The sequence below is a fragment of the Strix uralensis genome, chromosome Z (assembly GCF_047716275.1).
Source record: "Strix uralensis isolate ZFMK-TIS-50842 chromosome Z, bStrUra1, whole genome shotgun sequence".
NCBI lineage: Eukaryota > Metazoa > Chordata > Aves > Strigiformes > Strigidae > Strix > Strix uralensis.
In genome coordinates, this window is record NC_134012.1 from 82,981,559 (window position 1) to 83,084,997 (window position 103,439).

The following is a 103,439-nucleotide window of genomic DNA, read 5'->3' on the forward strand; positions in this document are numbered from 1 at the left end:
TAACAGAGTTACTAAGATTTTTCTTTTCTTTGCATAAATCTGTTGCAGAGTAACCTACAGTTTTGTGTTTTACACTAAGCATTGTGTATTGGAATTAGAACAACATATCTCAAAAGAGACATCATTGACATCTACAACTACACTCCTGGCAGTTCATTCTGTTTCAAGGCTGACAAAGTTTCAGAGTCTCAAAAAAAGCAAGGAAAATAAATAATTATTTTAATGGCCCTGGCTGCAGAGCCCTGTGATGAGACCACTTCATTGTCAGTGTCAGTTTAAATAAATTCTGCCATTGATCCCTTTTTCCTGAGATTGTTTACAGCAACTACCCTGTTCTTTCCCCATGACTAAATGCAACACTGATGTCAGGCCAATACTGTTGTTCATGCCAACAGTTAAAGGCAAGTGGTATGAGAATTAGCAGTTGCAAATTTTACCAAGCAAAGGCACTGAACTTGTAATAGTTGGGTGGTCATCCTCCTCTTCGGGGAAGGCTAGTGAACTCCCAACACATCAATGACCAAGGTGTGCAAGTTCTGGGAGAGTTTTGCAGCAGATGTCTGTGACAAGCACACAACAGTGAATATCCATCCAGATTTCTCACCTGCAGACAGAGTGGTGTTATGTTTCTTCTGCAGAACTATATATGCTTTACTTAATAGTGTGGCCAAAGGCATCTGAGTGATTTGTTCTTCCTCAGAACACCTCTCAGTATCAGAGCCCTCCATGAATGCTAACTAGCTCTGTTGCTTGGGACTCCTGTGCTGTCATGCCCTCTTTCCAGTTTGACATGCTTTTAAACTTTAAGATTATGGTGATCTAGTCCGCTTTAGTCTGCATGGCAATGAAATTATATAAACCGGTTTTAAAAAGTATATTTACTAGCATCTTTTTATGTATTTTAAATATATTTAAAGTTTCCTTTTGGTAGCAGTACTGTGAAAACTCTCATATGCTGGGAAATATTTAGTTTAAAAGATTGTTATTCTATTTGGAGTACTTCAATTCCTACGGAATAATATACAATCTGTTCTTGATAATTTACATACTTTCCCCCCTTTACACTCTAATAGTTAAACGTGAGACACCTTCCTCTGCATTTACTAAACTGTAGCAATATCTCTGAAGCTCCAGTAGTCTGACTTCAACAATAACACATCTCTGACAGTGGTCAAGACAGAACTGAAGAAGTGCCAAGATGAATATGTAGAAACAGTGTTAATGCAAGGTCTTTGAAAGCAAGATATTCTGCTTTTCCATCCCAGATCTGCTTCCTGAATGTGCTGTTCTATCTCATTCATGTGCTGGTAATATGTGGCATATCTGTACACAGTCCTTTCAAATATTGGTCTTTGAATGTGACAACATGAATTTTCTTTCAGAGCTGCCAAAAGCAATGTGCTATGATTTGCCCTGGCCTGCTGAAGAGACCAAAGAGAAGAAGGATGTACAGTTGGAAGAGGCAAAAAGACAAACCTCTGTTCAGCAACATACGAAGGCAATGCCAAGGTGGAAAGTCTTCACAGCTTGCATGTATAGCTAAAGTGGTGCTGTAATTTGCATCAAGCATTAGATTTTCTTTATCTCTGCTGGGTCAAAGAGAATTGTGAAAAGCTAAAATAGGTACACATGAGGTCTAAATGACATTGAGACTGGTCAGTAATTACTTGAAGTCAATTCTGGCCATGTTACCTTTAGTTTCGCAATCTCTGAGATCCCAAGGGAGTCTACAAACCAGGATTATCACATACCAAAAGAGTAAATAATGGACAAGACAGTAGAAGTGATTCCCAAACCACAGTTCCTCACGTACACATCCCTTGTCATACACATGCTGGATTGTAAAACTAACTCTTTTAACTAACAACTCCTACCCATCTTGCTGCAGACAAAAAGCATCACTACACTAAGCAACAAATTTTTGAAAAAGAAATCACAGACAGCTCCATTGTCGCTCTGTTCAAACCCAAGAGAAAGATCCAAAGCAAAAGCTCAGATCTACTATAGGCTTGTAAACTACAGGCTCCTGCTAACCGTATTAATTTATGTGTGGATGAGTGTGTGCATCATTAATTCTTAGTAATAAAGAGGTTAGAACTGGACATGACCAGTTTTAAGTTGGACTGATGCCAGAGCTCTGTAAAACTGAGATGGGAGTTCAGGAGGAGAGGTATAAGAAGAGGCATTTTCCCTCAGTCCTGAGAAGAATTCCCAAGATGCTTTTACCAAAGGAAAAGTAGCAACAGAAGCACTGAAGAAAAGAATTATTACCTTGGGGTCACTGGAAGAGGCTGCATAGCATTTGAGCCCCTATTAGGTTTGTTATAGATCACATTAATTTCCCAGGTCTGAGATCTGAGTACTGAGCCCAAAGGAAATTCCATATCAATTTCTACTTTGGAGAGTTTACTTTTACAGGGAAAGCTTTATTCCAGATTAGTTGAGTAATCCATAGGCACTCACTTAATTGTAGGAGGTTACTTGATATTCTAGAGATTTCTCCCCATAACTTCAAACACCACTTCTTTAGTTCAACTAATCACTCGTGATTATTTGATAAACCAATCACAGGGTCTAGGCTTATTGTCAAGTAACCACTCCTAGGTCTGCCCCCAATCATGACCTGTGTCTGGGGCTACCAGCACTCTGACCCCAGCTGTATAGGTCAGCTGATGATGTGCATGAACAGCAGATGAAATGCACTCAACTTCATTAACTTGCACCTTCATTTCTTTGACAACAGCATGCTCATCTTTATGCACAAATTTTTATACTGTTTCTTTTTGAATTTAATATTGAACAATTACATTCTAGTATGGACAGCTGAAGTTCTTCTGAAATCTGGGTTCACTTTTCTGTTCTTAAATCCGTGAATGACTAACAAAAGACTTTATCAGTGTGAGTTTCTAGTTACATATAATTGTTATATTGGCAACTCTTAGTTAGTAGACCCGTGAGCAGTTTATTTTGGCATAAGCCCCACACTGCTGCTGAAATAAATGATCCCACTTTCCCACTGCTTGTTCCCACCCATACCTTCTCTCCTGAGCTGGCATCAATATCCATGCAGCTGCATGGTGGACCGATACACTTTCTTTGCAAAGTTTTTTTTGGCTGGGGCTAGATGACTTTCATCAGTTACCACATTTGATGGCAGGGCTGGCTACTCTAGCTGAAAGTGTATTAGAAGTGAATTAGAAATGCTACATGTGTATATACAACGGCAGCAAATGCTTTTGTTAGCCTTTTAATACAAGACCAGTAATCATTAGCGTCAAATTTAAGTGTATCTGCTCATCATCAAAATAGAGCTAATCACTAACCAGTTATCTGCAATACTTTTAAGGGTATTATGAATTTTAACAAGACTTGTAAGTGCAAATTCTTCAAAAGAGACTTTAAATGTCCTCATTGCAGAAAGCACATAAAGCTGTGTGAAACTCAAGCCTGCAGATAACCATGCTGCATGTATTAAGCAGACACAGTATGCTTCAAACTTTCCAGCTATTTTTACTTCTCACTGTTTAGATATATAGGCTTAAGAGGAAGTGAAAAGACTATTCTTAGGATTAGCTATAAATTCTGGCCAGCCAGGATAACCTGAATTTCAGTAGTGGTTTCACCCCTGCATCTAAAATGGAAAGGCAAAGAGACATTCCTTTATTTTAATCAATATGCACTTTCCATTTGTACCAGTCCTGCAGAATTTGATTGATGGACAGCTAAAAAAGACTCAGATTTGCAATTTCCAGAGCCCTAGAAAGTTGCTCTACATCAGTACAGGGTGTGCTTCTCACAAGCTGCTATGGGCAGCACTTTTACTACACTCTTGAAGCGTTCTGCAGTGTATTTGTACTCATTGCAAAGGTGGGGAAAAAAGGGCTGCTGCTGTCTATTCTTCAAAGCAAACACCAGCCAGGAGCAAGTATGTCCAAGTCCTGCTGCTGCCTGGAAAAAGAGATTGCAGTTCTCTGGCTGTGGGTATATATATTTTCTAAATAAAGTTGTATAAATATTTATTAAACCTAAAAATTTGAGGAGGCCAGGAGAAGTCCTGACTAAGGAAGGGGAGGTGAGAGGACTGCCTTGAGGCTGTTGGGGAAAAACAACTGGGATGTACCCTGAACTAAAAAAGAAGAAAAAAAAAGTAACACCATAATTGTACTCAAATATAATTTATATTAGTAAATGTTTGTCTTTACCTGGCAGTTGGAAAAAAATTGCCATAACTGAAGTTTTCCCTAATCATACCACTACTTGATCTCCATGGTAAGTCATCTGAGTTAATCCATGGAAAACCTGTTAGCGCTTCTGCTCATGGAAGGATTATTCTTTTAATAAACAGATTGTTGGTTTTTTTTCTGTTAATTTTAATTACCGAATAGCATTAATATAGCACTGGAAAAGCAGGAGTATTTAAGAGACTTTAAGGCTTGTATCACATCACTTTCATGTTGTTAACACATTTGGATTCAGTTTGTGAAACAGTCCATTTGAACCAATTTATTTGTGAACTGAAGTGCTAAGGAAGAGAAACTCTTAATTACATATGAAGATCTGTGCTGTCACTGAATTCCTATTAGCAAAAGCGAATTGGTGAGGAAAACACCACACATGACCTCTGTAGTTACTTCTAAATTTTTTCCAGAGTTGCCACTTCCCAGTACAGGGACTCTTGTGTGTTTGAAGCCTGAATTCTTTGCTTGCACATGCATGACCGTGGATCTGGATTGCTCTGCTACATCACGGTTTTCTCCTGTGCCACACTGGCGTCACTATTTTGGTGTAATTTTCATTACCTGGGTCTCCATGTACTAAATATGAGAAGTTCAACTATTAAAACTTTTTATTTAGAGTCATAAGCTATGTAGAAGTGATCATTATTCGGACATGAGCTGCAAATGCACAATAACACCTACAAAATGTTGGGACTATTTAACTTAAATTTAGCTGTCTAAAAGTTAGGTGTCTAATCTAGTCCTAGATGATCTTTCTACTGTCAGTGAAGGTCCCCAGTTGCCTCTAGATAGCAGATACCTTACCCAGGATAAATATCAAAGTTAAGTTGGTTCAAAAGACCTGTACCACTTTCTGAAGATGTCTCTACCTCTTCATTAACTATAGGAGAAGCCTAGGCAACAAATTAAGGCTCATTAAATAAACCTTGGACAGATAAAATTAGGTCAAATGACTCCCATCCTTTCTGACACACCTCAGCTCAGAAGTCTCCCACAGAAATCACTGCTACTTTAGCCAGTGTTGCCACAGCTCTGTGCTACAGCTTCAGTTTATAGTCCTTTATTTTTCCTCCTTATCTAGTTCTTGTAGTTCCTGTGATGCCTTTGAAATCTCCCCTGAGTTGTCAGTACCACTTAGACTCAAGCAGCCGTGACTCATACACACCAAATGGATCCTTGCACTCAAGAGTGTTATCAGCTTCACGGTTCCCCTCAGGTATGAACACTCCTATAGTGCTTAGGGTACTGACCCTCTCAGGGTTTTACTCAGCAACAAAGCTACATTTTCTACATTATTTAGGTTGTCTCAGTGTGCATGCTGAAGTTCAGGGAAGTGATCTTACCCCTGTACTTGGCACTGGTTAGGCCGCACCTCGATTCCTGTGTTCAGTTTTGGGCCCCTCACTACAAAAAGGATATTGAATTACTTGAGCGTGTCCAAAGAAGGGCAACGAAGCTGGTGAAGGGTCTGGAGCACATGTCATACGAGGAGTGGCTGAGGGAACTGGGTTGTTTAGTCTGGAGAAGAGGAGGCTGAGGGGAGACCTCATCGCCCTCTACAACTACCTGAAAGGAGGTTGCAGACAGCTGGGGATGAGTCTCTTTAACCAAGGAACAAGTGTTAGGACAAGAGCTAATGGCCTCAGATTGCACCAGGGAAGGTTTCGACTAGATATTAGGAAGCATTTTTTTACAGAACGGGTTGTTAGGCGTTGGAATGGGCTGCCCAGGGAGGTGGTGGAGTCCCCATCCCTGGAGGTGTTTAAGAGTTGGGTTGACATAGCGCTTAGGGATATGGTGTAGTTGGGAACTGTCAATGTTAGGTTAATGGTTGGACTAGATGATCTTCAAGGTCTTTTCCAGACGATTCTGTGATTCTGTGATTCTGTTTCAGGTTCCCTGTTATGCATCATTAGCTTTGTCATATTCTCTCAGGACATGGAAATTTTATTTTCTCCTACATTATCAGACACACTGAGCTAAACTGAGGTCTGACCTATGTTAAAATCAGTTATCCAGAATCTTCAGAAATCTTCCAGTGTCTCCAAGGCATCAATCAGGCTTTTCAGTTGATGAATATATATTCACCTAATCTGGCCTTCTAGATAGCTGAACAAGTACTTCATGGATCAACCAGAACCTATTTTATTGCAACACTTACAACGCTTACTGGCTCTGCTTATTACTTCTCCTTAAAAGTGCTTTGGAAAAAAAATAATGCAAGAAGACGACCAAACAACTCTCATTCCCCTCCTCCCTTCCCTTGACATAGAGCTATCATAGAGCCCCATAGATAGGCCTGACATAGAGATACCAGAGATATTTGCTGGAGCCTGTTACAAACAAGCATCCATTTATCACCTGTTTAATTTCTCTTGGTAGCATCTGAAGAAAGGAAATAATCACTTAAGTAGCTCTGGGGCCAAACCAAAATCCCAAAATAGAGGTCCATATACATAAATACCTCAGCATTTTCTGGTATGCATCTGATTTATATTTAGTGGACATGAAACACTTGCATGGAGAACTTCTCTTTTTTCACTGCATAGGTGATGGAGGGAGGCATCTAACAGATACTAGCTTTTTTGTCATTTCCAAAAATAGGCACTTGAGGATTTTGGACCTAGAGTACTTTTGTAAATTTTTCCAAGACCAAACTACTGTGCTAAAGGCAAGATACTGTCCTTCTAGACTACCATTTTTTCTCAGAAAAAATAACCTAAAGATTCTTTAAAGTCACTATTTTCCATCAGGATCTCCAGCAGATTCACATCTTCACAAATTTTTAATACCTGCTTCAACATTCAAGTTTGTTCTCATGCTATGAAACATGCTTCTGTCTATGTATCTGCATTGCAATAAGGTCTGAGGATAGTCCTCAGCTCAACACCTTTTCTGACTCTTCCAACTCTGTGGCTTTCTGCTGAGAAAAAACTTTCCTAGGCTTTTCCCACTCCAGAGGACCATACTATACCATGATGTCTTTAATCTTTAAATAATGGTATTTTGTTTCTCTGTCACCAGGAGAGAGTATTCACTAATTCACTAAGACCAAGATTAGTCCTGAGAGGCCAATTTCCCCAGACCACCCCAACGGTCAATGGAGAAACAGGCTTTGGCCAGGGGCAAGCAAGAAAATAAGTTATTTTGGTTCTTCTGAATCACTCTTTGGAAAAACCTATGGGTTTCCACTGCTTAGACTCTAGGGAGATTAGCCTCACTAGGCCAAAACAGCTTTTGTGAATACCCTCTGAAGCGTTTCATAAATTCCTGACAAGTTTCTCTTTCCTTCAAAATGCTGTCCAGTTGATTTCAATGAACAATACCCTTTACATCACTTCATGTTGTGTGCAGTCACCTTTGTCAAATAACCCTGTAGTCTGCTTGGGTAACCTTCCCTATTTAGTTAATGTATTGTTACATCCTTCTTATAGCATGCAGTCTGCTGACCCCTGAAGAAAGACTCAAGTCTTTACAGTTTTGACTGTCTGATGCTTTGGGAGTTGAGAGAGGAAATGCAACTGTTCCTGTACTGTATTTACGTTGGTCAACATTCCTGCAGTTCAGCAGGGAAATGAAGTAGACAATCTTGGTTCTGAATCCTCAGCCTAACCCAGAGTAGAGCATTAACTACTCTCTGCTTTTTTTAAAAGATTCTATAACTTCTACAAAGGGAATGGCTCTTGACTGTATATTCTTGTGGATTTAATAAAAATGAGGCTAAAACCTTGGAAATTTTGTTCTCCTTTCAAAGCTAAGAAATAGTAAACGTTATCAACTTTAATGAGAGTTCACTTACATTTCATTATGCAGCCACGTTAAAAAAAAAAAAAAAATTCTTCTAAAAACTTAACATCCCCACATCTCTATGTGATTAAAGTCTATTTCAAGATTTCCGTGGAACATTTAGTTTAGGGAAAGTAAAAATATTGCTGCCCTAGAAATCAAAAAAGCATAAAACAAAATTTGGGAACTGCAACATGTAACAGTTTAATCTTTACTCTAGCTCTGTAAGTATAAAGATGGAGTGACCATTGATTGACATGTTCATTTCAGAAACAGATTACACATTGGTCTGAAAATAAGATGTCAGCTGGTGCCCTCATGTGGATATGTGTGCTGTTATATATAACAGTAAAAGAAACTTTTAGTCAAAACAAAGCCACAGAAACTTCAGCATCTCAGTTTTGCACACAGAATTTGGACAGTTTGTTTAAGACAGACTTTCATTATTCACTTGCAGTGTGAGCAATTGCATACTACTTAGCTGTAAGCAGAATTTTCTAGTTGGATGCCAGGATATAGCATGGCTCTTAATGTAAATTTGAAGTACAAAACTGAATTCATTCTTGACTGCACAGCCACAATTTATCTCCCTCACAAAAACTATTGGTTTGTATTAAAAAGTAAACGTTATCAAGTGACTGGCTTTCAGAACTAATTGCACAACTTTTTGTCAGGGTTTGGAAAATTTTCAACAGAATGTAATCTTTCTTGAAAAAATGCCTTTCTTATTTGCAAAGAAAGCATTCCACTTATCAGCCAACATAGAGAAGAGTTAAGTATGCACAGGACATATAGGCTGGAAATAATTCCAGTTTGATCAACCTCAGTGGAAGACATTATCAGTCAAGATCTACCCATGTTTTCCTGGAAATATGTGAAACAGGTAAGTGAAAAGCATACAACACTTTCAATAAGAATACTGATTCAGTTTTATATATTGATTGGATGATGATGAACATCTGCAGACTGTCAGCTAGGGTCCTCAGTAGATGACAAGGAAGTAGGTATGGGAACATGGCATGATGCAGGCTGCAGCCAGCCCCCAACTAGGGTCAGTGCAGATCTACTCCTAGTGTGTCTTGTGCCACTATCTCTGTGGAGTGCTTATAAAAGTGTATGCATTTTTTACTGTTACTCAAAAATGCTAAACTCTAAGTGTAGAATTAATCAGGATGCTTCAATACAAGCCTAGCATTCTACAGAATCGGCTATATAATCTTTACATCTTAAAAGCAAGGAAAAGATTGAAGGTAAACCAACAAGAATGCTTTAACAGATATTGAAAGAATTAACCATGTGATGCAAACAGATTCTAAACCTAAGCTAGTCTGCCATTTGCAGAATATCTTATCACAATTGTGCTGTGTGTGCTCCCAGAGGTAGGTACTGATTTAAAATACTGCAAAAACTTCAGCAAAACTTCCACTTTCAAGCTGAGGAAAGCAGCAATGATTATAAAGAATTGATAGGCAGGGTAGCTGCAATTTGTAATCTGATCAAAACCCAAATTCTGAATTGGTGGGTAAAGAGGTTGGTTTTATTTTCATCAGCCACCCACAGATCAGAGTAACTGCTCTGGAATTCCATTGGCTTCAGAAAATCCATGTTGTGAAATGTTTTTTACCTTGTGCAATGTTTCAAATTCTTACACATTATGAGAATTAGAGGGCCAACAATTTAATCTGGGAATATAAACTAACACCGCATTATCTACCTGCAAGCGTTTTCTGTCTTCCTGTGCTAGGTGCTTTACAAAAGGATGGAATAGCATACAAGCCAAGTGAAATACTACAGACAAGAGAGAAATTTTATCTTTTAAAACATAATATCAGAGACATGACTTGTAGATTTGAAAGCGTTCAAAATTCTTTGCCCGTACAACTACATTGTTACACAAATCTTGGGCCTTTGCAGGAAATAATGCATTATTGATGTTACAATTTTTTCTCCATAATGATAGATAACACATTTGATATTTAAAATATTTAGATTATCCAGACTAAATATTAGCCAGGTAGTTCAGTATCAGGCACTTTAAACTATGAAGTTCTGTGGGTTAAAACTCGTGCTTTTCCTTGGCGTCAAAGGCTGCAGAAACAGTTTTTACCTTAGCATCAGCACTGAATGCCCTAATGCCCTTTCCAATCACTCCTCAGTGTGTTGTACTGCTTAACGATCACCCAAAACTCCATGGTGTTGGGACTGTTTCTGTTCAACATCTTTATTGATAATCTTGATAAAGACATAGAATGTATCATCAGTAAATTCGCAGATGACACCAAGTTAAGCAGGAGTGTCGATCTGCATGAAGATAGGGAGGCTCTACAGAGAGACTTGGATAGATTGGATCAGTGGGCCAACATTAACTGGATGAGCTTCAACAAGGCCAAGTGCCAGGTCCTGCAAATGGGCCACAATAAGCTCATGCATTGCTACAGGCTTGGGGAGGTGTGGCTGGAGAGCTGTGTGGAAGAGAAGGATCTGGGGGTTCTAACTGACAAGCAGCTGAACATGAGCCAGCAGTGTGCCCAGGTGGCCAAGAAAGCCAACAGCATCCTGGCTTGTATTAGAAATAGTGTGACCAGCAGAAGTAGGGAGGTGATAGTCCCCCTGTACTCTGCACTGGTGAGGCCACACCTGGAGTATTGTGTCCAGTTTTGGGCACCTCAATACGAGAGAGGTATCGAGGTGCTGGAGCGAGTGCAGAGGAGGGCAACAAAGCTGGTGAAGGGCCTGGAGAACAGATCCTGTGAGCAGCGATTGAAGGAGCTGGGACTGTTTAGTGTGAGGAGAAGGCTGAGGGGAGACCTCATCACTCTCTACACCTACCTGAAAGGACATTGTAGAGAGGTTGGTGCTGGTCTCTTCTCACAGGTGATTAGTGACAGAACAAGGGGGAACGGCTTTAAACTCCAACAGGGGAGGTTTAGACCTGACATTAGGAAAAAAATTTTCACAGAAAGAGTGGTCAGACAGTGGAATAGGCTGCCCAGGGAGGTGGTGGAGTCATCATCCCTGGATGTGTTTAAGGGGTGTTTAGATGAGATGCTGGGGGATATGGTGTAGGGGAGAACTTTGTAGAGTAGGGCTGATGGTTGGACTCGATGATCCCAAAGGTCTTTTCCAACCTGAATGATTCTGTGATTCTATCTGAATGATGGTGGTGTGCATGCTGGTTTAATACAACATTTAGCTATCCTTTGAGGCAAAGGACAGGGTGAAAATGAAAGAGGTCATCTCTTTAGGAATACTGTAGCTGTCAACAGAAAAGGAAAATATTTTATACAAAACCTGAAAATTTATGGATTGTTAAAAATCTCATTTAAAAAGTTACATATTTCACTTACTGCTATTGCACAATGAAAATAAAAAGAATTTCTTGTAGAAAAGACTTGCCCATAAATGAGACAGTTGAACAGAAGGAGTTGTGTGCCTATTAATTATAGTTCCAGACTGCTTATACTCTGCCTTAAAGCTGTGCATTCTTCCTCTGTACTTGTGCAATGCATTTATATTGGAAGTCCCTCTTAAAACTGGGTAATCTATTGGTTTAGGGAGCTAAAGATTAATTCCAGATGTGGTCATGCTCTTCTAGCCCTTCAAAAAGTAACTACTGCACCATCTGTTTTGTAAGAGACAATTTCAAAGAATGCCAAGGGGAATGCTAAAGACATTGGTCAAATGGCCACATATACCTCACACACAGGAATCCTAGAGGTCATAGTGCCTCAGACAGATCCACATTTTTGCTTTTTTCTCTCTATTGTTCCACCATGGAAATTCAAGGAACAGCTCTCCTTTCTCCCAAAATAGGAAGGAGATGTTTTCCAGATTATTACCAGCGTTGACATGCATGAGGCCAAATTCAGACCTGAATTCAGTGGAATGACTGGAATTCATGGTGACATACCTTATACCTGCCCCACTTTTGAATCTTTGTAGATTATTCCAAACAGCTTTGGGGTGAACTCAATAGCAGGAGGTTAATGCTAAACTGACTTCAGGTGTGGCTGGTTGTCTAAGAACAAATGAAGGATGTAACAGGTAATGAAGGGTTATTCCAGATTATGATATTTTTTATTTTTCCTGGTTATTTCAGGAAGTTTGAAGTAAAGGAATTGTGTCTGTTCTTCTAAATACAGTGCTATGCATCAATATTCTGCTTGCATAACAAAGATGCACTCAGGTCTAGCACCAATATAACTTAAATTCTTCACAACAGTAAAACTGGAGTAAAAGAAGTTCTCTGAAGATTTCCTAAGTATAAATCTGAACTTTAGAGCAGTAACTCATGATTTATGCCAGATAGTCCTGAGAAAAGGTCTAAGCTGAAAACAAAAGGAAACAGAAAATCTACTGCAGGTTAGTCAATCACAATCTTGTGCAATACCAGAGAGTAATTTTTGCTGCTGTGACATTAAGTAAATTGTTGGTAAAAAGAAACAAAGATTGACAATACGACTCTACTTCATTCCTCTTTGCTTTTTCCAGTGCATCCAGTCATGTTTTATACCCATTCTTTTAATATATTATTCCAAAAATAGCTTAGTATGTACCTACTTAATTTTCGTTGACTTCGCTGTGGTTCTCTCCATTCAACAGCACACTGCAGAATCAGTGCCTTAGACTGTAAGCTTAGTGTTTGGGTATACTCCAGCTAGATCTTCAAGCCCAAAGTTTGCAAGAAATAAATTAATAGGAACAACAGCTCCTCACCATTTGCCTCTCTTTAGTTTTATTAGAATTGAATTTCTCTTAAGTCTATTTGGGTGGTGTAAGGGAATTCCATACAGTAAGATGTACACTTTTTCAGTATTAAAACATTATTAAAACAAAGAAAGGTTGGAAAGCAGAGTAGAAAATGTCTGCTTTGGAGGGCTTCATCACAGCTTTTAAAATTAAAGACATCCGAAAGAAATACATTCTGAGAGGCTAATAGACGTATTGGTGTGGGAGGATGCATATACACCTGTTAGGTCAAGGAAAGGCCCCATGGCTTAGGACAAGTTTTAATTCAAAATATTAGACTCAATAAATAACACCTAGAACTAGATGTTATACATTGCAGCTACTCACAATTACACTCTAAACCAAAAGCTGCAAAAGGAAAATGGTTCCCAAAAGAAGGACTGAAACCAGAAAATATTTTAAGGGAAAATCATGTGGAGCTAGCCTATAGAACTCATAGGAAAGAGATGGTTTTGAAACTCCAGTCTCTACAGAGCTAACGTGTGTCCTCCAGAGCTACTGAAACATCTCTCATTTCACCTTATGTAGGTATCTGTACTCCCCAGAAGTGCCATAAAACAAGCCAAACAAACAAACAAGCCATCTGAATAAAACTCATTCTTGCAAATCAAGCAGTGTAGTAGTCACACCTGTTGCTGAGACTGGTGTTTCTGGAAGAAAAGACCTCCAGAATGAAGAGGTATTTAGGGAGAGTTTTGTTTTAGACATTCATGTTACACTGCAGCTTAATTCCTGCTTTTGTTTAAGAATTTTTAACCTCTTTTTATCCATTCTATAACATAGCTAATATGTTATCAGAGTCACAAATCCTACTCTATTCCTTCTTTCCTCTATTCCTGCTTTCTAGGCAGAACTTACGCTTTGAAATAAGTCATGCAACACAGGGCTGAAGATTGACCCATCCTTTCAAAAATACTCAAGAATTGGCTTAGGTAAATCATTAGTTGAATCTCAAATAAAGAAAATCCAGAAATTCACTGCCAGTAACTCTCTTCCTTTATTCCATAGTGGACCTAACTCTAAATTCAAATGTACAGATAAATCTTTCAAAGCTCCCTGTTTTCTGGGCTGGGAGGCTAATTTGCTCCAGCTGAGCCCACCACTCACCCACTGCAGACACCTGCAGCACATCTTCTGTGTGGGAAAAACGTGCCAGCCACTTGTGAGCTACAAGCTGGGTCATACACACCTTGTCAAAGTGATCTATTTCATTTAAGATGTATAGATCCAAATTTACACAGCCCAGAGAAAAAAGAAAGCAATCATTTTATTCACTTGACACATGCTGTCTTGAGGAGAGTTCAATTTGTAACAGTAGTTAATCATTCACAAACAAAGGAATACCGTTTTAAAAAATGTATTTGTTCCTCACAGCAGACGATTTAAGACGTGGTGTACTGGGTAACTGGTACAAAATACATGCTCCATGGAAATAACTGTATTTCTAGTGCACATTTTTTTTTGCAAAACGTTATCACTTTAATTTTCATTGTCTTTGTACCTCAGAGACAAGAATTATTACACAGAAAGGTCTATTTTCTTTCTCAGCCATCTTTTGAAATGACTGGATAGTAGTTCTCGATTTGAGGGCGTTTTTTTTTTTTTTTTGGTAACAGAGTTGCATCCAGCTAGGACAGATGTTTTCCACCTACCTGACCACCTGTCCGAATCGCATTTACGGACCACAAACTCCCGTGTCGCTGATGACTGCGGAGCTCCCCCTGGTTCGCCTAACGCTCCTCCTGTACTGTTGTGAGGTTACGAGTGTTACCGGGCGAACAGCACAGCGACCCACGAGGTCGCGGTTCCGGGGCACAGCTGTGTCCCGCGGAACAACTGCCGCGGACCTTCCCGCAGCACCCGGCTCTTCCCTGCGCCCCCCCGCCTCTCCCCCGCCGCCCAGCCCCAGGTTAGCCGGCGTTCTTCCACCCTGCTGTCCTTCCCCGCAGGCAATGGCTGACAGCAGGCAGTTGTCAGCGGGGAGACAGACGCCGCGGCAATCTCTGCACGGAAACAGGAACTAACCCAGAAATCCTGTATCAGCATTTTGACGGATCTTTGGCTTTTACACGTTATGTATACCTATTATGTGTATGTGCAGTGGGTGTATAACGTGTGCAAGGCGGTGGACGCGTACTGTTTGCAATCATATGGGATCCTCATTCACGCTGCGGACTGAGCCCATGTGACCATCTGACTTTTAAAGTGCCATCCCCGAAATTACCGGCTGCGTTTGGGGGGCAAAGCCGCGGCCCCTCACACTCTGCTACCCACCGCCCTCCGAGGGCCGTCTCCCACCTCCGTTATCCACCCGTGCGGGGGAACGGCCCCGGAGTGAGGTTGCGCCACACCGCTGGGCCCGCCCGGCCCAGCCAGGCCTAACAGCGCCGGAGCGGAGCAGCGCCGCGCTCTCGGCCCAGGCCGCAGGGGGCGGTCCGGGCCCAGCACCGCCCGCCCGGGCGCAGGCGCCACCGTGAGCCCGCGGCGGAGGGCTGCCCGCCCGGGGACGGCGGCTCCATGCGCTGCCAGGTAGGTGGGTGTAGCCCGCCGGCGGCCGTAGGCAGCGGGCCCTGCGGAGAGGCGAGGCGGGTGCCGGGGAGGATGGCGGGGCTCCCTCAGCCCCTCTCCTCGGCGGGCAGAAGGGCGCGCCAGGGGGGGCGAGGCCTGGACGGGACACGGGTGGGAGCGGGACACGGATCCGCACTGACTTACTCCCCCCCCCACCCCTCCCCGCCGGCCTTTCCCTTGCTCTCCTTCCGACAGTCGGGGTAGGAGGAACGCGACAGAGCTTATCGGCATTAAAAAAAAAAAAAAAAAGACAGGGAAAGCTTTTCCTCGTGCTGTTTTGCTTTCGGCCGTTTGTTATTTTCGGCGAAGTTAATGTGCAGTAGCGTGGGTTTTTTTTCAGTAGGCCGCGCTCCCCTGATAGGTGTTTGTTCCCCGAGCAGGTCTCGGTGCTGTATTTCGCCAGGAGCGCAGAGCTGGCGGGGCTGCGCTGCGAGACCCTCTCGGTGCCACGGCAGATCACCTCTCAGCAGCTCTGGGAGGAGATCGTCAAGATTCACCCAAGGTATTCGGGAAGGCTATTGCTGAGGTGCCCAGAGTTTAACACGGTTGGGTGTTTCTTTGGTAATGACAAATTCAGCGTTTGGAGTTGAGCTGGAACATGTTATTACCATAAAACTGTGACATTACCTTGTTCTTGTAACGTGCAGGAAGTGTTTTGTGTTTTGACCAGTTGGAAATGCTGTAGCTTTATGTATATGCAAGGAAAGACTAGATCCAAGAAATATACCCAAAAGTGGAGCCTGCAGGGTACTTTAAGACAGGAGGCCAGTTGTCCAGGAAGGGCTGCGGTGAGGTAATTCTGCTGCATGTGAAAACTGACATGTTACTAACCTGTGGAGAAGGTGAGGTGCCTCAAGAAGGGATCAATCACATGAATTAAGAAATTCATGATAATGTGCAGGTGTTTTTGATCACTTATCTTTACTGTTAGCTGAGCTTATGGCACACTCTGGAAGTCAGGTCAGGAAGGGAACTGAAGCCCTGACACAGCCTTCCAGCCGCTCAGCTCTTACATAGGAGATAAGGTCAGCCAATTTCAGCCTCCTCTGCTCTGCACTGATGGTTGCATTTCATAGGGAGTCTGTTCCTGAGGGAGTGCTAGGTGTGTGCAGTAAGGACCCCTGCAGCACTGATGCTCTTTGGGGGTTGTCGGCAGAATCCCCCCTCAGGTTAAGGCTGAGGGAGGGTGCTCAATCCTGTCAGGAATAAGTCTGATAGACAAAGGTGCGGCACCATTTTGGACGAGGGGGTAAAAAAAAAATAGCAAGGTATAACAGTGGTTGAGGTCCTCAGGATTTAGTGCTGAATGCACTGGAATTTCCGTACCTTTGGACTTAGGTGCCAAAGTCTTCCTTTAGGCACCACCCTTCTGTATTAGATCTACTCTCAAAAGCTATGAAAAAAATTGACTATTAGCAATGGTATCTGTTTCCAGATGAGAAGCTCTTACCAAACTTTAGACCAGAGGCCTTTTCCTCACAGAGAATAAGTGTGTTTTGGGGGAGGAGGCAGTAAGGAATGAGTGTATTTTACTTTGCAGCCTTTTACTCGGTGTCAGAAGCAGCCACAGCACCTTTGGTTGGTGCGCCATAGTTTGTCAACTTTGTCCTTTTATGAATGATGACTTGGGGCAGTACATTTTGCATGTGCAGTTACTTCACAGCAGCCTTCTTGGAAAATGCTTCTGCTCCTAATTTTTCTGGAAAAACTCAGCGTAATTGTAGGGCATTGACCACAGACTTCTATTTGCATTGCTAATGGATATTCAAACTGCAGCTTGAGTGTAGATGACAATGCTCTTCTGTTCCACCCATTTTCCCCAGTGAATTAACTTGCAAGTGACATTAATTAGACCCCATCGTTCTAATGGGCACTTCAGTTCCATAGTTGTGCTCAGTTCCTCAGTGACTTTCATAGAGTCCTTCCTTCAGTCTGCCCTCTGAGTCAGTGCTACTGTGTTTTGCTCAGCCTGTGCCTTGACTACTTTTGTCTATCTGGCTGGTAGGAAATAAGATGATTTTTACTTGTACCCATTTGGCGTGCCTACTTGTTTCTAGGCAATACAGGTCTCTGCTGTCTGTGCCAGATTTTGTGTCTCAAACAATAACAATTTGCACGCTTGCACCTTCTAAAGTAAAATGTTGGTATTCTTCTGCTGTTTTACTGCTGTTGCCCTCATACTCACGGCGCAATTGCACTTAGTGACTAAAGTGACTCTGTGCTTCATGGTATCCAGAGCTGTGGACTCTCACAGTGACATCTCACAGATGTGAAATCAAAAAATATATAGAAGATCTGCCAGAAAACACACCACATCTGCCTCTTAGTTCTGTTGCCACTTCTTATCATAGCAAATGTCAGACCTGTAAGTACAGAAGACCCAAAGCCTTGTAAACTGTGAGGTTACACAAGAGCAACTCTTTGACCACTGAAATCTTTGTAAGATCTCACAAACAGAATCCCACAATGCTTCTTGCCGTGTAGGAAAACTGCTCCAGTCCAGCCAGACTGAATCAGGCAAACGTTTCCTTCTAATCCCAGATTGGATGGTTGCTACCTCTTGAGTTACCTTTTCTTTGTTAGAAGCTGTTGAAGTGGGTCTGGTATACACTGGTTCGTTCTGATGTAAGTCTATGACAAATCCAGTTCCTGACTTCTGAAAATTATACTGAGCTGGTTTCTCCTTAGCCACCAGAAGAAAATCCAAGAGTAGGAGGTGGGTGTTTGTTGTATTTTGGAAGTGTATTGGAAGCAGAGTTGCATAAGTCTCAGTGGTATTTACCCAAGCTGATCTAGACTGTGTACCAGTTTGTTGTTTAATGAAATCTCATGGTTAAATGCAAACACTCTATTTAGAAACCTATTTGTGCTCCTGCCAATCCCCCTCAGGCTTGCTGTCATCCGGGATCAGGTGGTTTTTGCTGTTCAGCAGGAGTACGTGCTTCTTGGAGATCAGCTCCTGGTCCTGCAGCCCGGAGACGAGGTTGCCATCATCCCACCAATTAGTGGAGGCTGAATCTGCCCAGGTGCTTTTAGGTAGGTATCACTTCTTGTTTTGTTTCTATGGAATGGCACCCTGTACTAAAATATCTTGTGGATTCTGTATAATGTTCCAATAACCTTTTCTTGTTTAGGTCCAGAGATGTGATTGCAATTCTCTCCCTCCACCCCAGTACTCTTTTGAGAGAGCATAACTTGCATTTCCTGCTGGAGAGAGCTGTTCTGCTGACCAGGAACTATAAGCTGGTACACCAATAAATGATTAACACATATGCAGTAAATAGAAGAAAATTGCCAGAGAGGTCAGGCATTGTTTTGAATTTGGGTTTTAGGTCTTGTTATTCTTTTGTAGTTGTTTTTGGCTGCCAGTAGCTAACCAGCTTGCCTAAATAAGATAATAATGAAAAACCTCCTGCCACTTTTTAACAGAAAAGTTGATACGGAAGAAGAATTGGCTGCTGCTTAAAACTCCGCCCCCCCCCCCCCCCTTTTTTTTTTTTGTTTTGTTGGTTGCTGTCAAAGACCAGGTGTCCTTAGCATAGCTTCATTTCTTTGCATGCTTTCAAGTGTCAGTGTGTGTATTTATTGCAGCTGTTCCATTGCTGCTGCTCAAAATCCTTCTTTTCCTCCTCATTCTTAGGTGAACTGATGACTGGTTTCTACTTAGAGAAATTAGAAGTGTCCCCTGTGTCACTGAAACAGACTGATAGTATGAGCTCCTGAATGTGTTGGAGCGTGTACTAAACTTTAGGATGAGAACTCTAATCTGTGTTTATCAGAAATCTCCGTTTCAAACTGTGTTTGATTTCAGTATAAGATAGGGAGGAGGGACTGACAATCTTACCACAGATGTACTAGCACAGTGATCCCTGCTGGTTGATTGTACTGTTAAACTGGGGCCTCAGACTAGTTCATCCTACTGGACCAGACTTTCCTACCAGGAAGGAACCTGTATGCATTAAAAAACAGGTTATTGCTTGATATTTGCAGATAATATTCTCTCAGCAAGTGTGCTGAGAACTCAGTTTACCATGGAGGCTGGTCTCTTGGGGTGAAGAAGTAGATGGTGGATGTTTTCTGCATAAATTGGGGCATCAGCACTTGATAAAAAGCAGTCGACCAGTACTAGTATTGCCAAAACCAGCAACAGAGTCTGTTTGCTTTCAGCTTTTGTAGTGAGCTATGGATGAAAGCGAAGATGTGCCAAAAGATTTTATCAAGCTGAAGTCTGAAAAGCTCTCTGTAGATGAGGTGTCAGAGCTGGTCATTTCACCGTGCTGTGGGGCCGTGTCTCTGTTCATTGGTGAGTTTAGTATTTCTGAGCTGGATCTCTTGGTGTGTTTAATAGTCTTAATAAATGGAACCTGGATTGTCTACACTCCAAACTCATGCTTCTCAAATAAATAAATTCCTGGACTGAACCCAGCATGTTTAGAGAACACGTTCTGAATTATTTAGAACAAGACCATGGCAGCTCTTGAACAGTTGCACTGGGACAAAGTGGAGAGAAGCTTCTCTGCTGGTGTGGCCATCCTAGGGTTGAACAGAACAGCAGCTCTGGGGTGCAGAACTGCTTGGGAGCTATTCTTCCATCCTTTTGGACACAGCTTGTTCAAGGTGGAAAGTGAGATGTTGTGGCTGTGCAAACCACAGGTCCACACCTGTATGAAAGCTCCTGCAACTCAGGTCTTGGTTGAAAGTGAAGTACTGTTTTACCCATGGCCTGTTGAAGGTCAAGGATGATAACTTTGTCATGTTGCTTAATGTATGTGGTACAGATCTTGAAATCTCTTTGTGCTTAAACCTTAGTGCTACTGGGCTCCTAAATACTGAGCGCTTAAACATTGCATGGGCAAATGCAATAATAGCACTTTAGCAGTTACCACAGAAGATGTCTGAGCCTTGGGCATTACAGACTGCAGACTTCTGTAATGTGTAAACTAAATTCTTGCTTGTATATTAGAGATTTCTCTTGTTCAAAGAATCTCTCTACACAGCCGTGATTAGGGGAGTTCATTTATATGTGCACAATGCTCACCTTGACCGTAGCAGGAGATCGTGGGTTTTACTCGGTATTTATATATAATATACTATTCTAAATATATACTATAATATAGATTATAAATATATAATACATACTTATTTACTCAGTGCTTTTGGTTGATAAATCATTTGTGTTTTAGGTACTACAAGAAATAATTTTGAAGGGAAAAAAGTGATTCACTTAGAGTATGAAGCATATATGTCAATGGCAGAGACTGAAATAATGAAAATCTGCAGAGATGTTAGACAGAAATGGCCTTCAGTCAAACATATTGCAGTGCATCATAGACTTGGGTATGTATGGCCGGACTCCATCCTTCTTGAAGTGGAATATTAATCCTTGTCTGGTGCGTGGCTGTGCTTACGTAGGTGCAGGAGCAGCAAAGCTGGCTGCAGGACCAAGCTTTCACTGCAGTGCTGTTTCAGAAATTGTCTTTTTAAAAATGTATGTATTGGTAGTGTTTGCTGGAGTCCACATTTAGCCTGCAGGATCCTTGATGCTGGTGTGATGGTTTGAAAGTGGAGAGAAGATTGAGATTTCATTTGAGGAAAGGAGAGACTGTTGGTTTGTTTTATCTTTTTTTAAAGACGTGAAGTTATCAGCACTTTCTTTTTTCTTCTCTCTTCCATTGAGGTGCTGCAGAATGTTTTTATTGTCAGATTTAAGTCAAATTATGCCATAGGGAACCTGAAAGCTTAGACTATGGGGAGGGGAGAGGCGTGGTAATTGCCAACCATGCTTACTGAAAAACCTCCTGTTGTTCCTTGAGTCTTGGATAAGCATTTTTTGTTGGGTTCAGAACATGGAATACAAGTATTTGACATACTCTTGAGTCTTCACTGTTCATCAGATTTCTCATTGAAACCAGCAGGATTTGCAGAGTGTTTCAAATGCTTGTTTCCTTTTCTCTCAGCAGAAGGAACTTAGGAGATGATTGCAAAGGGTAATATTAGCTGTGGGGGGGTAGTTTCCTTATATTTCCTTGACAGTCAGCTGAGGGAGTGGTTCTTTTGAGGACAGCTCGAAGCATTTAAGCTTAGATTTTTCCTATGAACTGTTTGTCAGAGGAGTCTTACTATAGAGGGATGGTTGGGAGGCAGCTTTTGGGAATACTACCTTTGAGGAGCAAAACAAAGCCTTGTGCTACTTCTGTTAAGTTTGGAGAACAACACACCTAACAGGAAAAACTTCATAATTTGAAATCAGAATTTGTGAAAAATAAGTTCCATTGCAAAATCTGCATAGTTTGAGGCACTTAATTTCTTCGTTCCCAAATTGTTGTGCAAACTGAGATGATTTCTTAGGTTTTCAGGTAAGAACTGCCTGTTCCTAACTTATTGTTCATTATTAAGCCCACTTCCAGTGAGCTTCCTGTGCATTGTTGCAAGTTAGCAATTCTCTCCTCTTAATTCCGTAGACTTTATTTCAAAAAAAAAAAAGAAAGGATAGAAGAAAAAAGCCTATGTCTGCTGGGTTTATTTATTCTAAAGCATGGAATTCTCACATCTGTACTGATTTTGGTTGTGGTTTTCTTTCTTTTAAAAAGTGTATAATCTTTTGGACGTGGCTTGACACTTGCTCAGTATGAATGAGTCAGGAGAGCATGTGGCCAGAATACTGACGTGACATGGCCACAACTTTTGGGTGCTCTTGATGTTAAACATTAGCTAAAGTTGCTGTTGTTCCTCTTCTCTCCCTAGTGTGGTTCCAGTAACTGAAGCAAGTGTAATTATTGCAATCTCCTCTCCACACAGAGCAGAATCCCTTGAAGCTGTAATGTACTGCATCAATACCTTAAAAGCATCCGTCCCAATATGGAAGAAGGTATGTTTGGGGACAAATTTGATTTTCGGTCTGTGCCAGAGTCATAGGCAGCTGGGCTAAAGGCTGCTGCTGCTCTTACGGGAAGCAGCTGAAGCATTATGGGCAGCAGTTGCTCCTGACAGGATGCCAGTGTCTAGCACCAGTGAATTTCCTCTGATGCAGCCAGGCCCATCTGTGGCAGGTATGGCACCTGGAAGGCCCTCTCTTGCCTGTACGACTCAGCTCCTTTTCCTTTTAACACCACCCTGCGGTCAAAGTGAAAGAGCTCTGAGCTCTTCTCTCAGTTCTGGATAGGCTTGTGGAAAAACTTTGAGTCAGCTTTGCTTTGGACAGCATTGCAGTTTGCAAGTAAAAGTGGTATTTCTTGTCTTTCTGTTTTCCCCTCATCCCTATGGCCTTGAGAAAGCCTGAAGCATTAAGCAACAGCACACAATGAAGGGATGAGCAGTGGTCCCAAAGCTAGTATGGGCACACAATGTGTGGAGAGACCAGCCCGGGTCTAGGAGGAGCCTCATTACATAACCAGTGTAGCATGCAAGTAATGAGCATTATCTCTGCCGCCTTTCCGAGGCAGAACTTGACATGTGGTAACAGTGACGTTCTCCACATTACACCACTTTTCTGACACCTCTTTCAGGAGACTGGAGTTCTGTGGTCTCAGAAGGAATAACCAGGGACTGAGAGTCCTGCTGAATTTGCTTCTTAGGACTGGACTGCTGCTGGGTAGTAGTCCAGTCTGTCCTGAAGATCTCATGCTTACTGTATTTTGTGTGTTGTTGTCATTTTTATTTTTTTAATATTGACATTTTGTACGCACTTTAATACTCTCCTAAAAATGATGGTAAATTAACATGGCACCATGTTAAAAGGGCAGTTTCAGACACAAGTGCTGTGTACTTTACAGCTTTTACATAATTTCTTCTAGATCTTTCTTGAATTAACTTCAGTATAGATGGGTACTTCTAAAATTAATGGGGCTCAGCCTGAGGTTCAGCATCTGCCCACATGTAAGCCAGTGTTCTAAGGGTGCTGCCCTCTTTTCTGTTTGCCAGTGAAGTGCTATGTAGTCCTGTTGTGAACACTAAATAATAGCAGGATGGCTGTTGAGTTGTTTGGCCTGGCTTGTGGCTGTATGTAGCAGACTCTCACAATATTTCCCATTCTTTGTTTATATTTGCAGGAGATTTATGAGGGTGAATATTCTTGGAAAGAAAACAAAGAATGCTTTTGGACAAATTCAGAGAAATAACTGTACTTTTTAAAAATAAAGTGTTACTGTTCCTAATGAGCATACTGGTTTAGCTTTGAGTTGTTTTTACAGAGAATCTGTATGTTTTTAAGCAGTTGTAGTGGACTTTTCAATCTGAATAATTTAATTAGGACCGAATGAAATAAATGAGTAATAATTAGGGTTTTTAGGTGTTCTTGACTCACCTTTGAAATCATCTCTGTGCATTTTAACATGGAGTCAGTTTTTAAAACAATCGCCCCTAAAATTCTTGGTTGCAAGGTATTTAGTCATCTGTGATACATACTGCTTTAATACCTTTACATTAGTAGTCTGTGATCACTGTCTGCATGGGAGGTCACAACAGGACAGTTGGATTTTTTTTAAATCTTAAAAAAAGGCCTGAGTGGTTTAATTTTATGTGACTGTAGAATCAATTTGCAAGCTTTATCCTGTTTTCACATTCTTGTAACATGAAAGCCACTCGAAGTAGATTAAACATTTTGGTATAGACAGAGAAGAAAATACAAACTATACCCCAGAGTTACTAACTTTTTAGTAGTGGTTACCTTCCAGTAGCTCTGTCTCACAGAAACATTTTTACTGTGCAGCTGATACTACAAGTCCGGTGCATTAAACAAAAATATGGACAGACCTTGATTCAAAGTTAGATCTGATACTTTACCAGCAACAAATTTGCACTAGCAGTAACATGCAACCTGTAACTACTTAATGATGTCTAGACATGATTAATTTTGAAGCTTTTTTGGCTGTATAATTGCATGTTGTTGCAGGGAAAAAAAAAAAAAAGGCCAGCTATTATTACAGACAACTATAAGTTTAATTAGTTTTACTAGGTTGATTTTAGACATGTTAGGGTTCAAAGTCATCGAAATGGATTATTTTTTCAAAGGAAAATGAGTCTGTTGAACTTTTTGCAGTTTATGTATACATTTATATTCACATTTATTATTTTAATACAGTTTTCCTCTTGTTCTGTTTTGAAACCTAGTTAAAAGGGAAAAAGACTGACATAGTATGCCTGTGCTTCCATTGGAAACAATGGGGTGCTCAACTGAGTAAGATCATTTTATTGATATTATTGTACTGGTCATGATAGTGTTTAGATTATAAGAGTTCAAAGTCCCATAGTGTATGGCATTTTTTACTAATGCTGGGAGGCCGTTTTATCTAGTCACCATTATCAATGTAGACAAGATAGATACAAAGGAAGGGAAATGAGATAAAGTAAAATCATTTGCTCAAATTTATATATCATTACATCACATAACACTTAAGCCTCAGCTGTATAATCCATTTCATTGTGTTTGCAGTAAAAATCTACAAACAGCTGCTAGCTGCACAAATTAAAATGAGAAGAATAGGGGATGATCTTTTTTCCCACAGTGATCTTAATCAGTTTTAATACAGTGATGGTTACTGTATCTGGATTAAGTAAACCCCAGTGAAACATACAACTTCAGACAGAAGCATTGTTAAACTGTGTGCTTGTTAACTTACTGATGTGCTTTCCTCGGTGGAAATGAGTCCTTCCTCTGCAGAACAGCAGCTGCTCCTTGCGTGCTTACACATATGCAGCCTCCAAACCATGTGGGCCCTATTATCTAGGCAGAGCTGAGCAAATTCAAGATTGAATTTTCCTTTGATTTGTAGGTTGGAGAAGCCCTCTGCTATTTGAATGTCATTTTTACCAGGAATTGTACAGAATCCTGTCTACAGATCACTTCCTCCATCAAACAGTTCTGTTTCTTCCCATTTTTGGTGTTCATTTTTCCATGTTCATGTTTACTGTTACCATGCAACTAATTAGTGTTTTAATTTCACAAAAATAAATGGCTAGCTTGCCTTGTAGTGGATGGTTTATGAATGAAGTAAAACCTATGCAGTGCTTGCATACTGGTGCTGTGTTCTGATACAGAAAAACAGTAGTATTTAGAACAGTGAAATTGTACTTGGTGCCCTGTGATTAAGGGCGATTTCTGTGTTGCACTAGTGCCTCTCTAGTGCTGCAACCTCCTGGAAGATTTCTCTAGGGTGACCTTAAGTGCACCTTCCCCATCAGCAATGCAGCTGGGAAGAAGGGTGCAGAAAAGAAGGGAAAGAATAATTGTGTACTTCCCCACAGCGACCAGGAACAATGAATGGAAGAGATGTTGTACTGAGTCACAGCTGAGTGTTACAATGTGTATATGCTGCCATGGTCAAAACAATGAAATGTCATTTTGTGTCCCTAGCTGTGCATGAGGCAAGTACTTCTTTGTTCTGGAACAATGATGTATCAGTCTTATGTAACTTTGGGTTCTTCAGCTGGCATCTAAAAGCGAAATGGAAATGCCCCTAGGAGGGATGATGTGCATAATTAGAGGTAAAATGTAACTTGCTGAAATTTAAGTCCATACTCCAGGCTCAGTGTTCCGGCTCCCTCTGTAGGGCTACCCTCTCTGCTAGGGCAGTATTATCGTGAAGAGGGCCAAGTTACTCTGTTCTAAGATAGCTGCCTAAGGCTGTGTCTGTAGTGACCCAGAAGTGTTTCCAAATTTCCAGGCCAGGGGATGAATCCCAGCTGTGTCTGACTGTGTGTCAGGCAGAGATGTGGCTGCACATGTCCTGGTTTCCATGCAGGACTAGGCTGCTGGGTGAGGGCTACCTTGTGTTGTGGTGAGGTCTGTGAGTGGGGTGATAGGCAGCTGCAGATCAATATACAAGGCAGTCCTAGCTTTCTGGGACAAGTCCAGCTGTTCTGCCTTGGCTATAGGGGAGGGTAATCCTACCCCTCTGTGGCTCTTCCAGCGTGTCACAGCATGCTGCAGAGGTGGTGGCTCCAGGTGCAGACATGTTCCTGAGAACAGATGCTGCAGACCAGAGGGTCATCGTGTGCTTCCTGTAGAGATCTGCCAGATGAGGGGTGTTTGTGGAAGAGAAGTGCATGTCTTCAGAGCAAGAATTTGGCCTTCTGAAAAGATGTCTTGGTCTTGGCTGGCAACATTTGAATACACTGATCCATCCCTTTGTCTGGCAGAACGCCTGTATACCAGCATTGCTTAAGAGTTTCCTTTCCTGATGCTGATTTTTCTTCTGCTCTGTTCTCAAGAGAAGCTCAGCTTGATGAGTGCTATGAAAACAGTAACGGATGGATTGTCATGAAATAAACGGGGCGGGGGGGGGGCACGGAACTGTTATAAGGACCCTACCCAGGAGATGGCAGCCGAGAGACGGCTGTGCGGGAGGAGCGGCTCCCAGCTCGCCCAGGTGCTGGCTGTGCTGGGAAACAGGCGCTTGCTTCGGCTGTCACTCATGAATGTGCCGCTGGTCGCATTTAGGAACGAAGCCTTTGCTCAACTTTAAACTAGATTTTTAGCTTTTGTCTCGTTACAATTTTCCCATAGTCATTCATGGAATTTGTAGTTTTATAGACTAATGCCTTCATTTGCTCCATCAAAAACATTAAAAGGAAAAAACTGCTAAAACTAATTATTAACAAAGTGAAATTGTCTGTGAAAGCAGACAATGCTACCCCATGCCCCGCCCCCCCCCCCCCCCCCCAAAAGCTGTGAAAACTCAATCTTGAGCTCTTCTGTTAAGTGTCCTGTGGAGGTACTTGAAGAAAGAGACTTAAGAATAGGCTGGTGAATATAAATCAGCAGGTTTTTTAGTATTTTAGGCTTGTTTTTTAAACCAAAATGAACCATACAATTTGATCTTATCAAGTGTTATAAAAATCAGCACCCTGATGTATCTGTGCAGCAGTTGTTTTAAAAGTTCTATTTTGACTATTTTAAGAGGCAAATAAATTTTAAAAACTGTTAGCACACCAAAGCCTGTGATTGCTTATGAATAATTGATCATAAATGAGGGCAGAAAGGTTAACTTAAAATATAGAACTCAACTTTTCTGAGACTGTGAAAATTATGCACACTTTATTAAAGGCAATAAAAAGTTGAGGCAATTAGCTATAGATTTTGAGACACATTTTCATACCTTCATGTTCTTTAGTCTTTAATTTGGAAGCTTTTGTTGTACATCAGTTTTGGATATAAAGAGTAGTACACACAAGTCAGTATATAAGGCATCTGGTCTTCAATTCTGCAGAACACTGAGACTTGGTGAAAGATGGAGTTTTGTGCCTTAAGATTAGGGTCATCTGGTTCTGTATTATGGAATTGTTAAGGTTGGTAGCCTGAATGTTTATGTACCACTGTTAAAAGTAGGGAGAAGTTGAAAGTGGAAAAAAAAAAAGGAAGCTCTATAGAAGTGGCTAGTTTTCAGGTGGTAGTTACTGCCATGACTGTCTATTCACAGCTGAACTCCTCCCTCTCTTCCTTTCCTACTGTGCTCCTGCTGAAATGTCACATTCAACTTTTTGAGCACATGGTGGGGAATAGCCAGAGCTGGTGTCAGGACATGCTACTGCTCACCAGTTCTGTACACAATATGAAGTGCAGAGCATAAGACTGGCAGAGTATGGTGTAATTTTAGATACCAGTGATGATAACCCCCATGTTTATAGGAAGGCCTGACCGTGGTAACATCAACTATTCAACGAGAGATACTCAAATACAGCTGTTTTGTACTAATGTGAATTGACTTACACTACAACATAGCTTACCGGTAGTGTTATACTCATGACAATAACCTACAAGACTTCAAGTGCAGCTTCTTTGTAAACCTAGCGGAGTCATACCCTTAGGGTTTTCACTGTGCGCTGCTGGAACAAAGACAGATTTGGCCCCATTTTAGGTAGTGCTTTTTCAGTAGCATTTCTTCTCTTCAAGGTGCTGTTTAAAAATAAATGAGTCTGTGTTCAGCAGTATTCTTATTTTTATTGTAGTAACGCTGTTAGGCCCTCAGATAGGCACCACAGTGATACAGTCCCTGCTCCCACAGAGCTTACATGCTAGCTTTCAGAAGTTAAGTTTGATTATAAACTCTCTTGTATGTCCCAAATCTATACATAGGCTCATGTGAAACTAACTCTGATACTGGACTTGATTCTAGTACTTCAGGAAGTCAGCAGCTAGATTTCAAGACCAGAATCAGATATAATTTGAGTTTGCTGAAGGTATTCCTGACTTTTCTTGCACAAACATAAGCACATGCTGAAGCTCAACATTTCAGAATATTATTTCACCTGTAACGTGATGTTTTAAAAAAGTAAAACTAAAAAAAATCCAACCCCTTGCACATAATACAAAATATACATATTATTTCCAGCATTATTTGCAGCTGTGCCAACTTAAAAGTGCAATAGAATAGACTCGCCCATTACAAAAACAGAATTAACCATTTAAGTATTAATTGTGAAAGGCAAACTAGTAACTTGAAGTGGTTAAGATACAAAAACCTTACCCATTGCTATGCCTTCCCTTTATTTTGGGAAAAAGTAGTATGTCCAGGCTAGGGGAAAAATCCTGTTGTCTGGGACAAAATAATACCCAGTGAAGACTAGTGAATTGATCATTGCTACCTGGTTGATAAACTGTTAAATCCCCAAAGAAGTTGGATGTCAGATACTGACCTGTACCTCCCACCGAAGGTGGAAGAAGGAAATCTGGCTGAATGCCTAAATTTCTCTTGCAAACAGCACCAGAAATGAAAGATGCTGCCATCTGCTGCGTTGTGAAATTCCCCCTCTAGCCTGGAGTACATGACCCTGGTTATGTCGGAGCTTCCCACACATCAGGGTGTAGGGTTTTGTTTTCTTCCTCACAAGTTTATACAAGAATTGAGGCAGACAAATTTTCATCTTTACTGTCAGAGCATCTGCCCTCAGGGTTTATAATTACAAGTCAGGAGCTTATTCTTTAGCTTTATGCAATTGCTACTCCTTTTTTTTTTTTTTTTACTTTTTAAATAATTGGTTTGGTCACAAACTCAGCTGATGGCAACAATCTTGTTTGACAGTCAAGGTCAGAATCTGGATTTTTTTCAGAACGTTAAAAAAAAATCCCAAAAACATAACATTTCATAGATACAAAATAAATCCAAAACACATATAAAACTACACCGAGCACAATCCAGCTGTCACTGCAAATGAAGCTGTTTATTTGAGAAAGAGATGGTTGGCTCCTGACTGATTACTGATTAAAAAAGACTGAGTAAAACTTTCAAACATGCTCAAGCCTAGTTTTTGAAGACTCTCTCAGAAAATAATCTGGAAGGTGCCTAAGCATAGTTACAGCCTAGCTTTGGGGAAAGAAAACATGACCGGGTTCTGAATCAGGCACATTTAAATGTTTTACTCTTCAAGTAAATCACCTCAAGTTGGAAACAATCTCACTTGTGTGGCAGCATCCATAAGGCAAAACACATCTTCTCTCACAATTGATTATAAGCATAACTGCCAGCCATGAGAAAGAAAGGCAGCCAAAAGGCCAATCCCCATGACTGTTACCAGTCTTACAACGTGGGCCTTTTTAAGACTGAGCTTTCATTAAAACCAGGCAGCATAACAGCATGTGATAAGCTTGAGGTGTGTAACCAACAAAGTCACCCAAGTGTTGTGCTCAGAGCTCATTCCAGAGCATTACAGTACTTTACTGTATAAAACATAAAACATAACTTCAAGACATGAACACGTGGGACCAAATAAAATGTGACAGGTAAGGAGGTCATACTGAACTTTGGTCTCCTGGAGGGCACTGAGACATTGAAGAAACAAGTGCAGTAAACAGTTTACAGAGCTTAGATCTTCACTGTCCTCTGCCCTAATGTGCATACTTCCTCAGTCATCATCCCCTTTAGTTCACTTCATACTCCCTAGTCTTGCAAAATCTTTCAGTATAGAATTAAAGGCAAGATCTTGACTGTCTTCCCTCTTTATGTCAAAAGCCAAACTGATGTCAGAGGGACTGCGAGCATAAAGCCCAGTGTAACAGTAGTGGTAGTGCTTCTCAAGATGAAATCTGAAAACCAATCATAACATTGCGGAGAACATGCTGTAAGTGATTATGAAATTCATATTTTCTTCCTGGAGAGAAAGTATGCAGAAGGCAGTTATGCATACCATTTGGCAGTACTTCCCCAAAACAATGTACTTCAGTAATTTAGTTGTGACCTTAGTGCAAGGAATATGGTGAACTTTTGGAACAGTTTGCCCATCCAGTTGTCCTGTAGCACCCAGACAGACATCTTTATATGCAGTTCCCACTTTATAGATTAGTTAAGACAAAGGTTTGCTGGTGCAAATTATTTCTCTAAAACAATAAGGATGGAGCTAGTCAATGAAAAAATGAGTTTTCTTCCTGTCTGGAATCAGTATTCACCACACATTCATCATCAACTTAATGGAAAATGTCCTTTACACATATGGTACTTGTCAACTGAATTACGAACTAATGCTGTTCCACAACAATCTGAAATAAATTGCTCTGTTTCACTCTGCAGTGGATCAGGAGAAGGGCTGCTGGCACAATACATTACTGTAAACTCCGGACCTGCCAGTTCTAAGGGCTAAGTTTGTTTGAAAGGCAAAAATTTACAAGAAAAGGCACTATAAATCATTTTTGAAAAAAACAAACTGTCCTGCAGTTACTCTTATAATAGAGTAGAATCTGTAAAATATTTTCATCTATAACAAGACACTTCCATTAAAAATGTTTAAATGTTACTAAGCTTTAAGGCACTCCAGCTGAAGAACTGACTGGATCACAACTACTGTTGGTGGCTCAGATCTCTCTTTATCCCCATAACTCATCATCTTCAGTCTTTGTCCTTTGTGAGTTCTGTAATTTCATCAACATCTTCTATATCCTGTGTCATTTTCTCATACTGTCTCTTGAAGAAACCAAGCTGTGAGGAGTATTAAAATAACACCACAACACAGTAAGTCATTAATAGTTATATTTCTCAGCTAAGCTAAACAGTGCAATGATAGAAATGCACGTGTGTGCATGCACACACATACAGTGTTTGATTTGTAGACAATTCCTAACTCTAAAGGAGCTGGGTGTTACACTCCTGCCTCGTGCAACTAAATGCCAGAACAGCAGTGCTGAGTAGCCAGTTATCTCCATGCTGCCTTGGTGTGCCGAGGAGCCCTTGAAGCACCAATGCTCTGGCACATAGAAAAAATTTTCTGTCCCCTTAATCTAGGTATCCTTTGTAAATGACTTTTTGCCCTTGCCCTTTTCTGGTCTCTTTTTGTTTGTTCAGTCTGTATCCTCTCCCTCCTTGCTTCTAATCCCCAGCCTTGCTAATTAGGGATATCATGGGAGTTCAGAGCCCAGCTGGAGACTTATGGAAGGAGGCAGGCAGTGTCAAAAAGAAAAAAGTAAATGCTACAGCCCCTGTTTTGAACCACTGGAACTCATTGGCACATTGCCAATTTCTATGGGGACCCATTTCAGAACTTTGATTTTTGAAGCCCTTCTAAATGCTCCCATCAAGGGTGCAATGCCAATGCAGTATTATTCATACCACCAAACTGCATGTGCAGTTTTGTTCAGCACCAGAGAAGAAAGATTTGAAAGAAGATAACCCAAATGTATTTAGCCCTTTCTGCTTTTCTTTTTAAGAACATAAATACCTACTTACCTTCCACAAAATGGCAACCAATACTAACAGCAACAGGAGTCCAGCCAATATGCTGCCAATCACAACACCAACTGGTATCTCAGCTTTCTCATCCGGCTTCATTATTGTAACTGGGATCTGAAAGTAGAGAGATTTTGCATTAGGGGTTACATTATGTTAACTGCATATAAATTAGGATTTGTAAACCAAATACTTCACTAATCAAGAATGGCTGGACTACACACATTCCAGGATCAATGACTGGAACATACCAGGCAATTAAAGCCCTTTCACTGATGTCCACAGGTACCTGGTTGCACCACCATGACACACTGCAGTGCCAGTTAAGGATTAGGGGCCCTCATCACTCTTGGCTTTACACAACAGGCAGAGAAGCAATCTCTTCCTGCCAGCTTTCGGCCTCTCCAGTAACAGGAGATGCTTCAGAGTTGTTCCCGTAGTGCACAGACACACCATCACTAGGTAAATCAAACATGCTTACACGCAGGTGGGAAATAGCCTGGTGTACAGCCTTGTCTGCTCAAAACAGACTTCTGCTGCATCAGCTAGAGAAGAACTAATTCTAGTCAAGTGTTGTCAGACCCTGTTATCTGGTGGGCAGCTGCAGGAGGTGATACTAATCACGGAGGCCAGATACCATCATGCACTCACTGCATCTGCTGAAATTTCTCCCCTCCTGCTGGGCAAGTACCTCTGTGTCCTTTGCCTGCTGTTCCTACCTTCTGGGAAACCACTAACAACTTGGTAGATCTGCTCACATTAATCTCTGTTCTCCTGAGTCAACTGCATGAATTTGCTGCAAGATGTGTGGGTCAAATAAGAGTGTTTCTAGCACACCTACGCTTCCTGAACTACAAACAATACCAGAGAGCTCCCAGAACAGCATATAGTGTCTGGAAATTAGTTTTCAGGTGATACCCTATCTCGTTGGATTGGGTATGACCAACTATATAGTTACATATAACATAGTTGCTCAGGGAGACATTGCTGTAATATTTATGAGTTGTCAAATCTTTGGAGTTAATCTTGGAATGACATGCATTTAGCATGAAAGTTTTTTCTTTCCTGAAACATGATAAAAGAAGTCATGTTGGTTTACTTTTTCAGGGTTGCTTGCTCAGTGCATTTGTCTGGTGTAATTTAATCTTAAGCTTTCTGGGAAACTTGCACTGAACTGACATCTCAGTGATTTAAGTAATTTCTGCTGGAAGGCTTCAATGTTGTGCTAGGTGTGGCTATGTGTATTCATTTCACTGAGGCAGGATGGCTTTGTGTATTTTCTAACCAAATGGTCATAGTGATGACTATAGCAGGTTAATGTTCAGTCCTCCAGCTGGCAGTCCTTTCCAACTTGGAAAAAATCTTAAAGCTTTTATGTGAAGATACCTAAGCAGCTTCCCCACATAGCATCACAAAGCAATAGTAATTCATTTGGCTACACAGCAAACCAGCTCATCCAAACTAAAAAGCCGATCTCATATGTATGTGCAGTTTGCCTAGTTATGCTTTCTCCATTATATTAACAGTGAAGTGGCACTGTTGGAGAGGTGAATCGATGCCTAAGAACAAATATCTTCCCTGAAGTCAAACGGTGGTCAGTAAGACACCATGGCTGGGATTCACCTCATCTAGTGTTATATCTACAATATAGTTTCCTTGGCTTTAGGGCCTTTTAGGGCCTAATTTTCAGGATTACCTTTAAGATGAGATGAACTGTATCTCAAATACCTGCTCTTTCTACAGATTAGGGTTTATAGAAGGGCTAACTCTGGTGTGCATGACTAATGTAGATATTGTTGGATGAATCCTACCGCCTTTGTCTAAAATAACAAGGTAAGTAGGGAAATAAAACTCAGATTGCTTCTGCACTGTCCTATTCCCAAGGAAGTGTGAAGGCTAAAGAATGGGTATCACTGCTGGCCTACCAAGAAATATATGCAGTGCTGGGTACTGACTCCATCAGTGAAGTGTCAAAGCAAACTGTCTGCCCTAGGGAGAGTGTACCTCCACCAGCTGGCACATTTTCCAAGACTTCTCACAGGGCAAGAGGCTACTGTGTAAGGATCAGGCTGTGAGCCTGACTAAAAGCCACTTTGTTTCTTAGGAGCCCTGGGGATAACTTTCAGGGTCTGTTCAGATACTGCCTCAGAGCTGTACAAGTGCCATATGCAGATGTATCAATGGCTGGCTGAGGAATTACTTTTTATTTGTTAACTGACTTAATCAACAGTCATTTGAATAGTTTAATTCTAGTTCTCCTGAAATCACCAAGAGAACTGCTGGTAATGTAAATTTCGCAGTATCATGCTCCAACTGTGGAAAATACCTAGTAATATGTGGTTTATGAGCTACCTAAAAGGCCTGTGCAATTAATTGGAATATTTGCATTGTGTATTAATGCGTTTCATCTCCTAGCAGAAATAACACCGTGCCACAAAAGGCACTCAGCACACTTCAAATACAGGCATGTAGTTCTTCTGCAAAAACATGGCATTATTTCCAGAACTACACATATATTCCCTTTGTTTCTTCAGGCACTGGAGCTTTTCCCTGAATACAAATGGGTCTATTTAGAGGTTCTTCATAAGAAATGGAGTGATCCATGAGAAAACAATGACAAAAGGAATAGTACTGAATTATGGTCTTATTTCCACATTGAGATAAATCAATCAGCAGTCACCTTCATACATATTTAACTGAATTTTCCATTGCTTGTGCATGGGCTACGCTACACATTCTCACAGATACTTGCCTCCCTTACTAACTTGCATTTTGGTCTTCAATGGCCTTGGTTATTTTTATGGATAAAACAGGCTTGTAAATCCTGTAAAAATAAATCTAAACTTAGTATTGCAAATGAAAGAATGTTCCTCTCCAGACAGGCCAAGACAACAAGGTATCTTTTTATTACAACAACACCACAACACTAATGTGTTCTTCAGGTGTTGTTTATGTTTGTATATAGCAGATGGAAACCTTGGGGAAAAGATTCTACAGTAATACAGTGGTGGTTTGGAGACTTTTCTTGAGATTAGCTGTGTCCATATTGTCCATATAACAGCCCTTCCAAATGCAAAAAATACTCCACATTCTTTTACAGATGAGATTAAGTATATTTGCTGGAGACCTGTGCTAAACATCTGTCTACAAACATCAAACTAAATACAGAAGTAAGGCTATAAATTGTATTTGTGGAAATGTTTCCAGAGCTCATTTATCTACAACAATTAATTCTGTTGCAGAAAGAAGTCCAAATTTTGATCTCTTCATGAACAGGAAGCTAAAAGAATTTCAAAAATTTCTAGCTGAGTTTTGCTGATAGTTGTACAATCTATTTGAGATCTACAGATTTTAACTAAGTCTGGTTTATACAGCAGTTGGCTGAAAAGAAAACATTTTAGTAACTTAAGGGAGGTTGTATACAGCCAAAATGATACATTAGTTCAACATAATCAAATGTCATCTGAGTCTGTCATTTGCTATGTACTCCTTAAGGATGCTGGAGATAAAATATTATCACTTTAATACAGTAAAAGATAGGTTGAAAAAATATACTTATCTGTCACTTACAGTTAGGGTATTCTCTCCAATTATAAATAACTCGGGGTTATGCGTATCGATTTTTGCCTCTGCAGAGAGCTGTAATGTCTGGAACGTTAACTGAAATTGAAAATTAAAAAAAGGTAAAGCTTTATTACAGGACAAATCAGTTAGCATGTAGACATCCTAGAATAATTCTCTTGCTTTGAAATAAAGACTTCAGAACAGGATAAAAATCACAGTTGTGCTGGGTTTGTGTGTGTGGCGGGTGTTTTTGGTAGCAGGGGAAGGGGCTACAGCAGTGGTCCCTGTGAGAAGCTTCTCAAAGCTCCCCTGGCTCCAAGTTGGACCCACCTCTGGCTGAGGCCGAGCCAATTGGTGATGGTGGTTGCACCTCTGTGATAATGTATTTAAGAAGGGGAACCTGCGAGGAGGAGTTGGAGTAAGGTCAGTGGAAGAAAGGAGGAGGAAGCGGGGGAGGCACGCCAGTGCATCCCCCCTGCAGCCTGTGGAGAGACAGCAGGGCCACCCCTCGGCTGCCCATGGAGGTCCACGGTGGAGTAGATGTCAACCTGCAGCCCATGGAGGACCCCACACTGAGCACGTGACTCCACCTGAAGAAGGCTGGGACTCTGTGGGAAGAAGCCCCCACTCTTATAGTTTGGTGCTGGGAGGACTGCAACATGGGGGGGGTGACCCACACCAGAGCAGCATGGGAACAGCTGCGGCCTGTGAGAAGGACTCATGTCGGAGAAAGTTTGTGGAGGACTGTCTCCCATGAGAGGGGAACCATGCTGGAGCAAGTGAAGAATGCAAGGAGTAACCCCAATGCCGAGGTGGAAGTGGCAGGACTGACCACATCCCCCCATTCCCTGCCCCCTGCGCTGCTAGGGCCAGGGAGAAGGTAGAGAAATCATGAGCAAAACTGAGCCCAGGAAGAAGGGAGGTGTGGGGGAAGGTGTTTTTAAGATGTGGTAATACTTCTCACTGTCCTACTCTGTCTGTTAAGTGTTGTTGTTAGTGTCTGAATTAAATTGATGTTGTTTTTTACTTCCCCTAATGAGTCTGTCTTTTGCCCATGACTATAATGGGTGAGTTATCGCTCCATGATCTTATCTCGATTCCTGAGACTTTTGCTTTATTTTCTCCTTCCCAGTCCTGAGGAAGAAGGGTTGAGTGAGCAGCTGTGTAGTTCTCAGTTGCCCTCTGAGCTCAAACCACAACACAGTATTAAGAAAATTAAAATGATCTCCCAAGCTAATTTGTCTATGAAAATAATAATGTATCAGTAATCCAGACTTAATTTTGCTTTTGGTGTTAGTGCTTGAATTAAATTGATGTTTCCTTCCCCTCACGAGTCTGTCTTTTGCCTGTGATTGCAATGGGTGAGTCATCCCTCTCTGGTCTTATCTCTATTCCTGAGCCTTTTTCTTTATTTACACCTTCCCAGTCCTGAGGGGAAAGGGGTGAGTGAGTGGCTGTGTAGTGCTCAGTTGACCTCTGGGCTCAAACGAGGACTGCAATGAAACTGGAGAACTGGGGTGTTTTCTTTAACATACAGTTCAGGTAAAACAGAAGTTAATTATATATCCATTGTTATAATTATTTCAAAGCTGTCACTACTAATAGCAGGGAAGCGATGGCGGGGGGGGAATAACAGTGAGAAAGGGAGAAATAGCAACTAAAGACAGGTGGGGAGTATCTCTGGCCTTTGGAAGAAATGCAAACTGGATGTTCTTTCCTTTTTTTCCCCACCCTCACCTGTACCCAATGCTTCTGTTTTTCCCCACTTATTTTTTCCTATCACTATCTGTTCCTCTCCACTGCTCAAATTCTGACATTGCTCCCTCAGCTTAAACAAAGACAATGACAAAAATCTTAAGCCAATTCCCATTTGAAAAGGGACCTTGTGCCAGATCCCACTTCCCTCTGTGCATGTGTTGAGAGGAGGATGGCTGTGCAGACACTGCCATCTCACTGCTGCTCTTCTCCCCATGCAGCAGGCACAGAGAGCCCCATTTCTTACAGTACCACCAGGAACAGCCTCAGGTTTGTGGGAGCACAGGAGCACTCACCAGCCATACCAAATGCAATGCCTGCTGTCATTTTGCCTCCTCAGCGATTTCTCTGAGGCAGGGCTAGGTACGGTGGGCTTGACATGGAATGTGAGCAACCGTGGGTCTGCAGCAGCCAACGCACACCAAACTGATCATCCCTGCAGCATACAGTTATCGCATGCCTGCACTATGGCCATCTGCCGCAGTGGTCTGTCCTGCCCTCCTAAATGTTTAGAAACCTACCTGAGCACTAATCAAAGCACCTCCTGTATTCCTAAACACATCTTTCTTTGCTTTCCTTAGCAGGTACCAGTAAGCATGCTATCCCCTTCTTGGGCAATGACTGCCACTAAATAAAAAGGCTGATTATGTGCGTTATTGAGTGCTTGCAAGATTATTTCCACTGAACCCCTTTTGACAATGAACTAGAAAATAACAAAATGGGAGATGAGAGGAAAACTGTGACATGTGATCCTTCCCTCACATCACCCAGTAGTAAACAAGTTATTTCCACTCACTTTGTTGTAAGGGTAGCAACCTTTTGTTCAGGTCTCCACCTCCTGCATACCCGACTGCACTAACAAGTGGTCTTGACCCAGCTGATTTGAAAATTACAAACTTTAAAGACAGATGCTTGCATAAGTATGTTACATTATCAACCTGACCTTTTAAGAGCTGAATGCTAAAGATGACAACAGCCCTGCTGTTAAACGTCAATACCTGCCATAAGACTTGCCAGACAAACTAAGGAGACTGCATCATGTTCCTGACACTCTAGGCAAACCCAAGACTCTAAGACAGTTTGGTTGGTTGCCTAGCTAAGAAGCAAACATGGTCTCATTTCAAAGGACTGGTAATTCATGATGAGTTATATCTTGGAGGACACATGGTGATTTAAAATGGGAAAGTCAAGACATTGATGGTTATTTTTTTAAGCGTCCTGTAGGTCTTTAAGCAAGGACTGTTTCCTTGACACCAACTCTAATAAAAACAAAAAAATCAATAAAAGAAATTTCCACACGTTCTCTAACAAATATAACTGGCAGCACTAACAGGCTTTTGATATTTTGGTGTGACTTAAAATGATCACTATGTAGGCTGTGATGTTCAAAAACTAAAAGCAGCATTTTTTTTCCAGGCTATGACAATACTGTACTCTGCTGTCCTATGCTGAATTTTGTGGAAACTGTAGTTCCCCTTTGAATTAATTTAACAGACACAGAAAATGTTTTTTTCCAGCTGTGAAGATTGCATTATCATAGCATTTTCTTAGGTTTTGTGCTGGACTGCAGGTTATCAGCTCCATTACGCAGCATCACTACTTACTTGACTTTTAAATTCAAGTTTTCAATCTGGAGAAACACACACAACAATGTAAAGTAGAGGAAGGTCTTCCTAGATTGGAAGGTCTCTTTACTGAACTTCGAAAAATATCAGAAGTTATCTGAGTACTAGATCCTTCATGAAGATATAGCTGATACTCACGGCAGCAAAGGTTCCATTCCAGATTCGGGTGGACACATTCACAGAGTACTCTCCCTTCAGCATAATGTCTTCCAGTTTGCATGTGATGGTACTGCATTTCACATTCTTACAGTTCTTCCAGAAGAAACAACAAGGAAAGGCAACAGCATGCATTAAAAATACACTTTAACAAATATTCTTTTAACATCTAGACTTTTGCCCTTGCCTTTGCCATTCTGTGCATACAAGTGAAGTGCTTGCAGGCTGTAAAGCACATGCACCTTTTCTTCTATCTAAGGCAGATGCAGTATGTGCAAGAACATCCATAGGCTGCATTCCTGCACTGTGAGTGAGGAATGCCGCCCCCACCACAGCTGTCCCCACAGGTACAGCTAGTGGGCTTCTAAGGATCACCTCTGCACCCCTGTTCTGTGGTACTGCACCCCTGAGTCTTACTCACCAGTTCTTTGGAAGCTCTGAAGTTCTCTTTCGTGAAAGATGCAGTATAAGGTCTTTTCCCTATTTGCAATGGATTTATCTGAGCTTGACAGGTAACACCTCTAGCCTAGGAAAGATGGCAGGAATGAAATTGGATGACATAATACTCAGGAGTTTATGGGCATCATAATAATATATATTTCTGGAATGAGATGGTGGCTGTGAAAGGCTAGATTGTGAATTGTATCACTGGATACTTTAGGAAACTAAGAGATGGTATGTGGTTTTGGTCAGAATTAAACAGCTCTTACGGTAATGTTTTTCCCCCTAGAGTGACCTGAAGGGTTTGTCCCAATCTAAATATTCCATATTTACTATACCCTTCCCAGGAACTTGGAGAAGGTCCTAGCTGAAGAATTCTAAAGTGATATGAAAATTCAGCGGTGGACTGTAAAGGTAATCCACTAGTTATAGACTAGTGTATACTGTCCTCCCCCTCCCCTTTATGAGGAAGGGCATAGATTCTGTGAATCTCAGCCACGCTATGAGGGAAATAATTGATGTTTATGGTACTGATTAAACCCCAAAATATAGCAGTTTATGTAATTCAGTTCTTCACCTGATCTGTGGTGACTGCAGTTATGTACATCAGTGGGTTATCTTTGCTGGTCAATTCTGGAAGATAGATTTTTATAGATGCCATCTTTACTGGAATACTTCCTGTTGTTACCTGCAAAGCACATAACTCAACTGAGGTAGCTATACTTACGTAGGCGTAAGTTATTTGATACAGCAAGACAATCAGAAATTATGGATAAGTATGGAAGAACTGGACTCCTCCTGCATCAATGTTTTTTGTACTAAGACACTCAGTAGAGTAGTAATTACATTATGCCAATAGCAAGCAGAGAGTATACTGCATAGCTTTGGGTCCCTGTCTGTTTCCTTAGCAGAGCTCATATTAACTGCATGAAATATGTTTTGAAAAGCAAATATTCTGCCAGAGCCAATAGGCCTGTTATTTAGTCCTTTAGAGTAGCAGTTACAGGATTGTAAATGGAACATAATTTAAGTTTCTTCCACATTGCATATTTGGATCTAAGTTTTTCTAAGCTGTGTAATAAATGCTGTGATCTATATAGTTCTTGCATCTGGTTTGAGCACTTGACCCTTGCCAAACTTCAAATTTCAAAGTCCAAGCCTGCAAAGACTTATTTTCCTTTACCAAGTCAGCAGAAGACAAATAGCTCTCTGAAAAAAGTCTAAGTTGGCCTGAAGTTAAGCATTAACCATCTTCTAAATATGTAAACAGTGCAGGACCAATCCCTCACCCATTCTACTTGTGCAGTAAGTGCAAATTTCATCCTTAACCTTATAAAGACTGTAAGCATTTATCCCCCAGCTACGTGCAACTTTTTTTTCTTACTTGATTGATTCAGAAGCATCAAAATCAGACAGTGAAATCAGGAATGTTTTTTCAAATATGTTTTGGGAGCAGGCCACAGGAGGAGGTAAGGCAGCCTCTCAAACAAGAACCAGAAATGTTTACTAACCTTAACTGAGAAGTTGAATGTGGGGCCAATATCTTCGAAATTATTCACAGTGGAAGGAATGTTATGACCAGAATATACTTCATAAAAGTTGACGTTGGCAAGCCTAGTTAACAACCATAAAACAATAAATTTCAATTTGGCAGCTGCTTTGAAAACATACGTTACTTGATGTGCCTTTGTGAAACAGGTCATAAGTACAGCCAAACTAAAAATCAGTCACTTGTACTGCTGTTTGAATTTTACAAAGTTGGTTAAGAAAATACACAGTGTACTGAAGCCCAGAGCCAGAGTGAGCATGTGAAGGTAAGACAGGAGGACTGCATGAGACACAGGCTCTGCTCAGCCTCCTGCACCCATGGTGTTTCAGTGCATACTGCAGGCTCCTCTCCCAGGAACAAACCGCAACTTTCAGCCTTGCAGGGGCCTCCCTCCTCAGAAAGGGCTCCCTGATGGTCCCCCTTGGTACACCTATAAAAGCAAATACCAACAGATTCTGAGGGAGATCCTGGTCCCTAGTGCCATACATCACAGGTAGGCTGATTTCCACACTGCCTGGGTGTGGAAACACACACCGCACTCTGCTTGTGTGCATGGTACATACCATGTAGCCCTCAGTCTCTTCTGGGCCACTTTCTTTAGTATTTTTGGGTTTCAAAATTCAAAATTTCCAAAGTAACATGAGGCTGGTTGCATCCCACCACAGCATGAAATTACAGGTGTGTGATGGAAGTATGTGGTGCAAGGGCCTGTAGATGCTCGAAGGTGTCAGCCAGATGGGACCATGCTCAAAGACAGTGAAAGCATCCCTGTGTAGCACATCCCATCGATGTGCTGCTACCTGTGAGCAGCTCCTCTGCTGAACCATCCCAGAATTGTGTCTGCTCTTCATCATTAGCTTTCATTAGGAGGCCGATTTGAGCAGTCAAAAAGCAAGCTGGGAGCGAGTTAACAAGGAGCAGGGGCTATCATGATTCCTACATCAGATCTTTCTGTAGCACAAGGTGCAAATCTTTACCAGTGCTGCTCTCCCCATTTAATCTGGGCAACATCTGTGTGTACAATCCCAAATTAACACATGTGCAGTCTCACAGAGGTGCCTCCTGATCAGTTGTGCTTCTCCATACTGCATCATGCATCTTTTCTGTCCTCCATACTTTCTCCCATGGGCCATTTCCTTGAAGAGCCTCCTCACAAGGCCTCCTAGGAAAATGTGTTGTGATGCATTTGCTGCTTCCTTATTGCTCAAATATTCAGTCCTTTCAGGATGCACAGTATCAGCTTCCTTGTCCTTGCAGGAGTCACTAGTAAGACTGATTCCCACCTCTTCTCCTGGAAACTCAGATTAGGAGATTTTCCCTAGAAAGGCTTCACTTCAGCAAGACAACACTTTTTTCTCATCCCTTGTATTTTAAGAGATTGCTCCTTGGCTACATTACCTGCCTCAAGAAGGAACTATCTTCAGATAGTTATTTCTAAAGTGGAAGAGTGTAAAAATGAGCTAACTGCAAGGGAAACATTTAAAATTGTGTCTTGGCTTAATGTGTATTTCCTTTAGTTCTTTTAAATTGTTTCATCTCCAAGAATAACTAATCCTCTTCTAGCAGCAGGGATTCCTTCATGTCTTGACTTGCATATGGAATTGCATTTTCTCATACTCAGGAGATGCACCTGAATTCAAACCTTTATTTTCCCTTGAGTAACTCCTATAGACTCCATGCCTGGCCTTTTCTGAATCACTGAGTTTCTGTTCATATTTCTCAGCCAATTAAATTTGCTGATTCAAGTTGCACCATCTCAATTTCCTAGGAAAACCTACTTAGGTTGCTGTGCTAGCTCCCTAGTCAAATACTTGGGTAGTCTCTGTGCCACTGGTAACTAGTAACAAATGCTCTGCTTCTGCTGAAGTCTCATACAACTTTCTCAGGGAGCTGAAAGAACTTTCATCACTGACTCAAATGCTTCTCTGCAGTTAAAATAATCTGAAAAATTCTGCATGACTCCAGAATTGGTGCACCTAGCCACGGTGAAAGCAGGGCCAACGAGTATTCTGAAACTGCTGCTGCAAAGTGGGTTATTGAACTAATTTTCTGTACTGTGGTCCCTATTCCAGCTCAGGTCATCCTACACAGCCAACAGTTCTTGTAGTCACAGTGATCTTTGAATATTTATTTCTTGAATTAATTGTTACTGTGTATTTTTGAGCAGCTTCCTCCTTTTCAAATTTCTGTCATTCTTTGAATATTTACTATTTATTTTCTATATGTTTATAAATTTTGGAATGCTTTGGTATGCAAAAGCATTTTTTCACCAAGAACTGGTGACGAAGTCCTTCAAATAAAACTACACGTAGTTTATCCTATAAATTCAGTAATTGGGAAAGATAAATCTTTTCTTTGATGAAAAGTTAAATATCCTATCTTGAGTCAAAGGTCAAACCAGTGTATTTTTGTGTCAGTTCTCATTTAAGTTAAACTGTAACTGAAATCATTCTCATTTGGAACAGTAACAGACTGATTACTGTTTCAGTGCATCTCAAATTACCAGGGGTTTCCAGGGCTGAAGATGAGAGGTTTCAGGGGCATAATACCAAGATCAGTCTTAAAGGGATTTTTGTCTGTCTCTCTTCCCATACCTGCCCAGCTGTCTCTCCTTACAAACTGCCCTTCCCAGGGTAAAGGATCCCTCTTGTGACAGTCCCGACCTGCCTTCCATGGGGAGAGGAAAGGGCAGACACCAGGAGGAAAGGGGTGGGTGTGAGCCAGAGTGTCCAGGTGGGTGTGTGGGAAAGCAGGGTGTGCTGCTCCCCATGCCAACAAAACTGCAAGCAAGGGAGAATCTGCCATGTGCCACCTCAGGTTTTAGTTCAAACATCTAACAAAAGTTTGTGTTTTTGGCCCAGGTTCAGCAGATATGTCCATGATATTTTTTTTTTCTTTTTGTTGTTCTTTTGTTTGGTTTTGATCACTAACTCCAGATTTGATCCAGTGTCACTACATCTGAGCCCAGAGGCCCAACCTTATTGTATAGTACATACTAATTATATTATCAAAACCACAAGTACTGTTTGTTTTTTATACACTTCCATTCACATGAGCATCTGTAACAATTGTTCAGAGATAAACATGGATCCACGATTTCTTACTACACATTCCATAATTTTTCACATGTAAGACTACTGGAAGAACATAAAATTCTGCTGCTGTTGATGAAGTGGGAATTTCTTATGACTTCCAAAATGAAAACAAAGTTTCACTAACTTTTCAGTTGCCTTTCAGGACGGTTACTATATTCAAATGCCTTGGCAAAATGGCAGTGATTCTTTACATATTCAGCATACCTTGTGAAGTGAATTTCTGCATCATATCGCAATGGAATTGATAAGCTGACCTGGTTGTCCAATTCTTGCTCTTCCTTGCTTTCACTGTTCATCAAAACACATTTAAGCCAGGTGTTATAATATTATTTTATACAAAAAAGTTATTAACACCTAACTTACTTTCATACGATTATATACGTTACCTCAGCGCACGAAAACTTAGAACTGCCACATTCTGAAGATTTTTCAGGTTAAAGTCAAAACTAATATCAAAGGATACCTATGGAAGAGACAAGGAACACACAGTAAATTAGTTGATGGTACAACATCCAAAGGACTTCCCAACAGCAACATATTCATATGTGCAACAATCCAGAATTGCTCCCTGTACCGGAATTCTCCACTGATTTCTGCGTAATATTTCAGTAATTTCTAGTACTCCAGAACTGCTTTGGCATTGTTACACAAACATGACTATTTGTGTTTTTAAATAATGTATAACTAGCTACAAGCTGCAACAAAAGGTGTGTGGGATTGCTTCAATTACATGCTTTTAAACACTAGCACTAAGACAAGATTTGTAGTCATTCTTTTCTTCCATTTGTTCCAAAAGGTCCTATTTGACCAATGACATTAAAAGCTCAGAACAAAGTCAACTTTTTATATATAATGTTTTTTTGATTTTGCTCTCCATGCCACAGAACATCATGTTTCTATTCTTTCTAGCAAGTTTCTTATTGCTCCAGTTGATTGTGTTAGAGGCTTGGAAGCCTATTTCTGTTCTGCCCTTAAGGAATAAGAGATTAAGTTCCATAAACCCATGGATATCGCCAGATTTATGATGTATATGAGAAAAAGGATATACGATCTATCCTAGGGCTGTGTGGACCACCTATCTCCTCTCAAAGCAAACTGCTTCCTTGGAGAGATGAGATTCACAGAGCAGAAGAGAGAGATACCCCAGGTTCATGCAGCAGGAAGGGTTTGATGGGGATTGCCTCAGTTCCCAGGAGGCTACACACTATGCTTGCTCTCTGCTTCTGCTCCCAGCCCTCACCCTCTGAGAGTTACAAAGCTACAGTAGCATCTGAAAGCCATGGGTATGGACAAATATGCTTCAAGAGCCTTTCTTCCTTTAATCTGGCAGGGAGTCACAAAACTTTAGTGCTTCGTTTGCTTCTTTTAATGCCTCTGAAACCCAAAGGAAAGTTAACTGTTGCCAAATCTAAGAAATGTTCACCAGCAGTAAATGCAGATTTAGGGGAAAAACAACAACAAAAAAAGCTTTTGGGCATCATTCAAGATTATTTAAACACACTAGCTCTACCTGTTGTCCTGTTCTGAAAACAGGATAGCTTATTTGGCAAATGATTGTACTTTGTGTTGTTCCTGTCTGACACGAGACTTCAGTCCCATCACTCTGCAGAGGAAACAAACAGAGAAGTCATCTTAATATCAGGTTTTGATAAAGCAGAGAGGAAGTTCCCAGTCTGTATCTTCAACAGGACATGTATTATGCTAAGGAGTAGTACAAATAGGTGTTATGGCAGTAATTCCTAGAGATGCAGCATATAGGTGGGGCATAGGCAGGACTAGGAGACAGGCAGGAGAAAGGTGGGACAAGGACCAGTCCCATGAGATTTCTTGTGCTCTGTAATGATCTTGTTTGAATTTTATGCTAGGTTTGGAAGAAGGAATAGAAGCTAGAGAGTACAGGTCACATCCAGCATTAACTCCTACAGTGCTTTTTTACAGACCTTCCGTAGACATTTACACGACCTGAGAGCTAGTTAGGTACTCTCACTGTAGAGGTTAGTGTGCAGAGTTGAACTTTTTCTACTTTTTGTAGGAAAATCTACAATACATATGTATTTATTTACTGCTTTGCAGAATATTTAACATATTGCTGTACCACATTAAAGACAAACTTGTAGATCATAGCCAGTTAACATCACTTTGAAAAAAATTCATTAAAACATACTGTCTTTTGTTACAAGCATCCTTAGCAGACATTTACCATTCATGAATTATGCTACAAAAAAAAAAAGCAATAAACAACACCCATACTTTCTCAGCCTATGCTTTTCTTCATGCTTTGAAGTAGGCACATTTCTGGTCAAAAGCTTCACTTGTAGGTTGAAACACTTCTAAGCAAATGGGCTTTTAAAGCAAAAGAAAATCCTAGCTCCAGTGTGGTCTTTTGGCATGAGTGGAATGAGCAATTTTGCTGCACAACAGGATGGGGAGGTAGAGGGGCACTCTCAGTGCTGTGTGGAGTACTTCTGCCAGTTCATTGTTCAGGAAAATGCTGCTCTTGGGCAGCAATGAATGCTCCTATCCCTCCTCTCCCTTCAGTATAGGGATTGCTCTGGATTTTACCCCTAGGATTATCATGCACCTCTCCAGTAGTGGCCTGACCACATAAAACAAGCACTGAAGTCTGGATTTCATCCTTCATGAATTGTTTGGGAGCAACAGTTGAGATTATAGATTTACTGCATTCCCAAAAATAGTATGTATAATTCCTTTCTTTCCCCTTTTCTAAGACAAAATTCATTAGAAGGGCTTCTGGTATAGCAATCATTTCAATCTGATTAACTGTCTAACTGGAACACATGGCCTTGACTGTAACACTATTTCGAGTTCCAAGGTCTGTGCTTTAAGGCACATCACTGATGCTGCATGCTTGATTTATGAAATAAAAATTCCCTGTGGTGCAGTAACTGCATTCAGGCATGTTGTTAGGAGTCAAGCAGAAGATGTGGGTGCCAAAACTTAAAGTGAGGAAAAGATGACTGAAATACTGAGGTGAGGTCAAACTCGACAGGTTGCCAACTTTTATGCTGAGTTGGCAGTGTCTCTCCTTGACCTGAATAAATTGATACGCTGAAGGGAATAATTCTGGTATCTAAGAAAATAAATTGGGAGAGAAGTTTGCACACACATTCTTTCCTGGGATAGGCAATACTAGAAAGAAAAAAAAAATTTTTTCTGAGAACCTCAAAAATCAGTGGCAGTAACAGAGATGGTGAGGTTGGGTATCACATACCGGTAAAGATGATGAAGCAAAAAACAAGTTGTCTGAAAACGTAGCCTGGATTCTTGTGTTATATGCATTTTCCTTTTTATTTCTCAATTTCACATTGAACGTTAATCTTCTGTTTTTGCTGCTGACAACAAACTGCTGTTTGCTGTTGGAAAATAAAGTCCATTGTTTTAAACAGAGGTACTAGAACAGCTGTGGATCATGAAAATGTGTTGCCTGTAGCCAACAACAAACAACAAGCACAGCAAGACATTTCCTACATTCTACGCACTTAAACGCTCTGCTTTCTAAACTCTTTGACATAAGAAACCCTGTGATGGTGTTTCTTAAAACTGAATGGGATCAGCATCTTCTCAAAGTGCAGGACCTTGATGATGTTTGGTCAAAGTCACTTTGCTGAATTTTCAAGCACTCTACCTGGTAGGGAGGTGGGGCAGAGAGTGGGCAGATGACGCAGATGGCAGCTCCAGGAAGAGGCAGCCCTGTCTCTCTGCATACTGTACATGTATGCGTATACCTGCACATGGACTGGGAATATGTGCTGCCCGAATGGCTGACCTCAGGTCCCCAGCAGCACAGCCTGCTGCAGCATCCTCACTGCTCCCCGTGGGAGGGACCAAGATGGCTGCTGCAGCTGCTGTTGCTTTCCCAGTGTGCTCCCTTTGCTGACAGCAAGCCAGCCAGACATGATTCTTCTGAATGCTCACTGGGTCCTCATCCTTAAGGTACCAAAACTTGCGTTTGTCTAAGCTGACAAGAGTGCTACTTCTATATCTATGTTCCTATTATACCTCTTTTTCCTTGATTGGTTTAGACAGAAATGCTATTGCTTTTTTTATCCCTGCTATTTCTAAGTAGATGTTGAATGAGAAAGACATTCTCATCTAGAAATTCATCCAAAGCCTGCAGACAAACCATCTGATGAAAACTTACCACCCGACCCCAGCAATGCCACTGATTCAGCTCTTACCCATCATTTGCCTTCCGCTGAACACTCAGAACAAGATCACAGATACAAAGTTCATCTTCACCACAGTCTTTAATAAAAGGAATCTATGAAAACCAAAAACATTTTCTGAATGACAGGGCTCAACTTTAAAATTATCTATAGACAGTAGAGTGCAAACACCTCTGAGGGGAAGCACATTCTTGGTTTGCAGATAAGAAAAATCTCTCCGAAGGGAATTAAAAACCTTACACATGAACAAGTTAACACTGAGTAACATGTTGCTAGATGTCAACTGATCCATAGGAACGGTGCAGGCAGTTGTTAACTCACAACAAACGTGATTTAATCAAAGGGGGTCCATCTCTCTTATGTATTCTTTTACTGTAGGATAAACTAACCTAAAATAGTTCATCTTTGCCATCAACTAGAAGTTCACATCAACAGTTACAAGGCTCAGCCAACATGCTTGTTCAAATGCCATGGTGGCCGATATGTGTGTGTGAGTAAGCCCATGCAATACAGACGAAGGTATAAAAGGAACCAGGGGACACCCCTGCCAGGTGCCTGCTTTCAGCCCAGTGAATTAACTGGAACACCAGTTTTCACTTGCAGATACCTCTTTGGTGTTTGTGGGGGCCACACATTATGGACACATGGACAGCCATGCATTTTTCAATAGTAAGTCTGCATACTTACACTATAGGCCACAGATGCAGGAGAATATATGTCAAGGACAGGGCTGGAGCCAGGATCTGCAAGACCAATGTCAATGCGCAAACTAAGTGAATTCACTGCATCAGAAGGTTCCTGTAAAACACATGGTTCAGGTGATAGTTGTCAGCACAGTAAACAGGGTAAAATTGGTAATTCTACTGTAAATTGAGAATGCATAGTAAAATCATACTTGCTCTAAAAAAGAAGTAGCAGTACAAACCTTAATTTCTTGACTGAAATAATTTTGTGAGATTGCCTAATGTGGGCTCCTCTTGCTAAACAGCTTTTAGTGCCAGGTCCATGATAAAACTCATTTTCCTAGGATTCTTGGAGACACTATTCATCAGTCACTTCTAGGGCTAAGAAACATGCAGAGTCTCTGCAGCTGCAGAACATGGTCCTCAAAAGCCACCACCAGGTGACTTTCATTCTCACCTGGCTACACAAATCAAATTCCTATTCCACTCTGCCTTACTATTGCAGAGAGCAGCTGGTCCTGAGCAACAGTAAACCACAATATACCTCATGTGTCCTCTGTTTCTTAGTACTGCATGAATGGTCTTCTAGCTCATGGCTCCACAATGGCACTAAATGTGATCAACATAGAGAATCATAGCATACCAGGTTGGAAGGAACCTCAAGGATCACCTGGTTCAAGCTTTCTTGGCAAAAGCATGGTCTGCACAAGATGGCCGAAATCCCTGTCCAGGTGGATCTTAAAAAAAAGTGTCCAATGTTGGGGAATCCACCACTTTCCTGGGGAGATCATTCCAATGGCTGATTGTTCTCATTGTGAAAAATTTTCCTCTTGTGTCTAATCGGAATCTCCCCACGAGTAACTCATACCCATTACCCCTCATCTTTTCCATAGTCCAAGATATTTGCACTGCAAAGAAAAGCAGGAATTGAAGTCCTTTACCTGACCTAGCATCATGCAGGGTGCTTAAGGCAATTCTTATGGCCATATTCAGTCTTTGGTTCTAGAGAAAGATGGAGACTTGCTTATTTTTATTTTTTTCCTAAGTGTATACTAGGACTAGCATGCACCAGAAGTCTGCCTGAAATGCTGTTAGTTTGAAAGAAAACGTTTGCATATATGTCTTAGTTCTTACAGAAGAATCTACTAGGAGGGAAATTAAAATCTGTTGAAACCATGGACTATGGGCTCTGTGTTATGTCAGAGCTGAATTACATAATTAAGAACTGCCTCTTCTACCCTAAAAAGCTGTGCTGAATTTGACAGTTATTAGCTTCTTTGAAATCAGTCTTACTAAGTATTTTTCAGTTGTGGGTAATTTGAGAAGCATAAATCACTGAGTACACCATGCATGAAGTTCACCTTACAGACACAAAAATGATCAGAGGAAGACGTTGATGAATTTTGTCACATAAAACTGGTTGCAACTGCATTTACCTGTACATTGAAGACATCATGAACACAGTTCTCCTCATGACGTACCACAAGATCCCTCTGCATGTACCTTTCATTATTTTCTTTGAACAGCCCTCTAGAAGTCACTCTAAAAGACTGGAGATCTGCATCCAATGTTGCATTGTACTTTATAGCTACAAGAAGAATAACAGTACATTTTTTGCTGAGTATGACTGCTCATGATCTCACTACTATGCTCAAGATTACAGAGTGACCAGGCTTTCCAAACCACACTAAATATTTTACTTTTTTCATAGCTTGATAAACGCAGAGCAGTCTCAAAATGAAAAAAATTTCTCTTGTGTTTTCCAAAGCAGTCAAACAGGTTTAAATCCTGACGTAAGTTCCCATCCACAGAGAGCACATTAAATGGCAATCAATCCAGTCTCCACTGCAGATGTCTGAGCCTGCAGCTCAGGCAAGAAGCCAGTCAGCAGGGCCAGGATTACGGCTAGATAAAGGGGCCTTGCAACAATATCCCTGAACTCTGAGGAGACTATAATCTGCATTTTCTCTTCAATCACATAATAATTTCTGTTGTCTTCTCTTCATATTATGACTAATACGCCGTGGAAGTTCACCATTATTTTATAGCTCACAGTCATGAGTTCCTGAAGGCACTATACATAGCACTGAAGCATGGTGTTATCCATGACGTTTAAGTAAATAGCTTCATGAGAGGCCAGTGTTGGTCTCAAAAATATTTGGTGCTCTCCTGTCTTCTGAAAAGAGGAGTTTCTCCCCACTGAGATCTGCACTGAGCCTATGGAATTTATTCTTTTTTCTCCTGAAGAGAGAAGAAAAGTCAGCAGTCTGCTGTTGAAACCAGCAAGTTGAAGAAAAATCAGCTTCTCACTAATGATACTTTCTGGGGTTTGTTGAACACCAAGGATACAGCTATCCTTTATACTGTTAATTCCTCACTTTTTAAAGATTATGGAGCCAGTGATAAAAGTAGTCTGAAAAACACCTTCTCAAGCACTTAAGTTTTATATTGATTTTACCTTTCTTGACATTCAATCTAATGTTTCTTTAGAATTTCCACTACTCATTCACCTAATGGACTTTTGAAGAAATTAATGTAAGTCATTGAAATACTCTTACCCACTTGATTATTTCTCTTAGCAGGTCTAAATGTAGCCTGAAAACATATTTTGACCGTTATTTCTGTGTTCTTGTTCAGCAGGCTGATTTTCTCAGGTTTAAATGAGGCAATTATAGACACATTTGCAATGCTTTGAGACCTGAAAAATATTTTTAAAAGGTTATGTGTGATTTTTCAAGAGCACTGGGTAACATAGAAGCTGTTGTCTATTACTATCTATAAAGGTAACATTGATTTCTCAATGTAAACACTTTTTAATAGCACTGGTAAAATTATTTTTCTTTGCATATATGTGATTTTATTAATACAGTAGTTTTCAGTAATGACAATAAATAATTTCTCATGTCAAATTAATGAATGATCAATAGCTTTATCCTAATGCTCTAATCCTTTCCTTAAGATAACAGAGCACGAAGTCCTTGTCCTGTTTTCCCAACAAGTAACCTTCTTCTGCTCCTTTAGGGAAGTTAATGATCTCTCCTCTGGGAAGGCGAAGAAGGGTAATGCGTCATTTTAATTAATAATCTTATTTTTCAGAAAAACAACTTGCATGTAATTAATCAAGATTTTGAAGAACAGTTTCAAAGGAACCCTGCATGTAAAAACAAACACTTTTGATTAAAGTGAAACTCATTAATCAAACCAAATGGCAGAGTGAAAGAGAAATGAGCATCTTCATTAATCAAATCTAAGTAAATGCTGGTACTCCAAGGAACATATTTTTCTTTAATGAAATTCCCACCAGCACCAGGAGCAGTTTTATTGTGGTCAAAAGTCCAAACTGACCATTCATTTTTAATAATCTTATTTCATTATGAAATAAGTAGCAATTCAGTGATGTTTTTCTTCTTACAAGAGGGAGCCTCAGGCAAGACGACAGGCAAAAGATAGGGAAAGCAAGCTGCATTTTAAATTTAGCTCCTCAAGCAAGTAGTGGAAAATACACAGTACTTAGAAAGGCAGATTTGGGTTCTGTAAAGCCTTTCTTCTTTATTTTGTAAAAGTACTCAGACTGTACATGCCAGAAAAGATGGGTTTCTTGCCAGAAGTAAGTGCCAGCTTTTTCACTGCTCTCTGTCCTTACCCAGCAGGACAGCTCTCTCTCCATATCAGTGTAGCAGGCAGTGAAGCTCATGCAGGTTGTGTGGGAAGTGGTTTCATCTGTCTCAGGCTCAGCTATCAAAATTATAGTGTGGCTACTGAAGTACTGCTGTTACAAATACTCTCAAGCAATCCTCGCTTGCCTGCTGCAGCCCCTTCCCTCTGGACCATGTATCTGCAGAGCAACAGTGGGCAGGGGTGTCTCCTGGCCCTCCCCAGCCCTGCCCAGGTCCCTCCTGGCAGCCCCTGCCACCTGGCTTCCCCCTGTGTGCCCAGGCTCTGCCCCCCACGCTGCCTTGGGTTTCAACAGTTTGATGATACATACTTAAAAAAGGTTTAGTCTGATGCTGTTCTTCAGCTAGCTATGATAGCAGCAATGAGGCAATAAGCGTGTTAGTTCTGAACACACAGAATAAAAGAGCTTTTGGGTTTGTTTGTTTTGCTGTTTAATTAAATGCTCAACTTGCATCTGAATCATTAAGCACTTCCTTTCTGAAAGAGTTTACTAACCATAGCAGAACTACATTTCCATCAGCACCAACTGATACGTCAGTAATGTCATCGTCATCTAAGTCTCTATGGCCATCTACTGATCTTCCAAAGAATTGAAGCCGTTGTCCAAAAGCAGAATCTGATCCTAAAATTTTCTGGGAAAGAGAGTTTGGTTACTGAGTTTGCCACAAGCGTGTTTAAGTCTGTAGATATCAGCCTAAGCAATGGATTTTCACTGATAACTCCCTGTATACGCAGTGTATTGTTTAAAGAAAATGCTTTTGTGGATGTTTTCTCAGATGCTTTTAAGCACTTTTTCTTCCCGTGTTGGAGCAGGCAATGAACAAGATTTTTCTGTCCTGGGAGTAGATCAAATAAGTGACTGCTGTATGCCAGCTAGTACTTACTGGAAACTTCTTCCATCTCACATTGAGCAACTCAAAGAATAGAAAGCTTAACAGGACTTCTAATAAATACTTTCTGCAACCATAAAGTCTGCATGGAAAGTGACATTAAAATTACCATTATATTAGCATATAGGATATGCAAAGACCCTTGAAAGTCTTTTTCTTTAATACTTCACATTTATAATTAACAGAGGTGGGATTTATCTAATCTTCATTGCTGTACATCAACCCTAAAAACCTGAATAATGGGTGTCAAAAAATGTACAGGAAATTAGCTGATTTCATACATGGGCACCAAAAATTATAAGAGGCTCAGACAGAGCATCTTGCAAGTCCTTTTCCTCTACATGCTTCAGTTATCAACACCACAACATCAACCAGGGCATGCTGACAACTGAAGTAAGGAGAGGCACAAAACTTGAAATAAACCATGAGAATAACAATACTCCTTTTATTTAGAGGATGAAACAGTAGCCAATTTAAAGAGAAAATCATTCTGTTTTCCTCTAGCAGATCTGAAGGCACTGAATACAGCATTATGCAACAAAGGTAATTTACCTGAGAATATTTGGTACGTATAGTCTTTTGAAATCCATTGTAAATGTAAATTGCTCCAGAGTTTTGGTTTTCCAGTGGTGCACCTATTACAACATCATTAAAGCCATCCAAATCAATGTCTGCAAGTGTTGTGATCGCTGATCCAAAGCGAGCATTTTCTGACCCCTGTGGACCTTCCAAGAGTTCTTGTTGATCCAAAATTCCCTTTAAAAAAAGGAAAAAGAAGAAAAAGCAAAAACACAGCTATCATTGCACCAGATTAGACATAGGAGCAGTATCTATGTGCATTGTTTTTTGTTTCTGTTTTCCAGTACATTCCCCTTGGACTGCTCAAGCCCAAATTCCTTCCCCATTGTATTGCCCATTCAGTTTGCATTATGTCTCAGAGTCTTGGCAAGCATTACACAGCAAAATCAAAGCACGCTATGCAAAGCACTAACAGCAAATATTACCATATGTATGAAGTTTAAATGCTCTCACTGTCCTCATCTGACTGTTCTGAAAGTTTCACAATACATTGAAAAATACAGTTTCCAGTTTTGGATTACCAGTTTTTATGCAGAGGGAATGGAAATTATGTAACTGGACATAATTCTTTGAAACAGAAATGGAATTTCCTAACTAAACTAATGCAAAAAACATGTGTCCAAATGCTAAACTCCTGATCTCTCCTGTGCCAATGAAGAAAGAAAGGTTGGAGATCTTTATAGTTAAATAATCACTTTTACACTAGCTTAAATTCAACTTTCTGGCAAATATCGTTCTCATCTTTAACCTGTTATCACACTGTGCTTAGAGTTTTAGAAATACCAGACAAGTTATTTATTAAAAATTACTAGAAAAGTATTATTTGTGCAACATTGCACAAATCCAGGTTATTTAAAAAAAACCCCAAACTTTCCTTATTCTTAACTTTTAAATAATTTTAAATCTAACATTTGACAAAGACTAAAAGCTGTAAGGATAGACTTCCAATTTATTCAGTTTTCAAAACATGGAAAAAAATCCTTTCATTTTTCTTTTCTTCTATATTTTGTGTCTAATTCCACAGTCACAATGACCAACGTCAGCTGCCAGCAGTACCACTTCTAGCACCTCTATCTACCTTGAAATTGCTTTAGAGTACAGTTTGCTGTTGCTCCAGGATGACCTGACAGTGAGGAGGATGGTCCTTCCTCTCTATTTATTTGATTGCAATTTACCTAGTAAAAAGACCATATTCTGTTTTCTCTGATGGATGGCAGGTATTAATTTACTTTGCATATCCAGACATCCAGTGATTGATTGAGAGACTATTCAAAAAAGTGCCAGAGGCTTCAGGACTGTTAATACAGATATTCTGAAAACATCTACTACAGGTCTGAATAAAAAACACAGTCAGTCAAGCATCAGACAAATAACATAGTTTCACTGAACAAAGGAGACAACATGAGTAATAGCAACCATCCAGTGTGAAAGTCTACGAAACAATGCAGAAAACTGGCAGAAGAGCATTTATTAGATCCATTTTGGGAACACTGTTAGGTGTTGAACAGATTTGCCAAAATCAAATGGCAAACAATTAGCAAAAGCCTTGAGCTAAGTTTTTCAGAGAAATGGTCAAACTTGTGTTCTATTTGTGTAGAGTACCTAAAACCAGGACCAGGAGCCACCTAGAGCAGCAGGGCTCTGGTCACTAATAGTGCTTAGCTACTAACTTGCTTATTGACTCCATTTTCATCTGTTCCAGCTGGCTGGTTCCCAGATTACATGCACAAGCAGCTCTGGGGAAAGTTTGCAGCTGCTCCTGAAAAGCAGAATGGGCAAGATCGCACTGGGAGGGGCTTTGACAACAGTCCTTTTAAGCAGGCAGGCTTGGCATCCTTTACTGCTGCCCTTACACCACACCCTGGGAAAAGCACGTGCTTCATTTCTCGTTACAAAACCACAACTCTCAATATTTCTAACACTTTGAAAAAGATACGCTAGTGACTTACATGCCCTGAAGAGATGTAGGGCCAAAGGCTTTTTTGCATGCATGTGGCCAGTTTGCTTTGAAAAAAGCTAGCCCTGAGCAATGCCAGCTTGAGCGAGTCTGCTGCACCAGTTGGCTGTGGGGCCACGGATCACTGCTCTGATCACCCTCTGATTTAACAGAACTGTCACTGCCACTAAGTAATACTGCTGTTTGGATTGCTTTTTTCTTGGTAAAACTGTAGTCCAGGGAACAACAGTAAGTCCCTCCAGCTGCAACTGAAAATATCAGCACTGACCATGGATGGAGAGGCAGGAAGCTGATTCCAGCTTTGCTACAGTGCCATTCTTACCTTTGTGATGGAAAACATGTATACTCTCCCTTCTTCTTTCTTCATGTCATTCATAAACATTGGTGCACCCACAAGCAGCACATCTGTCACAGAATCTCTGTTAACATCCACTGAACACACCACACTGCCAAAGTAGGAGCCAATCTGAAATCAGTAGTAAGAGTCACATTTGTCTGTGGATTTTGTAAAGCATAATGTTTAGCACCTGACTCAGAAAAATTACACCCAGAAATAGTCCAATACTAATGAATGAAACTTCCCATTGGAATGAAATTACTCTATAACATACTCCAGTGTTTGAAGAATCATATCATCACCATGTGTCCATTGTTTCTGCCCAGTAGCTGCTGCTATGGCTTTACCACGCAGGAGTAAGAATGCAAACAGGGAATAAACTATGGGAGGTATATTGGTATGTTTTTATATATTAAACTGGGCACATGAAACTACCCAATCTCTTACTTAGTCTCAGATTTGTCTTACTAACAGACAAAACCAAACCCGTCTAAACTCACTGCTCTTTTCCAAATCTCTTCCAAAGCAGCTTCCAAATTTCTCTTTTGATGCTATCTACTTCACGACTTCTCAGGCAGAGTGAAGCTCACTGAGTCTCTCTCAATGGGAAGAGCTGACAGAATGATACATCAAGTAGCTTTGCATATTATCTTTTACCACTAATTAGATGACTTTCTAAAAATACTGTTTAAAAGTTACAGTTAACCTCATTGAAATAGTCTAGTGGCAAAGTTCAGATGGTTTCTAAAGGCATTGCAAGAAAGTGGAATTTTTGAAGCAAATACATTGCAATTTACTGCTGTGTCAATAAAAACAGATGCCTGCAAAATCTGCATTCATGACCAAAATATACTTGCCTGCTCGCCTCTCTGGGACTGAACAATTGCGATATTACCATCCTTGTCAACATCATAAACCACTACTCTGCCAGTGTAGTTGGATCTTGGTGCACCAGCAACAAAATAGACAGAGCTCTGAGTTGAGAGAACAGCAACAGAATAACCTGGGGAGAGAAGCCAACATTTAACATGTGTGAGAGACCATTAACTACAAGTCGGCAGTTGGTTATCCATAAAGGCAGAGGATGAATCAATCTGGTATGTTAGTTGCAGAGAATGATGCTTCCAGACGGGAAGTTAAGCTGCCACATACGCATAAAATTTGCAATAGTCTTCTGCAGAGAACAATGACACACAGATCAAGTTGAAGCAGGCTTGCAGAATAGCATGGACAATAGTTTAGCTTATTCAGTAAAACGTAGACCACAAGAATGTCATGCTTGTGGAGATAGGAAAAAGAGTGCAAACAGTGTCCTTGGAATGAAAAAATAAAGAGAAACATGAGATGAACGTTTGGGCCAGCCTTCAAACTAGGGAGGAACACCTAGCTTCTGCAAAGCTTGCAGTGCATTTTCTCACAGCTCACCAAACCAGAGCCCAGTGCTTTGGCTGAATACAACAGGCTACATTAATAGCTTGTCAGCTGAAGGGCTTAGATTGATTGAAGTTCTTTGAACATTTTAATCCTCATTCCCTTTATTCTAACATTATTTGCTTTCAGGAAACATCTTTTAATACCTGCAAATATTTTAAACATGTATTAGCACTATAAATCTAGCATTACTACATATTTTACATTTCTGTGGTTTAATTACAGCAAATTTATTTTAACAGAAGAAAACAAAATTATCCTTTATAAAGACTATAGTTAAACTGAATAACAAAATCCCAGTGATCGGGCAGAATATGCAGGTCTTTAGCAAGCTGCAGGACAATGTGAGAACCACAGTCTAAGAGGATTATGCCTTGGTCAGTACATACATCAGTTTAATTCAGATTTGTATGGAAACACTTTTTCTAGGGAGGGAACGCCATTGGAGACTAGAAGTTCAACAACCAACAACAAACCAAGATTTTATTCTGCAAGTTAAGGCCACATGTTCCTAATTAATACAGCATATAGCCATTTGAAATGAGAGGGTACAGTGCAGAACAGGGGCCAGTCTAGCAAGCTGTGACGTGCTAGTAGTCCCTTTAGCTTGGGCTCCCCCAGGCTGGTGAGAGAGCTGATATGGAGAGCTCTTAGTATGGGACAGAAGGAGGTGGAAAGGAAACGAAAGGACAGAAAAGGCAACAACGTTGTTTGCTCCAAAAACATTAAGACCAATACTCTAAAAGTGCCGTGTGGAGAAGTGCTGAAAGGAAATGACCTGACCTTTTAAGAATTATTCTAGAAAAAAGGAGGAATGGGAAGTCACACATGCAAGAGAGCTACTGCTTATTAGGTTAGGTTTAGATTTATTCATTGTGTTGGATGCAAGTAATGCTAAACCATAGGGAAAAAAACAATGTTAGTTGCAAAAATAGCATCTCATTAAGTAACTTCAAGGATACAAAAGTCATAGGTGCTTAATGTAGTAGCATTGTTCAGGGATGAATTGCCAGAGCAGGCATATTGTAAGTGTGCAGAAAACATTTCAATGAACTGAGAAGACAAACCGACTGGCTTTGTTAGGTCACAAAAACATGCATCAGAAAATATATGGGGTTTATAAATAAAATGTCTGTCAAACTGCAGCATTATTCCTAAAACTCTAAACTGGACTGGGAAGGGCCAAGACAAGAGCAAGCACAGATGAAACAATAGCAAGTCAATCAACTTCTCATCCACACGTAAATGGGGAAGTACATACAAATATTAAAAGAAGGTACCCATAATGATCAGTATGATACACTAAGCAGTCTCTTCAAATCCCATGACTTCTTATATCTCTGTGACAAAACCTGATTTTTTTTCAGCTTATCACATTGATATGAGTAGCATTTTAAAAACACAATAAAAAGATTTCATTCATGAACTGTTGACCAGTAAATACATCCTTTTACATCCTTTTGGATGTAAAATTCTTTTTATATTCTCAAATCAGTTCTTAACAGGAGTCTGGCTAGAGCAGAATTTTCCAAGTTCTTTAGTATCTTAATAAAGGTTTGATATATTTCCAGATTTGTATTTCAGCCCCTTACCTAGGTAAGAGCTATGATTTCTGTCCTGTAGAATCTTCTCAAACACATGACTTGGAAAAGTGGTAACTCTGTCTAAAGACTCCTGAATTACTGTTCCACTCCAGTCGTAGGCCCCAACAGCACCCAGCAGCAAAACATCCTTTAAAAAATAAAAATCAACATTTTAGAACTACTTATTTTAGAAAAAGTGTGAGCAAAGTTACCATACGTAATTTCCTACATCACTGGGTTTAAGGCAGTGATGTACAGTCTAATGACTGCAAGCAGTTGACTGGAGCTGCTTACAGTTACCACTTACTTGCAGGACTTTACTGCCCTGTCCAGAAGGATCATCACCCTTCTACTACAAGAGGGTAAGTGACTGCTTTAGCTCCCATGGCACTGCAACTCGAGATAAAATGGGTTTATTTAAACACTGTGATAATTTCCTAAGCCTGTCCACCCTGGAGCTGGGCTTGCCAAGTCTATGCTTTTATGCACTTATGATCCTCATAAGACTGAGGATCACACAAACAAAACCGCAAAAAACAAAAAAAAAAGCTAAAGCCCCCTTTTTGACAACAAAAGTGCTGACAACAGCACACAAAAGCTGATGGAAAAAGATATAAAATTTCATTCTTTAAGTAAGGAGATGTCCTTGAGAGAACAGTTAAATCTAAAATCCAAATTAAATTGGCTTATTATACAGAATACTTAATACAGAACTACTTAGACTTGTATGCAGAAAACAACCATAGTTTGTATTATTCACATTATTAAAATTCTTTATTGAACTCAGATAACATTATAGAAAGCTGCAATAAAAATAGGGCATGTAGTTTTCCTGAAGAAACCCCAAAATCTTTCACAATTTTTGCCATTTCCTAACACCAAGTGTTTGGCAAATTAAAACTTAAATTTGCGCAAATACAGAGGACTTTTTAAAAATTACTTCATTCATCTTCAAGGGCTATGAGAAAGAAACAACCTTTGTGTCTTTTCAGTTGAAAGTTGCTTGAACCACATTTGAATTTTATAAAGAGGACCTACGTGGTCAAGATAATCTTAAAATGGATCAGCATGAAAAATATATCTGTTTTGTTATTCTTATTTTCTAAGTGACATATGCTTTAAACAAGTATTACTAACTTTATAAAAATTAGACAAATTCTTTTCAGACTTAATTTATTTATATCTTGGTGCCTGCCTAGAAATATACCAGCTTTACAATATGGTTTCAAATCTTCTGAGTTATTCAACTGCAAAATATTAGCTTGGAGCAATTGAATTTCATGCTACATGAACTCAGAAATGACAAATCATTGGATTAACACATCTCAAAATCATTACATGAAAGAAACTGTTACTCAACTCTACATATTAATGTGTATTTTTTCATTTTAGAGATATACACCATCTATTAGAAGTAATTTTTGTGGTATTCAAGTTAAAAATAAAAGAAGAGGATAATTTGACATTCTCCTGCTTGTAAAAAAAAAAAGTCTTAAAAACTGGTCATTGTGTTTTATTAGTCTTACTTTGTTGCACTTCTATGTATTCATGTCTACATAATTACATCTATTTATATCATTAAATAATTAAATTCACATACCTTTTTTTGTGAGTAATATGCACTGAAGCCCACCTGTGACATTTCCATTTGGAATGTATCACCTTGATCCGTACCTGGTAAAAGATTCATTCACATATTGTTAGCCCTATAGAACCATACAAGAGATCCAACCTTGCTGTCTGTGAGTATAGCTACATAGGGACTGTACGTTATTTTTTCCAAATCCACCAGTTGTGCTAAAGCATTTCCAACATTTACAAACAACAGAAATCTGAGAGCTAATGAATTCTAGAATATTAGGAGTATTTAATGGCAAATTGATAAGATGGAGCCACAATGCTATGAGTCTTTTCCAAAAGAAAAGGCAGAAGATCATAATAAGGATGGCTTGAATCAGTCTGTACAGTCTTGTCACTGTAGCTAATATGTTTTTATGTTTCTCAGAAACACTAAAATACACTGAAATTAGCAGCTTTAATAACTGTATATTCACAACTTTCAAAAAGAATATGAATGTTTATTGTCATATAGGACTTATAAAAACTGTTGCAATTGTCTTGAAAAATAATGTGACATCCGGGAATACTTCCTAAACTACACGGATGGCACTTGAGTAAAAGGGAGTTCAACGGGAGTACTCAGCAAAACACAGGAGAGGGAGCTCAACTGATCACCTTGACTTGATTAGCAGCATGGGCCTAGTAAAGAATAGACAAGAGATGAAAGAGAAGGGAAGATTTCATCCTGAACACAGGAAGGTTGCAGCCATTAAAAGCTCTTTAGGGAGGGCTGAGGACAGGACACAAGCCTCCCAAGCAATTTGACTTTAAAAAGCTGGCTTTTGGGGGTGACAAAGTGCCTCTGAGTTGCCTCTAGAGTACCCTCCTCCAAACTGTACACAAAGGACTGTGGATGATGCTAGGGACAGAGCCTGGTAGACGCCATTCAGATTGCATTACTGTAGCTTTTCAGTTCTGTAATCAGTAATCTAGTCTTCTGATTTGCTTTTTAAATTTACACTTGCTTAACTTTCACACAGGTGAATCTGATAAGTGTAAGATACCTGTACTCTTCCAATGGTAATAGCTCCAAATACATGCAGATGCATACGGACAAGCCCCAGTGGATGCCTGAAGCCCAGGATGACTGAAATTTTCAGCAACTGGATAATATTTCCCACAAACTGCAGAAACTAACTTGAAGCTCAGGCTTATTAGGGGCGGGGGTAGCTGGGGGAACCAGCTGTGCAAACCAGAGCCCTCCTGGGGAGCAGCCCCATAGCACCAGCTCCCCTTGTTTTCACAGTACTACAGTGAGGCGAAGCGAAATAAAATCCTTAGCTCATCACCTGGGAGAATCTGATCTAATTTTTCAGAGACATTGAGTATTTTACCTTCTATACTAAAAATGCGCTCTCCAAGTGTTCCTGCTTCTTCCAGTAGTGCAGCCTCAGATGACACATTAAAGAAATACTTGTCTGTTGGATGACTAGCAATTCCTTTGATTTCTTTAATTAAGTTTTTAGTATCAAGTTCATTCCTGATTAAGTATCCTAAAACCTTGGGTAAAAAAGAACAAAATAAGAAGAGGGAAGGAAATGATGGTGTTACTCCATTTCCTCCTGTATTATTTGAGTAAATATTCTACATATTAAAAAAAAAAGTTACCTTCATACAGATTACTGAATTGCTTATCAGACTGTATTCCTATACAAGGGACTATTTAGACAGGAAAAATATATAAACCAAGGCAAAGGAGAAAACCACTGAATTTGCTCAGATAATACTGGCTTTCCTTTTTCAGCCAGTTAAAGAAGACCAACGTTCCACTAGTTTCTCCTAGTTTCAGTCTCACCAGTGTAACAATGCATGCATTATATACATCTTATGTATAGAATATGCACTTTCATACATACACAACAAAATGATCTTTCAAAAATATCAATAATTATAGTATTACTTACAGCAATGCCAAATCTGGTTATATTATCTTCATTGCATTTACCTATCACTGTTTTCAAGTTGGAGCCATCGTGTGATTCACCGTCTGTCACAACAACCATCACTTTTGTGGCTGTCGGACGTCCTCCCGATTCAGGTGAAAAGGCATACTGTCTGTTATAAGATATTGACTTTATCAAATGTCAATTTATAATGCATGGAATTCAGTATATGTACTGTAGCGAATATGTCCGTTGCTGACTTAGAACAAGGCATCTGTAGGGTTTTTTTATTTGTAAATTAACAATCTACAGCAAGAACTTTCAATTATGCTTCTGATAGTTGCTTCTCAAAGCACTGCTCAAAGAGCCATCAGAAATGTAATCAAGGAAGTAGGAAAAAAGCCCAAGTAGGACTGGACGGTATTTCTCAAAAATATACATTCTGGGGAAAACAGCATTTTTTATTTTTTACAAATGTTTCTAAAGAAAAACTTTTTTGTTGGAACTATTCATGTTCTGTAACACCAGAGTAGCCAGGAATTGGCTCCACCAAGTTCAAACAAAAGGGAGAGGAGTATTAATAATAGGTTCCTTAATACTACTGCAAATATTGGCTCCATTGAAGGCTGAGTCTGTTCCTAAATAAAATTTTCAAGGCCATCCGATTCAGCATGTACTTTGGCTTAGAGTCCTATCCTTGCTTCAACCGCAAAATAGCATCTTCCTGTTGAGAAACAGACTTGGTTTGTATACGTATTTAGAGTCATAGCATTGTTTTAAGTTCTTCTTATTTTTCCATGCTGCTGGTGCTGCAGTGACAAACTGACAACAGACAAAAGATTTTATTTTCTCTGCAGTCAACCAAAGCCTGACCTGCAAACAAAAATCTTACTGGTCCCACCGAATACCACTTTATGTCTTTCAATGATTTTGTATCTTTCCTAAAAGCCTGTCCATGCTGTTTGATGTACTGTCATTTTTAGACATCTGTGATAGCCCTGTGATAGCTGTTGGGTACCAGAACTACTTTAGTGTAGACTTTAACCCAATGGTTAAAGACATGCTTTTCAGCAATTCTCATTTACATATCCCTGTGCTGTTCTGCATGGGGCACTGTAAATGTACCTGAGGGATTCTGTGTGGCATTGGGAACCTCCTCAGGAGCTCCAAGCACATGCACTCCCAGTGGGAATGAAATTCAGGATGTGCTCATTGCCTTGTAAGGTAAGTTACAATAGTTGCACAGTAATCATCGATGTGTTTTACCTTGCATTGTCAATGGCTTTGAAAGTATTAGTGAGATCTCCTCCTTTCTGATATGTTTCCTCCATTGCTTTAACAACCTCATCCTTTGTTTGATATGTATTCAAGTTGAACACTACACGGGGATCATTTGCATACTGAATTAAACCCACCTATGCAATAAAGAAATTATGTTAGATTATCATGCATTGCAATCAGTTACATAGAATCATGATGCTTACTTATTTATCAAGTTGGAGTAAAAGATTTGCAGATGCACACAGGGTTATGATTTTCTTTCAACACATTTAAAACCAATTAACATTAACACATTTGGAAAGCAAAGAAAGCTAAAATGCTCTTTCACCTTATGTCATTTATTACGGACTACAATATGTTAATGCAAACAATCTGAAATAGTAGGCATTAAATGTTTGCTTGGTTACTTCTGGAAGAGCTGATGGATAGCAGTAATACAGGGAGCTCTGGGAAAAATGAGAAAATAGCAAAAATTCTACAAGCTGACAGCACATCAATCTGATCTCTTCTAAGGAAATCCTAAAGGTTAGTTACTCGACAGCACTGCAAGTCCTGTTTATTTTTAGTACAGGTGAAGCTAAAGACATATGCTAAGATGCATATTTAGTATGAAAGAAAAAAAAAGATGCTAAAGGTGAGGTTCAGAATGGACTGAGCAGGAAGTCTAGCTTTTAAGCACCTCACTTCCAAAGTAGCCCAATGAAGAAGGCAGCCTTTGGGAGAGAGATTTCCACTGCCCCAGTCTTTGCTCCCAGAACTGTTTATGGAAAATGGACAACTGTAAAGACAGAAAATGTTTTAAAAAAAAAATCACAATAAAATTTTCTTTAACATCATCAAATTAAAAGGAAAAAAGGACCCAAAGATCAGATAGTAACCAAGCAGGAAAAACTCCTATTTTAAAGATGAAGCAGTTGTAAAGTAAGAGTCATATGAAAAACCCATAAAAAAATCTGTTTTCCTTTTACCACATCCCCACAGACTAAATACTTTTACACCTAATGCACAAAAGAGATCTAACTGCCCTAGATATAACCTAGACTTCTATTTCAGTTGGTTTATGTTTTGACTCAAAATCACTTTTGAAATAGGTTAGCTGTGAGATAAAAAAAAACAACAGTAAAAGATACAGGACAACTGCATAATCTGTGGCTTTGGAGGAGGTACCATACTTTTTTTTTTTTTTCTTTTTTTGTCTTTCTCAAAGATATCTTTGACTTACCTGGGTTTTGTCAAGGCCTATGTCTAAGCCTTGTACAAATTTTTTCAAAAATGCCCGCACTGCATCCCAGGGATAAATGCTGTTTGACTCATCACAAACAACCACAACATCTATGACAGAGGAACACTCTAAAGCAAAAACAAAAAGCAGACATTAAATGCACTTTCAGTCTCAATATATTTAGAACTCTGTGGCTAAATCCAGAGGTGCATATTTAGGCCTCACACAGACAATGCTTCAGATCAGGAAGGTTTTGCCAGAATGAGGACTCAATAGAAGCATAGGTAGACTTTGAGCCTGTGCTGGTGCAATGCCTCTGAATTCAGAGGAGTGAGTCCATATTCGTATCAGCATTGGATCATGATTTGTCAGTCCTTATGTGTGAATCACAGGACTTTGCTTTTTGCACATAATTTTTTATAAAATTCCCAAATTATGAGTCCCTGACACAAAGTATCTTGATTTCATTTGATAGGTTTTTTTAATTGAATCTATTTTGCACATGTTGCCTTACTTTGAACAGCAGGAGAAAAGCTTCTTAGGATCTGGAAACTTGGACTGAGTTCAGAACAGACTCCTGTTGCATAGTATTGGCTTCCACACTGCTGTGCCCACAAGGGACCACAAGTCTTAAAAATAAGAACAAAAAGAAACTATAAAAATAACTAATACTTGTTTCACTGTATCCACATACAAAAGCACAATAAGCAGGACTAGAGGCATACAGAATCAGAGGAGCCTTCTTGCACTATCAGGCTAAATCCCTTGCAATCACGGTGATAGTGTCACCCCTTTCATAGACTCTTTCATTGAAAGGATTTTTTGTTCATGATCATCCTAGTGACTCCTTCTGCAAGCTGGCCCCTCCAGACTATGTGCAGCTATAACATCTAGGGAGTGTGACTTGGTCTGCAAGGACTCTGTGCTGCTTTAAGCCACCTGCTCTATAAACTTGATTTAAAACTAGGGTTGGTATTTGTACATCCCTTACAAGCGTGCAGAGAAGTACTCCCACTAACCAGGAGGTGGCATCAGAGCCACGAGCATGCAGGTCGCTGAGACGACGCAGAGAAGAGCTTTTCTTGCGGTAAATCTGATTACCACCAACAGTGTGACCACACTGAAGAGTTTTGTGATCAGTGCGCGTAGACACACACATTTATCAATTTGAGAAGCTTTGTTCCCATGGGAAATGCTCTTTGCCAAAATATTTACAAGTTAAACTTAATCTCCAGTGAGGGTGCTGCCCCACCGCATGCACTGTCCTATTTAGCTGCAGCTAGAAGTTTGGTCCTGGCCTCACATATCCCTTGGCTATGTGTTTTGTTGCCTCTTGGGGAAAATAATCTTGCATTTTTGTTGATAATGATCTCTAAAAAGAAACATTTTCAGCCAGTTCAACTAGCTGGTTTCATGACACTCATACCTCTGATATTAGAAGGATAGGTACAAAAGTACCTACATAGAAAAGATAGATACTGAGACAGTATTGTGTTATGAGGATACTTCGGGGGGGGGGGGGGGGGGGGGGGGGAGGGGACGGGACGGGACGGATTTTCTTTCTAAAATAAAATCATGTTAGGAACTCAAGGAAAAAACAGAACCTCTCCATAACCTCTGTCCAACAGTTCTGAAAGAAATAGTTTAATTATATACACTTTCTGATTGCCCTATCCAGTCAGGAGAGACTGGAAAACAGAAAATGCACCACCTTCATTTAGGAAGACAGAATGAAGAGCATTATTATCCTTTTCTCAAGAATATTAAAAAAAATGGGTAAAGGCAGAAGTAAATGGAAACTGAGCTAATTCACACACTGGTTTACCAGTGGTAGACCACATCAAACTATCCTAACATATTTGACAAGATGGCAGATTTTCTAGACAAGAGAAAGGAAATATAACTATGTTATCTGATCTTAAGTGCTCTCGTGGTGCATGATTAGTTTTACTGGAAAAAATGGGTATTTACAGCAGTGAGAGGTACAAAATAAATCATCATATTGGTAACTATGAAGCTGGAGGAGAGTTACCAGTCTTTAATTTAAAGTTATTTTTGAAGTTCTTTAGATCAATGTCATTTGCCCATTTTCTAGTTTTCTTCTATATTAGTTGTTACTCAGAATTGTGATGTTAATCTTGGAGCAAAAACCAGAAATGTTCTAATAAACTTTACTGATTTTCACTTTAAAAAAAGGGAAAAGCTCTCATGCTCTAGCATTGTTACGGTCAGAAATTTAAGATGCATCATTAATGCAAGGGAAAACTGGGAAATCACATATCAAGAACTAATTAACTTGAAAAGTGGAATATTAGAAAGGGATATAGACTTGCTCCTAAGAACCACTGTTAAGAAATGTGGACATAAACTGGGAGTGGAAGAGAGAGCGGCAGACAGATCAGACAGGGGCTGATTGCAGGGGTGACCATAAGCATGCAGCCAGCATGCAAAGCAAATAAGGCCTAAAGATGGGTGACAAGAAGCACTTGCAGTTGAGACAGGGAAATAGCAAATACAGTGCCATGGAAAGACTCATGTGGAATGCAGCGTAGATCCAGTCATTCATATTTGAGAACTGTATTTTAGAAAGCACATTTCAGCCAAAAAACTCTGTGTTTGTTTAGCAAGGCAAAGGACAACGGAGAACAATTGTGGGGTGATAAACACAGAAGGGAGATTTTACATGTAGGGAATGGGAACTGTTTATTTCATCTCAAGGCATAGCACTGCCTCAAGAACAAACTGATAGAAACTTAAATGAGCAATCTGGAAAAAAAGCACCTTTCCAACTGGACTAAGCATGCCTCAGAAAATGTAATGAGCATGTTGAAACGACTGCCCTGTACTTAGGACACCTATGGGAAGCAATCACATGGCATCAAACTGCTGAACCAACAGGACTCTGGAGCTGAGGCACAGACACACCAGGTTGTGTCACACTGAGTCAAGAAGCCCAGGGATGCAGCCCAGGCTGGTGCAAGCAGATGGAGGCTAAGAGAGAAGCAGCTGCAGGAGGAAGGAGCACAGTGAACTGGGAGGATGAAGCCCTAGGCATAACCCAAAGAGCCCATCATAGAGGCCAGCTGCCAGAGACAGCATCTCAGAGCAAAGTCCTGGCTGGCAGCAGCTTGCAATTATGAGCAGACAGTCTCCACTTGTTGTCCAATTCTTGACATAACTAAGTCGTGGGGTTTTTGATTTCTGTTGAGGCTGAGTCACAGATAAGCACCTATCTCCAGTACCACATTCTCCTTATGTCAGAAAGAAGTCCTATTGCCAAAGACATGGCTAACTCTTCATATATCTTAGCATTCAGCTTGGGGAGTTTTTTGTTACTTTATGCCATTTCAGTAGAGTCAGTCAATGTATGAATCAGGAAATTCTTTTTAACAGAGAGAGGTTCAAATATTATTAGAAGTTACAAATTTTTCTGCATGAGATGTTTTAAATCAGTGCAAATTTAAATTACAGATACAGATTAAAAGTGGACATGCATGGGACAGTATTAACAGTAAATAAAAGTATTAACCAAGAGAGAGAATAAAATTTGTTTAATCAGTATCTTCTCAAACCAACAATCAAAAAGAGCACTGTTGCTGTATTTTGAAGTTATGATTAACTCAGAGAGCTGCTTTAAAGGCTGGAATTAGATCTACTTTTATGTACTTCAGTGAACTGGGCTATATGGTAATGAAGTTAATAAACATTTGAATACTTCTAGGATTACTAGGAAGATGCATAGAAAAACACAAAGCTTAAAGTCAGTCTCAAAGCTCTTTTGTCTGTAGTTTATTGTTTCACTTAATTCCTGCACATGCCTACTATGTATGCATCAAACTGGAATACACCTACACTGCAACAGTCTTCATGCTTATGGTTAAGATTATAAAAAAGCATATTAAACAGGCATTTATTTCCTTTCAATTATGATATCTGTTTTACAGGCTTTAAGGAGAGTGTTTGCAGAATATACACATAGAAAATGCATCCTTCTCCAGTTCACTAACCAAATAAATCAACATATCACAGATCCACAGGGCTAGAAATCCTAACGTCACTGTGAAAATGTGTGTGGTGGAGGAGAAATCCCATACTGTCTTTTGAAAGCATAATCAGAACTGTATAAGACTGTCTTAAAGATGTCCATGGTGGAAATATTCTCGCCTATGTTGTCTGGCTTAAATTACAGAATCATTAGTTATGGGCACTTCCATTAGATATTTAGATAAATAACAAAGTAGAGAATTATTTATTTTCCTGATTTTGGACCCTAGGTAATTGACAGTGCGATGGAATATTTTCAAATATGCAAGACATTATTAATCTATGCTGCATAATAAAATACATCCAGCTTGGACAATTCTAGTTTCTTCATTCCCCTCAGGAATTTGTTTGTACTGAATATGTCCTTGATACATACCAAAAATCCTCCTGTTCTTGAATTCTGTATCAGAGTCAAGCCAAGGTTCATGTCTTCCTTTATCTCAGTCACATTTGCAATATTTATTAAAGCTGAAATAAAAACAGATTAAGTAATTAGAAAATAGTAAAAAGATGTAGAAGCAATCTAGTAAATTAGAATTCCTTTTAGAAAGCTTGATTTCTCAGAACCTAAAATGCCTTTTCCAAATGGCTGGATACTGTTCTGAGACAAAAGAAATGAAAGCTAATCTTTGTCAAAAATTTGCTAACCATTAACTACAGACGTGAGTTAAGCATGGCCATTTAGAGTACCTGCCCTCAATAGAGCTGAAGGCAAAAGAGAGGAAGAAACGGTCTACCTATTGAGTATTTTTGGCTGGCTGAGTAGCTGCAGCTGAGCAGCTCCTATTACATTCCTCAGGACAACAGATTCCTCTGATCCAGTATCAGGCTTTAGACAAAAACCTGGAAGGGGTGGTGGAGGACTGAAATGCTCCACACCACAAATTAATATAAAGTAGGCGTCTCAGCACACTCTGCTGCCCCATATTTTCACTGTATCCAAATATTTTATACTTAGTTTGCAAACAGAGACAGGAAAGGCTTCATATCCACTCACACTCTCATCCCTTGTGCACTCCACATTCGCAAGTCCCCCCGGGCACAGACCCCCCTCACCCACCTGATACCTGGACCTGAGCCCCCCCTATGCTGGCTGGTTCAGCTGAAAGTTGGCTAGTGAACACACACACATGCACACCCGGTTTGGGGACGATACAGACATTCACCCCCCCAGCAGCCCACACAAGGCCCCCCTGGGCTGTGACCCATGGTCCTGCTCCAGCTGCCAGCACAGAGCCCCTCACTGACATAGAGCCCTGGTTCCCCCCAGCAGCTGATTTTGGGACACACACCGTTCCCGCCCCATGACTGGAGGTTAAAGACCCCAACTGCTCCAGCAGCTGACGCTGAGATCCCAGTGGCATCAGAAGCTGGGACCACAGGTCAGGGCACCCACACCCCTGGCCCAATTGCAGCAGCAGGCACTAGTTTTCACTCACACACACACGGGTCTCACCAGTGTGAGGCACTCAGTCCTTGCAGCATGCTCACACACGTACATACACACAACAGACTGAAATTACGCAGAGAAAGAGTTAAGAAGAGATTTAATAAGATAGATTGGCCTGGTACAAAGCCAAGGAAAAACTGAACAATTGTAGCAGGACGTTATTCATTACAACTTACCTTGTAAATTCAATTTTTTACATGTGGTTTTGGACGTATCAACGGGACATGCATAGATATCTCCAGTTCTGTTAGTGGGATAGCCACTCCAGGGTGAACCAATCAATAACCTAAAGTAACAGGAACTTCATTAGGTCTTTAATGATACTGGAAGAGTCCAGCAGCATTATTGCACTGCACAGTGTAGGTAACAGGTAAAGAAGCTGTTACCAGATATAGCACCTAAGGCACTCAGGAGTTTTCTCCAGAGCTCTTCAGAAGCTTTACTTAATACACTGGATTCATCAGGGGCAGCTTCAGTGGAGAAGCCTCTGGGGATTAGGCTGCCTCAAATATGTGTAGTGTTGTTTCTGTGACATTATGTTGCAGTGTTGGAAGAAATACAGCAAAGATATTACTACATACAGATGCATACGAATTTAGAAATATATATATTCTGGGGATTGAGAGACAAAAAAATTGTCCTGTCAGTTAATGGTTAACTGATTCCTTAAGTTATTCTTTTAACTGCTAAGAAGCATTTCCTACAGGATCTGCTCAGCAACAGTCAAATCCTTATGTCTGAGCTTGAACACTGCCACACCTTGACAACACTGAGTCAGAAAGAAAATACAGCAGGTGATAACAGTCTACTGCATGAAGTTTTTAATCCTGAACAAGAAAGTGAAGACTTATGGTAATTTGTGCCTACAATATGAAGTGATTCACTTTCTCTGACTCATTCCTTTGTCTGTCTGCCTTAAGGTTTCCCCTCCAATATCTGCTCCTCAAGACCCCTTTTTATCTGAAAGCCTTCACAAAACTAGTTAATTCACCCCCTGGGGATACTGCTTAAGAACACCTATTTTTCAGCACAACTCACAGTGAAACCACCAGACAGTATAGGCACATGTAGGGCTAGAAGAGAAGTACAGTTCTTTATACAGTTTAACTTGCAGTGAAAGAAGGGTAAGGCAAAACACAGACATAGGAAGATTACCTCAAGGGATATGAAAAAATGAAACGGATTATTAGAAAGTAGGGACTGTGGGTATTTATTCCAGCATCGATATGACTTTCCTTTCATACAGAACACTCTATGGTAGTAATTAATGCATTTATGGGACAGTAAAACGACAAGCAATGGGACCCCAGTACAGAATATGGAGTTTTGTTAAGAAAACATTTTTTTTTAGGTGGTCAAGAGGTTGCTAAAAGCAAAACTGTCATCCTCTAAAATTTTATAGGTAGCTAATTCAAAGACCTTGCACTATAAGAAGAACACATTTTACAAAATTATGTTTCAAAGCAACCACAATATATCATAATAACTTTCCAGGGATCGTCTGATTGTACTGCTGCAATTTTATAACTAGTTTGAATAAAATGGCTTTGATAAAAATATGAAGTTTTAGATGCACAAGCAATAGTTTGAGTCCTTTTTAGCTTTCTCAAAGAAAATTCTGCCAACTGCATTCTTTTAGTTTATTTCATCTCAATTAAACTTCTGTTTTACCAGTTTGGTTGGGGGTAACTTCAGATTTTATTTTCTTTGTGTAGGAATATTTTAAAAATACCTATCTCCTTCTCAGTTATTTTGTGGAAAACCAGTGATTAAGCAGGCAGCAGGAACAGGATTTTGTTTACTTCTTGCATCTCTAAGCCTGCAATTCAGGTTCATACAAATACCTCTCTACATAAAATCAGTGTATCTTACACCAGCTGTGAGCAGGCCTCTGATCTTCTTGTTATTTTCTGAGGAATATAGCCTTTTCTGCACAGTGGAAACCACCACCACCATAGCTCAGGACCAAATAACCAAAGCTCATGAGAAACTACTCCACTGGTCATGTGCTGATAGATGATACAACCTGCAAACACTAACAGTGACACAGAGGGCTATAGCCAGTCAATAGTGATTGACAGGAGGAAGACATGGTGTTACAGTCTCCCCCATTGTTACGTACTGCAGAGTTATTTACATTCATAAAATGCTAACTGGGTTGATGGGAAAGAGAAAGGGCTACCAGTTTTTGTGGAAACAGAAAAGAGTTTTAAAAAGGATGGCAGCACTGCATGTGTAATATCTGAAACTGGAATAGCTTTTCAGCATTAACTGTCAACCTGAACGTTGCACTGTGTATGTTTATAAGTATTTGCATGTTTTTTCTGAGTTTCCCAGAATGCAAATGTATTTCAGAGTCCCTGCAGGAAGACAGGTGCTGGTCAAAGAATGACCTTTAACAGATCTTGGAAATACCCCCTGCACCACACCATCTGGTCACAAAAGTCACTGCAAATCTCTGTGCCACACTGGCACTGCTCTGCAGCAATGGGTTATCCTGAAGTCCAAAGCAGAGTTTCAGTCATAAGTCAAGTGAGAATGACAGAAGAGGAGGAGAAGCAGCGTGTTTGAGCACTAGCTGTTCCCAAATCCATGCCTAACTCCAACCCTCATCCTTGCTATTGACAAAAACTAGAGACAAACACTATCCACAGTTTAGAAAAAAGCAGTTCTCTCCCTTTCAGCATGCATATTTGTGATCACTCCACGGGCTTTATGCTGCTTAGCAGTAATGTGGGCTCTGAAACTCCTGTTTTCCCCAACCTCAACATTAATTCCAATACAGACATCCAGTCATACCAAGAAACCACCACTCTTCATACCCAATCCACTTCTAGAACTTAATATTCACAACTGTATTTTACTTTTGCTAACCCTAAAACTAACCTTGTAGCTGTTGCATGGTACAAACAGAAAAATATAAGCCAAACAAAACAAACTTTTCTAATTTTAAACACAAATCTAAATCTATGCCAACTGTGCTCAAAGAAAACTTAATTTTGTCTTTAATTCAGCTTGCACTCCTGATACTTTACTGAAAGTTATTATACTACCTTCCCCTTTGTTGTATTACCCTTGCTTGTAGATTTGTAGGGTCCATGAATCTCAATGCCATAACTATGCCGTAGGCCAAAAAAGACACACCATACACAGAATTTAACACTTAGAACTGACTATTACTGACACTGATTTTTCAGAAAAGTACAGTGCTATTAAGCCTCTTTCCTTATTTGTCTTAACTAGTCTAACCTGCCATCAATATGCTCCTGAGAAAAAGTTATTAACCAGCTTCTGCCAAGCCTAGCCCTCTACTTTTAATTGCCAACCTTAAAGGTCCTAGGAAATAACTTAATTATTATTTCTCTCATATCCTGAGACTTACTTAAACTTAATACTAGCCTTAATCTATATTAGAAATCAGCAAGTCCTACATGCCTTTGAAGATTAACATAAACCATTACAGTAGAGTTACACAATACTGCTCTGGAAAAATGCATGTGTATCTTTCTGAAACATCAGAAGTGAAGAAAGCAAGAGAGTATCTGGCTAGCATCCTGCTAACTACAAAAATGTTTTTTACTGTGATTAAGTAGGATGCACATGAAGCAGAGTGAAACAGAATGCATAAGGAAAGAATGCTAGAAATGAGTACTAAAATACTTGAAAATGCTTGTTTCCAAATAAACTGTATCATGTATAGTGTATTAAAGGTCTTTTTCAGCCATGAGTTAAATATTTATTTTTATGAAACTTTCTTACGTGTCCTTGTAGACTGTCTTTACACAATACTATAGTGATTAGCATGTAATATTGCCACTGATTTTATTATTCAGCTCCTTAATCAGTCTACAACACTGTATACAAAGCAATGGAAGTACATGAAGTCAAATAAAGTTCAGCAGCAATGCCATACCACACAGGCTGCAGGAGTGGCAGATCAAAGTGCAACTGGAATTATTTCTGGGAAATTACACCATGACAAAGCTAGTAACTGGCAAAATGTGATGTAGCAGAAAACAAAATCAGAATTCATGGAGAAGGACTGAATTTCCAGCTGTTGGCAGAGCACATTTTATATTTTCTGTTTTTTTTTTTTTTTTTTTATTCTTTTCATGCATTTGCTCTTTAGCGTGTTTTTTTTAAACACAAAGATGGCTAATAGGAAATAGAAAAATAAAAGTAGAAAGGACCTCCTCTAAAATCATCTGGCCCTTTTCCCTACAATTACAGGAAGCGATGAAATAGATATGAAGATCAGAAATTCACTCTCATGGATACTTCTCTGCACACCCTAAAACACTTATCACCATCTAAAACTTTTGATCCTTTGAACAAAAGACTCAAAACTTCAAAAACTACAGTGAGCTATGGCAAGAGAGTTTGACTGACAAACTTAAAGGCCTAGAAGACAGAAGCCAGAGGTGCTTCTCCAAGCAGGAAAAAGGCAAACTGTAGGGCATGCCGTTGGGGGAAGGAAAAGCTGGGCAAAGAACTCAACATTAGCAGTGGTGCTGGCACTGAAAAGATGGAGCTGTAACAATGGCAGCATTTTGCTCCAAAAAAAATGTTGGCAGAAATTACCCTCCTCATTAGAATCAGAAGTCTTTGAAAATGTATTGATTTCAACAAAAATTGCTACAGAAATGTGTCTTTTTGACAAAATATCTTACTGGTCTGAAGAGGCAACACACCACCTCAGGCAAAAGGCTGCTGGGCTTTGATGACTACTGAGCAGTATGCAATGATTTTTAAAACTATTTAGTGGTACAGTGATTATGTGATACATCAGTAAAGGCAGTGCATATTAAGATGTCATTACTGACATATGTAATGAAACAAAATATTGTAAATAAGAAAAATATCATAACAAATTCAAAAATTAAATTCAAAAATTCCAAATCCTAAGCACGCAGACACAAATGAGCAGGGTGGCTGCAACCTGATACTAAACAGTACCTCAACAGCAGACTGAGATTTTAGCTCTGTTGTGGCATGTATCCACAGACTCAAGACACACATGGGTGAGAAAAAGCATTTTAACAGCTATATACAGCTATTCAATCTTCCTCACCTGAGACAGATATAAAACCAAATCTCAGCATGAAGTACTGTCATCTTTGCAGAATGTACTATCAGCTGCTGTTCAGGGCATGTGCACTCAAGATGAACTTGACAGGGTACCATCCACCCTTCTAAAAGATTATGTTTATAAAATAACAGAGAATTTGGTCTCAATTTAAGGTTCAAATACAGATAACCTCATGACAGGGAGAACCAGAGCATAAAATGAATGATGTTTCTGTTGTGGCTAATTACTTGTGTGGGGGACTGCGTAAACTTTTTTAATTGATGAGCTTCTTTGGTGTTCACAATTTTCCTTGAGTTCATTAAAGAGCTCCTGTTTTGAAATTCCCACTAGACACTGTGAAAAGCTTGAGCTATGCTTGACTTGCAAGTTTGTCCTTATTCACAAGCACCCCATGCCATCGATGCCCATCAATGCACAGCAGACCAGTGTCCAATTATCCTGGATCATCGGACTCCACACAAAAGGGGCTCCCTTGCTGGTTTCTGTCACAGCTTCCCAACACATACCAGCCCCCTCTATAGCCCTGCACTCCTAGATGGACTGCCAGCCCTCTTCTCTCTGAGCTCATCTTCAGGCAAAAGTGATAACATACTGATGCATGCAGTCTTAATTCACCAAAAATTCTCCTCTCATTTTCTATAGCCCTTACTGCCTCAGGAGATGTACCTCTCAGAAATACAGCTGAATAATATAACTATCATCTGCTGTTTTTTCTGTATCTCTCCTTTCTGCTCTTTGAGAGATTACAGGATTGTTAAAGCTGTTTTTAATAAAGCATCATGTGATTTTATTAACAGAAGCAAGGCCTAGGAAGTGATGAAATTTCTGGTGGATCTCAGATTCTGGATAACCTCTCCCTTGGAGAGAGGTGCCACCCCAGCACTGTTTGATGTGGTGAGCCTGAACAGAGTTTTCAAGTGCATCACATTCTTGCTGCACAATAACAGTCTCTTCATAAAAACATATGGTGATAAATGGTCCTCTCTGACAAAAAGCAGCATCCCGATCCTATGCAAAGCTCAGATTGTTTATCTCACTCCTAGTTCAGCCATGTCAACACACACTCTGCACACAGACTGCAGCCTCTACATCGCTTATAGGAGAAACCAACTCTACTGAGCAGCTTGAGTGTTGTGTTGTTTGTTTGTTTGTTTTTTTCTAATGATGTACAGAAGAAAAAACTCTATTGTCCCCTGAAAAAGTAAATAGCCTAGAAATGAGGAGAACAAGAGACTACACTATAACTGACATTTTTTTTTAAGCTTGTCTGGAGATACTGGAAAGAGCTTTTCTTCACTGAAGACTCTAACAAGTCATGGTTACTCAAACAAGAGCTGATAAAATATCCTTGACTTTTGGAGCTATGGTCAAACACCATGCACTGAAAGAACAAATGATGAAGTGCCTATCTACAGAAAAGTTTCCCAGCTTCATAATACTCATATACTTGGGAGAAGATAGGAAAAGTTAATCCAAAGTTACTTTCTTTCCTGAACTCCACCACACATTACCTGAGAAAGTGGTAGTGGAGGAGTTTTTACATCTGAAGTGAAAATAAAACAGGGAAACATAAAACAAACAGCTTGGGTAAGTCTGAAACCTAGTGCTCCTTACAGAAAAACTCAGAAGAAGGATAAAACACAAAACATAATTTCTTCATGTACGAGTCAAAACATTCAATTTACTTCAGGCAGACATTCATGTTCTCCTTCGATGGCTTTACACAGAAGTTTTTCTAAAAAAAAAAAAAAAAGAGCTCTGATCTATGGGTGACTAAACACATAATTAGAGCGGGCAGAAACACGGTGAGAAGCCACCACAACATCAGGCGAGGCGTGGGGGTAGGTTGGAAGCCTACTCAAAGGAGGGAAAGGAAATGCTGAGCTCTTAGTTCAGAGGATACAGCTCTGCTCTCCTCTTACTTTGCCTCCTGGTCACTGGCGGTAAACACAGTAATGTTGGAGACGCAGTGAGATCTAGGTAGTCTTACATCTTTGTATATGCAACCAATTGCAACTGCACAGTGTCTCCGTGCAGGGTTATGCATAAATGTCTCAGCTAGCTCAATATTTTTGTACGGGCTTTTCCAAACTTTAATTGTAAAATATGTTTTCATATGCATTTCCATGGATTTCAGATTTTGACATCTTTCTTTTTACTGAAAAATGTTCAGTTACTATCTGTCCGTCATTACTTAAGAAAACATGCCAGTTTGTGGCTATTTTGGTTCTGACACTGTTTTGATCTATGGAGAATGGCACATCTAAAATGTCTTGGCTTACGATAATATATATAACTTGTGTGACTTACTGCTATAGACTTAAAACTATGTATAGTTTTAACCACTTGAAGTAGTTGACTACCACTTAACTATTTACAGACATATAGTCCTTGCCATGAAAGACACCTTAAGCTTTGTGGTCGCTGAGGCTGTAGGAGAAGAAACCACTAAATGGGCTTACTCTGGGTTAATATTTTAAAGTTCTTTTTGAAACCAACATTACTAGAAAAGATATTTTACTAATTACTTATTAAGTCCAATGTTGTGGCAACAGTGGATTTCACATCAAATTTTATGGCTGAAGAGATGCAGTGGATGCTAGGCCTTTGGTAGGATTGTGTTATTATATATATCCAAACATGCCTTCCCTTGAAAAGCAACACTGAAGACTGTTTCAGACAAAGTCATATAAATTTAAGTTCACTTAATTTTAATATTAATAATTAGAACACCAAACCCTAATCATTCAGTTTAACCTCAGCAATGTCAAAGTGAAAAAATGTCCCACATATATGTAAGGTGTAACAAAGTTGCTATTGATACAAGAAGGAATGAAATGAGAGTTAAAATTCTTCAGAAATTGTGAGTCTGAGGAAACTGGTGTATTGGAGATGAAAGTAAAGATTAACAGAAAGAAAGACTTCAGATCACATTGTGTGAAAGAAAAAAGCCTGAACCTTCACATGTATATGTCCTTATAATATTTCAACTTTTGTTTTAATAACATAAGTATTTATGAATAAAAATATACCTCTAATATAAAAATGAATTAGCTGGAAAGCATTTAAATGAAATGCGGAATTATAAAAGAAAAATGAGTTGCAAAATTTTTTCCTTAACCTTTTAACTGGGCATATAACAAGCTGTTCAAACTGCTTACCATTTGCCTTGTTCATTTGTAAACTGTTGAACTGCATATCCGAACTGTTCTCTCGATGGACCAGAAAAGATTTTTGCTTCTAGGAGTCCAACATTGTAGGCTTCACAGCAGTTATGAAGAATGCCTGTTAACAGAAAGATTATGATTATCACAGAAGCAATTAAAGAAGAATTTTGATCCCAGTGAAAAAGGCTCTTCATCTGTGCCAGCTCCCCCGACACAGGAAAATAAAATGTAGCCTTTGACATGTGCAAGAAAAAATCCCAGCCTTTTCCTTACAGTACCCATCTGCCCATGCATAATGCCTGTCTAGCACTCTTTACATGTTGCAATACTGTGGGCAGAGATCACTGACTCATTCGCTGTTTGCCTTGACAAAAGTTGCAGCATTACTAATGGGAATGTTTTAGCTGAAGGGAGGCAAGAAATATGATTCAGAGGTCTGTTATTTTCCTTTACCTTAAGGTGTAAGTTAAGTTTATGGCACAGCAAACTCATCAATGGTCTGCTGCGGTACATTAGAATCATAGAATGATTTAGGTTGAAAAAGACCTTTAAGATCATCCAATCCAACCGTTAACCTAACACTGCCAAGTGCACCAGTAAACCATGTCCCTAAGTGCCACATCTACATATCTTTTAAACACTTACAGGGATGGTGACACAACCACTTCCCTGGGCAGTCTGTTCCAATGCTTGACAACCCTTTCAGTGAAGAAATTTTTCTAATATCCAGCCTAAACTTTCCCTGGCGCAACTTGAGGCTATTTACTCTTGCCCTATCACTTGCTAATTGGGTGAAGAGACAGACCAACACCCACCTCTCTACAACCTCCTTTCAGGTAGTTGTAGAGAGCAATAAGGTCTCCCCTCAGCCTCCTTTTGTCCAGACTAAACAACCCCAGTTCCCTCAGCCGCTCCTCATAAGACTTGTTCTCTAGACCCTTCATCACATTCGTTGCCCTTCTTTGGACAGACTCCATCCAGCATCTCAATGTCTTTCTTACAGTGAGGGCCCCAAAACTGAACACAGTATTTCAGGTGCGGCCTCACCAGTGGCGAGTACAGGGGGACGATCACTTCCCTAGTCCTGCTGGCCACACTATTTCTGATACAAGCCAGGAAGTTGCTAGCCTTCTTGGCCACCTGGGCACACTGCTGGCTCACATTCAGCTGGCTGTCAACCAACATCCCCAGGCCCTTTTCTGCCAGGCAGCTTTCTATTAAACAGAACTGGCCCCAATACTGAGCCCTGGGGGACACCACTCGTGACTGGCCACCAACTTGATTTGAATTCATTCACCACCACTCTTTGGGCCTGGCCATCCAGTCAGTTTTCATTAAAAAGAAAATGAACTGACTGAAACTGTTAATACTGTCTGTATTCTAGAGTCTATCTGCAACTTTATGTTTGAAGCACTGGAACAAAAATCCGATTATCTACTGCATCAGAAAACCTACATTTTTGAGTCATTTCATTATCATGCCAGAAGCCTTTGTTTTCAGTCTAAACAATCTCAACAGTTGTCCAAACAGGAAAACTTAGAAATATAAACATGTAAGATAGAACTACATTAATAAATCATGACACCTAACATTGAAACTCCACTTTTCTGTGGTCATGGTATTAATTGCTTTTCTGTGGGCACTTGAGTGCCTAGGAATCACGGTATGGCACTCCATGCCATTTTAGGGGAAGCTGGCAGTGTGGGCTGGGTCAAGATCCTAAGTGCCACGAGTTTGCAGGTCATGGAGGTCCACTCCTCATCCATAAAGGACCTGATTTCTTTCTGATCAAGAGCTGTAGGTGGACATCTAGGGGAATATCCACTACAGAAGCTGCAGGAAAAGGGACAGAGTGCCCTAATAGCCAGCAGTAGATAACTCCTCCCCCAACTTGGAGGTTGAAGGACTGAGGCAATGATGGGAACCCAGGAATAAGCTACAGTCCAGCTGTGGAACACCTTACGGCTCCTGACAACCCTCCATAAATGGCAGCAATGGAAAAAGTCATGACCTGTGGTTGCACTGTGCAGTTACTGCCCGAGGTGCCCAGTTGAGGCAGGTTTACAGAGTTGCGCATGGCTTAAACAACATCCCTCATGTTTCCCCGCCCTTCCTGTGTGCCCAGAGAGAAAGAGTTTTATCAGCTCTACACACAAAATATGTCACACTGATTATTTAGTACGAGTCATTGTGTAGTAAAGTGACAGCCTTTATGAGAATCCCTTATAACAGGGACCCTTTAAGGAGAGATGTGCCAATCTTTGGCATCTGAGAAATGTAAGCTTAAATTTTAAGCGTTTCTCTAGTTTTGATGGACAGAGAGCTCACTATTGGTATCACTCTCTTCCAGGTCCCAAACCCAGATTTAGAAGAGAGGTTAACAGGGATTATATAAGCATAAAACAGCCCATCACAGTATCTTAGCTGCAATAGTAATAACAACATCATATTGAGAACGTTAAAATCACAACCACAGGTTTGCAGGCAAAGTTCACAAGATGTAAAAAATTTCAACAAATTTTGTACCTTTGCCCACAGAACAGAAAACACAAACATTACTAGCAGAAGACTAAATACAACTCACTTACTACTTTTTTACCACGAACTCAAAACAGGAAATCATATATTAGTTATTTCAAACAACCACTATCTACAGCTGGCCTCTGGAAAGCGAGCAATCACCCTCTGCTAAAAGTACAGTTCCTTGAGAAACATCCTTAGAGATAAGTGTATTTCTTGAGTCATGTTATTTAAGACTGAAGAAGAGATATGTACAGACATATCACTCTGTTTTGCAATACTTTTGTCACTAAACACAACCACATATATTCAAAGTTCAGATCTGGGTTTTGGGGAGAGGGAAAAGAGGAGTTGAGATAGATATTGACTATTGCCAGTAATTGTTTTATGATCTAATATACCTGCATTTTATCAAAATATTTTGCTCATGTCACATCCTAGGTTTATTTCCGGGTCTGTTGTTTTCAAAGCATACAATCCTCAGTCAGAAATAAAGCACAATTTAGCAACACCCCATTCTCAGAGGCCACAGGAGACTACGCCACAATTCCATCCCACATGTAAATACAGAAGAACAACTCTCCAAGTTACATGGTACACAGAGAAATAAACCCTGGCTTTTGAATGAAGAGCCAAAAGTATCCTAGAATGATAAACATTTCCAGTCTGACCTCAAATCCAATGACATCTAGAGAAAAACTCTTGACTGTCTTGGACTCTGTTATACAGTTACTAGCAAATTACACCACTAGCCAAATGGTAACTTTGCTAAGTGTCTTGTAAGTGCATTGGCCAACTTCAGTGCAAATGCATCAAAGATCTTTCAAATTGTGTCCAAGGTGAGGGCTTTATTAAATGCTACAGCCAGGGCAAAAATTTCCAGAACTGGATAAAACTAGAGACCAGATGTCACAACCAACAGCTTGAAGGGAAGTCCCAGGGCTGGTTCAGATTCCCTTAGGGCGCTGTGACAAGTTAGACAGGGGTCAATATAACATGTGCTGGGTTACATGTTGCCTGTCCACCTCATCCCTTGCCCTCCCACAGGTGCTGCAGCATCCCTCCCTGGACCTTTCAGGGATGCTCTTGTGGCTCTGCTTTCTCCAAGACTGGGGCTGATTCCAAGGAGCAAAGAGACTGTCTTGCCCAGCACAGGGATGCTTTAGCTCCTTGAGGTTCCTCTGGGCCTCATCACAGCTTAGAGAAGCAATGCTTTTTTTTCTCCACAGCCTCCCATCCGATCTCCTCACTGAACCATTTCACCTATCCTTCCCATTTACCACTGGGTCTTGATTTTATTCTTTTTAATCATTTGCACTACTGCAGCATCAGAGCACTGCTCTTTGAGGGCAAGAATTTCTACCCAGAATAATAGGAAAAATGTCTGCCAGATCACAGGTCTCTTCTCAGAACTGCCTCTAAAATCCTCACTTTCTGGCCAGGCAGCCAGTCAAGGACAGCAAAAAGAAAAGAGCAAAAAGGCAATCAGAAAACCCCGCCTTTGAAGACATGCTGTCATCTGCAATATTCTTATGGATCAGCTTTGCCTCTCACTCATGACTGCTTTGCAAAATCAAAGTAGAAAAGCTAGCAAATACACTCTGACTCACCACGAACATTATTAAGTGAACCACAGTTTCAGAATATTTCAGTCATTTTAAATTCCACATTTTTATAATCATTAGCAGGTTTTTAATTTTTATATTCACATCACGTAAATTCTACTTAGTTTGGGCCTAGCAAGTATATAACTTGCAATAATATACTATGTATTTTCCTGCTATTTTCCTCCTCTTATATAGCACTTGCACTATAAGGATGTCTTTTATCTATTTTGTACATGTATCTAAATACAGTATTCAGCACAAGAAATGAAAGCATTTGTAGCCAAAAACCAAGAAAATAGTAAGTTTGCTTCAAACCTATTTTAAGCCTGTGCCAGAATAAGAGGGTCTCTTATGCATTAAAATGGTGCCAATCATTGAAGCATCTAGGTTCAAAGTACTGTATATTCTAGGCTGGAAAGATTCAGTATCTCTTGCTGCCTTCAGGCAATGAACTTTGATAATTTAAGAATCCTGAAATAAAGAAAACTAATTCAGTATCTGGATTTTAATAGCTTTTGGTGACAGACTTCTACACTGTGACCTAACGATCACGATGAGAGATTAGTCGGGCAAGTAAAAATCCACTTTCTAGCATCTGTCTGTAAATGGTACTTTATTTACAGCCAAATAAACAGACTGCATGAAACAAAGGAAGCCAGATACAAGTCTAAAGCTTCTGAAGGCCCTTCTGAATTCAGACTTCAAAAGCAGCAGTTCCTCCCCACTGACTGGGTAGGGGGCTTGGGCACTTTGATTTAAAGACGACAGCTTCATCAAGCAAAGTAGCTCCCAACATAAAACTTCAGACAAGAAAAGTTAGAAAAAAATCCTTAATGGGATAAAAGGAACTGTAAGCTTTCCAATAAACTCCAGTATCTCTTTGCATGGCATTTTTTTTCTGGGAATTTCTGTATTTCAGCAACTGCATTATTGCAGTGTATACCACAGGAGCTGCAGTGTAGCATAGCTGCTTCTATACTTCTGCACCCCTATTTTCTTGCTTCTAGTAGGACAAAAATTAATGCATGTTCTGACTGTGCACCTTTAAGTCTGAACGTGTGGGAATTCTTCTGTAACTATAAATGACATGTCTAATGATAGCTAAAATGCCTTCTGTTGCTGCCGTTGAATACAAGCTGAAACAAGTTTACTGAAGTAATAGCTCATATTAGGTACACCCAGTTTATAATTGTTTTGATTTTGTAAGCAAAGCTCACAGATTAAAGTGAGCAAGCAGAAAGTGTCTGTTGGGTAATCAATCATTTAATGTCATGATTATAATAGTTTTCTGATTGTAACCTATTCTTCAGATTAATCAGTATAACAAAAAAAATGTTTAATTGGATGAGAAAAATGAAATCAGATTTTGTGTGATTACTTGGTTTGTGAAAGAAGTTTATGAAAGTTTAATAAAATACACTAAAAATATTATTAGTCTACGTTTTGTGTCATAAGTCATAATAAATCTACCAGTTTGTTTTCAGTCTAAATAGTAAAATTGAATTTTCAATCACTTTATACTACATTGCAAAGGTGATGGTCCAATTTAAGATGGCAATATATGACAGAATCCCATAGTCATACAGACTCAATTACGCTAAGTCTCACTTCTCATTAAAATATCCAGTCAAATAGAGGCATTTGCTGCTGCTATTACTTACTACTTGCATCAAACACATCTAGCAACCACAGTATAAAGAAAAGAGGCAACATGATGGAATTTGAACACTGAGTCTGTAAGGATCCACCTCACACTACACAGTAGTTTTAAATTTATCTATTTTGCCAGTAGGAAACTTTACAGTGAAGGAAACTTCATCACTTTTTTTCCTTAACAGTATAGTGTTTGCTACTTCAAGACACTACTAGCTATAAAACATAAAAAGTTTGTTTTATAAGCCAGCTAAGCAACCATTTGTCTTTATGAGCAAGCATTCACACCAGTAAGGATGCCAGGAGAAGGAACAGAAAGAGCTCCTGCGGGCAGCTCCCCTCTGCTGCCCCTCGTGCAGTCTCCAACGGGGCAGCAGACTCTGACTAACACAAACCCAAGGTCATCAGCACGCTGTGGGGTTTGGGGGTGGAAGGGGTAAGACTACGGTCAGTAAAGAAGAGCAAGGCCCTGACCTGGCGTTACGGTAAAACCAAGACAGCATTACACGCAGCCTTGCATGTGTTTTTTAGTCCATGCATTGTTTTGGAAAATAATGTCAAGAAAATCCCACTGGACTATTGTCTGTTTCCTGAAGCAGTTTCACAGATTGGCAGCCAGTAAGATGTATACAGCCTACATTGCCTTAATTGCCTAGTCTAGCATTTTTTAAAGTATCTATTCTTTCCAGAAGAGGGGTTTACTTTGTCCATTATGTTAAACTGCTCCAAAAGAGCCACTACAAATTCCACACAGATTTTCCAGTTGGTCTAAAAGATTTCTTCCTCCAAAGAACACAGACTGGCAGGGCCCTGAAGCCTGTCAGACCCCACTAGGGGCAAAGAAAGGGATGGGAGGGATGAGAGAACTCGTAACTCTTGCTTTCCGCTGACTTGGTCTCACAGAGGATTGCACACTCTGGTTCAAGCTTTCTCCATGACTGAAGTATTTCTAAGGGCTCTCTTTCGGGTAGATTTTCTGGTGTTTTGTATAGTGCAAAGGTGCACTGGATCTCCTTAGTTGTCAGGGAACTTGTAAAAGCAATTTTGTCTCACTCCAATACCCAACTGGTTATTTTTTTCATCCCTCTGCAAAAATTTGCTCTAATTGGCTCACAGGTTCCAAAGTTAATAAATGGAGTACAGGCACCTACAGATACTGTTGGCACTATATTCACCTACTGTCCTTGAAATATTAGGCAAAAGGTGGAGTGATGGCAGGAAGGGAAAGTAATAAAGTTATGAAACATGGTAGTCAAGTAGTATTTGCTTCATAGTAAATACATTTAGTGTTACTTCATTGCTTCTTATTAAAAGGCAAAACATTTTGGTGCAAGAGTAAAAAGTTACCTCCTTATTATTCAGAATCTATGTTATCAGAGCAATAATCCAACTGAAATTAGCCAACTATTCTTACAGAATGAACAACCCATATTAAAAATGAGCTTTCATAAGGTATTGTGTTTTGAAGGTTTTATTGACAAGACTGTGGATACATAAAGAACAGAACAAGCAGCATGAAGCTACTTTACTCTATTGAATTGCAGTACAGATATTCTTCGTTGTGGCTTTCCAAAGCCACCAAGCAATTCTCCCTGCAAGGAGCTTGTTTAGGTAGCAAATCTGTCCAAAAAAGGAATCACTTTATTTTTTTTGCTAACATACAAGTCTTCAGCCTGATCTGCTTTACTGTATTGGTATGTGCATTGTGTGTACGCATAGATAATGACATCAAATCAAATTTTGCATTTTCATGCAAAACAAGTAATTCTATATTGGTTGCACCGTTTGGGGCTTTTCTGTAAGTGAGCATAAATATAAAACATCTTTTTGATATATCTTTAGTATACTCAGCCAGGGCTATGTGGAATCCAGCCCACTTAATGCAGGAAAATAGAGGACTACTTATAATTCAATCTGGAAACGTATATTAACCTTCACCCAATACGATCAATGTAAATCAAAAAATATATTCTCATTAGTTTTCTCCTATATATTTACTTCTGTATTTTTTTGTAATTTTTTTCTTCAATATGCAGAATCTCATCAGTATATACTCACAACGGCACGTAGATATCTTCAGCTCATGTACTGAAGTGGCAGCAGTTTTATAGTCACAGTTAATCTGTTTTTATTTCAGATTGAAGAGATTTCTTATTGAGAACAACCTTCTAAATAAAGACAATGCGAACCTCTGACAGGAATCGAAAGGAACAAAGAACGTGATTGGCAAGACACTGGAATTTTTATACCAGAAGTCAGAGTGTTTTACAGTCCTCACTTCAGTTGCTTTGTTGATATTTCATTATGCTTACAGAGACTTGAAAAGGCAAGTCTTCATTTTACTGCTTCATCTATTTGTTTTACTTTCTTTTACCTTGAGACTGACATTTTCTTCACATCAGCTACAGTATCTCAAACTATTTAATAATTAACAGAGATTATAACGTTTAGTGTAGAAATAAGTTATAGGCCACAAAAAAAAAACCCCAACACCCAGAAGAAAGGAAAAACAATGCCTCATTTAGTAACAAATCCTCCCTCCCACCCCTCTTCCTCCCGTCCTTTCCCTCCCTCCAACAAGTTTTCTTGGCGTAGTTGGCTGACTGCTTCTTCCTGGAAGTAGGTCAGCTTCCAGCCTGAAAGCCTGCGAGTGTGTGAAAGCCTAAGTCACTCCCTTTCAATTACAACTGTTTATGATCCAAGAAGAGTTACCAATAACCTGCTATAAAAGCAACCCAAATATGATATAACACAGAAATTGTGAATGAAAAGTTGTAAAGACTGGGATAACATGACCAGGTGCTGTCTATTTTACTGTTCTGGCATTGCTGCAAAGTTAGAGATCTCATTAAATTTACCCATGAGTGCATTACTTACTCCAAAAGACTTGTCTTTCTCTTCATAACTCCCTATTTTGGGCCCACACATTGCCCTCCTTGGCTCCCACAGCAGACAAATAAGCTGCTCTCTTCATCTGGAGTTAAGAATTCTCAACAACCTACTGTACACACAACAACTGATTACAAAGTAATGCTTAACTAAGAGCAGTTCTTGCAGGACTGACAACTTCCTATGTGTTTTTAATAAAGGCAGCAAGTATTCAAGCCTACTCAAATTTATTATCCTGGCATGTTTCCATCATTAAGTTCAGTGAGAAAAACTTTGTGTTACAGAAAATTCACATAAATTCCATCTTTTTACTATGACCTGCAGCTTTTCTTTCATCTTGGTACAACAAACAGGATTGCTTCAGCTTTGCCCTTAGAGTACCACAATTGTTCTCAGTATTACCACGAAGAGATTAGAATTACTTGACGTTAACAGGCTGTACATGCATATACGTTATACATACAGTTAGGTCACGGGCTTCACAAGTAACGATGATAAAAACTGCACATGCTTCCCTATGATAAAACCTGACTTTTCAAGCAGCATTTCACTCCAACAAATTCTCTTTCCTTGTGTCCACATTATCAGTTGTTGACCCTTTTTTCAAATGAGCAATATTTCCAAATATAGTCAGAGAAGCATGAGACACATTATGACTGCAACAGAGGAAATGCAAGTCATCACACCAAAACTGATGTGACTGCTATCTCTATACCCCATTTTCTCGTCTCAGCTGCTACAAAAACATGTTTGTACACACATGAAAATGCATGTTTGCATACAGGTATAAAGAGGACAGGAAAACAACCAAAGCTGTCTATTTCCCTACCCATACCACACTCTAGGCTATATGAAAATTTCAGTTTATTATAACATATTAGTGTATTATATCATACTATATCACTATGGATCTCTCTGCCACTCCAGTGTCGCAGTCTGCAGCATGAGGACTGCAGTGGCTTGAGAGCAATTCTGCCATCATGCCATTTAGGACACCACATTTAGGGCCCTGTTCCTCCCTCAGCTTCTCAAGAGCTAGCTGAGACCTCAGATCTCTGTGCTGTCAAGAGACAGCCCCAGAAACAAGAACAGCCTTGGCTTTAGAAAGTTTGCTAAATCAGCTTCCTGCAACAAGAAAACCTCCAAAGCACCACAGGATATATAACACAATAGTTGGAAGAGCTATAATTATCAGAACTTTTGTTTTCCTATAGCAGACTTAACAACTATTTCTTTCCCCTGATTGTAATGGGCGTTCACAGCCTGTCAGCCTGAATTGTAGGTAGGTGGTCCCAATCACTCACCTGAAATTCCTCCTTAATGCGCATTGAAACAATCAATTCTGGCATCAGATAGTGCCTAGGCTCATTGGAATCAGAAAAACAAACCAGGAAGTCCAGACTTCAATAACTGCCTAACCCAGAATGAATTTAAAATTATCTGTCATCTAGGCTTCATAGTACAAAGTCACATAACAATTTAGAATATGATACAGGTGTAGAAGCACCCCTGTCTAAGAGCAAGGTATCCTCCCTACCATAGACCCACTCTGCTACCATGGCCAGAGGCAATGAATGCTTCCTGATGAAATAAATTCTGCTTTAAATAATTAAAGGATTTAACTAAATAGCTAAACAACTTTATGCACTGCCTATTTACCAAATGTGAATTACATGAGCAGTCCAAAAGGGCCAACTCAGAACTCCTCTCCTCCCAGCTAAGTGCCCCAGACGGCAGGCCACAGGCAAGATGTGTCTTTGCTTGTCTGCTTGGAAACAAAATATGCATCCTGGGATGATCTGAGACCTGGTTTCAATAGCAAAGGGAGACAGCGCTTCTCTGACTACTTTTTTGCCTGGTAGCAAAGATGCTTCTGGAAAAGTTTGAGAGGTGAGTCTACACTGCCATGAGCCTCAAGGGAGAACTAAGCCCACATTTCTCAGGTGACTATTACCATCACTTATCAGGCAGCTACTTCCTGAAAAAAAGCTGAACTAGACACCTACCTCCCAAAATTCTTCCCCACCCTTGACCTCAGGGGAAGGAGGTCCCTCATGCAGGTGCCCGAGAAGGATGGAGTTCAAACACTCCCACTGCTTTCCTGCTTTGCAAGCAAATATTTTTTGTGCACTTTAAAAGTGCCTGCATGTCTCTGCCAAGTCCAAGGCACCTAACTCTGCCCTCTGGGGCAGGGGGACCAGGTTTCAGATGAAGTGGGGCTGCAGCCAGGCTGCCCTCCTCCAGCTCTCAGCCCACACACCAGACTCTGGTGATTCCAGATGCCTGTGGTCAGGTGGGTGACAGGCTATCTCTAGTCAGAGTTCAGAAAGAAGTTATCTTTTTTTGTAAAATGCAGCCATTGTACATTTTGGGGTCAGAGAGAAGGGCCCATGTACATTCAAGAAGAGTTTTCTGGAGATAATACTTGCTTCCACAAAAGCAGAACAGTTGCTTTTTGTCTTCAGAGAAGTGAAGTCTATTGTAGCTGTCAACTTCTCAGAAAGACAACTCCAGAGACTCTTAAAGTATTTTTTTTACTGTTCAATATGATGAACTGGCTTTGGGCAGTTTGGGGAAAAAAAAAAAAAAAACACAACCCAATAAAAAGGGAAAGTAGAACCAGTGAAATGAAAGGATATTTGGCTAGAGTAAATTGGATAACTATTATTAGCAGAGCTACTAAGGGACTACAAGCAGTGCTGCTGGATTTTTTTCTGTTTGTTGTTTTGTCCATCTTAAGACAGTTACTTAATTTTCAGTCATTTCTGCTATTCTAAATTTGACCTATATGTATTTCAGGCATATTTAAATGGGACCTCTATTTGGTAGGCATAGTTAGACAAAGTATCAGGCCACTTAAAATTTTCCACTTAGGAAAGGTTAGCTAAGTTCTCATTTGAGAAATTTCAGATAAATCCAAACTTAATATCTGTAAATCCAATCAGTTCTATGTGTATCTGAAGTACTGCACATAAAGACTGAATTTTATACTACAGAGTAGGAATACTGGATTATATTGGTCTCAAGTTCATTATTAGAGCACTACTCTTATTGTCTTATTAGAATTTCCAGTTAAGAAAGTAGAATTGGTGAAAAACTATTTAATAAAATGTTGTGCCTTTCTTCGGTTAGCAATTACCACTCTCCTCAAATAGAAAATGGAAATAAGGATACAGGCACAGAAATATTTGGGTCACACACCCTCCACTGCAATGATATTTGGTAACTGCCTAGGACATCTTGCCCACAGACAAGATACCCCACTTGCTTCTGCTTCAGACAAGTGTCTATCAAGGGGATTCTTCTGTGGTTTACGTTCCTTATTGTAGAATGTTGCTATTAAGAAACTAGGCCACTAACTCTTGACACAGGTTGCCCTGATATGAACACCTACATAGACATTTACCTAACTAAGAGAACGGGACCAGTCAAGACTAAATTTAGGATTAAAATCCAGATTGTTGTTGCTTTAGCAGATTACATAATGAAGCAGAATTTCTTATCTGGTGTGCTTTTGCAGTTGAGCAAAAATTACTCCAGGCAGCATAGAGCATGACACAAACACATCCCCAAAAAAGTGCTGGGTACACAGCTTCTCGTAATGGCATCCATCACTGCTTTAAACTCATGTGAGCCATGCACAGGTCGACTATTCCTCATTCAGATAAGAAGTCTGATCTTGAGTCAGTTGAGGTAGCTATTTACTGGGTAATCCAGCAGCTCACGCAGCCTGGGCATCTGCAGTCTTATTGTTACATACAGCTTTGTGTCACAGCCTTAACACAGCATCAGCTACTACCAGCTTTCTTGCTTAAGGGTCACTTATATTTGAGACTGATAGCTAGACAGGCAGATAGATGGATAAAAGGTAAAAACCTAATTCAAACTTTTCCCACCACCACCCCCATCCTCAAACTCCATATTTCCTTAGATATTTCCATTGTGCAATATGCTCCCTTCCAGAAGTATGCTGTTACCAGTAATTTTCCTCAAGATTTCTTTATTGTCTGTTCTTTAGAAATAACCAACTGTATTAGCCAAGGAGATTGTGAGATTAAAAAAAACATCCTGTATGAAATAAAGGAAGAATGATGAACTTGGAAGCAGGATTCAAAGTGAATAAGGCAAGAGAGTTCCACCAGGTTTGCGCATAGCTTCCAAGCCCTTCACCCGGTCTACCAGTAATTTGAAAGGGACAAAGGAATCTGTGACATTTATCATGTGTGACATTCAACCATGCAGATGCCATTCGGTTAGACACAAAACATCTTTGCTCGTCCTGCATTCAAAGAGTCAGTGTTGACCTTACTTCTCTGCCTGTATAATTCCTCTTTTAAGTCCTGAATAATACGCGAGTCATAGATTTTTTAAAAATATGCATGTCCAGGAGAAAATAAAACTAACTTAGTCCTCCGAAGATCCAGAAATGCTGTTCAGGGACTAACTCAAAGTAACAATTACTAGCACTCAGAATACTGAGTTTATTTGGTAATTCAGAACTCCTAGACTGACTTGGAAGCAATGGAAATGCTCACAGCTCATGCTGACTCCACTACATGCCTTTAGTATTTTCCACCTCCAGAAAATGAGCTCTGCTTGAGCAGGAAGAATATTATTGCATATTGCTTTACAGGGATATACACACACGTGCTCAGCCAATACAGACAGAAGGTATAATTTAACCCCTGTAATTCACATTAATTTATTTTTATTATTCTTTTATCAGTGCCTTGGGAAGGTGGTATGTTCATATAACTATTTAGTACAAATACGTGTCAGTCTTTCACCTAAAGGTTTATAAATAAAAATTCTTCTCCATTATCTTTTTTAACAGAGATGAAAACCAAGCCTGAGACATTTCTCTGACATCCCAGATTAATCTGAATGGGAACAGCATGACCAATTTATTTACATAAAAAATAAGCTTATCAACTTGCTTTCTCTCGCCGTACAAGGTCTGAAATCCTAACACAGCACAGTATCACAGAGCCAGAGATCACTATGTGAAAAAGAAGTCCTAAACATTAAAACTGCTAATGGAAATGCCCTAAACCAAGCAGATAACATGTGTTGGTATGCAAGTGCATGGCTACACCGACGAGAATCCAGCCTGTGTCCCGTCTGCATTTCGGCATGGTCACCATGGAAATGGGAACCGGCCTGCACAGAGCCTAACAAAGGAAACCTTTAAATGAAAATAACAACACTGGATAGAGACTGCTCAAGATTTCTGCTGGGGAAAATTACTTGCTTTACTTGTCTGAAGATGTAGAAACTCCCTTTTACCTGCATTAACCCTAAAGGAAAGTATTTTATTCACTTTTAGCTGTTTTGACATTAAGACATGAAGTATATGCAAAACCCACTTTCATTCATTTAAAAATTAACAGTGAAGAAAGACCACAATGAATAATATTTATGTAGTGGCTAAGAAACACAATAAAACCAGGGAGTATTAGTCCTTTTACTTCTTTGACTTCTTAAATCAAAATTCTGTGTCACTGAATCGAAAAAGCAAAGAACAATTCAAAAACTGTTCCAGAGCCAGACAGCACACGGTTAAAACTTATTGGTAAGGTCTCATGTTGACTTTGCCCAAATTATGCACAAATAAATATTAACTGTTAATGTGTTTAGAAGTGTGATGGTAATACCCTGTATACTTTCTAAAATAAACATAATTTGTACAAAATACAAGTCCTGTAATACAGTATGAATGAAGCCTTACTTCAGTGTGCAATGCTGTGAAAGGCAAAACTCCAAAAATAATATATAATAACGCTTCCACTACCTAACAAACTCTCCTAAAGTAGGAAAAACTAGCGATAGTTTCAGTTTAAGAAGAGTTCACTGGTGGGTCCTGCTTTCAAACAATCTCCAGATTTTACAATGATTTTTAACGTTAACATTACTCACAAATATGATAATAAAACAGCAAGGTAACAAAAGATCACAAAGAGGAAGAAAGGCAGAAATTAAGATGAGTTGCACAGCTTTAAGTTGATGTGTGTGTCTGTGTGTTACGATCACACACTGCATTCTCACCTGGACTTCTGACTTCATTTATTGCACCAAATATGCAATTTTCACTTGCTATTCAGTTATCAGTTTAGTCCTTGATGCTCAGTACATGGCCTTGTACTTTTTACGTATAATATTTTAACCTACTGCATTAGCAGCTTCCTTGCGGATTCATCTACACATAGTTTGACCATAAGCATGTAAGTATTTTCAAGTGCAGAGAATTTATTTTTCAACACTCAAGTGAAAAAGTGAAATGAGAGATCATCCTTAGCCCCATTAAAAAAAAAAAAAAAAAAGAGATTAAGGTCAAAATTACTTACTATTTTTGGATATCTAGTGGTATAGCTAAAACCTTATTTTTTTCAGAATACTTAGCACATTCAAAATACAATTTCCATTGACTTCATTCACAGCTGTGAATTCACAGCAGCTTTGCATGTCAAGATGAACTTCCACAACCAGCTCAAGCCAGTGGAAGTGCTGGCTACCAGTGAAAAGGACTTTTCCAACTTCCCTCCCTCCTCTGGCCACAAGCTCTGACTGTCCCCTATGCCAGCACTAACACTTAAATAAATTGCTCAAGCGAACAGAATCAGTTTAGCTCATCTCCAACACCGACCTGGCCCAAAAAAGGGAAAAAATTACTCAGGCAAATGGGTCCCTGACCTGTTCCCCAGACCAAGCCCCAGTGGTAGCACAGGGAAGCTGGTGGGAACATGCAATCAGGAATGGACAAAATGTCCTTGCAGCGTCAGCCCCACATTCAGGTCAGCTTAACCAGATCGTGAAAACGCAGCTTCAGTTTTGAGAACCCCTGGCTGAGCAAAGAGAAAGAGAGGAACACAAAAGCTCCAACCACATGTCAAAGATTTGATTTAAATTACTCGCCTGAAATTGTACTCGGCTTTTGTGATAAAAAAGGAGAGAAAGAATCCAATTTTGCAAGGGAAAACAAAACATATTCCTTTCTCTTCATCCTATCTTTCTTCCTCATTCATAGAACATCTTCTAATTTCAAATCTAAGCAAGGCAGGAGTCCCAGCCTCTTTAATCACACTACCTTTCCCTGTCCACAGACAGCAACAGCATGACACATTGATGATAAGACAAATCCAGGTTGCTAACTTATTTCAGGCACTTCCTAACTTTTGCATGTTAAACTCTGTTGATCTTTTTTTATCACAACTTTCATCCCAGTTTAAACAAAAGTGATCTAAAGAAAAAGACTATGTTAGTGGGGTCCTCTCCTACCCCTCTAGGTAGCTCTACAGCCCATTGCCAGCAAGGTCCCCAAGAACAACGGGATGATTTACATCAGCATGGGTCACATACATACCAAACAGAAAAGGGGTTACACTTGGAAATTCTGGATTCTATCCAGAGTTTCAGACAACCTCCCCCCTCCCAATTTCAGATAGGGCTGCTTTCTCCTTCAGACTGCCTGAGTCCCACAGGGAGGCTTGAGGACTCATGGTCCTCAAGTGGTACACCTGTGGCCCAAAAGACATAACCCTTATTTAGCTGTGATTTTTCACTTCAGAGTTAGATCATGAGAGGGATGTGTGCTTCATAGAGTGGGTATTTTAAGAATGTGTCAGTTATATCAATCACATCCTGGGTTGCTGGAGGAAGGTGTGTGGTGGGCTTGAATGTGAAGGCCTGCTGAGATAATACAGGTGAGGTCACACTAAACTTGATTCCCTCCACTAGTCATTGTCTTCCAACATTACTGCTTGAGAACTGACTCAGAACTGAATAATTCTCATAAAAGGTAGAACAAGCTGATTCACTGAGAGCCCAGGAATCAGCTAACAATATGCAGTACAGAAAATCAGTGGACCAGGATCCAGAAGCAAACTGGAGAGTGCCTCAAACAACAAGGGAGATTGCTGTAAAAATACCAAAGAACATGAGAACACGAGAGTTTCTGTGTTTGAGTGAGGTCTAGGTCTACACCTGCAAACAGTAACAGAGGAGGTCTGACCGAGCTCCACACCAAGGATGGACAGAATTTACATTAGAATCAAGCTGATAAAAATAGATTACTTTCCAGGGGAATGCAGTTTTCCAATGATTTGTTACTTGGCCAAATTTAGGTAGATTTTCAAGACGATGCAAATAGCACCTTCCTGCCAAATTTCAAATATCTACTCTGAAGCATGAGGGCACTAGAGCTTTCCAAAGAAAATGTTACCAGAATTGAGCCGAGGAAAGCTACTGTATTTTCCACTGGCCTCACCCTCAGAAAAAGCTGATCTACTTTGGCTCTGATTTTTAAGAACAGACTAAGGAAAAAAATGGATGCTTAATATGTAAATTTAAAGAATTAGACGTGGCAAACCTATAAGCAGCTAAAAGCGGTGTGTTACAACAGAAAGCATCAGGTTTTGTTGTATAGGTTGCCCTATTAAGTCCTTCATGTACTGTTATTCCTCTTAACATCATCTACTTCTGTATGCTATATACTTTTTGGCCAATGAGTAACAAAGTTGGTAGCAAAGTCATAATATCAAAACAGTAGTTCTATTGCATTTCTATTCCTTTCTTCTTGTAGCATCCACAAAGTCTCAATGACTGTCCAAACACAGAAGTACACACCAACAATGAATAGTCCACACCTTTACTTTTGGTTGAATTTGGAGACACAATAAAGCAATACCCTGGTGTGGTCCTTTTAATATAGTAGATAATTCAGAAGTGAATATACTGATATAAAATGAAGTTTAAAATAAACTCGTAATATTTTCTTGAAGTTCTGACTAAATCAGCTAAGCTAGCACAATTAAATTCAAGAATATCCCCTTTGAAAGTAAAACAGTTCATTAGAATTCAAACAATTTTAAAATTATTATGGGAAAGCTATAACAGTACCACCACACCAGGACTCCAAGTCACTCGGGGCAAATTCTCCCACCCTGAAACCTTCTCTTCCCTTCTACTACAGGATCAAAAAGGCCTAAGTGAGTATTAACTCAGCAATTACATGCACTAACATCAAATGTCATGACATAGCTGAAATCAGAATTATGACAGCTTTCAACTGTATAAATGAAGACAAATCGTGAATAGTGCCTGAACAAGGTGGACTATTGTCAGTCTCATTACCAGGGGAATACTCCTCTTGCAATCAGTCCTTCTGCTTTCAGCACCGCTCGACAAACCTTTGCAAATCCTAAGACCCCATGAATTACCGGGCATGTTAATAGTCCTGGTGTGCAGCGACTGTAACCAGGAGAATAAAAGATGGATTAAGCAAAAGTGCAGAGTGAATGTTTTGCCCACTGATACTTTTAAGACTTTTTCTTTTTAAAAAATTTACCAGGTTGTTTGTATACTGTAGATCTCATTGCAGGTTAATATTTTTGTATTTGATTTCATACCCTGCAGCCGCACATTCCACTGCAGTGTTTGCTATAGTTACTGAAAGAACAAGTTGGAACAGCTCATCAGTGAAAACTTATTTTTATGCTGCTTCTTCAGTGACTTGCTAATTAAGGGTTTGTGAGAATATACAGCAATATTAAAACTCTGGAAGTGCTTGGGATTCGCTCATGGCAAGTGAATATGATGCCTTACAGTTCCTAGGAAAATATATGTAATGGTGATTTAGTCAGCCAAGAGAAGGAGGAGATGGTTCAAGTTTCCCTGTCCTTTTCCAAGGAGCGACATCTGCCCAACAGGGTGGGAACAGACCTAGAGGAATCTTGCAAATTAGGAACAACATCCACAGTGAGAATATCTTCTTCCCTTACAGAAAGGCATAACTACTATATAACCGCAAATTCACCCATCAAACTGCACCCGTCTCGTCCCCCCCCCACCAGCGCACGCAACTCCATTTTATGGAAAGGTGAACTCCATGCCAGCGCGGGAGTTTAGGCGTTTAACCGCCTTTAAAAACGCCGCCGGTGCACCGCACTCCACACGCAGCCGCAACCACACACACCCCTGGCCCAGAAACGGCAGAGGCGCTCGCAGCCGGGCACCCCCCGCCCGGCTCTGCCCCGTCCCCGGTGCCACGGTGAGAAGCGGCGGCCGCAGCCGGAGCTCGCCCCCCGCTCCGCGCCCGCGGGGCGAGACCCTCCCAGAGCGGGGAGACCCTCCCAGAGCGGGGAGACCCTCCTACCCAGAGCGAGGAGGACCAGCGGCGGCAGCAGCAGCGCCGCAAAGCCCATGGCGCGGTGCGGTGTGGAGGCCAGGCCAATATCGTTCCCGAACTGGCCGCTTCCCAGCGCGGCACTGAGCGCCACCTGCTCCTCGCCGCTCCGAAATACCCTCCTCCTCCTCCTCCTCCTCTTCCTCCTCCTCCTCCTCCACGCCCCCTGCGCGCCGCGGTCGCTGAGCGGCCGGAGGCAGGTCCCCAGCCCCCCTCCCGCCCTCACCCGCGGTGCTCGCCGGCGGGGTCCCGGCCGTCCCCTGCAAACTCTGCCGCCGGGTTGCCCCTTCGCCCCCCCCCCCCCCCCCGCCCCCAGTTTCGCTCCCTGGAGCAGACACAGGCGCTCGGCCCAGGCTCCGCGCCCGCTCTCGGCGTCCCGGGGCGAGGACCGGCACGACAGGACCCGGCGCCGCAGCCCCGGGTACCCTGAGACAATACTTTGGAGGGGTGGGGATGCCTCTTCCCGAGATTTGGAGTCAGAAACATGCAGAGTCCTGGTAAAACGTGGGTTTATGCGACAGCGTAGAGTGGCTGCCTTCCTCGAGTATTAAATCGCACATGTAACGACATTGAGTCTGTATCTTCCCTTTTAAATGAAATTCTTGCAGCATATGCCCGCAGCCATGCAGGACTGCAACAGGATCCCGGAGCCTTGCCACCCAACTGATTCGAAGTTGGTAATTTGGATGTATTGTCGATGCAGTATACTGCTTACGTTGGCTTAGGTGCCAGGGCAATATCCAGGGAAACAATGTGAATCGAGGCCAGTAAAAGTAGGGTGGTGAGGATTTCAACTTTCTAAGAAATCAGAAAGAAGTGCAAAGTGCAGGGTACCTGTGTGTACTGTGCAGCTTTCACCCTATCTAGCCTCGTCAGCACTGTTTGATTACTGCATGTTCAGAGTATTCGAAAAACATTTTCTCTATCCCACAGCTCTGGTAAATACCAAACTCTGTGGGACTACCTCTTCATATGGGATGTATTCTATTTTGTAGCAATGATTTCTGCTGAATAATTTTGAACTTTTTGGCATTAACATTGTGTAATGAAAAAGATAGTTTGCTCAGAAAACTGAAATAGCAATGCTTCCTTCTCTCCCCATTCTCTGCATCATGGTCCTTTTAGGTGTGACACAGACCATAGCTTTTATTTCAGGAGTCCTATAAAAGTACCTGTGTTCTCTCAGTTTCATATTTCTTTTTAACATTCTGAATCTGAATTTTAAGTTAAAATGAAGAAGCCTGTCAACAGGTGCTATTGTTCAACAGGTACTTATTTGGACATTGGTTCTTCATGACATCATGTAGTTCAGAAAGGTCTTCCAGGACATTAAAATCATTGATGGAAGTAGAGCAGGGCCCTGTCCCTGTATAACTCACATTGATTTCTTTCATGTATTTACTCTTTTAGGACACACAGACATGTTACGCATCCTAATGTATGAACTTGCGCATGGACTCACTGTGAACACTTCCCAAGACACTGTCACTTTGAACTCTGAAGTCCTCGGTCAGTCAATACCAGGAATGACTCACGTGTCTCTCAGAGCAGTCCCTGGGCTTCCTCTTCCTGGTGTCACAGAAGCCCTGCAAACAGACACTCCAAGGCGCAGATACCCAAGGCAGAAACATCAGCTTCAGCACCAAGTGCGATCCAGTGACCAGTAGGCAAATTGTGAGCAGGCAAGCCGCTCTGGTTGCTTCTCTTCCTCTCTGCACTGAGTGTATAAATATGTTACAGCTCTGGGACAAGGAGGAAAATCTGTGCTTCCACAAGGAAGAAGAACACTAATTAATGGATGCTAATGAAAGAACAACAACAAACAAACAAAAAATCCACAGCATAGAGAAAAATGATTTCTTAATAGATGAAATAAACCTAGAATCCCCCTCTGCCCCACCCTAAAATAACCTCTGCAGACTAGGATGTCTCAGTTTCCTAAGAAACAATGTCTTTGATTCAGTTACATCATTCTAATTATAAATATACCCTACGGATACGAAACTTTCTTCCTCACCCAGACACAATGTTGAAAAATAGTTTCTCACACAAAAAAGGCTGTCTCCCAGGGTGTTGCTTCTCAGACCAACATTTGTCTGTATCTACAAAGAGTAGGAGAATAAATGCTGTGAAAATTATTGCATTCTTTAACAACATTCTCTTACATGAAAACTTCTGTTTTAAATAGATTATAAGGCATTTGATAACAACCTTCTTGTATAATCCTGAACTGTATATTGCATATTAATTCAAAACAAGGTTTTCTATATTGTTCAGTATTTCACCTTTTTGACTCTCTTCTGCTATTTTATATATACTACACTTATTCTGAAAAATTATTCTTCATTATAGTTAACCTACACTGATAGAAAAAAAATCTTTCTGAGAACTGTTTGGTTAGTGCTCTTTATCTTTGCAATTTAAACCAGGGCCTGATACACACCCTGTGTTCTACATGTCTTTGTTGTTTAATGATGTGTTTTATAGCACCCTGTTGTGTCTGCTTGTCAGTGGTCACAGGGACACTTGCCAAAAACGCTGTATCTGCCTGAGCTGGTTTGCAAAGTTTCAGGCTTGGTTCTATGCAAATATGGATTATTTGCACATTAGAAGAAGCTATTTTGTTGGCAAGTGCCAAACAAACTGTCTTCTTCATGGTAAGGACTGTGGGAAGCAAGTCACTTAATCAGTTTTACTACAGAAAGATCACTATAATTTTTGCATTTTCAAAAAAAATTAAAAGCTGCAGAGGGAAGATACTGAGCAAATATTTCTAAATTTTTCTAAAAATTTCTAAAACATATTCTGGTGAACACATACTTAATAATCAGTTTTATTGTGGAATTTTACAACTAATATGTGTTATTCCAGCTTTTTAATGTGATGACAAAATGTATAATTAATGCTAACATTCTCAGAAAAACATTCAAGTATTTCTATTTTTGTCATATGTGAGGTGTGGCCACAGAATCAGAGTTTCTGTGGTATGCAAAACTGAGAAATTTTTTGTTAATGTATATCTGGGAAGGGCTTTTGTGAAGGTGATGTAATTTATACACAGGAGGCCAAGATATATGGCTCCAGGTCACTCCTTTGATGTGATTTGGCTGAAGATGTTAGAGGGAAGGGCTACCAAGTCTCAGTTATTATTTTTGTCGGACACATGATGTCTGTAACAAAAATGTTATGTTAAAGGCTGCACTGAAGGAAAAAAGAATAAGCTACAAAAAAACCCAAACACAAATCTAAAAAGGAAATGTTAAAATTAGCTGTGAGGATGTAGTTTAGACATTAGTAATAATTCAGTTTTGGACTTAAACTGGAAGAGGTCAAAAATACACAAATGAGATTCTAGGAATTATTTAGGCAACAAGAGGAGAATAAAATAGTGCTTTGCTATGCTACTATCCAAACCAAACATTTTTGACACTTTGTGCAATTTTGGTTCCATCATCTCAAAATGCTACAGTAGAACTAGAGAAAGTTGAGATAGAGTAAGGAAGGTGGGGAATGACCTCAATACCAAGACTAATTAAGTAAATTAGGACTCTTTGCTCTAGAAAAGAGATGCCTCAAAAAAGACATAGTAAAAGGGGCATGGATCAGGCTGATGGGGTCAGTTGTACTCTTTCTTTTACAATATGCGAGGGAGGGATGTCTGGTGAAGCTACCACATAGCAAGATCTCATGCACAAATACAGGCTGGGTGATGAGTGGATTGAGAGCAGCCCTGCAGAGGACGTGGGGGTATTAGTGGATGGAAAACTGACTGTGAGCCAGCAATGTGCGGTCGCAGCCCAGAAAGCCAACCATGTCCTGGGCTGCATCAAGAGAAGTGTGGCCAGCAGGTCGAGGGAGGGGATTCTCCCCCTCTACTCCACTCTCGTGAGACTCCACCTGCAGTGCTGTGTCCAGCTCTGGGGGCACCAAAAAAAGAAACACATGGACCTGCTTGAGTGTGTCCGAAGGAGGCCACGAAGATAATCAGGGGGCTGGAGCACCTCCCCTGTGAGGACAGGCTGAGAGAGTTGAGTTTCTTCAGCCTGGAGAAGAGAAGGCTCCAGGGAGGCCTTATAGCAGCCTTCTAGTACTTAAAGGGGGCTACAGGAAAGATGGGGAGGGACTCTTTATCAGGGACTGTAGGCATAGAACAAGGGGTGACAGTTTTAAACTGAAAGAGGGTAGATTTAGATTAGATATAAGGAAGAAATTCTTTACTGTGAAGGTGGTGAGACACTGGCACAGGTTGCCCAGAGAAGCTGTGGCTGCCCCCTCCCTGGCAGTGTTCAAGGCCAGGTTGGATGGGGCTTTGAGCAATCTGGTCTAGTGGAAGGTGACCCTGCCCATGGCAGGGGGGTTGGAACTAGATGATCTTTAAGGTACCTTCCAACCCAAACCATTCTGTGATTCTATGAATCTGTGATTCTATGAATCACACTGAATTTTAAATTAGGTGAGATGTATTTAAGTCTTAATGCATTGTTGTTTTTTTTTTTTTTCCTTTCTTATATTGTTTGCTGCTTGAATGTGTTAAGCTAATCAAAAGTAATACTGAATATTAAAAAAACCTTAACCTTTTGGTATATACATAACTGCTGATTGGACCTATTCTCAACTGATCATTTGCTACATTGCCTACCATTAGTTACTAAACCCTGAGTTACAGTTGAATTATCTGAAAGGTGGGTGGGGGATAAAATGTGGCAACAGAATCAAGTGTCATCTAATTGACCAGATGTACAAAAGTGTTCTTTATCAGATTGCAGAAATCTTACTCATTCTATAAGAAAAATTCTCTTGGGAGGAGCAGGGAAGGGGCACAAACAGGCCAGCCCTCAATAACTGGAATGAAACCTGAAGGTGCTTTGCATGAAGGGACAGACTATGTTGCAGCAGTATCTTATAAGACACGTATTGCTCTCTAAATATACTTGCTACTGGCTGTTTGCTGAGAGCTATAGGCATCTATCCAAATACTGGAAATTCATGACATAAAGAAGGCCAGAGTCTGTGAATTAATTTTGGCAGATCCCTCAAATAAATGGTAAAAGCAACTCATTAGTTTTTGAGGTTCCTGAGAGTCTCAAAACCTGCAACACCAATACCACCAGAACTGTTTTTTTTCTGGCTAACAGGGTAGTGGGAAGTTTCAGCTGAACTGAATAGCATAATAAATATTAGCATCTGTTGTGGCATAGTGTAAAATTGCTGAGGCCAGAGTAATAGGCTCTTGTCAGTGAAATTTTATGGCAAAGAGAGTTATTAATGGCTATTAATTTGGGCCATGAGATGAGAATACTCAGCAAGGTTTGCCTATAAAATTCCCCAAAAAGAAGG

The 103,439-nt window shown here is 40.2% G+C and overlaps 3 protein-coding genes across 5 annotated transcripts; 2 read left to right on the forward strand and 1 right to left on the reverse strand.

Annotated features, from left to right (window-relative positions):
* Positions 1–15,139: 15,139 nt before the first annotated feature.
* Positions 15,140–18,369, forward strand: LOC141937818 (molybdopterin synthase sulfur carrier subunit-like). The gene is made up of 3 exons (XM_074856029.1): positions 15,140–15,302; positions 15,722–15,843; positions 18,231–18,369. The coding sequence occupies exons 1-3, from the start codon at positions 15,291–15,293 to the stop codon at positions 18,355–18,357; spliced, it is 261 nt and encodes an 86-aa protein (XP_074712130.1). The 5' UTR covers positions 15,140–15,290; the 3' UTR covers positions 18,358–18,369.
* A 1,139-nt stretch (positions 18,370–19,508) lies between these two features.
* LOC141937817 (molybdopterin synthase catalytic subunit) lies at positions 19,509–23,498 on the forward strand. The gene is made up of 4 exons (XM_074856028.1): positions 19,509–19,644; positions 20,525–20,678; positions 22,086–22,209; positions 23,390–23,498. Exons 1-4 carry the CDS (start codon positions 19,524–19,526, stop codon positions 23,456–23,458), a joined length of 468 nt encoding a protein of 155 aa, XP_074712129.1. The 5' UTR covers positions 19,509–19,523; the 3' UTR covers positions 23,459–23,498.
* A 4,760-nt stretch (positions 23,499–28,258) lies between these two features.
* On the reverse strand, positions 28,259–98,187 carry ITGA2 (integrin subunit alpha 2). 3 transcript variants are annotated; one of them, XM_074857188.1, is made up of 30 exons: positions 98,073–98,187; positions 79,248–79,371; positions 71,174–71,283; positions 69,924–70,015; positions 66,018–66,132; positions 65,504–65,631; positions 64,267–64,415; positions 63,022–63,172; positions 62,452–62,617; positions 61,098–61,171; positions 59,507–59,645; positions 57,341–57,486; positions 56,469–56,612; positions 54,163–54,366; positions 53,216–53,352; positions 51,604–51,743; positions 50,482–50,633; positions 49,050–49,160; positions 48,375–48,457; positions 47,408–47,549; positions 45,686–45,778; positions 44,562–44,638; positions 44,380–44,463; positions 41,043–41,145; positions 40,109–40,219; positions 39,512–39,616; positions 39,073–39,186; positions 35,561–35,650; positions 31,991–32,107; positions 28,259–31,246 (listed from the first exon to the last, which is right to left on the reverse strand). In XM_074857188.1, exons 1-30 carry the CDS (start codon positions 98,119–98,121, stop codon positions 31,157–31,159), a joined length of 3,540 nt encoding a protein of 1,179 aa, XP_074713289.1. In that variant the 5' UTR covers positions 98,122–98,187; the 3' UTR covers positions 28,259–31,156. The 3 variants fall into 3 exon arrangements, with proteins under 3 accessions (XP_074713289.1, XP_074713288.1, XP_074713291.1); XM_074857187.1 differs by lacking the exon at positions 98,073–98,187 and having other exon boundaries at positions 79,248–79,447; XM_074857190.1 differs by lacking the exons at positions 65,504–65,631; positions 66,018–66,132; positions 69,924–70,015; ... (1 more) ...; positions 79,248–79,371; positions 98,073–98,187 and adding an exon at positions 64,961–65,253.
* Positions 98,188–103,439: the final 5,252 nt, after the last annotated feature.

Excerpts from the sequence above, each read along its gene's own strand:
- LOC141937818 (XM_074856029.1), top strand. Across the intron at positions 15,844-18,230 it reads ATCGTCAAGATTCACCCAAG|GCTTGCTGTCATCCGGGATC; the intron begins GTATTCGGGAAG and ends AATCCCCCTCAG.
- LOC141937817 (XM_074856028.1), top strand. The coding sequence starts at position 19,524 with ATGGATGAAAGCGAAGATGTGCCAAAAGATTTTATCAAGCTGAAGTCT. Across the intron at positions 20,679-22,085 it reads GCAGTGCATCATAGACTTGG|TGTGGTTCCAGTAACTGAAG; the intron begins GTATGTATGGCC and ends TTCTCTCCCTAG. Across the intron at positions 22,210-23,389 it reads CCGTCCCAATATGGAAGAAG|GAGATTTATGAGGGTGAATA; the intron begins GTATGTTTGGGG and ends TTATATTTGCAG.
- ITGA2 (XM_074857187.1), bottom strand. The coding sequence starts at position 79,447 with ATGAAGAGCCTTTTTCACTGGGATCAAAATTCTTCTTTAATTGCTTCT. Across the intron at positions 62,618-63,021 it reads TAACCAGATTTGGCATTGCT|GTTTTAGGATACTTAATCAG; the intron begins GTAAGTAATACT and ends TTTTTACCCAAG. Across the intron at positions 57,487-59,506 it reads AAATCATAGCTCTTACCTAG|GTTATTCTGTTGCTGTTCTC; the intron begins GTAAGGGGCTGA and ends TTCTCTCCCCAG.